Here is a 144,179-nt window from a genome sequence, read left to right on the forward strand (position 1 = left end):
ATCCTTTGACATGATGGGAATAACAGAAGAGAGGGATGAGAATTCTCAATTTTTGATATGAAACGACCTTACAATACTATATAGAAAAAATTTAAAAATGTAGATGATAATGAAAGAGCAAAAACTTGCGATCGACGGACAGTCATTATTCTACACCCCAAAAAGCACTTTGTGCTAAATTTGCAAGCCTGAAGAAATTGGTAGTACGAATATTAAATTTCTGAATTCCCAGGCATTATTTAGTTGTCAATCGCAACAGTTTTCAGTGGAACTGAACGGAGAGTATGGAGACTTCATACATAACTGCTAAGTACGTTGATTAAGTCAAGGGACAGGCCCGGAACAGTTTTTCCGTCTAAAAACGCTATTGTTGCAGTTATGAAGGAAAAAGGAGTTTAGGAATGAATATTAGAACGTATGAAACGGAGTGCAGACATCGCGTTTTAGGTGGACTTGACTGTACACTGCCCACATTAAGACATTGCAAGGTAACTTCTTTCTGAGTTGACAGGGATGCATTAAAAAGAAAATCACTTTGCAGGAGGGACACATTCTGATAAAAACGTTCAGCTCATTCATGTTAAAGAAAACGCGAGGAATGAAGGATTCATTGTGGCCTTGAAAGAATTACAACCATACTTTTGTAATGATTTTGAGGACACTGTTGATCTTACATCTGTTTCCAAGTTGTTTTAGAGACCGTTTGCCGTTTCAGTTGAAGGCACCCCTGCGTATGTGCAGGTCTAACTGGGTGTCCAGTTTTAATGACAAATATTTTTGCGTTAAAACGCTCCAAAATGTCTACATTGCTTTCCTCAGGTAGAGTTTCCAAGTCTCTACAACGAGGCGGCAAAAGAGCTACGATATTTCTATCTATATATTCGTGCGAGACATCTTTGTTCGATTACGAAACTAAATGTCACGATTACGTGGCAATTTGAGTGCAAATAGATAGAAATTATACTATGTCTTCTTCGCGCCAGAAATAATTAAATAATACAGAAAATTTTGTTTTTTGTGACCTATATTGTGAGAAATGTGAATTATAAAACCAAATACACTGAATAGTCACCTACCTAACATCGCGTAGGGCACTCGCGAGCACGCAGAAGTGCCGCAACACGACATGGCAAGGACTTTACTAATTTCTGAAGTAGTGCTGCAGGGAACTGACACCATGAATCCTACACGGCTGTCCATAAATCTATAAGAGTACGAGGGGTTGGACATCTCTTCCGAACAGCACGTTGCAGGGCATCCAAGATATGCTCAATAATGAGAGTTTGGTGGCCAGGGGAGGAGTTTAAACTCAGAAGAGTGTTCCTGGAGCCATTGTGCACCACTTCTGGACGTTTGGGGCGTCGCATTGCCCTGCAGGACTTGCCCAGGTCCGTCGGAATGCACAGTGGACATTAATGGATGCAGGTGATCAGACAGGTGCTTACGTAAGTGTCATGTGTCAGAGTCGTATCTAGACGTATCAGGGGCTCCATATCACACCAACTGCACACGCCCCTCATCATTATCACCAGCTTGAACAGTCTCCTGCTGACGTGCAAGGTCCATGGATGCATGAGCCTGTGTCCATACCCGTACACATCCATCGCCTCGATACAACTTGAAACGAGACTCGTCCTATCGGGCACCATGTTTCCAGTCATAAACAGTCCAACGTCGGTGTTGATTGGTTCAGCCAATGCATAAAGCTTCGTGTCGTGCAGTCATCTTGGGTACACGAGAGGACCTTCGGCTCCGGAAACCAATATCGATGATATTTCGTTGAATGGTTCGCATGCTGATACTTATTGATGGCCGAGCATTTAAATCTGCAGCAATTTGCGGAAGGGTTGCACTTCTGTCATGTTGAACGATTCTCTTTAGGCGTCGTTGGTACTATTCTTGCAGGATATTTTTCCGGCCGCAGCGATGTTAGAGATTTGATGTTTTACCGAGTTCCTAATGTTTACGGAACACCCATGAAATGGTCGTACGGAAAAAACCTTCCCTTAACCGCTACCTCAGAGACTGTGTCCCATCGCTTCTGCGCCGACCGTAACACAACGTTCATACTCATTTAAATCTTCATAACCTGACATTGTAGCAACAGTAATCGATCTGACAATTGCGCCAGACACTTGTTATCTTATATAGGCGTTTCCGACCGCAGTGCCGTATTCTGCTTGTTTACGTATGTCTGTATTCGAATACACGTGCCTATACCAGATTCTGTGGCGCTTCAGTGTAATATACAGTGAGACTGCACTGCCATTTAAATGCGCCACTTTCACAGGTTCTTTTTTCTCTTCGCACTTAGACAGCGTGGCTTGGCAGTGGGGGAAATGTGAAGCGGGGCTGAGCGTTTTGGCAGTCGTGCCCGTGCACAGCCCACGATCCGAAATCCTACACGCATCTGATCTAATGAGTACAGAATATGGATTAAGAGTAAATCGAAGAAAGACGAAAGTAATGAGAAGTAACAAAAATGAGAATAGCGAGAAACTTAACATCAGAATTTGGTATCACGAAGTAGACGAAGGAGTTTTTCTAGCTGGATAGTAAAATAATCAATAATGGACGGAGCAAGGAGAGAATAAAAACAGACCAACGCTGGCAAAAAGGCATTCCCGACCTAGAGAAGTCTACTAGCAGCAAACATAGACTTTACTTTTGGGAAAAAAATTATGAGAATGTACATTTGGAACACAGCATTAAGTGGTAGTGAAGCATTGACTGTAGGAAAACAGAACCAAAAGAGAATCGAAGCATCTGAGATGTGGCGTTACAGAAGAATGTTGAAAATTGGGTGGACTGGTGAGGTAAGAAATGAGGTGGTTTTCCGCAGAATCGGTGAGGAAAGGAATACATGGACAACACTGAGAAGAAGAAGGAACAGGATGATAGGATATGTGTTAAGAGAGGAAGCCGAAGAGGGTAAAAACTACAGAGGAAAACAGGGATTGGAATACATTGAGGACGTAGGTTGCAATTGCTGTTCTGAGATGCAAAGATTGCCACAGGAGAGGAATTCGTGACAGACTGCATCAAACCGGTCACAAAAACACTTAAAACTATTATTATTCACTCTTAAGAATCTGAGGGCCATTAAATTTGCAACACCAAGAAGGACAGCAAATGGCATTGTACTAATTACGAATATACAATACAGTAGGACGGATTACTAAATATTTCTTAGTTTGACTAAGATCTGAGAGTGTGAAATGCGATGAGTCTGAACTGGCTGGTCACCAGGCTGAACTGGGCTCACATGAGACACGGATACGAAATTTAATGTCGCTTGAAATCCATGTCGTCGTTCATTAATCGTAGTTATTCGCGAGTGATTGTAACGGAGAATTCCATCTTACGTAATTGCTATGTTTTAATTCCATGTTATCCTCTGTTTTCTTGATTTCCTTTGTTCCAGTGTAAAGTAACACCATATGCATTTATCGACCTTCTTAAAACAAACGTAACATATGAATGTATCCCAATGTATAAAATTTTATTTATAGATGTATTCCATTTATTGTACATTTGCAGGATGTTAATGTGTTGTATTATGCAATGTAATTTTTGTTGCCATTGTAATTAAATATGCCCATTTGGTCATATCCATGTTTCGTAACCTATGCAGGAGGAGGAAGACAGGTGATAGTGGTAAAATGAAGTGAGACGGGGAACTATGTAGAGGAGAAACGGTTTATATAATCAGACAGGAACAAATAATTTGACGCAATCGTTAGAAGGTGAAGTGTTAAGTAATGGAGTCGTCGTAGAAACTGTTGGCGTGCTTTTATTTGTCTATTGTCTATATGTAGCACTCGGAGACTGTGGAGGCAAATCAAGAAGTAGGAAGGCGGATCGACAGAGGGGAAAAGATTAAGAGTTATTTGATGTAGAAAGATTCAAGAACGAAGAGAATATTAGTAGAAATCGAGAATTGATTAATGGTGGAGGGTAACTACGTCATATTGAACAAGATCATTAACTGTTTGGACCCTTGAAAACGTGTCGGCCGGAGGGAGTGGGAGAAGAGTGTAGAGGTAAATGCAGTCACCGGTATAATTTTATTTGTCAGCAAAGTGGAAGGCGTGCAGACGGACTGAAGAATATGAACGACCAGTGAATGTTGCATGGACTTTCGCAAGAGACGGGCAATTTAGGAAGGAAGGAGGGAAGATTACTGTTTCATGTTCCATCAACAACAAGGTCGTCAGGGACGGAGCAAAAGCTCGGATTAAGGAAGGAAATGGAAAGAATTCGGCGATGTCCTTTCAGAGGAACCATCTCGGCGTCTGTCTTAAGACATTTATACAAATAACGGAACAGTCGTCCTCACGAATGAAAGTGCAATGTGCTAACCGCTGCTTTACCTCACCCGGTCAAACAACTTGGAACCCATAAATCATTAATGAGGCCATAGTATGCAATTTTCTGTGGATGGTGCAAGTTTTAAATAAATGCGCACTTCTGACGAGCAAATAAAATAACAGTGTGGGTGCTAATTGTTACAAGATTGCGTTTTTGACAAAATACTTCATCTAAATGAAGACTGAAATTTTCCTTGGTTAATTCAAGACGTTTCACGTACATCTAACTATTGTTTGGAGCGGAAATTTCGCTGTATTAATGATCAGAGAATTTGGTTAATCTGAACTGGAGAGGCTGCCATTTTGAGGTAATCTCAGCTCAACGACGGAGGGACTATCCATCGATGTACTGCAACCGCTAGGTGTCTTCAGCCAGAGGTAACGTTTCTCAGAAATACGTCTTTGACGGCAACCGAAAAACACTTACAAGAACATATTTGCGATAACCCCGAAAGTCGCGATAATCATTCAGTTTACGTACGTAACTTGTTTGATAATCAAAACGTCCATACGCAGTAGGAAATAAAATAGTAAAATTTAACCAAAACTTCCAACGCAAATCTATGAAAACGGTAGCCAGTCCGGCTTCAATAAAATACAACTTCAATGAAGTACACAGTCACTGTAATGCCTCTTGCAGTAGAATTCCACACAATTTGAGCACAACTGGTTACACTCACGTTATTGATCATTAATTTTAGATGTACCGTACTTCCTACTGAGTGCTTTTCAGAGTGAAGTCTTTAATGTTTTAAGATTTTACTTTGACTTATATAATGGGTACAAATTATTCGTAGGTAACATATAATCACAACCACTGGGTAACATAGTTTGTTTTTATTGTTTCTCTGCCGGCCGGAGTGGCCGTGCGGTTCTAGGCGCTACAGTCTGGAACCGAGCGACCACTACGGTCGCAGGTTCGAATCCTGCCTCGGGCATGGATGTGTGTGATGTCCTTAGGTTAGTTAGGTTTAATTAGTTCTAAGTTCTAGGCTACTGATGACCTGAGAAGTTAAGTAGCATAGTGCTCAGAGCCATTTGAACCATTTTTATTGTTTATCTGTATCTTTGTTTTGAATGAATGGGATGGTAGTATAAATGAGTAATCATACTTGCGATGTCTATGTCGAAAGAGTGAGGCAGTTCAAACGCAAAAAGTTGTTAATAGACTTAAGTAGACAGGAATATTATAGTAACTATGTTGTATGAAAGCAGTTTCATTGAGCAGAATAAGCATTTAAAGACCAAACAGCTTTGAGTACAGAGAAAACAGTCGAGTTGCGTTGACAGGAAAAAGCAGTATATTAGTAATAAAAAAACGAACACAGTGTAATATTTATTTGAAAAGACGGTAGCTGAGTCATACATACGTCAGTACTCAACACCGTTTTATCGTGGCGTGTCGTTCTCTCTCTTCCCTTCAAAAACCGCCCATCACTGATGCAAATGTCCTTAGCAGGAAAACGTGGTGCAGAAGCCGTAAGACCCGGACTATGGAGCAGTGAAAGAAAGGCATTTGATCGGATGAGTCTTGCTTCACACTGTTTCCAAAGTCAGACCAAGATTATGACTCAATAGTGAAACGTGGCAGAGTTCGGTGATGATCTTGGTAGCGCTATCGTGGTACTCCATGGGGTCCATGGTTGCCCTCTGCATACGTTGGCCAGCCCAGCGTGTAGATTCGCTGGGTACATCACTGATAGACGGTTTGGAATTCCATCTCGCCCTACAATTTCCTGCTTCTGGAGCTCCCTTTGTGTTGTTTTGGGGCTGTCAAAGTTCGCGAGTGCGACATTTAGTTCCGCAGTGACTTTCTCAGCTGTCGTCTTCTTATTTCTCGTCGCTATCCTCTTCAATGACTGTCCGTCACGATTCGTCGACATACACTTTCGTCCACGTTGTGACTTGTTGTTTTCCCGATTTCCCTGGATGAGGTGTCTTGGCATTACTGCCAAGAATTAGGTCACCATTTCGGCTGATCAAGTCCAACCCGCCGTTCAGTGGTTGTTCCCCAATGAAGGTGCTGTGTTCTGAGACGACGGGGCCCATGTCCACACAGCTCGCATAGTCTAGGGTTGGTTTAGTGAGCAGGAGGATGAATTGTCGCATCACACTTGGCAATCACAACCACCAGATCTCAGATCTTTGTGGTCTACTTTTGAGAGGAGGTCGCTTGATCACTATCAACCTCTATCATCGTTACCTGAACTTGCTACTATTTTATAGGAAGAATGGTGTAAGATTCCCTTGAAAACCAAATACGTCCTGTATTTATCCGTTAACAGACGGCTGGAAGCTGTTTCCTTACACCGTATTAGCAATGATAATGTGTTGTGTTAACATATTTTTGTCCGCTTCCTGTATGTAGACATGAGCTGATTATATTCATCGAAATACGTCTGCCGATGAGGGATGCAGCTAACACGTTGATGAGCGATGTCTCGCTGCCTGGGCGTACCCACCTCGAAGTGGCGTAAGCGCTAGACGGCTGCCATTGCATAATTAATGCGATTACGCAAGCAGAGAAGAGCGTCAGCTGACAGATCCTCCCTTGAAGTCTGATCTCCTTGCGAGGGGGAAATTACGGAGCTTAGAAAGCAATTATCGGCATGTGATAAAGTTGTAAATTTGTTAGTGCAGGTAGCAAGATGTGTAGCTGTGTAGAAATAATTTGTTTTATTCGTTTTAATTCTTAATACCGGACAGATCATGAATGTGCATACATGTGTGTAGCCCTTCGCATATAGGAAAGATGCGCAGAATTATCATCTAAGGATGACCAGAAATTAAGTAGCAATTGTGGAATGCTCTGCTGAAAGGCTCACACGTCTCGTTGCTGGGGCTCTGGCTTTCTGTTCCACATCAAGGCAATCACTCGCTCAGGCTCTGCCCTCTGCTTTCTTTAAGAAAAAATCAAGGAAGTAGATTCGTATTGCTCGTTATAAGTAATAAAGGCTTTTGATATATCACCTGATTTAATAATCACTTTCGTCAGACGTATACCATGACACGGAGGCAAGAAGAAGAAGAAACTAACATTAGTTCAAGTTTCTCCATTTCTTCCAAGACAAATATATCTGAAAATACACACATGAAAAAAGGTTTTCATCACCTCGGTTCCAAGAGTTCCGGAACCTGTACAGAAAATAGGAATAGGAATAGGGATCAACATAAACATCATTTCCGCCCTTTTTTATTGCTCGTGAAAACCACAAATAGCATGTTGTACCACCATACAGCCAGATCTTCAGAGGTGGTAGTCCAGATTTCTGTACACACCGAAACCTCTAATACCCAGTAGCACGTCCTCTGTCATTGGCGCATACCTGTATTCTGTCGTGGCATACGTCTATGAACAGCCCTTTCCAATCTATCCCTGGAAAGTTCGATAGTGTTCATGTCTGGAGAACATGTTGGCCACCCTAGTCGGGCGATTTCGTTATCCTGAAGAAAGTCATTCACAACATGTGCACGATGGCGGCGCGAATTGTCATCCATGAAGACGAAAGCCTCGCTAATACGCTGCCGATATGGTTGCAGTAATGGTCTGAGTATGGCATTCACGCCTTGCATGATCACCAGTGGCGTACTTCGGCCACACATAATGCCACACCAGTGCACTCGCTGGACAGTGTGTCTAAGGCGTTCAGCCTGACCGGGTTGCCTCCAAACACGTCTCCGACGATTGTCTCGTTGAAGGCATGTGCGCCGCGCGGGATTAGCCGAGCGGTCTGAAGGCGCTGCAGTCATGGATGGACTGTGCCGCTGATCCCGGCGGAGTTTCGAGTCCTCCCTCGGGCATGGGTGTGTGTGTTTGTCCTTAGGATAATTTAGGTTAAGTAGCGTTTAAGCTTAGGGACTGATGACCTTAGCAGTTAAGTCCCATAAGATTTCACACACATTTGAACATTTTTTTGAAGGCATATGCGACACTTATTGGTGAAGACAACGTGATGCTAATCCTGAGCGGTCCATCCGGCGTGTTGTTGGGCTCATCTGTATTGCGCTGCATGGTCTCGTGGATGCAAAGATGTACATCGCAATGTACGTCGGGAGTGAAGTTGCGCATCACGCAGCCTATTGCTCACAGTTTGAGCCGTAACACGACGTCCTGTGGCTGCACGAAAAGCATTATTCAACATAGTACGTGCCTGTCAGGGTTCCTCCGAGCCATAATCCGTAAGTAGCGGTCATCCGCTGCAGTAGTAGCCATTGGGCCGCCTCAGTGAGGCATATAATCGACAGTTCCTGTCTCTCTGTATCTCCTCCATGCCCGAACAATTTCGCTTTGTTTCACACCGAGATGACTGGTACAAAGGAACAATGCAGACGCGACGAAACTGCGGTATTGCCCATATAGGCATGGCTAAACCACAGACAACACGAGCCGTGTACCTTCTTTCTGGTGGAAGAGTGGAACTGATCGGCTGTCAGGGACCCCCTCCGTCTAATAGGCACTGCTCATGCATGGTTGTTTACATCTTTGGGCGGGTTGGGTTGAACAGTCAAAGGGACTGTGTCTTACAATATCCACAGTCAACGTCTATCTTCAGGAGTCCTGGGAACCTGCGTGATGCAAAACTTTTTTGTGGTGTGTTATTATAGCAGCATAAGGCCGTACCACTTCTGTCTTCTACCAAAGTGCCCTAACCATCAGTTATTAATAATAGCAAAAAGCAACTCGGGACGTTACAGAAGCCAATTGAATAACGTAACGTGACAATACATCTCGTTCTCCATATTGTTTTATATATTCTTACTGTTAGTGGATACCTGAAATGCTCCTGTTATTTGCATTTATAAGCGTATGACCACATCAAAAGACAAATTCATTTATAGCTACTTGTTAGCACATTATTCACAGCACTGAGGTAAGACTATAATACACAGATACCAGAATAGGAAGTAATAGATGCTTTAAACGTCTAGTGAGTTGCCAGGCCATGGACAGAGAGCAGTAATAGATAAAAAAAACCACATAATGTGGTGTTAGTTTGCTTTTAGGAGAAGAGCCACAACACAAAATACAATTAATTACTTTGTATGCCATCAACTTGCAGAACTAAATGCTGAAAGCGAAATGTCTACGGCATTTCGTTGTGTGGACCATGTTATTAACCTGCATAAGTTGGAGCTTCGTGGAATTAAGGAAAGAGGAAATCAATAACTCATTTTGTAGCCAGTTAATAGGAACCAAAAATTCGTTCTTCAGTATCAACAGTCAACTAATTTCAGTCTGAGTGGTGTTATGCAAGGTAGCCGAAGTGGGCGAGGCTTATGTTATTCTGATACACAAGATGAAACCGTACATCAAGAATTTTTTGTTGATGGTTCTGGGTACCGAAACCATGTTACCAGTAAATAAAGTGTGAGCAGAGCAAGCAATTTGCTGTGTTAGTAAAACTCGTTAAATAATCTACCAAGATATGGGACAACTATTTAATGGCAACTGAAACATCATAGAAAGAAGAGTTCAGTAATGAGTTTGTTAATATTTGCAATGAAACTTTAAGAAAAAATTCTAAACACAAATCCCATCCTCGAGGCGATGTCTCTTCTCAATTGAAAGCGGATAAATCGCTGAAAAGAAATTCGCCTGATGGTCAGTCCGCTTATGTTCCACAAACTCTGACACTTTTTAGCTCTCTGCTGCCTTTCTCTCTATTATCTTTCGTCATCTTTTTTATGTCTACATTGCATGTGTTCCAATGTAAGGGAGGAGCTGAAGGGCGTAATCAATAATTAAATAGTTAAAAATCCTCAGACGTCATATGGGATTGTTGAAAAATATTTCTAGTTCTACATGTTCAATAGCCCAGTGGTGTCAAGTAATGGTTATTACTATCACAAGTGAACGGTGGCCATGTGTAATCCTGTCCACTGTGCGTGTACACCGTGTGCCCTATCGGGCGCGCATAAGTTGACCGGCTTGTTGACAATGAAAACATTACGAGATTCAATGTGCGTTACGAACGTGGGTTGTGAAATTCGAGTAAAGCAGCTGGATTGCATCGAATACTTACCTACCGTATTATTTACGTAAATTCGAAATGTAAATGAAAGGATTTTGGAAACTGAGTACACAAAATCTAAATGGCAAATCTATATTCCCAAAACACGAAGTGACACTAATCAGCACAACGTTCTGCATTATTTAACTAGAGCGAAGACACGTACCGGCATACCCGTATACTGTAGAAAGTACTTCACTGTACTGAATAATCGTACTGTTTACGTAACCGTTTAGAAATCTCTATCATGTAGTGTTCTATTTGCACTTGGTTTTCTTCTGGCACTTGGAGGAAGTAAAATAAAGTTTAACGTCCCGTCGACAGCGAGACGAAGCACAAGCTCCGAATAGGAAAGGATGATGAAAGAAATCGGCGGTTCTCTTTTCACAGGAACCATCTCGGCATTTTCTCGGAGCGATGGAGGGAAATTATGGAAAACATAAATCTGGATATTCGGGTAGGGATTCTGGCCGTCGACGTCGTTGTCCCGAATGCAAGTGCGGTTCGCTATCCACTGCGCTCGCTCTGTGCTACTTGATATTACTATGCTTCTGGTTATAGTTTGCTGCGTGAAACACACCACCTCGACCTGCAGCTCTTGTCTCGTGTAAGGTGTACTTCATTATTTTGAGCATTACATCATTGCTGTTAGTAGCACTGAAGCAGCTATTATGAAGGAGACGTCGTGTAATGTGATGGGAAGAGGAGTTTGACGCCCCATCTTCTCCCTCAGCACGTCACTGATCTACATGCAGCAGGATGCTGCACCGAGGTTGCCACTTCACTCTGCGTATTACACTGATCGACATAAAAATTGCAAAGCCATGATCACGGCATGCAACAAACGTCAAAATGGCGTGAGTGTACTGCATGCTGGGATGTACAAATTATTATCATTTGAGCGGATCAACATGAACTACGTAGGAGTAACGCCATTCTGTATGTAAGAAAACAGTTCTCCGTGCAATTTCCTGCTTATGGAGACGCTCGAAAAATACCATTGTCAAGCGATACAAGAGAGGCGTTGTACACCACAGAGATGTTTGCTATTGAAAATTCGAGAGAGCACTTCCCGGCAAGAGTCGGACAACATATTAATTACGTCCATATATACCTCGAGCAGCGGCCTTGCCACTGTGGAAATACGGGTTCCCGTCAGATCACCGAAGTTAAGCGCTGTCGGGCGTGGCAGGCACTTGGATGGGTGACCGTCCAGGCCACCGTGCACTGTTGCTATTTTTCGGGCTGCATTCACAACAGAACCTCCCCATCGCACCCCCCTCAGATTTAGTTATAAGTTGGCACGGTGGATAGGCCTTGAAAAACTGAACACAGATCAATCGAGAAAGCAGGAAGAAGTTGTGTGGAACTACACTCCTGGAAATGGAAAAAAGAACACATTGACACCGGTGTGTCAGACCAACCATACTTGCTCCGGACACTGCGAGAGGGCTGTACAAGCAATGATCACACGCACGGCACAGCGGACACACCAGGAACCGCGGTGTTGGCCGTCGAATGGCGCTAGCTGCGCAGCATTTGTGCACCACCGCCGTCAGTGTCAGCCAGTTTTCCGTGGCATACGGAGCTCCATCGCAGTCTTTAACACTGGTAGCATGCCGCGACAGCGTGGACGTGAACCGTATGTGCAGTTGACGGACTTTGAGCGAGGGCGTATAGTGGGCATGCGGGAGGCCGGGTGGACGTACCGCCGAATTGCTCAACACGTGGGGCGTGAGGTCTCCACAGTACATCGATGTTGTCGCCAGTGGTCGGCGGAAGGTGCACGTGGCTGTTGACCTGTGACCGGACCGCAGCGACGCACGGATGCACGCCAAGACCGTAGGATCCTACGCAGTGCCGTAGGGGACCGCACCGCCACTTCCCAGCAAATTAGGGACACTGTTGCTCCTGGGGTATCGGCGAGGACCATTCGCAACCGTCTCCATGAAGCTGGGCTACGGTCCCGCACACCGTTAGGCCGTCTTCCGCTCACGCTCCAACATCGTGCAGCCCGCCTCCAGTGGTGTCGCGACAGGCGTGAATGGAGGGACGAATGGAGACGTGTCGTCTTCAGCGATGAGAGTCGCTTCTGCCTTGGTGCCAATGATGGTCGTATGCGTGTTTGGCGCCGTGCAGGTGAGCGCCACAATCAGGACTGCATACGACCGAGGCACACAGGGCCAACACCCGGCATCATGGTGTGGGGAGCGATCTCCTACACTGGCCGTACACCACTGGTGATCGTCGAGGGGACACTGAATAGTGCACGGTACATCCAAACCGTCATCGAACCCATCGTTCTACCATTCCTAGACCGGCAAGGGAACTTGCTGTTCCAACAGGACAATGCACGTCCGCATGTATCCCGTGCCACCCAACGTGCTCTAGAAGGTGTAAGTCAACTACCCTGGCCAGCAAGATCTCCGGATCTGTCCCCCATTGAGCATGTTTGGGACTGGATGAAGCGTCGTCTCACGCGGTCTGCACGTCCAGCACGAACGCTGGTCCAACTGAGGCGCCAGGTGGAAATGGCATGGCAAGCCGTTCCACAGGACTACATCCAGCATCTCTACGATCGTCTCCATGGGAGAATAGCAGCCTGCATTGCTGCGAAAGGTGGATATACACTGTACTAGTGCCGACATTGTGCATGCTCTGTTGCCTGTGTCTATGTGCCTGTGGTTCTGTCACTGTGATCATGTGATGTATCTGACCCCAGGAATGTGTCAATAAAGTTTCCCCTTCCTGGGACAATGAATTCACGGTGTTCTTATTTCAATTTCCAGGAGTGTATGAAAAAAATAAGCAAAATATACAAACTGAGTAGTCCATGCGCAAGATATGCAACATGAAAAGATAGTCTGAGCTCAGGAGTGCCGTGGTCCCGTCGTTAGCGTGAGCAGCTGTGGTACGGGAGGGCCTTGGTTCAAGTCTTCCTTCGAGTGAAAAGTTTAATTTTTAATATCATCAACTTCGCTCTCCAAAATTCCAGGACATGTTGAGATTTGCTTGGACATATGCAGGATTTGACGGTCTACACACGGAAAAATTTGAAAAAGTTAAAAACATATGTTTTGACAGAGCACAGGGAAAACTGTGCGACTGTGAAACTGTTGCATTCATTTGTTGCAGTTTATGTGACAAACTCTTATTTTTTCATCACTTTTTTGGGAGTGATTTTCTCATCCACAAGAAAACCTAAATCGGGCAAAGTAGAAGAATCTTTTTACCCTTTCGCTAAGAGTACAAGTTAGGTGGGTCGACAACATATTCCTGTCATATGACGCACATGCAGTGACCAGTGTCGTATAGAATATATCAAACGTGTTTTCCTGTGAAAGAATAGGTTGACCTATGACCCTGCGATCAAATGTTTTCGGTTCCCATAGGAGGGGCACGTCCTTTCGTCTACTAATCGCGCGGTTTTGCGGTGCGGTCGCAAAACACAGACACTAAACTTACTACAGTGAACAGAGACGTCAATGAACGAACGGACAGATCATAACTTTGCGAAAATAAACTTTTCATACGAGTGAAAACTTGAACCAAGGACCTCTCTTTCCGCAGCTGCTCACGCTAACCACGGGACCACTGCAGTACTGAGCTCACACAATCCTTGATGTTGCCTATCTTGCGCACGGACTACTCAGTTTGTATATTTTGCTTATTTTTTTCATAGTTCCACACAACTTCTTCCTGTTTTCTCGATTGATCTGAGTTCAGTTTTTCCACCGTGCCAAATTATAACTAAATCTGAGGGAGGTGCGATGGGAAGGCTCCCTTGTCAGCCTCGTGATGCGAATTGAGGAGCTACTTGACTGAATAGTAGCGGCCCCGGTCGAAGAAACCCATCATAACGACCGGGAGAGCTGTGTGCTGACCATGCACCCCTCCTATCCGCATCCTCAGCTGAGAATGACACGGAGGTCGAATGGTCCAGATGGGCCACTTGTGGCCTGAAGACGGAGTGCATATATACCTCGCGTAATGAGCACCACGAGAAAATTCGAGGAATTAGAGCCAATACAGGGGCTTACCGACAATTATTCTTCTCACTTGCCATTCACGTGTGGAACAGGGTAGAGGCATCAGTTACTGGTACCAGGAGGACTCTCCAAAACACACCATTAGACGGATCGTGGAGCATGATGTAGATGTAGATGTAGAAGACATTGTACGCACGAACTATACTTGAAATCACTTTCCGAGAAAGATTGATGCCAACGTTGGCAGATGGCTCGTAGAGTTGGAAAAGCGATACGGCATACTGTGTTGCATGCACTGTGAAAGGACTGCTTAACACTCGGTTTGCTAGTGATACATTTCACGTGAAACTGGATGCTGGTGTCTAATCCTACGTTACATTATTTGAATGTTCATGTTCAAATATTGGAACTAAACCCTCAAAGAAGGTTGATTGATGCTGTCTGTACTCCCGCCTATACATAAGTAATAATCATGCGGGAGTTTGAACTGAACTCATTCAGAATACGAGTCCATTCTTTCAACTGGAACGCCACGTCACCTTAGGGACACTAGATACCATATCAGAGAAAAGTAGAGTGACCATGCCAGGTGTGCAAAACTGAAGCGGGAGCTCCAGGCTAGGAAGAAATGGCCACTGCTATCAACTGTTTTCATTGACCGGTGACCAAAATGGAAAAATATCGAGGAAGCTGAATGTCACTGCGCAGAATATCGAAGTCAGTATGCTATGAATAACTTAAAGGCAGAGTAACACAGAAAAAAATGGCTCTGAGAACTATGGGCCTTAACATCTGAGGTCATCAGTCCCCTAGACTTAGAACTACTTAAACCTAACTAAGGACATCACACACATCCATGCCCGAGGCATGGACCTGCGACCTTAGCAGCAGCGCGGTTCCGGACTGAAGCGCCTAGAACCGCTCGGCCACACCAGCCGGCAAAGCAACACAATAACCGAACGGACCCACTTCTTACGGTATATTAATAATTTTTACTTATGGACCGTCTGACAGCAACTGAATAAAACACAATTTTAGTGCCATACGCGTTTCGCCTTTATTTTCTGCAAGGCATCATCAGTGGCAGGTTGCGTGGACAATTTCCTACATATTACGCTCCTGTTGCATTTTTGGTGTTGTTCTTCTTCTTATGAACGCCAATTTGCGGTTTTTTTCGCCATCCCACAACACTATGCACAGAACGCTTGTTTTAAAGCAATCAACTGAATAACAAAAATAAAAAACCTTTAAAAACTCGAAAATGGTACGTGCTAGAACATTTGGAAGGTATATTCGGATTATGCACACCAAAATATACACTAGTTGATGTATCACATCCCAGATGCAAAATGGCTGTTGACTTGTGGAATTTAACACGGACGTCGTAGATCAATCCAACCGTAACAGCGGAAGATCAGAACGTCGAACGGGTGTTATATCACGGCCATCAAGCGGAAAACTCGGAAGGTATCGCCGGAAGAACGAGCGAAACAGAACGTCAGCCGCCACGTAATGGACGCCGCTACAGCCAGTGGCGCCTGCCGCCGTTTGCAGACGGCGGGCCGCAGGATGCGAGGAGTTACACTCGTGATGAGATCGCCGACACTCCAATGAACTTCCCGCAACATTTGGACCGTCTAATTACTCTGGGGTGATGCTAATGGGAGTTTGAGAACGCTTACGGAAACTTTATTACTGCTCCCGTAGCAGTAATTATCTAGTTATAACACGGAAAAATACTTTAAGTCTGTTTTGGAAACACACTGGTAAACTAATATTTTCTCGTTTATTTATTTTTAATAATTTTATCTAATTTAGTTTCTTCCCCCATGATCCGTGGACCCTGCCCTTGGTGGGGAGACTTGGGTGCCTGAGCGATGCAGATAGCCGTGCCGTACGTGCAATCACAGCGGAGGGGTATCTGTTGAGAGGCCGGACAAACATGTGGTTCCTGAATAGGGTGAAAACCTTTTCAGTATATGCGAGGGCAGCCATCTGGATGATTAATAGAACTGGCCTTGTAACATTAACCAAAACAGCATTACTGTGCTGGTACTGCGAACGGCTGAAAGCAAAGGGAAACTACAGCCGCAATTTTCCCCCAAAGCATGCAGCCTTACAGCGTGGTTAAATGACGATGGCGTCCTCTTGGGTAAAATATTCCGGATGTAAAACAGTCCCCCATTCGCATCTCCGGACGAGGACTATTCAGGAGGACGTCGTTATCAGGAGAAACAAAACTGGCGTACTATGGATCGGAACGTGGAATGACATATCCCTTAACCGGGCAGGTAGGTTAGAATCCTTGAAAGGGAAACGGATAGATTAAAGTTATATATAGTGGGAATAAGTGAAGTTCGGTGGCAGGACCCACAGCACTTCTGGTCAGGTAAATACAGGTTTGTAAATACAGAATTCAATAGGTGTAATGCAGGAGTAGGTTTACTAGTGAATAAAAAAATTGGAACTCGTATAAGCTACAACGAACAGCGTAGTGAACACATTATTGTAGCCGCCGGCCGCGGTGGCCGTGCGGTTCTGGCGCTGCAGTCCGGAACCGCGAGGCTGCTACGGTCGCAGGTTCGAATCCTGCCTCGGGCATGGGTGTGTGTGATCTCCTTAGGTTAGTTAGGTTTAAGTAGTTCTAAGTCCTAGGGGACTTATGACCTAAGGTGTTGAGTCCCATAGTGCTCAGAGCCATTTTGAACCAATATTGTAGCCAAGATAGACACGAAGCTGCTTACCACAGTAGTAAAAGTTTGTATGCCAACTAGCTCCGCAGATGATCAAGAGACTGAAGAAACGTTTGATGAGATGAAAGAAATTACGCAGGTAGTTAAGGAAGACGAAAATTTAGTAGTCATGGTGGACTGGAATTCGATAGTAGTAAAAAGGAATAGAAGGAAAAGTAGTAGGTGAATAAAGAGGAAGCCGCCTGGTAGAATTTTACACAGAGCATACCTTAGTCATAGCTAACACTTGGTTTAAGAATCATGAAAGAAAGCTGTATACGTGGAAGAGCCCTGGAGACACTGGAAGGTTTCAGACTGATTATATATTGGTAAGACAGAGATTTAGGAACCACGTTTTAAATTATAAGGCATTTCCAGCGACAGATGTGGACTCTGACCATGATTTATTGGTTATGAGGTGTAGATTAAAGAAACTGCAAAAAGGTAGAAATTCAAGGAGATGGGACCTGGGTTAACTAAAAAGAACCAGATGTTGTAGAGAGTTTCAGAGGCTGCATTAGGGAACGACTGACAAGAACAGGGGAAAGGACTACAGAGGAGAAGAATGGGTAGCTCTCAGAGATGAAATAGTGAAGGCAGAACAGAATCAAGTAGATAAAAAGACAAGGGCTAGTAGAAATCCTTGGGTAACACAATATATATTGAATTTAATTGATAAAGAGGAGAAAAATAGAAATGCAGTAGATGAAGCAGGCGAAAGGAAATAAAAACATCTCAAAAAAGACATCGACAGGAAGTGCAAAGTGACTAAGCAGGATTTTGAAGCATATATCACTAGGGGTAAGATAGATGCCGCCTACAGGTAAATTAAAGAGACCGTTGGAGAAAAGAGCGCCAACTGAATTAATATCAAGAGCTCAGATGGAAAACCAGTTGTATGCAAAGAAGGGAAAGCAGAAAGATTGAAGGTGTATATAAAGGTACTACACAAGGGCGACGTACTTCAAGGCAGTGTTCTGGAAATGGAAGAGGACGTAGATGAAGATAAGACGGGAGATTTGATACTGCGTGAAGAATTTGACAGTTGAAAGACCTAAGCTGAAACAAGGCCGCGGGAGTCGTCACCATTCCGTTAGAACCACTGGCCTTGGGAGAGCCAGCCATGACAAAATTCATCCATCTGGTGAGCAAGATGTATCAGGCTGACTCCAAGACTCCAAGAATATAATAATACCAATTGCAAAGAAAATAGGTGCTAACAGGTGTGAAAATTACCGAACTATTAGTTTAATAAGTCACGATTGCAAAGTAATAACACGAATTCTCTACAGACGACTGGAAAAACCGGTAGAAGCCGACCTCGGTGAAGATCAGTTTGGATTCCGAAGAAACATAGGAACACGCGAGGCAATACTGACCCTACGACTTACCTTAGAAGATAGGTTAAGGAAAGTCAAACGTTTGTAGCATTTGTAGACTTAGAGAAAGCTTTTGACGGTGTTAACTGGAATACTCTCTTTCAAATTCTGAAGGTGGCAGGGATAAAATACAGGGAGCAAAAGGCTATTTACAGTTTTACAGAAACCAGATGGCAGTTATAAGAGTCTAGGGGCACGAAAGGGAAGCAGTGGTTGACAACGGAGTGGGACAGAGTTGTAGCCTATGCCAGATGAAACACAGAAAACAAAAGAAAATTTGGAGTAGGAATTCAAATCCAATGAGCAGAAATAAAAACTTTGAGTTTTGTCGATGACATTGTGATTCTGTCAGAGACAGTAAAGGATTCTGAAGAGCAGTTGAATGGAATCGACAGTGTCGTGAAAGGAGGTTGTAAGATGAACATCGACAAGAGCAAAACTAGGATAATGGAATGTAGTCGAATTAGATGAGGTGATGCTGAGGGAATTAAATTAGGAAATGAAACATTTAGTGTAGTACATGAGTTTTGCTATTTGGGCAGCAAAGTAACTGATGCTGGTCGAAGTAGAGGGGATATCAAATGTAGACTGCTGATGGCACGGAAAGCGTTACTGGAGGAGATAAATTTATTAACTTCGAGTATAGATTTGTCTCAGGAAGTCTTTTCTGAAAGTATTTGTATGGAGTGTAGCGAAGTATGGAAGTGTAACATGTACGATAAACAGTTCAGACAAGAAGAGAATAGAAGCTTTTGAAATGTGATGGTACAGAAGAATGTTGAAGATCAGATGAGTAGATCACGTAACTAATCAGGAGGTACTGAATAGAATTGGGGAGAAGAGGAATTTGTGGCACAGCTTCACTAGAAGAAGGGATCGGTTCGTAGGTCATGTTCTGAGGCATCAAGGGATCACCATTTTAGAATTGGAGAGAAGTTTTGAGAGTAAAAATCGTAGAGGGAGACTGAGAGATGAACACACTAAGTATATTCAGAAGGAGGTAGTTTGCAGCAGTTATTCTGAGATGAAGAGGCTTGTACAGGATAGTGCAGCATGGAGAACTACATCAAACAAGTCTTTGGACTAAAGGACCACAACAGCAAACAACAATTTAGTTTTTGCCTAATTTTTAGTTTTGTCTAATTCGATTTCGAGTTAGACACCTGCATGCTGAGGCGCCTAGGGCTACAAGGTGATATTAAAAATATAGAACGCATCACCTAAGTGAGATCTGTAATCTTCTGCAGCGTCAGACGAACCCGTGATATACAATTATGATCTGTACGTCCCAGCCTTACTTGAAAATCTTTATCACTGTGTAAGTAGCCTGTTTGTATGTTGGCAGCGCTATCGACTCTGTTAATATCGCTAACTGCGCTCTGCGCCCGCGGCAATATATTCTGTGGTTGGACGGACTAGCAGTTAGCGAGTGGATAGGACATGATATTCTTAGCGAAGACGCTGTGTTTGTAGCACATGCATTGTAAGGTGAGTTGAAATGATGTGTTTATATGAAAATACGCAAGGAAATGTATGACGGTGGATGTGTGGTTGATAATGTTTGGGCAGTGGAATTATTGACAACCATATAATTTTTGGAACTGGATGTCACATGAATAAGGTAAAATTTTCTAAATACATAGTTTGCTCTTCAACAAAATCTTTCTTTAGCTAATCATATGCCTCCTGGTAGTTAGAGTCTACAGTAGTTAGAAACATTTTATTTAGGTGGCTGTAGTTGCTACTTGCTATAATTGCTGTAGTTCGTGTTATGAAGATTTACTCTGATGTAACAGACTTATGAAAAAGAATGGGGTTTGCACTGTTTGGATTCGTGATTGAAAGGAGTTTAGGCAATTAACAGAGTTGGAGATTCGTATTTCTTTAATTTGATATTTTTTGGATTTGTATTATTGTTAGGATTTCTTGCAATTCAGGGCCATTCTTTTGTGTTTATTATTGGAAGTCATGTTGTCAATGCATAGCAGTCAGACTGCGTTGTGCTTGTATATTATGGGTAATAAATAAATAGGTTAAGTTGGAGTTGTCTTTGTCAGAGAAAATCCTGTAGGTACTAACCTAATAATTAAAGAGGTAGTTTCAACTGTAACACTGCTAAACACCTTCAGAATTTGGTCCAGCAGATTTTTAGTTAGGTTGTTTCTGAAACGATTCTACTAGAAAAATATACATTCTTCCCTGCTATTAAAATTACGTTAGATACAGTTCCTAGAGCGAATTCCGAGATCTTCTATCAAGTGGAACTCAAGTTTTTCTCATATGAGGTCCTCAAAGTCATAAATTAAGGCTGTCAGGCAAAGGCAACATTTTCAGAAGTCCGAGGAGCATTTCACCCATTATAACACCAACGGCTATTAACGAAAATGTGACCATATGGAGAAGCAAATGAAACTGATGACTGCATTGAGAATTTCTGGATACGGGGAACCGGGGGTTGTCAAGAATGGAGAGGCGTCTACAGACGTAGAAGAAACTTCGAGCGTGCTCCAGCGGAGTGTTTGGGTCCCTTGCCATTCATACTGTATGTTGATAACACAGCAGACTTTCCGCATGTAATGGTTATCTATAATAAAGTACTGCAAGGAAAAAACTGCGCAGGTATTTAGATCTTAATAAAATTTCAAAGTGGTGTAAAGTTGACAAATCGTTTTAAATGTCAAAAATTTAATATTATGCACTTTTTTTGAACGAATGAACGGCAGTATCCTATGACCTCATAATGGGTAAAATCGGAATCAGAATACGTAAGTGAAACAATCTGCAGAGTTATGAAAATCAGTTGTCATGTAGGCGCAATCGTAAGTAAAGGAGAGCTTAGACCTCTTCATTGACAGGGCATAGGAAAAGTGTGGTCAGCCTAATCCAAAGGCGACTGATTACAAAAGACATCCAACAATAATATTCAGGTTTGTACTATCCGCACCAAATAGGACTAACTGAGGTTATTGACAGTACACAAAGAAGCATAGCACGAACGGTCGCAGGTTTGTCTCATCCTTAGGAGAGATGCTGAAAAACCAGAACTGACAGATGCGGTTGCTTAGAGGCTGTCCCGCAGATACCTACTAAATACGGAATATTAACCTTTGTTTGACATACTGGGGTTTAGTACACCCCAACCAACTTTTGGTTAGTTTTAAGTGAGTAAACCCGAGAAAATCGGGTCTAAGGCGCCATCTGTTATGAGTTCGATAGTGCCACTACCTCTAAAGCCAGTGGCAGCACACGAAGCGTCAGTTTTTCTACGGCGCAGGCCGCATTCGACAAGGGTTATCTACAACCCATTGTATCAAATAAATGCATTTCATTTCAAGTACATTTTGGCATCAGAGTGAAAAATAAAGTAAGTATACTACTTTTAATCGTGTCTAACTGTTTTGTACGATATAGAATATTTAATTCAAATAATTAGGTGGTGTATAATATGTGAACTCTACGTATAGGCGATAAGTTGCTTGAAGTGGACGAAAATCGTTGTCTGCGACGAGTGTGTAGTATAAGGATGTGTAAAACTGATTTAAATTCTTTCTCTTCGTTGTTATGAACATCTTCTAATCAAAATCGTATGAATATAATGTTTAAAAAATAAAAACTTTGCTTATTTTGATAACAATAAAATATTCACTTTTCCACGATATTCTTGCTTTTTACTGTCCCGAATAAATATCTTCTTTAGATAGTTTAGTAACATACTACTTTATCCTCGTAGGACTACATCTTAGTTAAACTAAGTTAAATTTTTAGCCATTTATATGAAACCATTAAAACATGATCTTTCTTTTATAATAATATTTTTAAATTCTTCGGCATTTGAATTTTTAATCTTATTTTTTGGTTATAGGATCGCTATAATTTCAAAAAGTAAGCCTCTGAGAAGTTAAGAAGAAACTGCAACTAAAAATGTTCAATAAGTTATTTGCTATAACAGTCGTCGCTGAGGTGCGATCCATCCCAGTGTGCAAGCACGTCACTCCACAGAAGTGTGTCAAGCAAGGTTTAAGTGAAGAATTAGCACTATACTACAACCCTTTTGTGTACTGGTCCTTTAGCGTCCGCGAAGACAACATTAGACTAACCACACGTCGCAAGTGTGCGCATGCAATGTCTAGCAGTTCAGGGTGTAGATCAAGTTAATACGCTGCTAGAACCACACTTTCTCTCATTTTCCATATGGAGGAACAGGAACTGTAAATACTGTTCTAAACATTTCGAACATGGTCAACAGTCTTCGATATTTTCTAATGCTATGACAACTGTATAAATAAATCACTTCTGAACGTATTAACGACGTATGAATCTTTTGTCAGACTCCAAATTTTTTGTGTTTTTTCATTAGTCTCTGATCAGCAGATGTAGTTGGGGTTGGGTTGTTTGGGGGAAGAGACCAAACAGCGACGTCATCGGTCTCATCGGATGAGGGAAGGATGGGGAAGGAAGTCGGCTGTGCCCTTTCAAAGGAACCATCCCAGCATTTACCTGCAGCGTATGAGGGAAATCACGGAAAACCTAAATCAGGATGGGCGGACGCTGGATTGAACCGTCGTCCTCCCGAATGCGAGTACAGTGTGAGCAGATATAGTGTTTGGGTGTTTGTGAGAATTTGAAGTCGTTTAATTAAAAAACAGAAAAATTCATTATGATTAAATTTTCCACGAGACATTTAAGTGATGAGACTTTAATTATAAGATCTATATGATCACATGTAGTACAGGACTTACCCATCACGTCCAACGCTGGGGTGCTATTCCAGTGCCAGAGATCCCTGGTAATAGTGCAATGTAAGGGAAAAATAAGCAGGAGATACGAACTGAAGTTTGTGTTACGGAGGGCATTCGAATTGGGTAGTTCGTGCAGCATTGTTGGTCATAGTGCTACGCTGGTGTAATGGTCGGCATTTGTGCCACGTGAACAAGAACACACGAGTTCGAGTCCAGGGCGCGGCATGAATTTTAATTCATATCTTCACCTTCCATCATCATCGTAGAAAAATTCATTGTTTACTGAAAACTTTTTCTTCAGTGTCATCTGAAATGATGTAGTGATACATTCATACATTTGTTTGTTACATCCGAGGTGTCTATTAACCCTTTCTTTAAATTGTTTAGTACATGTTTCTCTTTAATTGCATACGGTAGTCTTTATAGTGTGGCAGTTCAGCTGCTCGTGGTCGAATTCTTCCGCCAGTTGGCCTGAGTTCTGGAAGACCATTCCCATTGTCACATTACATCACGTGTTAGGACAACATGGTATACAGTCGTCAGGCAAATGATTCCAGTGCACAGAAAGTTGTGCTTTAACCATTTGGAGAATTCGCCCAGTTGTGACGAGTGTAATACGGAGGATACTCTTATACTCTGATTCACATGCCACCAAGTAGCCGGAATCTGAGAAAGGACGTAACCGGAACTCGCAACCCTACCGTGAATGGCAAAGCAGTATATCAAGATACAAGAAGTTGTGGCACCAGTCCAAAAACAATACTCCTGTAAGAAAAACAACATGGAAACTGGCTATCGGGCTAATTTGTACACCAACTGATAAATCAGAGACGTAGAGTTTAACGAAATTTAAGTGCAAACTAGACCCATGGTCTAGGGGTAGCGTATTTTTATTCATAATCAAAAACGTCTTCGGTCCCGGGTTCGATCTCTGCCACTGCCTAAATTTTGATAAATAATCTGCATTGGCGGCCGAAGACTTCCGGCATAAGAAGTCAGCCTCATTCTGCCAACGGCCTTGTCAAAGACGGCGGAGGAGCGGATAGAGGTTCAGGGCACTCTCTTGTCCTAGGGGTGGGAAATTGCCCCTAAAGGCGGAAGAATCAGCAATGATCAACGACATGAGGATGCAGAAGGCAATGGAAACCACTGCATTAAAGACACGTAACGTGTATCCACAGGACATGTGGCCTGTAATTGAAGAAGTGTCATGATGATCTCTCCATTGGCAAAAGATTCCGGAATAGTCCCCCATTCGGATCTCCGGGAGGGGACTGCCAAGGGGGAGGTTACCATGAGAAAAAGATTGAATAATCTACGAAAGGATAACGTTCTACGAGTCGGGGCGTGGAATGTCAGAAGCTTGAACGTGGTAGGGAAACTAGAAAATCTGAAAAGGGAAATGCAAAGGCTCAATCTAGATATAGTAGGGGTCAGTGAAGTGAAGTGGAAGGAAGACAAGGATTTCTGGTCAGATGAGTATCGGGTAATATCAACAGCAGCACAAAATGGTATAACAGGTGTAGGATTCGTTATGAATAGGAAGGTAGGGCAGAGGGTGTGTTACTGTGCACAGTTCAGTGACCGGGTTGTCCTAATCAGAATCGACAGCAGACCAACACCGACAACGATAGTTCAGGTATACATGCCGACGTCGCAAGCTGAAGATGAACAGATAGAGAAAGTGTATGAGGATATTGAAAGGGTAATGCAGTATGTAAAGGGGGACGAAAATCTAATAGTCATGGGCGACTGGAATGCAGTTGTAGGGGAAGGAGTAGAAGAAAAGGTTACAGGAGAATATGGGCTTGGGACAAGGAATGAAAGAGGAGAAAGACTAATTGAGTTCTGTAACAAGTTTCAGCTAGTAATAGCGAATACCCTGTTCAAGAATCACAAGAGGAGGAGGTATACTTGGAAAAGGCCGGCAGATACGGGAAGATTTCAATTAGATTACATCATGGTCGGACAGAGATTTCGAAATCAGATACCGGATTGTAAGGCGTACACAGGAGCAGATATAGACTCAGATCACAATATAGTAGTGATGAAGAGTAGGCTGAAGATCAAGACATTAGTCAGGAAGAATCAATACGCAAAGAAGTGGGATACGGAAGTACTAAGGAATGACGAGATACGTTTGAAGTTCTCTAACGCTATAGATACAGCAATAAGGAATAGCGCAGTAGGCAGTACAGTTGAAGAGGAATGGAAATCTCTAAAAAGGGCCATCACAGAAGTTGGGAAGGAAAACATAGGTACAAAGTAGGTAGCTGCGAAGAAACCATGGGTAACAGAAGAAATATTTCAGTTGATTGATGAAAGAAGGAAGTACAAACATGTTCCGGGAAAATCAGGAATACAGAAATACAAGCCGCTGAGGAATGAAATAACTAAGAAGTGCAGGGAAGCTAAGACGAAATGGCTGCAGGAAAAATGTGAAAACATCGAAAAAGATATGATTGTCGGACGCACAGACTCAGCATACAAGAAAGTCAAAAAAACCTTTGGTGACATTAAAAGCAACGGTGGTAACATTAAGAGTGCAACGGGAATTCCACTGTTAAATGCAGAGGAGAGAGCAGATAGGTGGAAAGAATACATTGAATGCCTCTATGAGGGTGAAGATTTGTCTGATGTGATAGAAAAAGAAACAGGAGTCGATTTAGAAGAGATAGGGGATCCAGTATTAGAACCGGAATTTAAAAGAGCTTTGGAGGACTTACGGTCAAATAAGGCAGAAGGGATAGATAACATTCCATCTGAATATCTAAAATCATTGGGGGAAGTGGCAACAAAACGACTATTCACGTTGGTGTCTAGAATATATGAGTCTGGCGATATACCATCTGACTTTCGGAAAAGCATCATCCACACAATTCCGAAGACGGCAAGAGCTGACAAGTGCGAGAATTATCGCACAATCAGCTTAACAGCTCATGCATCGAAGCTGCTTACAAGAATAATATACAGAAGAATGGAAAAGAAAATTGAGAATGCGCTAGGTGACGATCAGTTTGGCTTTAGGAAAAGTAAAGGAACGAGAGAGGCAATTATGACGTTACGGCTAATAATGGAAGCAAGGCTAAAGAAAAATCAAGACACTTTCATAGGATTTGTTGACCTGGAAAAAGCGTTCGACAATATAAAATGGTGCAAGCTGTTCGAGATTCTGAAAAAAGTAGGGGTAAGCTATAGGGAGAGACGGGTCATATACAATATGTACAACAACCAAGAGGGAATAATAAGAGTGGACGATCAAGAACGAAGTGCTCGTATTAAGAAGGGTGTAAGACAAGGCTGTAGCCTTTCGCCCCTACTCTTCAATCTGTACATCGAGGAAGCAATGATGGAAATAAAAGAAAGGTTCAGGAGTGGAATTAAAATACAAGGTGAAAGGATATCAATGATACGATTCGCTGATGACATTGCTATCCTGAGTGAAAGTGAAGAAGAATTAAATGATCTGCTGAACGGAATGAACAGTCTAATGAGTACACAGTATGGTTTGAGAGTAAATCGGAGAAAGACGAAGGTAATGAGAAGTAGTAGATATGAGACCAGCGAGAAACTTAACATAAGGGTTGATGGTCACGAAGTCAATGAAGTTAAGGAATTCTGCTACCTAGGCAGTAAAATAACCAATGACGGACGGAGCAAGGAGGACATCAAAAGCAGACTCGCTATGGCAAAAAAGGCATTTCTGGCCAAGAGAAGTCTACTAATATCAAATACCGGCCTTAATTTGAGGAAGAAAAATCTGAGGATGTACGTCTGGAGTACAGCATTGTATGGTAGTGAAACATGGACTGTAGGAAAACCGGAACAGAAGAGAATCGAAGCATTTGAGATGTGGTGCTATAGACGAATGTGGAAAATTAGGTGGACTGATAAGGTAAGGAAGGAGGAGGTTCTACGCAGAATCGGAGAGGAAAGGAATATGTGGAAAACACTGATAAGGAGAAGGGACAGGATGATAGGACATCTGCTAAGACATGAGGGAATGACTTCCATGGTACTAGAGGGAGCTGTAGAGGGCAAAAACTGTAGAGGAAGACAGAGATTGGAATACGTCAAGCAAATAATTGAGGACGTAGGTTGCAAGTGCTACTCTGAGATGAAGAGGTTAGCACAGGAAAGGAATTCGTGGCGGGCCGCATCAAACCAGTCAGTTGACTGATGACCAAAAATAAAAAAAAAGTACAAACTAAAAACATTACACCATGAACAGCATAAAAACTTAATAATTAAAAAAAATTGCAAAATACGCAAGAACATAATATCGCTGCATCCGAGATATAACAGTCACTACATAGATTGCTAAATCTTATACTTTTCTTTGTGTATTTAAGATTAATATTTTTATTGATCATGTTACTTTTATTTTAAATGAAACTTACGCACTCGAAGTTGGATAAAAGTAGTAAAAAGGAAAAACGCAGCAAGTAGAGGGGAAAATTTTGTTTTATTAATTTTTTCTTAACTAGAAATAAGAACTATATTTTTTATAAAAAGACTAAGTAACTGGATTTCGACAGAAACACCACATTTCATACATTTATAAACGAGCATAATTTCATTATTATAGTAAAGGGAGACATTAATTACATTTTAAGTGTGTAGGAAATACAGGATGAGTCAGGAGGAAAGGTACATGCTTTCAAGGGTGATAGTATTGATGATTCTGAACAAAAAAGTTCAAATGAATATATATGCCCTTTTCTTAACCCTATCCAGCATACAGTTGTTTGAAAATACTGATGACAGTCGCATGTTCTACTTCACCAGGACTCAAATACGAATACAACCAAAGCTGAGAAGGTAAGTTGGTGGAAATGCGTGAATGATGTTAAAAATATCACAATCAAATAACTACCTTCTGAGTCCAGTTGTTTTAGACAACCGTCTCAATGGAGTAAGCTATTTAATTTCCTCCAAAATGTGTTGCCAGAATACTTGGAGGATATTCCTTCGGCAACACGAAGTCGTATGTCCTTTCAGCGGGACGGAGCCCCTGCACATTACGTACGGCCAGTACCTCACTGAAACGTAAACTGGGCCTTGGATCGGTCGCTGTGGAGTCATTTCTCTGCCACCAATGTCACAAGATCTTCCTCCATTAGATTACTGCTTGTCTGGATGGCTTAAGCATTTTCACACAGGTAATTCGGAGACATTACTTTTCAACATGTCCTTGTACACATAAGGAGGTTCGAGCCCTCCTTCGGGCATGGGTTTGTGTGTTGTCGTTAGTATAAGTTAGTTTAAGTTATATTACGTAGTGTGTAGGCCTAGGACCGATGACCTCAGCAGTTTCGTTCCATAGAAACTTACCACCACCACCTACCACGACTGTTTCAAATAACCAGACTACATTCATATAGTATTTGATAAGAAGAGCATTAGCGTCTTGCAACAAGCTTTATACGTAATTTCAAATCTTTATGAGTATTTCTTCCTCGCCAAAACCCCCCACAAAACGAGAAACAAAAGAAGTTCGTCGCTTAATACATTTCCACGGTTCTTAAGCAAAACTGGCGCATCAGACATGACGTATTAATTGAAAATTTCTGTGTTACAATTATATTCGCAACACATTTTGCGTACAGTGTCCACATATATCATTGACTGTACATGCTACTCCTACATTTATATCAACGTACGACACATAGTTCAAGAGATATGACGTCATAAACACCGAAAAGATTGAAAAACTATGTTCTTCTAAAATGGAGCGTAAATATACCCTGATTGTACTTATCCATTGTTTCCTAGTGACTTCCAACAAACTTCAAACACAATTGCAATCCTTTTTTTAAACTATTTCTCACCAACTTGCTTAACGTCAAATATTTGAGACACTAACTCATCTGGAAAGTAATCGGAAGTTTGAAGGTGCTTTATACAGGGAAGATCAATTCTTCAAATAACGGAAGGTTTACTTGTTACATACTATCTGGAAAGAAACACTGTATGGTTAAGAAGCACCTACATCCCATAGGGGTGGGAAAGAAAAGGAAGCATAACTCAGGAACACTTGGAGAAATTCCAACCAGATTTGTTAATCACCTGACTTATTATTTCTATGAAAATAGTTTGAGAGTAAGATTCCCCACTAGCACTAGTAGTGGAGGTGTGAATGAGAAGAGATGACGTACAAAGGTACAAAACGATCGGCTGGTATTTATTTCTTATATTTAATTGACTTGGAATATTTTAAAAGTATGAAATACAATCTGTCTCTCATTTCTGGTGTTCAGTGTGTCAACCAGGTCGCAAATACGAGCACTCCATAGAGCCGATGATTTGTCAACGTGTTTTGGGAGCTAACATCAAGCCACACATCTGAGAACATCACATAAATTTAATGTCCTCTCTGGAGATCTATGGTGTAAAACAGCAGACGTTAAATGCCTACCACAAAGGCCGATATCATGTACTCGCAGCCCGCGTCGAGTTCTACCAATGCCAGAAGAAACCCGAGCAGACCTATCGCCAGTGGGCCGCTAAGCTGCAAGGTCTTAGCAGGAAATGTAAGTTTCACACACATCTTTCCATGGAATCCTACGCTGATGACATGGTGCGTGATCACTTAATACAGGCAGCGCCAGACGCCGCTTTCCGCCACGACTCCCTCAAGTTAGACGACCCGTCCCTCGAGAAAGTCATAGAACTAGCCTATAAGTTCGAAATTTCTACAGCCGCCGATCGTCGACTGGAATCTTGCGCAGATGTAGCAGCAATCCATGACGACGCCACGACGGACACTGAAGACGTCGCAGCAATCCAGGGCTCAACGCCGCGCTCCTACCACCGCCGTGGTCGGAGACCACCTCCACAACAAGAGGCCGAGTCGCACCATCCTGTTCAGAGCCAGAAGCGACTGCAACAACACAATCAGCAACGTCGTCGTGGGGATCATCTCCACCTACCCTTCTGCCCCACCTGCTATTCAACACATGATAGAGAAGATTGGCCAGACTGCTGGGCGCAATGCACACACTGCGGCAGGGAAGGCCATTTAGCGTCCGTTTGTCGCGCAAAAACCACCACCTCCAGCAACCGCCAGCCCAGGCCACATCCAGGCGGCTTGAACAACACCCCAATGGACATCAACCAGGTAGAAAACTCCTCGACAACATTTTTATAGACATCACTATCAATGACAAGTCTCTGCGTCTGCAAGTGGACACAGGCGCAGCAGTATCCTTGATTAATTACACTTCATATTCCAACATTGGTTCACCACCCCTCTCTCCAGCCCCTAAGCGCCTACTGGCTTACAATAAGCAAGAGACAGCTCTCCTAGGACAATTCACGGCTCCAGTCAAGTACAAATCGGTTCACCGTCCAGTCACGTTTCTGGCTATCAACAATTCCTCCACAGCACACTTATTCAGACTGGACGCCTTCCGCTTATTCGGATTTTCCATTGTGAACGATGTTCACCTAGTGTCTCAGCACGTTCCTTTTCCTGAAGTTGATCTACTCAGTAATGAATTCCAGGACCTGTTTTCACCGGGCATAGGCTGCGCCAAGGACTTTGAGTCCTCGCTCCAACACCGTCCCACTGCCTGGCCCAGCTCATTCCGGGCACGCCACGTACCAGTGAGACTACAACAGCCACGCAAAGGAGAAATCCAACGTCTTCAAGATGAAGGGGTTCTCCAGCCCGTACAGCTTGTCATCCACGCCTTTAGTCATCGTGCAGAGGCCAGGCCGCCGTCTTCGCCTCTGCGGTGACTTTAAGTCTACAGTCGACCCACAGCTTCTCGTTGGCGACTGTCCTCTTCCACGACCTGAAGATCTTTTTCACAAATTGGCAGGGAGCTCCTACTTCACTAAAATCGACCTGGCAGAAGCATATCTCCAAATTACTCTTGATCTTTCCTCCCAATGATACACTGTTATAAATACTCCTTTCAGCCTCTTTCAACTAAAACCGACTCATGTTCGGTTTAGTCAGTGCTCCTGCAATCTTTCAAAGATACCTTGAACAACTTCTCACTGATATCCCGGGTTGTATAAATTACTTAGATGACATAGGCGTCACAGGGTCCTCCTCCAAAGAGCACATAGCCAACCTCCACCTCCTCTTCCTCTGCCTTCAAACTGCAGGTCTGAAATGTAATATTTCTAAATGTTCATTTTTCCGACAATCTATTTCCTATCTGGATCACATCATTTCCCAGAATGGCATTTCTCCATCTTTCTCTTATACTGATGCCATTAACAACCGTCCACTGGACCTTCAGCTGTTGAAATCCCTCTTGGGCAAAATTTCGTGTTACAGGAAATTCGTTCCTTCTGCAGCTCAAGTGGCAGCACCCCTGTACCATCTCTGACGTAATAATGTCCCGTTCTGTGGGACCCCAGTCTGCGAGACTGCCTTCCATAGCCTCAAACAGCAGCTCCAATCCGCTGCATATCTCATGCCTTATGATCCAAATCTTCCTTTGATACTTGCTACGGACGCCTCTGAGTATGGTGTGGGAGCCGTCCTGTCTCACAAATTGCCAGATGGCTCAGAGTGCCCCATAGCATACATTTCAAAAGCTCTCTCCACTGCACAAATCAAATATTGCCAAATCGAGAGTGAAGCACTTGCCATGGTTTTTGCCTGTTCCAAGTTCTATCCCTTTCTCTATGGCAACTCCTTTCACATTATTACTGACCACAAACCGCTCCTCTCTTTATTTGCGCCTTCCACGCGACTACCAACCAAAACATCCCTACGTCTCCAGCGTTGGGCGTTGTTCCTATCCCAATTTCGCTACACCATGCATTTCCGTACCACCTCCCAGCACACCAATGCGGACACCTTGTCGCATCTACCACAAGGTCTGGACCCTGCTTTTGAGCAGTTGGACCTCCTCGTTTTTCAGATTGATGATGACGTCCAAGAGGCCCTGAAGGCATTTCCCATTACAGTTGTCAAAATAGCTGCAGCCTCCGCAGAAGATTTCCTCCTCTGAGTCGTCCGACACCGCGGTCTCCATGGTTGGCCATCCTCGCTGCCTCCTCACGATCAACTCCACCTCCATTTGTACTATTCCATCTGCCACCAGCTTTCGTTGGTGGATGGAGTCTTCCTTCACTTAGATTCAGCAGAACCGAGGGTCATCGTTCCGAGATCCCTGCAGCCAACGATCCTCCACATTCTTCACCAAGGGCATTGAGGGATCGTTCGCACCAAATTCTTCGCAAGAAGGCATGTTTTTTGGACTGACCTCACGTCTGACATCACAGAGATGATGCAGCGCTGTACCATCTGTGCCCAACAATTGCCCTGTCGCCCCCCAAAACTTCCTTCCCTGGCCTATGCCGAACGGTCCCTGGGAATGCAGCCACCTTGATTTCGCAGTACGATTTCTGGGCCACCAATGGCTCCTAGTCATCGATGCATTTTCCCATTTCCCATACGTTGTTCGGTGTTCAGCAGTCACCATGCACATTACCTTATCAGCCCTCGCAAAAATATTTTGCTTGGAAGAATTACCGAAAGCCATAATCATGGACAATGGACCACAATTTCGAAGCCAAGAATTCCTCTCCTTTTGCACCTACAATGGCATCCAGCATCCTCTCACCCCGCCTTTCCATCCCCAATCCAATGGGGAAGTGGAACGCCTGGTCAGAACTTTCCAGACACAAATGCTAAAATATACCTTGAAGATGCTCTGACGCTATTCCTCAGTTCCTATCGATCCACTCTGATGGGGTCAAAAGCCCAGCGGATGCACTCCATGGCCGCCAACCCAGGACCCTCCTACATCTTCTCTTGCCCTCTCCAAGAATTCAGATTCCTCCTGGACAGTCCCAGTTCTTCCCTGGCTCCTTAGTCTGGACCCAAGGTTTTGGCACTAAAGCAGGTTGGCTGCCCACTATCATCCAGTGTTCCCGGGGTCGCCTACTTTTTGATGTCATGTTGGATGGCCACATAGTCTGTCACCATCGAAATCAATTGTGTCCTCGCTACCCTGCGACACCTGCACCGTACCATACGACACAGACCACTGCCACCTCTACAACCCATTCTGGACCACCTACACAGACCCCTTCACTAATGCCATCTAGTCGTTGCATTGGTGATGTTTCAGGGCATCAGTCGCCGCCACCAGAACCACCAACACAACGGCTGTAGCTGACGGACCAGCTGCCCAGCCCCTCTTCGGCGCCTCCCCAACAGCCAAAGGCAACCAATGAAGTGGAACTGATGCCACTGGCCCCACCCATGCCGCCATCATAACCAGTACGCAGGTCAGCCCGCATCACAAGACGTACAGCACCATATTCTCCAAGAGGCAGCCTCCTCCAGGGAGCCACAGCCGCAGATCTCCACGACTTAGCAGCTATCGATCTTTCGCACAGCTCTGTCCCGGAAGGAAGGTATGTTACGTCTGCCACAGGCGGCCTCTGCCAGGCAGACTAGACTCAAAACACCCCTGTGTACCATATAACATAGAGAAGCACTTGCAGGCGCAACGAAGAGGAAAACAATTCTTCAAAACAAACAGAACTTGCTAGAGATTAATGCGAACCTTTTTCTGCAGAGGTCACATTACAGATACAGGGAAAGTTATGAGGCCAGCGCACCAGCAGTACAGCCAGTTCCTCGCTGAGCTAGGACCAGCTCCGACAGACCTCATCGACGCTCTTGATGAATGGTCGTCTACAAGTTATTTGTTTTTGTGTGTATATAGTGATTGTTCGAGAAGTGTAGTTCAGTTTCAATAAACGACATTATACCGAGTGTTCGACAATACTGAGTATTTTCCACCTACAAATACACTTTTAGGAAGGTGGTTCCAAATTATGCTGTTCAAACATTTATTTGGGTTCTGTGTCTGACCATGCAGACATTTCCTTAGAAGGTCAGGATGAGCCAAGTCTCTGAAAATAGTTTTAATTGCTGTAATAACAGCAGCAGGAACAGGTCGCTGGTGAGAATAAGATTCTCCAGTTGCCTGAGCCCTATTATATTTGCGCCACGAATTTTTTCCTGATGGACACAATCCATTACATGTCTTATCAACAGTAGGGGACTTATGGAAAATTTTGAACAAACATCTCTCTTCATTGCCTCCAGATTTTCTTTATTTCTCCAAATTGCCTGCCCATAGTATACCTGCAAGTTTTCTATTTCATTTTTAGTTAACCGATCCTGTTCGGTCAAGCTTCAGAAACAAAATAATACCGACTGGTGCATTTCAAGTATAGCCAACACACTTGGGAGTAAAAAAAATCCCTAACGTGCAACGTACAGGATATAAAAATCTAAAATATGTGCAGAAAAGTGGGTGACGGAAAAGTGGGCGTCGCCCATAAACACACGTGGTAGGAAAATGCTCTAAAGAAAGTCTTTTCAGCAAAATCCTTTTCAGAGTACTTCAATAAAACCTTTATCTATCGAAATGTGATGACAACTGAAAGTCGATTTTTTTTCGACCTGAACACGGTGTGGTCCGCTTAATACTTCCTGAAACATTAAAATTGTGGGCTGAATAGGGATTGGAGTTCCGTGGTGAAAACTTCAGCTAATATACCCCAAAGTTAATTTGGTACAGGTAATTTCATAAAGTTCTTTTCTAACACTTTGTTGCTCAAGATAAAAAAAATAATTTGAAGCGTAACAGAAATTGAAGCAGATCCTCAGTCCAGTCACTACGTTCGCTTGATATCCCATATGATAACACTTTTGATAACAAGCGTAGCTATGAAACTTCCTGGCAGATTAAAACTGTGTGTCCGACCGAGACTCTAACTCGGGGCCTTTGCCTTTCGCGGGCAAGTGCTCTACCGTCTGAGCTACCGAAGCACGACTCACGCCCGGTACTCACAGCTTTACTTCTGCCAGTATCTCGTCTCCTACCTTCCAAACTTTCAAGCGTAGCTATGGTTTGGAGTGAAATGCTTTTCGGAAACCGAGGAATACTGCAGCCATCTGACTGCCCTGATCCAGGGCTTTTAGTATGTCAAGTAAGAATAGTGAGCATTGCGTTTCACGTGAGCGTTGTTTGCAAAATTTATGCTGGTTTCTTTCGAGGACGTCATTCTGTTCGAGGCACCTCTTTATATTTGAGCTCAGGATACGTTGTAAGATTCTACAATAAATGTTCTGCTTATATACTCTCCTTACCATGTCACGTGCTCACCATGCGAGCAGTCAACATTCAGTCTAATGGTGACCAGTTCTTGTATTGGTTTGGCTCAGTAGTGTATGCGTTCAGGTGTCTGTGTACAGTCGAGACGGCGTAAGGAGGTCCCTGACAGGTGGCAGCGCTGTTGCCAGCATCAGCTGCTGCATACAAAAATAGTAGCTGTTTACAGAGCTGTCACAACGCTGAGGCGTTGTCATAGAGATATTTAAAAAATCGTGTTACAGTATTGGTTGGCGTAGGCACTTGAAGCTGCTGCACCCTGACCACTTCAGCTGTCAGGGATCAACTTATTCTGTCACAGGTACAGCAATATCGTGGACCACAAAATTAAAATACTTCTTTGTTGTTGTTTCTAGGAGGTGAAGATAAACAGGTTTTAAGTATTTTTGAAAAATCGTGATTTTCCACATTAGTTGTGCATCACTATTAAACGTGTTTCAGTAAAAAAGAACATCATCAGATAGAAAAAAAACGAAGTTAATTACAAGAAATGCACCGAGCCATCATAATTTGCGTACAGAATAATGTTACACATTATAGGATGCAGGAAAGTACACAATTTATATATTATGTTTTATATTAAAAGTGTGAAGCACAAGGCCATACCCAGTCGGCCTAGTAATTAATGTCGTTTATTTACACCTGAGAATCTATTGGTTGGCTGAAGTTGACTGAAACTGGCGTTTTTAATAAAGTGGCATAAATATGTTCCCTTGGCTTCCATTTCCACATAATAAGTCGCCAAGTAATTCCAACGACGGTTCCACTACGCTCACCGCTATTGCACCGCTAAGGGACAGTAGACTTTAGTCCGAAAAACAAAGTGATCCTGTAATGGTTCCGTTTTTTATAGACTGCAGTACAGATCCCTAAAAAGCTAGCACACTTCCTGTATGGAGCACCCTGTACCACAATTATAGTTGTATTTCTCTGAGAACATCTACATGTCCAACTATACTCCGCAAGCCACATGACAGTGTGTGGCGGAGGGCACCTTGGGTACCTCTATCGGTTCTCCCTTCCATTCCAGACTCGTATTGGTCGAGGAAAGAAAGATTGTCGGTGGGCTCTAATCTCTCTGATTTTATCCTCATGGTCTCTTCGCGAGATATACGTAGGAGGGAGCAATATACTGCTTGGCTCCTCGATGAAGGTATAATCTCGAAACTTCAACAAAAGCCCGTACCGAGTTACTGAGCGTCTCTCTTGCAGAGTCTTCCACTGGAGTCTATCTATCATCTCAGTACCGCTCTGGCGATTACTAAATGATCCTGTAACGAAGCGCGCTGCTCTTCGTTGGATCTTCTCTATCTCTTCTATCAACCCTATCTGGTACGGATCCGACACCAGTGAGCAGTATTGAAGCAGTGGGCGTACAAGTGCACTGTAACCTACTTCCTTTGTTTTCGGACTGCATTTCCTTAGGATTCTTCCAATGAATCTCAGTCTGGCATCTGCTTTACTGACGATTAATTTTATATGGTCATTCCATTTTAGATCACTCCCAGTGCCTACTCCCAGATAATTTATGGCTTACAGTTGCTGACCTGCTATATTGTAGCTAAATGATAAAGGATCTCTCTTCCTATGTATTCGCAGCACATTACACTTGTCTACATTACACTGAGTCATCCACTTGACAATGGCAGAGGAGATCTCTGCCGAAAGCTCGTGGGCAGTAAACCACTTGCCGCGGCTTGAAACCCGAGAATGTTGTAGTACACTGAGTTCTTCTAAATTTCACAACAACCAGCATAGCACATATTACACTAAGTCTCATTAGCACTTGAAATACAGTAATAGATACACCACTTCTAGCGCATTTCGTTCTGCTCGTTCCTCAGATATTAATGGCCGGACTCAGTTACAGTGCTAATTGTTGCATGCAGCTGTGAACGTAAATATCACTTATTGTGGCTAAGTGTATCCTCAGTCTCCCGTTAACAGCGCGGTGACTGCTTTTGATAGCTTCTGGCGCTCTTGGCGGCACCGCCGCTCGGAAACGACGCTTGGAAATTCTCTGCTGAGTGCCGGATTCAATTTAGTTTGCTCAGGCCTTCCCGCGCCCGCGGTACCATTTCCCGCCCTTTAGTGCGTGCCGGGACTGCCGGCGCGTTTACATAAGGGGCCCCTTACCGCTCCTGCGCCACTCCCTCCTCACCAGTGCCGTCTTGGCTCCTCCATCTCTCGCGTAGCTCATGCGTAGTTGCATAACTCCTGCGACCGTTAATTATTGTTCACTGTAAGTGTGACAATACAACAGACTTTGTTCCAAACGAAACGACTGTGCGTTCAGCAAAGAATTTTCAAGTATTAACATATTGTAACCGTATACTGCTGGCTGTTGTAGGCGTCCTTAAGGCCTCCTAGCACTTTCCGTTATTTACAACTAGCTGTCAACCGCATCTGCTCTCACCAAATCAGTAGTGTTACAGCACAGAACAGTAAGGGATACAAACTAAAAAATTTTACTGAAACAGGTGAAATTAAGTCATGCCAGAGAAAGAGGCAGAAGCAGGGAGCGAGATGGATAGTCGCAAGAGGATTAGACTGTGACGGTACGTCAGATAAATATTCACATTTTTGTCGGTTGTAAACAGTGGACAATATTGTTAAGGGTGAACCAAAAATTATTTATATTTTGTGTATTTGTATTTTATGAACATAATTAGTATAAAAGATACAGTTAATGTTCTTGAAACAACTGATATGCAGCGATAATTTAAGAGTAACTTGTTTATTTAAAAGATGTCTATAAAAATAAAAAAGGATCTTAAAGAGACGCGATTGTACGGCCGAGGAGGAAGAACGTACTCTATGGTACTCACACTGTTTTGTTTCCCGATACGGAAGGCAGCCATTGAGCGGCTACACGTATTTTATGTAAGTTATTCGGTATTCTGCTAAAATAAACTAATTATTGTTATCACAAAATGAATTCCTTTGTAATTGTCGTCACCTCAAATGGTCGCAGCGGCTAGTTATTTTTAATAAGCATTTTTTCAGTAATTTGCGCTGCGGGAAGCTCATCTTCCGATGCAACCTCTGGTCGGCCATTACGCGCCGAAGTATTAATTTATTTTTCAAAGTATTAGCAGTGACTGTAAATGCGAGAGAGTTCGTTGTAAGAACCTTTCTAAACTGCAACAGATAATTAATTTACGTTAAAGTTCATTTTTTAAATTATACAGATTCCATGAGTTCAGTAAGTTTTATCTTCGCCGCTCCACGGCAACAATCGAAATTCTCTCGAGCCTTGTTCTGCAATCAATAAATAGAAATTAACAAAATTAAATTCAATTCAGTTAAGTTGGTACATGAATAACACCGGCCCTTCAAGAACCCGTTTCACTTTTGTGTCGTAACTGCCGCCTGCTTCACGTCTGCTGTGCAGCGAGCTACCTTAATTTAAGTATTAACTGTATTTTTCTTACTTGTCACTTCTTCTTCCGTGTGTATTTGCTTTTAGGAAGCTTTATTTTTCGAGTGCTCTTAATAGTGTTCCATAGATTTCGTGTTTGTTTTCAATACAGTCAGAGAGAGTCCCTTTAGTCAGCCATAGTCAGTGTCAGTGTTGTCGTAACTGCCGCCTGCTTCACGTCTGCTGTGCAGCGAGCTACCTTAATTTAAGTATTAACTGTATTTTTCATACTTGTCACTTCTTCTTCCGTGTGTATTTGCTTTTAGGAAGCTTTATTTTTCGAGTGCTCTTAATAGTGTTCCATAGATTTCGTGTTTGTTTTCAATACAGTCAGAGAGAGTCCCTTTAGTCAGCCATAGTCAGTGTCAGTGTTGTCGTAACTGCCGCCTGCTTCACGTCTGCTGTGCAGCGAGCTACCTTAATTTAAGTATTAACTGTATTTTTCTTACTTGTCACTTCTTCTTCCGTGTGTATTTGCTTTTAGGAAGCTTTATTTTTCGAGTGCTCTTAATAGTGTTCCATAGATTTCGTGTTTGTTTTCAATACAGTCAGAGAGAGTCCCTTTAGTCAGCCATAGTCAGTGTCAGTGTTGTCGTAACTGCCGCCTGCTTCACGTCTGCTGTGCAGCGAGCTACCTTAATTTAAGTATTAACTGTATTTTTCTTACTTGTCACTTCTTCTTCCGTGTGTATTTGCTTTTAGGAAGCTTTAATATTCGAGTGCTCTTAATAGTGTTCCATAGATTTCGTGTTTGTTTTGAATACAGTCAGAGAGAGTCCCTTTAGTCAACCATAGTGCCAGTAGTGCTAGTGTTTGTTTTCAATACAGTCCAGAGACAGGTAGTGCTATTTTCATTGTTTTCTACAAGAAGTGGCTAGCAACCACAGTTTAGTGAATAAGCAGCCGCCTTTAGTGAATTAGCAGTCTAGTTAAAGGTTGATTAACTCTCTTCAGTAAATTGATTCCTTAGGATGGATAGGATGTGTGACTGCTGTGTACGGACGCAGGAGGAGCTGGCCACTGTTCGCGAACAGCTGAGCGTGTTGATGGCCGCGGTCAGCCGTCTTCAGGCTGCTGCCTCGGAGTGTAGCGGCAGTGGGGAGTCTGGTGCGTCGCAAGGTACACCCCAGGTATTACATGCTTCACCCACTGTCCCTGCTGTCGAGACATCTTCGCGGGTACCGGGCGCGGTTGGGCCACCCTCTCCCCAAGGGGAGTGGCGGGTTCAGCGGCGTTCGCGGCGCACGAGGCGGAAGGTCAATGTGGAGGCTGGCCGTGTGGCATCGCCCGCTCTGCCTGTGAGGGGACATGTGGCTGCTCCTTCAGCAAGGTCCGAGCAGGCACACGGGGGGAGGGGTTTATTAGTTATTGGGAGCTTCAACGTTAGGCGGGTGATGGAGCCCCTTAGGGAAATAGCGAGAAGGTCGGGGAAGAAGGCCAGTGTTCACTCTATCTGCTTGCCGGGGGGTCTCATCCGAGATGTGGAGGAGGCCCTACCGGCGACGATAGAGAGCACTGGGTGCACCCGACTGCAAATTGTTGCTCATGTCGGCACCAATGACTCCTGCCGTCTGGGTTCAGAGGTCATCCTCAGTTCGTACAGGCGGTTGGCGGAATTGGTGAAGGCGGAAAGCCTCGCTCGCGGGGTGGAATCAGAGCTAACTATTTGTAGTATCGTTCCCAGAACCGATCGCGGTCCTCTGGTTTGGAGCCGAGTGGAAGGCTTAAACCAGAGGCTCAGACGATTCTGCGGAGATCTGGGGTGCAAATTTCTCGACCTCCGCTATCGGGTGGAGAAATGTAGGATCCCCCTGAACAGGTCAGGCGTGCACTACACGCCGGAAGCGGCTACAAGGGTAGCGGAGTACGTGTGGAGTGCACATGGGGGTTTTTTAGGTTAGAGAATCCCCTCCCTAGGCCCGACAAGACGCCTCCTGGGACGCGGCAAGATAGGAGTAGGCAAAATGCAACAGGGAATAACAATATTAATGTGCTAATAGTAAACTGCAGGAGCGTCTATAGAAAGGTCCCAGAACTGCTCTCATTAATAAACGATCACAACGCCCATATAGTACTAGGGACAGAAAGTTGGCTGAAACCAGACGTAAACAGTAACGAAATCCTAAACTCAGATTGGAATGTATACCGCAGAGACAGGCTGAACAGTGAAGGGGGAGGCGTGTTTATATCGGTAAGAAGTGCAATAGTATCGAAGGAAATTGACGGAGATCCGAAATGTGAAATGATTTGGGTGAAGGTCGCGGTTAAAGCAGGCTCAGACATGGTAATTGGATGTCTCTATAGGCCCCCTGGCTCAGCAGCTGTTGTGGCTGAGCACCTGAAGGATAATTTGGAAAATATTTCAAGTAGATTTCCCCACCATGTTATAGTTCTGGGTGGAGATTTTAATTTGCCGGATATAGACTGGGAGACTCAGACGTTCATAACGGGTGGCAGGGACAAAGAATCCAGTGAAATTTTTTTAAGTGCTTTATCTGAAAACTACCTTGAGCAGTTAAACAGAGAACCGACTCGTGGCGATAACATATTAGACCTTCTGGTGACAAACAGACCCGAACTATTTGAAAAAGTTAACGTAGAACAGGGAATCAGTGATCATAAAGCGGTTACGGCATCGATGATTTCAGCCGTAAATAGGAATATTAAAAAGGGTAGGAAGATTTTTCTGTTTAGAAAAAGTGACAAAAAGCAGATTTCAGAGTACCTGTTGGCTCAACATAAAAGTTTTGTCTCAAGTACTGATAGTGTTGAGGATCAGTGGACAAAGTTCAAAACCATCGTACAATATGCGTTAGATGAGTATGTGCCAAGCAAGATCGTAAGAGATGGAAAAGAGCCACCGTGGTTCAACAACCGAGTTAGAAAACTGCTGCGGAAGCAAAGGGAACTTCACAGCAAACATAAACATAGCCAAAGCCTTGCAGACAAACAAAAATTACGCGAAGCGAAATGTAGTGTGAAGAGAGCTATGCGAGAGGCGTTCAATGAATTCGAAAGTAAAGTTCTATGTACTGACTTGGCAGAAAATCCTAAGAAATTTTGGTCTTATGTCAAAGCGGTAGGTGGATCAAAACAAAATGTCCAGACACTCTGTGACCAAAATGGTACTGAAACAGAGGATGACAGACTAAAGGCCGAAATACTAAATGTCTTTTTCCAAAGTTGTTTCACAGAGGAAGATTGCACTGTAGTTCCTTCTCTAGATTGTCGCACAGATGACAAAATGCTAGATATCGAAATAGACGACAGAGGGATAGAGAAACAATTAAAATCGCTCAAAAGAGGAAAGGCCTCTGGACCTGATGGGATACCAGTTCAATTTTACACAGAGTACGCGAAGGAACTTGCCCCCCTTCTTGCAGCGGTGTACCGTATGTCTCTAGAAGAGCGTAGCGTTCCAAAGGATTGGAAAAGGGCACAGGTCATCCCCGTTTTCAAGAAGGGACGTCGAACAGATGTGCAGAACTATAGACCTATATCTCTAACGTCGATCAGTTGTAGAATTTTGGAACACGTATTGTGTTCGAGTATATGGACTTTTCTGGAGACTAGAAATCTACTCTGTAGGAATCAGCATGGGTTTCGAAAAAGACGGTCATGTGAAACCCAGCTCGCGCTATTCGTCCACGAGACTCAGAGGGCCATAGACACGGGTTCACAGGTAGATGCCGTGTTTCTTGACTTCCGCAAGGCGTTCGATACAGTTCCCCACAGTCGTTTATTGAACAAAGTAAGAGCATATGGACTATCAGACCAATTGTGTGATTGGATTGAGGAGTTCCTAGATAACAGGACGCAGCATGTTATTCTCAATGGAGAGAAGTCTTCCGAAGTAAGAGTAATTTCTGGTGTGCCGCAGGGGAGTGTCATAGGACCGTTTCTATTCACAATATACATAAATGACCTGGTGGATGACATCGGAAGTTCACTGAGGCTTTTTGCAGATGATGCTGTGGTGTATCGAGAGGTTGTAACAGTGGAAAATTGTACTGAAATGCAGGAGGATCTGCAGCGAATTGACGCATGGTGCAGGGAATGGCAACTGAATCTCAATGTAGACAAGTGTAATGTGCTGCGAATACACAGAAAGATAGATCCTTTATCATTTAGCTACAAAATAGCAGGTCAGCAACTGGAAGCAGTTAATACCATAAATTATCTGGGAGTACGCATTAGGAGTGATTTAAAATGGAATGATCATATAATGTTGATTGTCGGTAAAGCAGATGCCAGACTGAGATTCATTGGAAAAATCCTAAGGAAATGCAATCCGAAAACAAAGGAAGTAGGTTACAGTACGCTTGTTCGCCCACTGCTTGAATACTGCTCAGCAGTGTGGGATCCGTACCAGATAGGGTTGATACAAGACATAGAGAAGATCCAACGGAGAGCAGCGCGCTTCGTTACAGGATCATTTAGTAATCGCGAAAGCGTTACGGAGATGATAGATAAACTCCAGTGGAAGACTCTGCAGGAGAGACGCTCAGTAGCTCGGTACGGGCTTTTGTCAAAGTTTCGAGAACATACCTTCACCGAAGAGTCAAGCAGTATATTGCTCCCTCCTACGTATATCTCGCGAAGAGACCATGAGGATAAAATCAGAGAGATTAGAGCCCACACAGAGGCATATCGACAATCCTTCTTTCCACGAACAATACGAGACTGGAATAGAAGGGAGAACCGATAGAGGTACTGAAGGTACCCTCCGCCACACACCGTCAGGTGGCTTGCGGAGTATGGATGTAGATGTAGATGTAGATACTTATGCACGTAAATGAAAGTGATAAGAAAAGATAATATCCCTGAGAGAAAGAATCATGCTCTAACAAATGAAAAATTCACCTGATAAGTTATATATAATGGTAACGTAACAAGACTCTCCATACATTACGACACCGTCTGCAGATGGAGAATATGCAGTCAGCAAAAAGAAAACTGTGACAAAAAACCAAAGGATGCGAGACAAGCATTTTCGTTAGCTCATAAGACGTGGTACAAGAAACTCTAGCCCTTACACAAGAGCACATAGTGAGGAAGTGACACAACAGTTAAGAGCCTGTTAAGTGAATATAGCAGGAAAGTAGAACATATGCAGTCATCACGAACCAAGCCTCACATCATACCCTCACGCTAGTACCCTTTAAATACTCCAGCGTTACAGCTCCCATCATTGGGATTGATGACATCACAGAAATAACACTTGATTCCATGATCACGATACCATAATGACTCTATCTCCTAAATGCTCCAACACAGTATATGAATTAGCCGAAGATGACCTTCCTGCTACTCGCTGCCTACAATTTCTTGATGGAGAAACTGCATGTCTTCTGACTATATCACATCGTAGGTTGCTGATGGCACTGAACTTCAATGCAGAAGCCAACCTCCGGGTGCTGAAACCTACCAGTCAGGTTGGCTACCGAAGCCAGATATACCGCTGAGACGTCAAGGGTCGGCACAGAATTTGGAATGAGACACCCGGTACACCGCTGATACGTCATCAAGGGCCTGCACAGAATTTAGAGTAGACTTCAGCAGCCAGTACAAGACCACTTCGTACCGCGCAGCAACTGCGCTTGCTCGCCGGCAACCCTCACAGCGCCGCGGTCACTATCACCTCGCCTGGGCAAGCATTTGCTGACCTGACTTGACGGACGTCAGCTAGAATCTAACACGCAGCTGAATGAAGCATCAGCTGAGGCTTGTGCTGAAGAACGATGAAACGATGATTTGTAAACACTGAATAAATGAATGAACTCAATGTTTTACTAGTGCGAACACGTTTCGGAGGTTCCCAACAGCTGTCCCCCCCCACCCCTTGCTACAGTCTTGCTATGATCGGTGATGGGGAGTATACAAGCAGTAGCCTTAGCTATGCTGCGGTGCCTGCCCGTTCAGAAAAGCAAAGCTCGTGATGTGACAAATCCACATACTACACATGATAGCAGATTAGCAGATTACTCTTGCTGCATTGAACGGGTATTCGCTAAGGCCGCTTGCATGTCACCTCTGCAGGGATGAACTCTAGAACAATGATGAACCACAAACATTTCGTAAAACAACTAACATGAATAACAATGTGAATAATAATCTCTTTTCGTGGCATTTATTTGGGAGTCTGTCTTGCGGTCTAATGTGGTTATAACAGTATCTTCGTGAGCGAATACATTATTAAATGTGGCATTCAATATTTCTGCTCTCCGTCTACTATCTTCAGTTTCAGTATGTAACGCCGCTTCCTTTGGACGCAAAATTGAAAATATAAAATAGAACCCGAAACCAAATAAAAGTTCCAGAATCCAAGATCAAAATTTCAAGTCCCACTGGAATAGCATCATTTGAATAGTGGCAAGTACACAGAAAAGAAATCCAGTATAAAGTGACTCAATGTTTTGAAAAGGGAAAGAAAAGAAATAGAATCCATTAGTCTCAAATTAAAATAATAGTAAATCGCAAAGCAGTGTACTTATAGATCACGGAATAGAACGAGTGAACTCAAAGAATACTCCTTGTGAGTACTCTTTGAGGACATTGCGTAATACAGAAGAGAAAAGTCATACATTGTTAATGTGCTGCTGGCGCTTGCTGGATCAGGTCGTATCTCAACCTGTGTACGTGTACGTAGGCGCGACAAGATTGTTTTTATGCATTTTTGAAAAGTTTGCGATCTGCTAGGAACCATTAAACTTGAAATATGTAGATCAGCAACCTTGAGTATATCATTACGCAAAGCCAAGAGGGCGAAAGATATGAACTTGTCTTAAATAGATTCTCATACAGGGAAGACTCAACTTTGCCCCAAAGTAATAGACTTAGCAATTTACCGAAATAGGAAGTGAACTTTGGTATTGAATTTTGAGAAGTGCTGAAGTTCCGTTACAGCAGCAAATGAAATCTGGGTCTTGTTACAAACTCTTTGACGGTAATTTGCGTAACTAATTCCACCCAGCTTAGGGAAAAGTTGCTTGCTTAATACAATAATAGGACGTGAATAGTATAGAATAAACCAGCATAAAGTGGATTTACTGTGTGACATTTCTTTCAACCCATTTAATATTGTGTGTTTATGAAATATTTATTTGCGCGACGACATAGATTAATAACAGAGCGCAGTATGCATAAATATTCTTTGCAGCCTTGGACAGTTATTGTACCGATACGAACTATTAACCTTACGTAAACTGAAAACTTTAGGAGAAAACTATTGCCGTACATGGACTGTAGCCATAATTAGTACAAGGATAGCCATTGGTGTACAACTACATGTAGCTGTGCTCGTACACGTCGGGGAGCATATAATTATTTGAACTGGTCGGTATCATTGATACGCACTCGGTGTGAATACAGTGCAGCAGGACAGATTTTTTTTACGTAATGTTCCTCATAAGACAGAATTACCGCTAGTTGGTCGGAGCACGAATTTCATCAACGAACATTTCCAATATATCTTCAGAGGAGCAGTTACAAGTACCAGGTGTAATAATGATTAAGGGAGTGAGAGTGCACCTGAGGCACAATTTTGTAGAGATATCTGGTCTTTATATCCTGAAAGTAAGAGTCAGCTACTCAGGTATTCATAGATTCGCCATCCAATTCGGCCCAGCGGGCTCGGTTAGTCTTCCCGGAAGAGGCCGTCCCCAGGGCGCTTTGTCTTCCCCCTGCCTTTTGCCTCAGTGAGAATGTGACAAACGATGCCGCGTCTGCGTGCACTCTCGCCGGCCTGCCATTACTCATCCTCAAATGTCACGATACCCTCCAAACTTTCTCGCGCTCATAAGAAATTTTCGTACTAATTCACGGTTCCTGTGGGACTGGTCGCATACTGCCCGAAGTTAAACTTTCAGAAAGCACTGCAGAGTTAAAATTCAGGTTGCATCTTCAGTGTATGATACAACATAAGATCCGAAATTCGGCAGAGGTGAGCTTATTCTAGAGGCGGTGGCAGCATATAGAGGAGAGTGCTGCACCTGGAGGATAATGCACCTGGGAACGCATGATGTTCCCAGGCCAGTGTTCCTACCTAGCAAGTAATTTTAGGATCACTTGAAGGAATGGGAACTATAGAAGCAGCTATAAGCAATTTATGGTACTTCGCACTGTTTTTATTGTTGTGAGACATAAGGCTGAGCTCCCTACAGCGTTTGTAAATATTACGAGTTCTACATTTATAAGTGCTGTGTAATGCACTAGAGGAAGAGCATGGCGTTCCCCAGGTATTTATTTGCAGCTGCGCGTCCACAGCGTCGGACCTTGTTCTTAATGATTATGATAACATATTTCCTGGAATATATGTCGTTCAGTTATATAATTTTGTAGGTACATTCAGAGGCATATGTGGAAAATGTGTTACGAATGAAGTTAGCAGCAACGAAGTAATAAATTTAAACGCAATGCTCTTTGCGGCAGCTTTTCTGCATTTCATTATTTTTTGACGTCATATCCCCTGAACATGTGTCGTACAATGATATAACTTTGCACTTACATTCGGAGATAGGTGTGCATACTGTCGGTAAAATGTGTCGCGACTACAGTTAGTAGTAAAGAAGTAGTAAATTAGGCCTATAGCGTCCTGCCTCATGCGATACTTTCACTGTGTGAACAGTGGAAAAGCAGTAAGCGATAAACATTTTCCCTTTTATCGTTTTGTAGGGGTTATCAGAGAGAAAAACATTCGTATAGGTTTGTCGTCGCACGTTATGGCACACACACACACACACACACACACACACACACACACACACACACATATATATATATATATATATATATATATATATATATATATATATATATATATAAAAACCAAGTCATGATGACTCATCGTAAATATTATAGCAATTGGTGCCATTTCACATGTGCTATTATATTTACGATGAGTCATCATGACTTGGGTATAATGCACTGGATATGTCTACACATAAGCTGAAATCGATCTCCAACAAACACTAAAATTTACGGTCGGTGCTGCCCTTCCATCTATTGTGATTCTCATTGATATGGTCGTAGGACACGCTGTTCCTGATGCAAACAAACCTGAATAATACAGGAAAGCTATCTGGAGTATATTTTTAATTCTTGGGCTACAGGATTTTACGGCGAGCAAAATTCCTTTATTTTTTAAAATATTTATATAAAGTGCGGATGGTTTGGCCATACTTCGTCAGTCAACTTCCATCTTAAATCATGAAACGGAAGATCTTCTACCATCAACACATGACATTTGAAAAAGATTTGAGTTTCTTTAATGTCTCTACAATTTTACCTCTACTGAAAATGTAGATTTGTGTTAGTTTCCAATAGTGTTTATTTGTAACTATATTTAACTTGTAACTAGTTTCTGAGAGTACCTCTTCGTAATTTGATTTTACTTACTGATTATTGGTGTGTAGTAGAGTAATAATGCAATGCATGCACTAGTAAACACAGTATTGACAAGATTTTTTCCATTGTAACAATTTTAAATGTGAACAGAATATTCCTACGTAGATGACCACGTTGTATCATTCTAATGTTACGCACATTTGGAAAACCGTTGCTTTTCCGGGCCGTTTTTTGTATTTTAGGGAAAAAACTGCAGCACACATAAAGTGAATGTTATAATTTCAAAATGGAATAAGAAAATATATTAAACTTCTATTGCAGGACGAACGTGTGTCATATGATCCAAGGGACAACACTCTACATTACATTATAACTAGGAGGAGGAGGAGATTAGTGTTTAACGTCCCGTCGACAACGAGGTCATTAGAGACGGAGCGCACGCTCGGGTGAGGGAAGGATGGGGAAGGAAATCGGCCGTGCCCTTTCAAAGGAACCATCCCGGCATTTGCCTGGAGCGATTTAGGGAAATCACGGAATGGATGGCCGGAGACGGGATTGAACCGTCATCCTCCCGAATGCGAGTCCAGTGTCATTATAACTAGGATTTGTCTCCATTTGGAGCAATAGCAACTGCAGTCCAGGCCAAATGGATTTCCATTAACTCGAGGTGGAGAGACCTTTTAAAGGACGTTTAATTTTTCATAAATAGGAGAAAATAAAAAGGTAATCCTGAAAAGAGACTGGCTAGAATATATGAAAAGCTTTAAATACGTAGGAAGGAGAATAGAAAGCGACTGAAAGTGCAGCAAAGAAATGAAAACCAATATAGCACTGCCAAAAGTGGCAGTTTATGAGAAAAGGTAACTTCCTACGGAAATATGAACAAAGATTTTACGAAATGGTTAAGTGCTCTGTTGCGTGATGGTGAAACGTGGATCACGTGGAAGAAAGATAGCGCATGGCTGGGGGCTATTCAGGTGTGGACGTGGTGGAGGTCAGAAAAAAATAAGGACAGAGCGAAAAATGACGAAGCGCTAAGAAACAGTGGGACAGCGGGTACAATTACTGGATGTCATAAAAATAATGAAAAGAAACTGTGTGAAACATATATTCAGAAAAAAAGGAGGGGTATGTGGCAGAGAAGAGCAGGCGAAGCAGAAGACATTACAGATCATGGATGGTGTGCTGAATGGCACTACATAGTGCAGCTTTGAGAGGGAAGCGATAGAGCTGCTAACCTAGCAAAAAACTGATGAAATACTTCCGTAGTTCGTACCATGCCTCCAATAGCTATCAGTCTAGGCGAACTTCTTCTTACATCGACTGACGAACGGGGGATGAAAGGAATGGGGGTGGGTTTGGGGGGGGGGGGGGAGAGCCTTAATTTCAGCTCTATTGTTCGTTTTGTCAATAGTGACGTGTGCTGTCAGAAGTATTGTTGACCAGCGGTGCCTTCGTACCCAGTATTGAGGAGAGGATTCTGAACTGAAAAGTCCTGTTGCCCAGCACTCATGTGAACTAAACTGCGCTGTCACACATCTATCCACTAGTTGTGTAAGTAGGCTGTTTAGGTTTTTATATTGGTGCAGCCACGTAGCGCTCTGTATGAAAATCACTGGCTGTGCTGTGTGCAGTCTGTGACTGGGTGGCATTGTTGGAATTTGCTATTGTAGTGTTGGGCAGCTGGATGTGAACAGCGCGTAGCGTTGCGCAGTTGGAGGTGAGCCACCAGTAGTGGTGGATGTGGGGAGTGAGATGGCGGAGTTTTGAGAGAGGATGATCTGGACAGAGACAGTAAATTTGTAAGGCTGAATGTCGTGAACTGATATATATATAATATGACTTTTGAACAATTTTAAGGTAAATACATTGTATTTTCTCTATCAAAATCTTTCATTTGCTAACTATGCCTTCAGTAGTTAGTGCCTTCAGTAGTTTGAATATTTTATCTAGCTGGCAGTAGTGGCGCTCGCTGTATTACAGTAGTTCGAGTAACGAAGATTTTTGTGAGGTAAGTGATTTGTGAAAGGTATAGTTTAATGTTAGTCAGGGCCATTCTTTTGTAGGGATTATTGAAAGTCAGATTGCGTTGCGCTAAAAATATTGTGTGTCAGTTTAAGCACAGTCATGTATAATTTTTCTAAGGGGACGTTTCAGTTGCCTTTACCAGATACTGATTACGGCATACCTGGCATCAGCTATTTCAATTTAAAATGAAAAGTGTATTTAATGGAAGACACAAGAGATGGAAATTTGACTTTGATGTAATGTGACTGTTCTTCCCTTTATACCATACATGAAGTGTGACATCATATCTATCTTATATTTCCATGTCTTGTTTCTTCCTTTAAATGCGCTTTTAATTTTAATACACACACACACACACACACACACATACATACATACATACATACATATATATATATATATATATATATATATATATATATATATATATATATATATATAATTTAAAAAATATGTATTGATTTGTTATTTTGTTTAATTTAGCCTTTTGTAAAATATTCAACAAAAAAATGTACTAGTAATAAAACTGAATTTGCATGATATGTAAAATCACACAATGTACGACCTGCTCTATAATACCAGGCAGCAGGTCTTTACATGAGAAATAAATAGAAATTAGCTATTTGATCCTGCTACACGTACAGAGGTTACATTTCCGTAATTTTTCCCTGTGAAAAACAGAGTTTATCCAAGGTTTCGGTGACGGAGAACCCTAAGCACTTGCTCCCTATGATCTATGTCTGTAGATTGGCTTAGTGTGGTCGATCTGCGTATAGTGAGCCGTGACAAGTACGCCCCTGTCGATGTACGTTCTTATCCCTCGATGTTAACAAAGTTTGTACTGACTCTCTCGGAGGAAGCAGATCGCGGAGCCGATACCCCTGTGCTAACACTGACTGAGTTTGTCTGTAATTAGGAAACGTAACAAGATTAAACTAAGAGTATAATGTAAGGAAAAACGATTGAAGCTACACGGCCGCAGTTACGACACAATCAGTTCTGAAGAATAGTTTGTGATACTCGAAACAAGGCAGTTTCTATTTCTCTCCTGTCCGAGCAGTTATACCCAACATATAGTGCTCCTATTGACTTTTGTCTACTGCAATTTTCCTTTCAGACTAATATTAGAAATGTTTTGTTCTCGAAATATCGATAGAAATTTCCGTATCCTAATGGCGTGCTTGTTTTCACGATACGCCACTTTTTTTCTGGTCAAACTTTTTGGCATTTATAATTTCATTAGTTCCAAATATCTTACATCTGTTAGAAAGACAGTGCATCGGCTTTATCCTGTTGTCACAAGGGACAATACATTTCATTTTCCTTTAATATCTTTAATCATCATTTATTTAACATTCATGTTTCTGTTATACAGTAAAGTTAGGACGCTCTAACGACCTCCTCCTTATCTGCTATCTCAAGTAGAGTTAGCGTGTAACGTCTCTAGAAAATCATTGAGTCACGCCTTCTACGTAACTGCTTCCGAGGAGTCCCAGAAAAATGTTACATTACTTTCATGTCTTTTGATATTTAATGCTTCATATGGTTCCTCAAATCTATTGTAAATGTTGTAAGCCACGTGACATGCAACTGTGTTATCCAGGAAATTGACACTATCAGGACAGCACAGGATGTTGGTTGCAATGTGCGTGTATACATCTTGACCTAGCACCTGACCACCAACCATATAATCACTTACTAGGTTCTATTACAATATATTACATAGCCCTGGCTATGGACGTGTGGCTCATACCATTATGACACCTCCCATTTGTGGCTTTACGTAACTGCGATACACCCAAGCATTTCTGGGCGAATGATTGATATCCTATGACATGTTGATCTGGAGACCACTGGAGACTGTGGAGACCACACAATTTACAGTACGGTTCATGGCTGAGGGTATTCTGCGCCAGTATCAGTCCTCTACTGCCCTGCTTCACTCGCGGAAGATGCGAGGGAAATGTTGTCTGTATACCAACGATTGTGCCATAATGTCGCTTATTTCCGGGATATTTATACAACACGTACGGTTAAACAAGTATAAATATTCACTGTGTTCCTTTGTACAGGTCCTGTGAACTTATAAACCAGCGTTCAACAGGAATAACATCGCTTTCTGTCTATTTCCTTCTCTCAATTTGTTCGTTTCTCTTTCGTATAGCGCAGCGCTCCGCTGCACTATTTCGACCTTTTCCATTGGGTCCACTTTATTACGTGAAAGTGCTCTAGAGTAATATATGATAGATAACAGGGTTTCTCTTACAGATACAGTAAACTGTGCCAGAATCCTTCCAATAAATAGAATTCCGTTATCCTTAACTACTAAGGAGGGTATCTATCTGTGGAGAACATCGTTGCACCTTCCTTGTATCCATGGTCTTTCTCCAAGCAGCTGTGTAACATCGACTTTCGGATGGAATTTTCCTCACTATGTATCTGTATGAATCGGTGTAGCTTCCGGTGACACAGGGCCATTACGAGCCAGTGACGTTAGCCATCACTACACGGCGACAGACGTCGCAAAAGGACTTAAAGAACAGTGTTGCGGACATCATCTCTTGTTTCCTCTTTCTTACCTTTGTAGCCGAAACAGGAAACGAGAGAGAGAAAAATCGGGTGTGTTGACGTGATTTATCTTAAAAATGGTTCAAATGGCTCTGAGCACTATGCGACTTAACTTCTGAGGTCATCAGTCGCCTAGAAATTAGAACTAATTAAACCTAACTAACCTAAGGACATCACACACATCCATGCCCGAGGCAGGATTCAACCGGCGACCGTAGCGGTCGCTCGGTTCCAGACTGTAGCGCCTAGAACCGCACGGCTAATCCGGCCGGCGATTTATCTTACAAAGCGTCTCAGGAACAGCAGACGAGAGAAACAGTGCTGAATTAAATACTGACCGTATATGTCTATATACATATACATTAAATGTTATAGCATTCCTCGACATGGTAGAAGTAGGTCTCTTTGCGTCAACACTGAGTAGCGTTGCTGTCTTCGGTCCTGACTCCGACGCTGCCTCGAGTGATGTCATAAGCTCAAGATCGCTCAGTTCGTCTAGTGACGTGTTTGACAGGTATATCTGGCGTGTGATGAAAGACTCTCCTATCCCCGGGTCCTCATCTGATGTGGCGCCACGATTGCTGATAAAGAAGGAGAGTATGAGCGGTTTTACTGGAAGTCTGGTTGGTACCGGGACGCGACGGCAGGCAGTCGTATATGTATAATACAGAGCAACTGACTTGATGTACACTGCGCTATATTAGCGTGGTGATGTCTACATCCAAGCAGTATTTCTGGCTGGTCTCTCAATAGTTGTACAACGTGAATAGACGCATTTTCCTTTTCTTCTCTTAGAAGCATTGTTTCAGGCGATTTTCTTTGAGTTACCATATTTTCGTGATGATAAGCGCTCATGCTATAAGACAAGAGTTTTCAAACTGAGTCGCTGTCATATAGTAGGGGCGTCGGTTTTATAAAAACACTTCTGAGTGAAGTAACAACGTGTGCGCTAGTAGTGACACGTAGCGGGCCTGTAAGTAAGAGTTTTCACTATGCCAGCGTGGTGGATCGCAGTCAAATCGTACCACGTGACTCATTTGTTTTTATTTAGTAGCAGGAGGTCTCAAAGTTAGTTTTGTCGAATGCAGATAATTTGTAATTTTTGTTTATCTACTATGGTACCTGATTTTCCGTTTCACATGTACTACTATTGGAAATTAAGAACGAACACAGTGTTCCATTTGTTTCGAAGTTATAGCTACTGCAAGTATGCTTCCTGATAAAATGAGACGGCATTTGGAGGCATATCACAACAGTTTTTATTAAAACCACGATAACACTTATCCCCACGTGTTGAAACAAATGACAGAATAAAAAGAAACTCACTTTGACTAATTAACCTACAGTTCCTAAAAATATCCTCTTTCATCTTGTAAAGTTGCTACCATGTAGCAAAGAGAAAGAAACCTCTCACGGTACTGTAAGATGTCATTTTACCACCTGCCCTGAACATGATATCGATTAGGTGAATAAGGTGCCAAGCAAGTGGCAAGTGTGAGTCTGTCAGATAACACTAGCAGCAACTGAACAATCTATATGGCTCACGACCTTAATTACCGTTTGGTTCAACAACTCAAAGGTAATGGTGATGTCGCCATTCAGTTGGACGAAGTAACAGACAACCACAATGATGCGCATCGAACTTGTACGTACCGTTTATACATGACAAAAATTTCATTATCATCTTCTTTTCAGCAGTAGAATAATTCTAGGAACAAAAGTGACAGGCCTCTCTGACATATTACAATCTTCTGTACAAGAAAACAACGCGAAATTGAAAAATTTTGTTGGCCTGTGTATTCAGATCGAGGTCGTAGTATGACTAACAGTTACACCGGGCTGCAAGTTCTTATTCGTCAAGACTCCTCATGCTAGTTTGACACAGTGTGTATCTACAGCATCAAAAAAATGTCCTTTATGAGATAATTCAATCAGTGGTTGAATAGTTAAACTTCATTAAAATCTGAGTATTTGAGTCGAAGTGTTTTCAACACACAACTGACCACATTTCCGTGATCATTACACCAACTCTTGATGGATTTCAATTGCGAATGTCTTGAAAAGAGTATATGATCTAAGGAATGAACTTTATTCTCACCATATTATAAAGAAACACTTGAGTTCCGAGAATTTTGTATACTAAGTGATGAAATGTATCCGGACACCTGGCTGAAAATGACTTACAAGTTCGTGGCGCCCTCCATTGGTAATGCTGGAACTCAATATGGTGTTGGCTCACCCTTAGCATTGATGACAGCTTCCACTCTCGCAGGTACGTTCAATCAGGTGCTGTGGAATGGCAGCCCATTCTTCACGGAGTGCTGTACTGAGGAGAGGTACAGATATCGGTCGGTGAGGCCTGGCACGAAGCCGGCTGTCCGAAACACCCCAAAGGTGTCCTGTAGGATTCAGGTCAGGACTTTTGCAATAGCCGAATTGCTCTTCAACAGTGGGAAGGAAGAAAGTGCTTAAAATGTCAATGTAGGCCTGTGCTATGTTAGTGCCACGCAAACCAACAAGGGGTGCAAGCCCCCTCCATGAAAAACAAGACCAATTTTACTGTTGGCACTACACACGCTGGCAGATAACGTTCACCGGGTATTCGCCATACCCATAGCTTGCCATCGGATCGCCACATTGTGTACTGTGATTCGTTACTCCACACAACGGCGTGATGTGTGGCTTATGAGCAGCCACTCGACCATGAAATCCAAGTTATCGCACCTCCCGCCTAACTGTCATAGTACTTGTAGTGGATCCTGGTGCAGTTTAAATTCCTGTGTCTGGATAGATGTCTGCCTATTACACATTAAGACCCTCTTCAACTGTCGGTGGACTTTGTCAGTCAACAGACGAGGTCGGTCTGTACGCTTTTCTGCTGTACGTGTCTCTTCACGTTTCCACTTCACAATCACATCGGAAGCAGTGGCCTAGGGATGCTTAGGAGTGTGGAAAGCTTGCTTACAGACGTATGACACCCAATTACCTGTCCGTGAACGGAGTCCGTGAGTTCCGCGTTCCGCGGAGCACCCACTTCTGCTCTCCCACGATGTCTAATGACTACTGAGGTCGCTGATATGGAGTACCTGGCAGTAGGTGGCAGCACAATGCACCTAATATGAAAAACGTATGGTTTTGAGGGTGTACGGATATTTTTGATCACATATTGTATACAGTGACTTTGTTTTGAAGCTGGCGTGTCTATGTTATGTTTTCGGAAAACTCTCTTCGGGTGTGTACCCTTTCAAGGTAATGAGACCAACATTCTGCAACTGTTAGACAAAATTTCAGCCTTCAGAAAGAAACTACTGCTGTGGAAGAAAAACGAAGATCATGAAAATATATATTACGTTTTCCCTGCTCTTCATACGGTGTTACACTTTCCGTTGAGCGAAGAACTGAAGTCTGTGTTTGTGAATCATTTAACTTAACTCATTGATTACTTTCTGAAGTACTCGTCATAACAAGTTGATCAACACAACTGGATGAAAGATCCTTTCAGCACGGAACTGCCATAAACACTTTTCACTGAGTAACAAGAGCAATTTGAAAAGCATAGGCCATTCCCAGATTTACATTCTTTATTTTTCTGATACGCAAATCACATATGACACCAATTACAATAATTTGTGGGCCGATCATCTCATTATATTTTATTCAAATGACGAAGTTTACGACAGTGATTGTGTAGGTTAAGCCATCTTTATTAATCTCTCTTCCGTCTTGTAACTGAGATAAAAGCGCATGCATGACTAACTCCTTGTCTACATGTCGGCTCTTGTGTATCCTCATCGGAGTTGCGCTGGTTTGCATGTACACTACACCAACGCACTTTGTTATCAACCCTTATTGTACACTAAAAAAGAAATGACGCAACACGAAGGAATTACATGAAAGAGACGGAAATCGGTAGATTCATTCAAGAGAAAAAGTTTCACAAACTGAGTAAAGTCACTAAGGCGTTGTTCCGCCTCTGGCCCTTATGCAAGCAGTTATTCGGCTTGGCTCTGACTGACAGAGTGGTCCTTCTCCTTCTCAGGGATATCGTGCCAAATTCTATGCAACTGGCGCGCTGCATCGTCCAAATCCCGAGCTGGTGGGAGGGCCCCCTCCATAAAGCATCCTTACTGCACGCCAGTACGTCGCCGATAATCTGTGCCCCGTTTTGTTGCCTTCGATTGCAAACCATTCTGTGCTTACATTTCACTGAGATAATGCCCACCTCCTCACGGCAACAGTTTCTACTGGTTGCCTTAGTGCTTGCCAAACCCTCCACTGACCATCAAAGTCGCCGGATCTCTCCCCAATTGAGAACTATTGGAGTAGTATGGGCACGACCTTGCAATCCTCTCGGGATATTGATGTTCTGACGCGCCAATGGAAAGAATTTGGAACATCCCTCAGGAGGAAATCAAACGACTTAATCGATCATAAAGGCCAGAGGTGGGCCAACTCGTTATTAACTTGCTCAATTTGTGAAGTCCTTTCTCTTGAATAAATCATGGAATTTTTCTGAGTTTTTTTTATCATTAGTGTGTCTGTACATGCACATCAGATCTTTCGTTTTCCGTCCCATTCGGATAATTTCTCAGTGGTGCGTCGTGTCTTTTTCTTATTGTATTTTCATTTACAAGCTGAGGCCTTGAACAGTCCGTATTAACAGAAAGCGAGGACCAGAGACCAGAACACCAGCTCCCAAGCTGCCCTTGTGGCAATTTAAAAAGTGGGACATCGACTGAGGAAAGAGAGCAGGTGCTCTGGAAATGCACTGTCCTTCTGGAGCCACCTTGGTGGACGCAGCAAGCTCCGAAATTTGGAAAGAAGAGAACAGCACGTGGACACAGCTTACATAGTAAATAGACGTTTCACAGCGTGTCCCTTCCAGCAATGTGCTGTCTGCAGAGGGCATTGTGCACACGCCAGCTTATTCATGGAAGGCAGGTGGATGACGGAAAGCTTTTCTATCACGAAAACTACGACTTAAGTGTTCTAAAAAAGACTGCTAGGAAGCGGAGGTCACTGACTGCTTTCAAAACTTTTTCAAGAAGAGACCGTGGAGTGGTAGTTAAAGAAACGAGGCTCTGACGCAGGTTCACTTCGTTGTAACTCTCCGAACAGTGCAAGCTGAAAAAAAAACAGCCTCTACTGGGAAAAATGAGCAACATAAAGACTATGACTACTCTCATAGGTAGGCAGCGTTTGTCGAAGGAGAATAAGCAGAACAGTCACAGGAGACGGTTATTCCATACCCAGCCCCGTAACAGAAAACACAGTAGTAGCGGACGTCTTTCTGGTAGCAGATAGCACTTGGGTGTCTGGCATAGAAATAGATTGACGGAGTTCACTTGCGGAGCGGACTGGGGTGAGACTTAGGTGGAGAGAGGCAGACTGTACTCTGATTCCTCACTGTTGGTGAGGAGGCTGATTTGGCAGACTGTAAAACTTCGTTTGCACGTCCATATCCAGATATCGCCGAGAAAAATCTAGCGGCATCGGCTGCTTAGGGCGGGCCGGAGTTAAACGTTCGTTAATATTTCAGTGAATTGAAACTGGCTTCTCATTATCTTTGCCAACAATACCATTGCCAATTACCTGGGCCACGATTTTGCTTTCGCAATTAGTAAGTCCTTCCACAAGGTTAGTTAACAATCAATTACGGGAATACCGGTACCTGGAAATCCACGCTAGGCCACCCTTTTCGTTATTTGCGTTAATTAGATCCGTTGCGTAACTTTTTTAAGCATTTATGTTTCTAGGAGCGATCTACTGTTCAGCAGGCGCACGTCAGCTTACTGCTGACTTCGGTATTCTGCAAAATTTATTGATATTTCTTCACACTTCACACTGATATCGAAGTATATTTGCTCACCATAGCTTGAGGTTTGGAGCTTTGTGAAGCAGGAGCATCTGCAAGTAGGTATCAAGGAACTATGTGATCTCGTACCTCTTACAACAGCCTACCTATGTGAGGTACAACTTTCAGGATTGTTGGTCATCGACACGAACTATAAATCGCTAGTGAGGGATGTGAATAGCAATCTTATGCAGAGATTTGAAGAAAAGATGATGGAGAAGAGAGTCGTTCCTTCCCACTGATTTCGTTGCAAGAATATATTGTAATAACATTAAATGTTAACTAAAATGTATTATGTGATTAGTTATTAAAGAAATAAACACCTTGGTAAAGTTACATGATTAATCTACGTTCCTTTAAGTATTTCAATAAATGCGTAAGGAAAAAGGTTTTTGTATTAGTATTTTATTGTCGGGAAGCATTTCTCACACAAAAGTTTGCTGCCTGCGTTACGTTCAATGAATGCAAGATGCGATGTGGCTCATTTGATTGCCAACTCGATTGTTTAACTTGTCTGCCGTGTATCAATTTAATATGTACCACTAACACCATCCCAGATTACTTAAAGAGTTGTAATCTCCCATCTCTTTCCTAATTCGATCTATTGTCCACATTAGTCTCTTATGAAGATTTGACAGGAGCGAAGATTATAATAAACTTTCTAGTTTACTTGGCTTGTCATGTAGAGTGCACTGCAGTCCTTCTCTGTCTAAGAGTCTGATTCTTCAGGCTGAAAATGTCACACTTTAGGTCCTCACGGTTGGATTGGTCTAAATAAATTTGAAGATGGTTGTTGCAGAATTTTTGTTTTTATGTAAATTATTTTCTCACACTTTAGTATATGATACAGCCTTTTGATTTTTCACGTTAACAAAGCCGAAACTACATTGTTCGCACAAAAAAACAATAATACGTCCGTTCACATCACAGGCATGCTTACGACTCTCACACTCTGTGGAACTAACTTTGTTCCAAAGAGTTTACAATTTTTCTTAGCAAAAGAATTTCTGCTAGTTTCTGTTACATTATTACTTTCGATTATTATTTCATAAATAAATCCAGAAATAGACGTAGCAGCCAGTACAATATTGCGTAATTAATATTATAAATTTTAAGTGTGCCAATAGTTCGTAATTTCAAATGTTTCTAAAAAATAATTTTAACTGTACATTCAGAACTAGTACTTATCGATTGTAACATAAAGACTAAAACTTTTTATAAAGTAATTCACTTTCATAAATTTTATCTTCAAATATACTGTGTATAAAATTATATGAAATTTTTCAGAAAAGCAACTAAGATAATATTGACCTGTCCAAAATTCAAAAAATAATACTGATATCGACAACTGCAGTTGCGGAAAAGTAATGCTAGAGGACGACGTTCCGTTACAGAGTCGGACTTCCACATATGAAACAGCTTAAAGCGTCTCATTAGTTTCCAAATGAGTTACTGTGTTAAGCTAGTTTTGCAAGCATCCCATTTTTATGTCGCCATACCTTCTGAATTATGTGTCGTGCAATTATATAATTTTCCTGGTACTTTCAATGATATTTATGGATACTGTCTGAAAATGTGTTGCGAACAGAGATATCTGTAAAGATGTAATAGATTAAAACATCACGCCTGACGCCGAAGTTTTACTTCATGAACTGCTTAAATGTAACAGGCGATAAACTTTCTTGCGTTCATTATTTTGTGTGAGATGTTTGCAAGAAAAAGTTTCTGGTGTGAAATTATGTGTAAGGTTTGTAGGAAGATTTAAGTGGTCTCTTTCTCAATAGTGGATGAATATGGTGTCGATAATTAGCAGGCTGTCAAGGGACGTACACAGTTTGTAACATTCACTTGAGTACTAAAAGGAATCCGCTAAATTGCGGTTTCACGAGAAAATGCGTAAATATAGAGGCTGTAAATTGAAATAAAGACTTAGGTATTACTATTACAAATAACTTATATTGGAACGATCACATAGATAATGTGAAACATCCCCTTAGAAAAATTAATGAATTACTGTGCTGATAAACCTCTTACATTATTTGGTTTTCAAACACCTGAGCATAACTGAACGTACTCAGACATTTCGCTCTTTATCTATAATGATCAACACTAAACTGACACACAATATTTTTAGCGCAACGTAATCTGCCTTTCAGTAATCCCTACAGAAGAATGTCCCTGACTAACATTAACCTATACCTTTCATGAATCACTTACCTCACAAAATCTTCGTTACTCGAACTACTGCAATACAGCGAGCGCCACTACTGCCAGCTAAGTAAAAGATCCAAACTACTGAAGGCACTAACTACTGATAGGCATAATTATCAAATGAAAGATTTTGATAGAGAACAAACAATGTATTTACCTTAATAGTGTTCAAAAGTCATAATATATATAGCAGTTCATGACATCCAGTCTTACAAATTTACTGTCTCTGATGGACACACGTCCAGATCATCCGCTCTCAAAACTCCGCCATTTCTCTCCCCACATCCACCACTGCTTGCGGCTCACCTCAAGCTGCGCAACGCTACGCGCTGTTAACAGCCCGGTTCTAGGCGCGCAGTCCGGAACCGCGCGACTGCTACGGTCGCAGGTTCGAATCCTGTCTCGGGCATGGATGTGTGTGATGTCCTTAGGTTAGTTAGGTTTAAGTAGTTCTAAGTTCTAGGGGACTGATGACAACAGATGTTAAGTCCCATAGTGCTCAGAGCCATTTGAACCATTTGTTAACAGCCAGCTGCCCAACACTACAATAGCATATACTCCAATAATGCAAACCAACCACATCCTTCACACAGCACAGTCAGTGATTTACATATAGAGCGCTACGTGGCGTTACCAACATAAAAACCTAAACAGCTTACTTACAAATGTTGTGGTGTAATCAAACCAAAGACTGCGATTTATTGACTGAACGCTTAGAAAATGCAACATGTCTAATAGAGATACTGCTTACACTACGTTAATGTGCCCTTTTCTGGAGTATTGCCGAGCTGTGTGGGATCCGTGTCAGATATGATTGATGGAAGACATCGAAAATGTTCAAAGAAGGGCAGCTTGTTTTGTATTATCGCGAAATAGAAGAGAGAATCCCACGGCTATGGTACGTGAATTGGGATGGCGACCACTAAAACAAAGGCATTTTTCATTGCGAGAGGATCTGAAATTTTAATCACGAACTATGTCTTCAGAGTGTGAAAATGTTTCGTTGGCGCCCACCTACAGAGGGAGGAATGATCATCATAATAAAATAAGAGAAATCAGAGCTCGCACTGAAAGACTTAAGTGTTCGTTACTGCCGCACACCGTTCGAGAGTGGAACGGTATAGAAATAACTTGAAAGTGGTTCTATGAAGCTTGGACCAGATATTTGATTGTGCGTTGCAAGCTAAACACATAGATTTAGATGTTAATACTTGACTTAACGTATTACGCCTTTAGGTTATATATCTTAATCAGAAGATTATAGCAACTTTTAAATTTTAATTCAGTTAACAAATATACGAAAGACTGAAAATCAAATTCCTGTTACCATTGGAAGTAATTAGATATGAGTTATTTGATGTAAGTCATTAGATATGAGTTGTCATTTGTTCGGAGCGGTAAGTGATATTCTCCTGTAGTGAATTTTTCGCTGTATTTTGCTAATAGGCCATATCCCAGTCACGTGCTCTATATACATGCTTGCATTCCTTTGGAAAGGTATCCTCCCCTTGATTTATGACCAAAGTTCAACGGGTTATACTACGAGTCGTTGGTATACAGACTGATAATTCATATTTATTAGTAATTGTGTAATTTCATTTGTTTTTCCTAGTTCACATCGAGTTCAACATGGGACCAATGTGTCTTAATATTTCCTAGAATTTTCCATGCCAGTTTGTGTTTGTTTATCTTTCCTGTTCCTTATTTGCGTTCTGGAATGCTGCATGGAGGCAGCATTAGGTGTGATTATGGTGTTCGATCCTACACCAGACGATAATTTAATACTGTTTCCTCTAATTCGTAATTACCATATCATTAATTGCCATGAGCCTCCAGCTCTTTACTGTGACTGTCAAGAACTTTGACGCCAGCTCGTAATTGTGAAATAGGTTATGTACTGCAATGAAAGTTGGACGAAATGCATGTTCCGAGACCCTTGGTATACTATGGAAGCAATCTCTATTTTCAAGAAAGGAAAACGTAATGACTGTAAAAACTATCGTGACATCAGTCTGCTAAACACCGGCTACAAACAATACTCAAAGATAATCAATATCCGCATGAAGAATATCACAGAAGCTATTATTTCTGACGAACAAAATGGTTGAAACCCGAAGAGGAAAGCTCTGATACACTCAACGAGTCGTGGAACTTATATATCGGAAAGACAGGTTAGAGGCCATAGGAGGGGGAGTATTCATTGCAGTTCACAAAAATATTCTCTCTAATGAGCTCAAAGTGAAGTGCGACATTGAAGTTATCTGGTTGCGTGTAACAGATGTAGTTGAAAAAAAGTCCACCTGATCCGCTGTGTGTGCCCGCATCTCGTGGTCGTGCGGTAGCGTTCTCGCTTCCCACGCCCGGGTTCCCGGGTTCGATTCCCGGCGGGGTCAGGGAGTTTCTCTGCCTCGTGATGGCTGGGTGTTGTGTGCTGTCCTTAGGTTAGTTAGTTTTAAGTAGTTCTAAGTTCTAGGGGACTTATGACCACAGCAGTTGAGTCCCATAGTGCTCAGAGCCATTTGAACCATTTTTGATCCGCTGTGACAGTTCTAGAGCCACTGAAAGAAAGTGTACGGTCAGTAGTATGTAAATACTCAGCTCATGCAATACTAGTTGGAGGCGACTGTAACCTACCGAGTATAGACTGCTATGTCTATGATTCATTGCAGGGGGTATGGACAGATAGTCGTGCGAAATACTTACCAACACGTTTTCTGAAAACTGTCTTGAGCAACCAACTCGGCATCTCAAACGCATTGGAAACATCTTAGACCATGGAGCTACAAATAGGCCGGATATTATCGACAATGTCAGCTTAGAAACGGGGATTAGTAGTCATGATGTTATTATAGCAATTATGGTTACGAAAGTTAATAAATCAGTCAAGAATGCTACGAGAGTGTTTCTGCTAGATAAATCAGGTAAGCATTTGTTAACATCTCACTCAGAGAGTGAATTGACGTCACTTATTTCCAGTAAGATGGACGTAGAGGGATTATGGGAAAGATTGTAAGTCGTGACGCGGAGAGTTGTGTGCCCAGTAAGTGGATAAAGGATGGAAAGACCCTCCATGGTTTAAAAACGAAATTCGGAAGGAGCTAAGGAAGCAGACGCTGTAGCACTCTCTGTTCAAAATACAACGCTTAAATGACGACAAGCTAACGTTAGTAGAGATTCGTACATCTGTGGAATGATCTATGCGCGAAGCATAGTGTACCACCATCCTACCCTAACAAAAGATCTGACACAGAACCCGAGAAAATTCTGGTCCTATGTAAAATGGCTAAGCGGATCTAAGGCTTCCACTCAGTTCCTTGTTGACCAATGCGGCGTGGCAGTTGAAAATAGCAAACCGAAAGCCGAAGGTTTAAATTTCGCATTCAAGAAATCGTCGATCAGAAGAATCGTATAAACATACCGCCATTTGACCATCGGATGGACGAACTCCCGTGTGGATGTAAAAGTAATAAGCATCCCTGGCGTAGACAAACAACTGAGAGATTTGAAAGAAAATAAATCACCAGATCCGAATGGAATCCCGATTCAATTTCATAAAGAGTACTCTACGGCATTGACCCCTTACCTAGCTTGCATTTATCGCGAATCTCTTTCCCAGCACAAAGTCCCAAGCGACTGTAAAAAAGCTCAGGTGACTCCTGTATATAAGAAGGGTAAAAAAACGGATCCACAAAGCTACAGCAATATCCCAAACATATTCTCAGTTCTAAAATAATAAATTTTCTTGAGAATGAGAAGCTTATGTCCTCGAATCAGCATGGTTTTAGAAACATCGCACTTGTGAAATTCAGCTTGCCCGTTTCTCACATGATATACTGAGAACTATGGATGAAGAGCAACAGGCAGATTCCATATTCCTTGATGTACGAGGATATGGAATAAGTTTACAGATATGGGAGTGGCTCGAAGACTTCCTAGGTAATAGAACCCAGTATATTGTCCTCGACGGCGAGTGTTCATCGGAGACAAGGGTATGGTCAGGAGTTCCAGAGGGAAGAGTGATAGGACTGCAGTTGTTCTCTATATACGTAAATGATTAGGTAACGGTTGTTTGCTGATGATGCTGTGTTGTACGGTAAGGTGTCGAAGTTGAGTGACTATAGGAAAATACAAGATGACAGACAAAGTTTCTAGATGGTATGACGAATGGTAGGCAACGGCCTTGCGCAGTGGATACACCGGTTCCCGTGAGATCACCGAAGTTAAGCGCTGTTGGGCGTGGCCGGCAATTGGATGGTTGACCATCCAGCCGCCATGCGCTGTTGCCATTTTTCGGGGTGCACTCAGCCTCGTGATGCCAATTAAGGAGCTACTCGACCGAATAGCTGCGGCTCCTGTCAAGAAAACCACCGTAACGACCGGGAGAGCGGTGTGCTGACCACACCCCCCTCCTATCCGCATCCTCAACTGAGGATGACACGGCGGTCGGGTGGTCCCGATAGGCCACTTGTGGCCTGAAGACGGAGTGCTATGATGAATGGTAGCTAGCTCTAAATGTGAGAAAACGTAAGTTAATGTTGACTAGTAGGAAAAACAAACCCATAATGTTCTGAAACAGTATCAATAGCGCACAGTTTAAATTTAAATTTAAATATCTCGGCGTAACATTGCAAAACGGTATGAAATGGAACAGGCATGTAAGGACTGTGGCAGGGAAGGGGAATGGTCGACTTCGGTCTATAGAAAGAATTTTAAGAAAGTGTGGTTCATCTTTAAAAGGAGACTGCATATAGGACGCTGGTGCGACCTATTCTTGAATATTGCTCTAGTGTTCGGGATCCGCACCAGGTGGACTTTAAGGAGGATATAGAAGCAATTCAGAAGCGGGGTGCTAGATTTGTTACTAGAAGGGTAGGTTCGAACAACATATGAGTGTTACGGAGATGCTTCAGGAACTCAAACGGAGCGAAAGCGACGTTCTTTTCGAAGAACGCAATTGAGAAAGTTTAGAGAACAGGTATTTTAGGCCGACTGTCGAATGATTCTATTGCCACCAACGTACACTGCGCGTAAGGACGACGAAGATAAGATACGAGACATTATGGCTCATACGGAGGCATATGGACAGTCGTTGTTCGCTCGCTCTATTTGCCAGTGGAACAAGATAGGAAATGACTACTAACGGTACAGGGAACCCTCCTCCACGCACCGTATCGTGGCTTCCGGGGTATCTATGTAGATATAGATATAGATTTAGATCAGGTCATTTATGCACAGACAATGCAAAAATATTATAGAAAAACGCAGACAGTTTAATACATAAACCCATATGGTCTTCATCGACCTCGAGGAGACCTTTGACCGTGTGGCCCATGAAAGCCTATGGAAGATTATGTCTGAATATGGATATCCTTAACACCTAATACAAAAATTAAATGTGTGTGAAATCTTATGGGACTTAACTGCTAAGGTCATCTGTCCCTAAGCTTGCACACTACTTAACCTAAATTATCCTAAGGACAAACACACACACCCATGCCCGACGGAGGACTCGAACCTCCGTACCAGCCGAACAGTCCATGACTGCTGCGCCTTAGACACCTAATACAGGTAGTGAAAAGCCTTTACAAAAGTACTCTCTTTGTAATACACACAGGTAGGAATCGACTACAAGAAATATTTATTAACCAACGTGTAAGACAAGGGTGTGGGCTATCACCAACCCTTTGTAATATTTACATTAACTTCGTTTTTCGTAAACGTAAATGTAAAATAAACAAAGGGATTAACATAACGAGTGAAGAATACATGAATGTACATCTGTTTCCAGATGATTATTATGATGATATCCAGATGATTATTATTCAGAGGAATGACCATGACTTGGAAAGATCTATATGCCAGACCAACGAAATATATAACAAATGCAACTTTAAAATTTCTACTAATGAAACGAAAGTAATGGCAGTCTGAGGAAGATATCCAGTCAGATCAAAAACTGAGTCGGCCAGTTTGGCCGAGCGGTTCTAGGCGCTTCAGTCTGGAACCGCGCGACCGCTACGGTCGCAGGTTAGAATCCTGCCTAGGGCATGGATGTGTGTGCTGTCCTTAGGTTAGTTAGGTTTAAGTAGTTCTAAGTTCTAGGGGACTGATGACCTCAGATGTTAACTCCCATGGTGCTCAGAGCCATTTGAACCATTTTTTGAGTCCCTCCTTCGGGGAAGTTCGGCCACCGAGGGCAAGTACTTACTGCATTCGACGCCACATTGGGCGTCTCAAATCAAATGGGCCACAAAGTGGACAAAGAGACCATCATGAAATGGTATAAAGCGATGGCGGCTTCTGTTTTCTGCTATGAAAAAAGAAACAAGAAAATAAAATTCAAACAGCAGAGATGGGGCTCCTAAGGAAGACGGAGGGCTGCACAGGAAGAGAGATGATTAGAAAAGAGATACTAGAACAGAATTACATATTTTTCAACACTAATGATAAATACGAAAACTATCGTGAAGATTGAAGACAACATCCATGAGAATGTTAGATCACAGAATTCCACGAAAGTTCCTGACCTACACGCCGAATGGGAAAAGACATATTGGAAGATCTCGAAAAAGATGGGAATGATTTTTTGGCATATTCGGAATAGGTGACAGGCTAATCCTTGAAAGAAAGATGATGATGACGACACTGTATCTGTGGTTGGAAGGAGCCTTATGAATTATAATTGAATGGTTTATTTCAGAAACCACACGTGACCTTTTTTTTTTAGTTAGACGTGGCTTCGTAGAAAGCACATCAAGACACGTCGTTTAGCACAAAAATCATTGACTAGCAGCGCTTCTAAGCCCGAGAAAAAGCCCTAAGAATTTCTGGGTTGAGCAGGAACAAAGTATGTGAAGCACTTGTTTTCTTTCTGTCGTATAGGGAAATAACGTTTTCATTGCTGTCTATCCTGACCTTCGTCAAACAAATCCCTACGAAATGTAGGGGTTGGTGGTTACTGCCTTGTATTGTTGAGAAAGAAAAGCAAGAGTTTAAAAGATGTCTAGCAGCGAATCTGATGCAGAACTTCCATTCAAAAAGAAGAAGGATGTGGTGAAACATGATAAGTGACAGACTAATGTAACTAGAAATGTCAGGGTAAACGAATAGCTTACAAATTATATGAATGTGAAGAAGTTCCTGAAAGAGTGAGAGATCCTTATTTATCCAAGTGTGATGCAAACATTGCTGACGAAAGCTGAAATGAGATGTGAAATAATTTTTATTCGACAGACATTGAAAATATGCAAGATAAATATTTACATAGTCTGACTGCGACAATGGAAAGCATACGAATATGTAAGATGCCAAAGTCGAATGAACATGAAGAAGAATCACAAGCAGGCCCTCTGATCAGAAGAAGGAATAACCTTTTTGTGACAACGTAAAAGTAAATGAGAAAACTCAAAAGGTATGTCAAAACACCTGGAAAATGCCATACGAAATAAAACAAAACAAAGTACGCAGGCTTTGAAATCTTCTTGTAGTTGGCAAAAGTCCAGAAGATCTACGAAGGGGAAACTGAAGTCGCAATGCTATTTAGGGCAAAAGTTGTCCAAACATTCATGGGCAGACCTCAAGATTTAATATTAAAAACTCAGTACGTGGTAAACAGAAGCTATATTTAGATGTACGGCTTAACATTAAGATAATGCATGAGATGTTCCTGAAAGATTTCCCAGACTATATAAATAAGATTAAAAACAGTTTTATCGAAAACTGTTCTTATAAAACTTTGATTATAACTTTGGCAGGCCGCAAGTTGATTTGTGCGGCAAATGCAAAATGTTTTGAAGTGAAGTTATTAGATCCTGCTCTATGTGACAATGCCAAAAGAAAAGTTACTGCAGACATTACCGTACACCGAAGGAGTGCAAGGAAGTTTTACACTACTTTGAAAGACACATCTAAAAATGAATAGGGTGATACTGTGGCATTAGCCTTCGACTATATGAAAAATCAATCCCTGCCTATGATCCCAGTACAAGTAGTGTTTTATATTAGCCAACTATGGCTCAAAAACTTCTGTGTCCATAATCTGCAGACTAACACAGCTACGTTCTTTGTATACCATGAGGGTAAAGCTGATAAAGCTCCCAATGAGGTTTGCACCTTTTACTTAAACTACTTTGAGAATGACGAACGTCGAACAGTAAGGAAAGTTCTGCTTTTCAGTGATGATGCCGTAGGCCAAAAGGAAAATAGCACTGTGGTATGTTCGTGTGACAGTAAAACATTTCGAACAATCACGAGCCTTATTTCCACCTTGTAACGATGACTTTGGCAACATCAGAAGACCCTTGGAAGGATATGCAGGATCTATACTCCAGAACAGTACTGCGAACTCATTAAACGAGAAACAGTTCAAAGTAGATTAAACGTTCAGGGGATTGTGACTGATGATTCGTTCACTGATTAGGGGCTCCCTTTCTACAAGACAACAACCTCTGATGAATCTTCTAGTCGAGGAATCCCTAAGAAGTAAAGGGAAATTTTAAAAATATCCACAGGCAACGAGTTTCGTTACAGCAATCTGACGGAGGGGAAAGTAGTTACCGCGTCATTCATTATTGGATGAATACTTTCAGTTTTGCGAAGACCGTCGAAGCCCCTTAGCTTCCTCCTAACAAAGCTTATTCACAATGAAGAAACCCCATTAACGAGAATAAGGCAAAGGATTTGAAGAAAGTGAAAGTGCACGCGCGAGGCTATGAATCCTTCTACAAGGAAATTTTCGATTGGTCCACCGGCACCGAACTAACTGATATTCTTCACTCAGATGTAGAACATGAGGACTACAGTAATTAAAAGCTACACTTGTGATTTTACGAAATTACTGGTGACATTTAATGACACGTAATATTTAAGATTTCCTTTTTTTCCCTTGTTTGCTTTTGTTTTAAAACACTTTTTCTGCTATTAGGCCAATATGAGTGAAGTATTACTTACTTTTCTAGAAGTGAAGTTCATTTTATTATTGATTTCTCCATGGAAATAAAGAAAAGCATTAGTAAGAGTTCGTAAAGGTCATTTCCTGCAGAAACAACACATGTGCAAAAGTTTGGAAAACTGTTGTATTATCAAGAATGGACCAATTAATAGTCAGTACATTGGAAAACTATGCTGTTCAACACATATATTATGTACAGGTCTCTTAAAAACAATGTCAAGCTTTGTAACTGTTTTTTAGTCCTCTCAAAATGAGGAAAACGTTACGTGTATAGTTTCTGCTATAATCGATTTGACGGCAAATTCAGAGCGACACACTTTTCATTTGTGAAATGCAACTAAGACCACCACTTCCCTCACCTCAGGATATTTCCTTCGATTTTCAGCACGCGCTGTCTATTGAGTTTGTAGTACCAGGTCAGTTGTTTCGCAGGGTAGCTGCTTTGCTCTGGGTGAAATAGCAGCAAAGAAAGCTAGATCATTTCGCAAGTACTTTTAGACACCGAATATACTTTAAAAAGATGAAGAAGGACGGGTCAACCGCCTCCTACCTTTTAATGTGAGATACCGCGTTGCCGCCGCAAATAGCAGAACTAAAATGTATATCCAGCGTCTACTGAAGTTGCAGTGTTGGCGTTATGCGCGTAAACTGCTACGCGCTCGCAAGTTTCCGGTGGCCAGGAAAAGGGCTGTGCAGGAGACAGCAGGCAAGCTGGCATCGGCTGCAACAGCTGCGACGGGCAGTTACGGCTGCAGCAGACAAGTTGTACATCTGGGCACAGCAGCGACTGCGCCTGGAGAACGACAATGCAGTAGGCGGAGAGAGCAGCAGCAGTGGTCCGTGTGTGGCAGCGGCCGGCGCCAGAGTCCCCAGACAGTGGCGCCACCGCAACATGGCTTCCACCAGAGTTGTGGGGACTGCACAGCTGGCTCTGCTGCGGGAGGCAGATGTTATGGGCCGACGCAAGTCTACAGCCGTTCTCTACGGTCAGGAGTTGTCGAGTCAACAATGCACTTCATTACGAATCTTTGAAGGATCGCGTGACGTTTGAACCACTGCTTCTCAAGTTGCAGGCAGGATATAACTAGTCGGACCTCTGTTTTGATTCACTTATTTTATCTCCAGTTCCGTAGACCTTGCACCTTACTGTTCACCTCGATCTACCTACTTCGCATAAATGAGTAGCAACCTGACCTACGGGACGGTCATACAATCTGGGAGGTACACAGTCATGTTACTTGAAATCCACCAGCAGAATAATATTTCCAAGGATACCTGCCCATTCCCATTATTTGTTCGAGTCAGTGAGAGTCTGACCACTGACAGCATTCCTCGTTCACCACAAATGCTTTTAATGTAAGCAGATAACAGACTGTGGGGTGTTGAGAACCGCCTGCTGAACACTTATATCCCACCCTTTTGCATCGCCTGCAGTCTTGCAGTGTTTTCTTGCCTGAGAGAGAGCAGGCCACAGGACATGTTTTCTTGCCACAAGGTAGCTAACGTCGAGAAACTGATGAGAGTCGAAACACAAAATGAATCTGATCTTGCCGCGGTACAAGGAGAGAATCGCTGATACTTTCGACGGAAGTAAGAATCATCAGTGGCCAGGAATAATCACAACGTTTGGGAGAAATACAGCTGAGTGGGTCTCATGTTGAATGGGCGGAGTGCAGAAAATTACCAACACCATGACGGCTTCAGTACAAGTATGCAGAACTGAATACAATATGAAACCACAGTAGGAATAGGAATATCCATTTACAACGGGACGTCCTAAGTCCCAATTCTTCGAATCGACGCCGTCCCAGAGGGAGTTCGCCAATGAGTGTTTCCTTTGGCAGGTCGACAGCCACATTTATCAGGCGGAGTGTGCGCAGTTTCCAGTCATCAGCGACATCCGTGAGCGTCCACGTGGGCTCGACTGTCAGATACTCTCATGTGGTCAACTGGCAGCGTAGCCGCAAGAGAAGTAGATGACAGCAAACTACTAAGACGGCAAGTGCGGGCAATACTTTTTTCTTCCATGTACATCGTGAATGACACTCCGTTCCTTTACGGTTTGGACAAAATATTGTGGAAGGGTAGGAGGGAGCTGGAGGAACGTTAAATACCTATCGAAAAGAGGTTGTGAAGTAGCTAACTTTTAGATTATCTTATCTCCCAAACTTCCTGGAGCAGTGATACGACTTACAATTATGCAGGAGAGGGGTGGAGGTGAGGGGAGGTGTAATTTTCGAAGGCCTTCATAGTCCTTGGAAGATTAGTGACAGTCCCCATGACATGCCACTCCTGGTGGCGAAATAGAGTTGCGAATGGGGAGACAAAATACGTGATTGGACAAAATCGGATAATTAGCAAACATTTGAATAAATTTTAAGTCATGGAGGGCACGAGGAGTTAGTCATTTTACGATGCAGGAATGGATCGATTACAACAGATATACTATACATTGAGGTAACAAAAGTCACGGAATACTTCCCAACATTGTTCCGACCTCTTTTTGCCCGACGTAGTGCAACAGTTCGAATTGGAATGGACTCAACAGCCGGCCGCGGTGGTCTAGCGGTTCTGGCGCTGCAGTCCGGAACCGCCGGACTGCTACGGTCGCAGGTTCGAATCCTGCCTCGGGCATGGGTGTGTGTCATGTCCTTAGGTTGGTTAGGTTTAAGTAGTTCTAAGTTCTAGGGGACTTATGACCTAAGATGTTGAGTCCCATAGTGCTCAGAGCCATTTGAACCATTTTTTTGGACTCAACAAGCCGTAGTAAGCCCTCTTGACAAATGTTAATCCATGTTGCCTCTATATCCGTCCCTAACTGCAAAAGTGTTGCCGGTGAAGGATTTTGTGCACGAACTGACCTCTAGATTATGCCCCATAAATGATCTGTGGGACTCATATCGGGCGATATGGGTAGTCAAATCATTCTTCTTAATTGTCCAGAATGTTCTTCAAAACAGTCCTGAACAACTGTTGCCCGATGACATGGCACATTTCCATCATTGTTTGGGAACTTCATGAATGCAAATGGTCTCCAACTAGTCGAAAATAACCGTTTCCAGTCCAGTTGGACCACAGGACCTGGTCCATTCCATGTAAACACAGCTGACACACTATTGCGGAGGCACCACCACCTTCCACAGGGCGTTGTTGACTACTTGGGTCCATAGCTTGTTGAGGTCTGCACCACACTCCAAACCTGCTAACAGTTCTCACCACCTGAAATCGGGACTCAGCTGATCAAGCCACGGCTTTCCAGTCATCTACGGTCCAAACTGATATTGTCAAGAGCCCATGAAAGGCGCTGCAGTCTATGTTGTGCCGTTAGCAAAGTCACTCGCGTCGGTCGTCAGTTGCCATAGCTCATTAACGCTAAATTTCGCCGCACTTTCCTAACGGATAAGTTCGTCACAAGTTCCACATTTACTTTTGTTATTATTTGACACAGTGTTGCTTGTCTGTTAGCACTGACAGGACAACACCGCTGCTCCCGGTCGTTAGCCGCGCGGTTTGAGGCGCCATATCACGGACTGCCCGGCCCCTTCCGCCGGAGGTTCGAGCTATTCCTTGGGCGTCTGTGTATGTGTGTGTGTGTGTGTGTGTGTGTGTGTGTGTGTGTGTGTGTGAGAGAGAGAGAGAGAGAGAGAGAGAGAGAGAGAGAGTGTTGTTCTTAGCATAAGTTAGTTCAAGTAGTGTGTAAGTCTAGGAACCGGTGAGCTCAGCAGTTTGGTCCCTTAGGAATTCACACACACAAGACGTAAGATCCCGTTCGTTAAGTAAAGGCTGATGGCCAGTGCGTTGTCCGTGGTGGGAGGCAGTACCTGATATTTGATATTCTTGGCACACTCTTGACCGTATGGATCACCGAATATTGAATTCCATGACTACTTCCGAAATAAAATGCCCCATGCGTCTAGAGTCAACTACCATTCCGCGCTGAAAGTCAGTTAATTCCCGTCGTGCGGCCATAATCACCTCGGAAACCTTTGGACGTGAATCGCCCGAGTACAATGCACTGCCCCTGTGCACTGCATTGTGTGCATTATACTATCGCCATCTGTATATGTGCATATCACTGTCTAATGACATTTGTCACTTCACAGTAAAAATACCCTTTTTGCAGGCCTGTGAATGATGTCGTGTCACATCTGAAACTATATTCTGCTAAAGAAACATTTCTGCTGTTAATGATTACCTTAAAGTCAAATTTAGAGGATATTCGTTGTATTCAGAGAGAATCGTGCTGTGTGAAGGAAACATTCTCTTTTCCAAAATTTGGGGACATTTACTTCACCGTCAGCCAATACCCTGTCATTTTCTCGAAGTGAAATGCGAAATGATGAAAGGATTATGTTTCATTCACTGTAGACAAAGCACTAAACGTGACACAAAATGGTGCACATGTTGTAGATAAACTACACGCGTAATCGTAGCTTCTAGCTGCAATAGAGTCTGTCCTATCAGCGTTGTGTTCATGTCCTCGAATATTCAAGGGATAACGATGGTAATACAGTGTGATTTACTCGCCTCTCGCAATTCAGCTCTTAATGACTCTCTGTCGGCGCTTTAATGAGCGCTTCTGCTGGCCATCAAGATGACAGAACATTTACAACACATTCTCGATATTGCAGTACTAAACTACAATTTAAAGACGTGAGAACTGGAGTTTGGATTCACTCCACAAAAGTAATACTGCACTTTCATCTTCTGTAGTTGTTTGAGTTACAGTTATTCACTTAAAAGTTTTTTACGCTCTGTTCCTAGTGAATAATTACGGTATCTCTCTGTCCCTTTCCTCCTAAAACAGAATGGTCAAAAACAGACTGAAAAGTGTATAAAGATGTTGCAGGGTGGATTGTACTGAAAAATAATTTAATAAAAATACACAATACGTTCTTTTTTAAGAAAGACCTGTGTTACGCCTCTTTTTATGTTGTTCATTTATTATTCTGTGGCATTATCTTTTGCTTTGTACATGTTCTGCACTCTAACAACTTATCATCGATCTATTTTATGTTTTATAGTTTATAAAAAACAATATGCCAATGTATTTTAGATGTTCTCCTGCGTCTGCTATGTGTTGTACGCACATTTTAAATTTGAATTACTACACCATTCACAAAAGTACAAGATTCATTTAGTGTTAATAATTCGTAAAATCAATAACACTATGTCTTCACGTGACACATGTCACATAGAGGGCGTGTCAAGCCCCGTCACACCGAGGTCTGCTGAACAAGTGCAGGTAATCAGCGACCTCAGTCTATGTGATTGCCGTAAGCCTAGTAACAACAGTGCATCCCAATTTGTTATACAATATAGGTTTGTTTTAACAAGTGTTATGTTCATATGCAGATGTAATTGTGATTTTCTATGTTGTACTCTCTGATCGTAATGTGAAAAAAATTTTAACTTCTAGCACTGAAGATGGTCACTCAGTGACAGAAAATCGATTTTGCAATAGAAAAATATACGACCAATGCTGTCTCTTTTTTCAAGTATACCTGTTGCCTGGTCGTGGTGCACAGGACAACATGGAGTCGCCAATCAACAATACGTTGCGCCGTTTCCGAGTTAAGTAGCACTGAAGTTAGCCATTCAAGTCACTGTGCTCGCAGATTGAAGCAGTCCGCCAGAAACCGTGTCGCCAGTCACGTTCTCGGTTTGGTTTCCTCAAACCGAACAAACGTAGATTTTGATGTCCTAGATTAAATTTATCACATCCAAAAAAGGCTCATTTCAACTGGCAATTATCATCTGAACAAGTGGTAACTCACGGATCCAGAGATGGCTGTGCTTTGCCGTAATTTAGCGCAAGTGCCGTATCTAATGACCTCAATGTCGACAGAACATTAACCCGTAATCTTCCTTCCTTTCTCCCGAAAGTGCTTGCATTTTCACCGCAACGACCTGACTGGCTAATTTCAGCACTAATTAAATCGGAAACGACGCAAGGTTTCTAATTTTTTTAACAATAATTTCCATGAAGCTCCCTTACAAGCTTTTCAGATTGTTTCTGACCACTCTGTAGAAGAAACTGAAACAACGCTGTCCGCTGTAAAGGTTGCATATTGTATTGTATTGTACTGTATTGAACTGAGGACCTACAAACGACGGTGAGGCTTCGTTCCCGCCGCACCCCGCAGCAGTACACAACCCCACAACAGGCTACAGCAGTCCACTCACCCCACGGTCGCCACACACCGAACCCAGGGGTATTGTGCGGTTCTGCCCCCAGTGGATCCCTCCGGGAATGTCTCACACCAGACGAGAGTAACCCCATTATTTGCGTGGTAGAGTAATTATGGTGTACGCGTACTTGGAGAGAGTGTACGCGCAGCAATCGCCGGCGTAGTGTAACTGAGGCGGAGTAAGGGGAACCGGCCCGCATTAGCCGAGGCAGATGAAAAAGCGCCTTAAAAACCATCCACAGACTGGCCGGCACACCGGACCTCGACACTAATCCGCTTGGCGGATTCGTACCGGGGAGCGGCAAGCCTTCCCGCCCGGAAAGCAGTGCGTTAGACCGATGGGCTAATAGGGCGGGCGAGGTTGCGTAATTTGTGTAAACAGTTGTTCATGTGTTTACAGTTCCAATACCGCCATCGCGTTAAGTTAACTTCCTCATGGAACTTTCAGCGAACAACTTGGACGAATTCGTTTATTGAGCACAGGACAGAAAAAGTTTTTCAAAAGCAATAATAAAATGAAGACGTATTAATTCTCTTGAACAAATAACCACTTGCTTACCCGCCCGAATAGTCGTACGTTTTAAAGCACCGTTTCCGCAATGGCCTCAGACAGAACCCACCCCGTGGATTAATGACGAGGGTCGGAGTGCCAAATACACTGGATGTGGTCTTTAGGCGGTTTTCCACATCCCATTATGTGAATACTGATATGGTGCCCAAGTCCCGCGTCAGTAGCACGATTCGCGAATAACGTTACACGAAGACAGTTCGGGTACATATATTACGTCCCAGGAAGTAATGGGTTCGCGACAGTAAGCGTTTGCAGCCACCGCCACAATTAACCATGTCAAATCCGTTAATAACAGTGCCGATCATGCGTCACTGCAGGACCGAATGACAAGAAAAAGAAGAAGATACAGCTATGAGCTTAATAGCCTCAGTGCACACAAGGGAGAAGCTCAGAATGTATCTGTTCCTATGCTTTATTAGACGGCTTGGGAAATATCGTAAGCGAACAACTGTATTGGGCTTCATTGACAATTTGAAAGGGCATTAAAAATTGCCGCTGGATATGTTGTACACACACATACTGCGCTGAAGGCTGCGCTAAAGGTATTGAACTTGCACGGACACCGAGATTCTTTGGAACGCTGACAATCAGATTAATGTGACTACCTATCCAAAGTTTGAATAGTCACCTTTTGAAGTGCGCGCCGCTGCAGGACACGCAGGAAGAGTCCAAGAAGATCTGGGAGGTATATGGAGCCAAACTGACCTCACTGACGTGGACAGCTGCGCTAGATTTCTCGGTTGAGGAGCCGTGATGGGATCAGCTTGATCGAGGTAGTCCACAGACTCTCGATTGCTTTTAAATCTGGCGTGTTCGACGGGCAGGGGAGTACGGTAAACGCATCCTAGTGCTCTGCGAACCACGAACGTACGCTGCGAGCTGTGCAGGACGCTGCACTGCCCTGACGGTACACGCCATTACCTTGAGGAGAAACGAACTGCTTGTAGGGGTGCGTTGACCTATTACGCTGTGTTCACCTGTGCGTTAACCTATGCTATTATAATGTGTTGACCTATTTTGCCTTCCAGACTGATGCGATCATCCATAGAGTGCCATGAAAACGTTCCCCAGACCATAATGCTCCCTGCTTCAGCCTGGACTCTTCCAAAGATAGTTGCAGGGTGTTCTCTTTCATACATGTCACGCCATGCACGCCAATGGCCAACTGTCGGATGGAGCATAAAACGGGATTCACCTGACAAGGCCACTTCTCGCAACTTAGTGGTGCTGGAGCGAAAATTCCAGACTTCGTCGCCGGTGAACAGTAGTCAGCATGGATGCATGAACCAGAGACCTGATGCAGAGACCCATACGCAGCAACGTTAATTGAACAGACGTTGAGGAGACACTGTTGTTAATCGCATGGTTCATCTGGGCGGTCAATTACTCGACAGTTGCACGTCTATTCGCCTGTACACTTCTCCTCAGCGTCATTATCTATGGCCCGTGATGCCTCATATTTAGCGTCGGTTTTGCACAGCGCCATTTTTCCATGCATGGTATACTTTAATGACAAAGGCACGTGAACAGTGTCAAAACTTATCCTTTTCGGAATACTTCCACCTCTGACCCGAAGGCCTTTGATCACCTACTTTTGGTAGCAAGATAAATCCCTTTCGCATGACGGCAACGGCTGCACTGCTTCCCGATTCCCCAGACCCGCTTTATATACACTTCACTGTTAGCAATGCTACCTTCCGTCTCTAAGTGGTTATTGCCCATTGACGCCGAACGTAGGCCGTGGTCACATTGTAGTAACTGGACTGTGTGTTTCACCACCGTAACGTTGCCACGCAGTGTTAGTAGAAGGAAAAGAAGCACGTACGCGATATCAGATAGGTCTTCACGTGTACCTCTACATACGTGCTGATCAAGAGACTGTGCAGAATATGCTGGAGTGCTCAATTTTTGACCTAGTTAATTTCAGAACTGGGCGAGAGGAAAATAAGAGTGTATATACCTTCTATACACCCTCATCTCTCTTACTTTATTCTAGTTATGCTATGGTGGCAGCATTCTCTGTGATGGCATACATTCTCCAAATGCGCTCAACATAGTTTCACGGAAACATCGCATCTTCCATACGAAGATTCCCCTTAGCAGTTTCCTTTGGACCATACCGATCTACTATGGCCACAACAGCGTATCTCTGGAGATGCACGGTGTCTGCTGCCACATATACTTGATAATGATACCAGATACTGAAAGGACGTTCCTCACTGGTCCCACGCGTGTCATATAATCCCAGTGAACTACTGCCTTTGATGCTTGATAGATCCACTGCAGGTTGATAACAGACCAACATAAGCTGTATTTACGTAATATGCTGAGGTGACAAAAGTCATGGGGTACCTCTTAATACCGTGACGGACCTCCTTTTGAACGGCGTAGTGTAGCAACGTGACGTGGCATTGAACCATGCATTTCTGGAGGCTGCCTTCATAGCCGTGAATAATTGCGAAGTGTTGCCGATGCAGGATTTTGTGCACGAACTGACCTCTCAATTATATTTCATAGATTATCGAAGGGATTCATGTCGGGCGATCTGCGTGACCATATCATTCGCTCGAATTGTCCAGAATGTTCTGACATGGACATTCTCATACATAAAAATTCTGGAGTTGTTTGGCACATGAAGTCGGTGAATAGCTGCAAGCGGTCTCCAAATTAAACGAACGTAACCATTTACAGTCAATGAAAGCTTTAGCTGGACCAGAGGACCCAGTCCATTCCACGTAAACACTGCCCACACCATTACGGTGTCACCACCAGCTTCCATAGTGCCTTGCGGACAAGTTGGGTCCACGGCTTCGCGCAGCCTGCACTACATTTGAACCTTACCATCAACTCTTACGAACTCAAATCAGGTCTCATCTGACCAGGCCAGGGTTTTCCAGTCGTCTTGGGTTCAACCGACATGGTCACGAGCCTAGGACAGGCGCTGCAGGCGATGCCGTGCTCTTAGCAAAGATACTGGCACCGGTCCTATGTTGCCACTTCCCATTAACTCTAAATTTCGCCGCACTGTGTTATTTTATGTAGTGTTGCTTGTCTGTTAGCACTGACAACTCTGCGCAGATGCCGCAGCTCTCGGTCGTTAAGTGAAAGCTGTCGGCCACTGCTTTGTTCGTGGTGAGAGGCAATGCCTGAAGCTTGGTATTCTCTGCACACTCCTCACATTGTGGATCCTGGAATATTGAATTCCCTCACGATTTCCGGAATGGAATGTCCCATGCCTCTAGCTCCAACTACATTCTGCGCTGAGAGTCTGTTAATCCCGCCGTGCGGCCATCATCTCGTCTGAAATCGGTTCACATGAATCATCTGCGCACAGCTGCGCCAAGGCACTGCCCTCTTCCGCGTTGTGTACGCGATACAACCGCCATCTGTATATGTGCATATCGCTGTCCCATGACTTTTGTCACCTCAGTTATTTCGGTTATATTTGCGCAGCACTCAGTATGGTTCAGACAGCACCTTGAATACGTTTCCAGTTTATGTGAATAGATACGCACAAATGTGTTTTTCTTGTGGATGTATGTGGCAGAATACAATACACATGCTTAGTTCTCAGTTTTGTGTAGACGTCAAATAACAGTGAAATTTATTGGAAGAAAGGAAGTCACGTCCTCTGAAGTAGCATAATACATTCCGAAGGGAGGATGGTTAACTTAAACGATCCACCACAAGTGATACGTGCTGCTTCATTTGTGTTCTCTTCTGTAATCTTCTCTCGCTTGTACCTTTATCCCGCAGTTTTTGCAGGGTCGGCGTGGTTACAATCAGATTTCGCATGGTTAGTGTGAAGGGGTTTCATACACCTGTATGGTTTGTATGCTGTGCAAAAGTCATCGAAGAATCTCACTTACTTAGGAAGAAAAGTGTACCTATAGCAACAAATGCAGCCAGTAGTAAGTGAAAAAAATGATGAAATTTCACATGTAAAAAAAATGTGTTTTGTTACGTTTTTGAGCTTCCTACTGCTATGAGTATGAATCCTGAATCCTTCCTGGTCATGCTGTTAAAGTCTTATGAATTTATTTGTAAAAGTATAGACAGTGGAAATTAAAATGTCCTGTGGTGCCTCTCTCCTGCTCCAAGTCAGCCCGTTTGACGTCCTACCCCCCTTAAGGAACGGACGGAGTGCTGTCACACAGGTCAACGCTTCTTGGCTGACCATCTTTTCTTTGAGGAGACACCACAGGGTTTCTTGGGTTACAAGGGCATCTCCCATTGGGCCACCAGCAGAGGCTGCTCTACAACACGAATGTGGGGAAAATGCCGATTTTGGCAAGGTTCGGAGGGGACACTTTTGTAAGCAAAACGTACAAAATACGGCTTTCTACGAAATACACTGTGACAGGAGATAAGATCGAAACATGAAATGGGGCGCCACAGTCAAGTCACCTTTGTGAGTGTGAGATGTTAGAGCCGCCAGGATTGACTAACGTAAATAAATTAACTGCTGGGAAGAGAAACACGGCTGTGCTGTCAAGGACCCACCTCAGTGACCATAGAAAAAGACAGGACGCTCTTTCTCAGCACTAAGCGTTAGTGAACTCGTTAATCGCCTGAAATCAGAGTTAGAGAACGTACCATATTCTTGTAAGTCAACTTTTTACTGGTCGGCACTCGGACCATCCGTAGCTCAAGCAACCTAACGAAAACACCAAAACCGCCGTCTTCCTTTTCGGAAGCCAAGTAGATGAGCAACTCTTCGATCAGATGAGCTAGGGACTTAGAAATACTTCAGGCTGAGTTGCACTTAGTCGCAAATGCAGGTTGTTCATGCGAAACAAATTACTGGTTTTGTAGTCCGCCCCCGGTAGCTGATTGGTCAACGCGACAGAATGTCAATCCTAAGGGCCCGGGTTCGATTCCCGGCTGGCTTGGAGATTTTCTCCGCTCAGGGACTGGGTCTTTTGTTGTTCTCATCATCGACGCGCAAGTCGCCGAAGTGGCGTCAAATCGAAAGACTTTCATCCGGCGAAAGGTCTATCCGACGGGAACCTCTAGTCATACGACATTTACATTTTTTTTACTGGTCTCATAGTCACTTCAGCCTCTACCTGCACATTAACAGTGAGATCTAACTGCGGCAATGAAAAGAACTGCAGGGTGAGTCAAATCATTTCACTAAGTTTTAGTAATTTTCATGCTCCACTCTGGAGATTTTCTATCAGATTTTTACGATCAGTATGCTGTCAGCTCTGCCCACAGGTGCATACGCATCAATTATTGTTTTATACTGGGATAAAATTATTAGCATTGGACCTGCGAAACTTTACCCAGATGTGCCAAGGAAGTGGCGTGATACTGTCAATGTTTGTCAAATGTTTTAATGCGCACTTTAATGTAATAAACTGAATTAATTGCAACCCTTGTTTAATTTAGGAGCTAACAAATACCCTGTTCATTATTTATGTCAGAGTGATGATGATGATGAAGTCCCATACTCCTTGACAGAGCGTTGGGGAACGATGCGGGATACCCGCACCGCCGTACTAGGCAAGGTCCTTCCTCCGACCGTAATGGGGAAGAATGATGATGATGAAGTCATCTCGAGGCAGGTGAAACTCCCTGACCCCGCCGGGAATCGAACCCGGGACTCCGTGCGCGGGAAGCGAGAACGCTACCGAGAGACCACGAGCTGCGGACTATGTCAGATTACAGGGCCAACATTTATACAAAAATAATGGAAACACATCGTATGTTAGCAGTGTCACCTATTCAACGTCTCGTACGTGGTCGGTCGGTAAAGTTGTGCCTTCTGGTCCTCACGAAACCACCGTCTGTGCTTTGTTGACACGCCTTCAGACTGCGTGGCAGTGAGTTCCCCAGCAACGTATGCAAGCGGTCTCTGATTCCAGGCAACGAAGTTTAGAGATTCTGACTGCTGCATATTGCGGCTTCGCACCGTACTAAATTCTCTCCATCGAAGTGAGTGCACAATTCTGTAATTTTATTTGCAGGATACTGTACGTGAATACAGTTTTCCAGGAGATGTTTTTCCTGCACCTGTTTTGCTTCTTTGAGAGACACTTCAGACTCGTAACAATTCCGGGGTTTAACGCTGTGATTGCGTGTTAAATTTTCACGTGCCACGCCAGTGTTCAAGTTACCACATTCTACAGTGGGATACCTGAGAGAGAAATCGTATTACCGCGGCAGTCACTGTGCTAGTCGCACATTCAGCTTGCTTGTCGGCTCGGCCCACTTCTCCCCTACAAGCGTCGTACATTCAGTAGCCGCGCTTTGATCGGGCAGCCCGGACCCCAAACTGGTTTCCGCGTGATTTCAGCGGGCGCCGCTTCGGTAATTCGGCGCCACGCAACAAAGGCCCTTTGATCCGCGGTCCTTCGTTTCCTGTCGGGCCGTGCTGGCCCGCCGCCTCCGAGTAAACTTGTGGCTGTCCATCCATCACTGATGAACGAAATGCGAGCGCTACGATGTTTGCAGAAACTAGCTCCAGTCATGAGAAATTATGTTATACACTCTTGTGCGCAGCATTTTTCGCGCATTCACGTGCAGTTCTTCTGGAGTTACGCTTCCTAGCAACGGTGATGTCACCTATTAACAAAACCGGGCTACGAAAATAATTCTTGGGAGATAACGTCTACTCCAGGAACGTTGTTTCGCCTGATGTCAAGTTGTTGTGTCAAGTTGTTTTCCCTATGTCGTATCTCTCAGCTTTATCTGAGTCCTCTTTTTTACAACATTGCCCTCATTTCGCTTCTATTCGTTTTTCTTTCTTTTCTTTCTTCGCTTAGTACTGGATTGTCATCTGAGCTCTAGAAACGCATAAAGCTGCTTCTCTTTTCTCTAATAGTTTCATCGATATTCCAATAGGTCATATACTTTTTTCCGAGATACGCATGCTTCTACATCACTGCATTCTTTGTCCAGTCATTCCTGCTTTGACATTTAACCGTTCCTGTCAATCTCACTTTCTACACGTCTGCACTCGTTTTGACTGCTTCATTTGCTGCATTTTTAAATTTCTCTTAATTCAATCCAATATCTCGTGCGTTATCTACCAATTTGTAATTCCTCTAACTGACTACAACATACTTTTTAAATTCAATGGTAGAAGGAATCGTATAGTAGGTTCTAACTCCAGAGTTCCCTAAAGCGAAATGCAGTACACGCAGCACTGCTCTCGGCAAGTGCCTTCCCAACCCTTCACCCCTCCCTTTCCCCATATTTCGCTCATTACTTCATACTTCTGTCACTGGAAGTGATTCGTAATGCAAGTTATTCACATTGTTGCCTACTGTAGACAAAGAACAATTATGATTGCTTGCATGGAACAGCTGCAACGGAGAGGCGAAACTTGCTCCAGTCTGAGCCACAGTACTTCACAGAATGTTGGAATGTTGTTAGTGCTACCAATGACAAGTAATGTAGTGGTAGACAAGCAAATGTGAAAATAAAGACGCCGTTTGTGGTGTGGGGGGAATCAGAGACTGCGCCTTTGAGGTAGGGAACAATGTAGTAAATAGCAGAAGGAGCATTGCTTCATTCATTCTGAATAGCCTGTAGTGCATCACTGTACAGCAATACAGTTATAAGAATAATAACCGATATGAAGCCAAATCGAGGAGACGTAAGTGTGTGTAAGCAGCACTTCCTTAAAATTTTTAACGGCCGCCAGTTCTGTTGAAGATCTGTTCACTAAAATTTCAAAAAGAACTGTGAAGTGTCTTTCCACAGTAAAATTACATTGTTGATATTACGAATTGCTTATCAAGTAGAAATAACAATGATATGGGCAGGGTAAATGACTACGTCAGTCCAGAAAGTTCCGAGACAGTGTAATTAAAAAATAGAGAAACATTAAGATGTTGCGTTTAAGGCTTCAGATATTTTAGATAGCCTCCCCGCACTTCAGTGAAATGCACAGAACGTTCATAGAGCCATGTGAACAGTCAGAAAAGTCTTTCTTTCATGTGTTATTCAATTCGCGCGTCTTGTTAGCATGAATGTCATCAAATCTTTGACCCCTCATACCAATTTTTTCTGTAGATTCGTATTGCTAACACCAAATCTCGTCACCCGATGTGATTTTTTCCAGACATGAATAGTTGGCGTTATGCATTACAATCAAATCGCGGCAGGCGTACACACTCCTTCGTTTTTCTTCGGGAGTCGAGGTTTGCAAAACAGACTGTGTACACACTTTTGTATTCTCCAGAACATTCTAGAGAACATCTGGAACACTTGATTTAGCGATGATGCTCCATTGCGATTTGTGAGACTACAATGTTGACACGCTACGGCCGCGGGTCCACTACCTGACACTGCCCGCTTACAATTGATTGGTCGGGTGCACATCTGTTGTTTACAGTTGTTACTTCAAACTGCCACCGCAGTTGCTTGTACACCACAAATCAAATCAGTCTTGGAATATTCTGGTCGGACGGTGCGTCTATGTGATCAAGACTGAACAAAATATACGTTCTTTATGGAGATGTACACCGTCTTTGCAGCTAAATGGAAGCCAGTTCGTTTTGCGTCAAACGCAGCTTGCTTCTTTTATTTGTGAAGCGCCTTCAGTGGCAAGTAATAAACATTTGATAATGTATCTGATAATTTTGATGTATATTAGTTACAAATATGTTACTACATTATATATTTTCTTGCTGTCCTCTTAATTTTAAGTGAAAACCCACTTTTTCAGTACACGTTTCGTGAAGTTATTACATACATTTTATAATGTTATTAATCCACGTCGTCCTAGAGTTATGTTTTGCTCATCTGCGTGCTATTAAAATCGGCCATCTGAAGTATGCAGACTAGCGAGATATAAATCCGGGACTACACACTTGGATTAATAATTTCAGAAATCGTAACACCAAATGGTAATATAATCTAACTACACGAAATGTGGTTTCTCACTTCAAAAAAAAAAAAAAAAGAGTTTAACAAGAAAATATGTATTGTAGTAACGTTTTTGTAATTAATAATCAATCATAATTATTATATATATAAAAGAAACATGTATTACAGACCGCTGAAAATGTTTCACAAAAAAAAAGAATCTAAACTTGTATGACACAATCACCATAAATATAGTTGCAACTAAGGAACGATAGAAACACACAAAAATGACACTATTAAGTGTGAATAAAGTAGCAATAGAAAATTGATTGAATATTTACTGGTTTCTGTGCTATTCGCATAACTGGTTGACTAGTACTCTTCAATTTAGACACTAACATAATTCGCTATATCTTTGTATGTTTTTGTATATAGCTTTTAAGACGTTCCATAAAGATCTTATAGCGAACTTGTTCATTACCACATTTGATGGTATTAAATTCATATTTCGAGGAGAACAGGGGACTTATACGTTCTTTTTATTTTTGTGGTGTTTGCAATATTATTCTCTATGTCCATCCTCCTTTGTCATTTCTTTTCTTTTCTTTTAATTTTTGTGTCTTACTAGGGAGTGCATTAGAAATACACTGCCTGAAAAAAGGTGAAGCATCCAAAAGACATAGTCTGAAATAAGGGTAAATTCTTACACTTGCACACTATGAGCGGATGAGTAAATAAGTGGAGCTGTAATTCTTTGTGACAGAACGGCGATTACCAGGGCTCCTAGGGTATTAAAGGACATGAATAGCACCAGACGTTGAGTAATTATTCCGAAGGACGCAGAGACCCCACGTAGTAGCATGAGACAGCGTTATCAGCACCTGACAGAGTTTGAAAGGGTCCTCATTGTAGGTCTCCATTAGGTCGGTTGGTCGACTCCTGCAGCATCCAGATTTATAGGACATTCAGACATTACAGTGGGCTGGTGTTGGACTGCACGGGAACCAGAATGCGCGGATACTCGTTGTCAAGGTCCAGTCAATCACGTCAGACCACCACAAGGGAAAATTGCCGTATTGTGCGCAAAGGACATCGTAAATCCTTAATACCTACACCCGCATCAGAGAACAAATAACGACTCCGTGCAACGTTCTGCGTGATACCACACCACTGTTCGGATACACTAGCAAAATCAGGGCTAGAGAACTTCAGTCCCAAACCTAGGCTGCCATTAACGATACAACAGAAATGGCTGCGCCTGGAGTGGCGACCGGGATGCATGAGCTGCTGGTGGTACTGCACTACCCCCGCTGACCCAATGTTCCAGTGTTCTGGAGAGGCGCAGCGATGTTACTCCTAGTGTCATGGTGTGGAGAGTCGTCACGTATATTTTCGGGTGACAGCTGGTAGGAATTAAGGGAACTCTGAATGCACAACGATTCGTTAAGGACATCACGCGTCCTCGTGCGCAGCCTCTCATCGATAGTACTTTGGTAACATTTTTAAACAGGCCAATGCTGGACCACACTTTGGAACGTGCCTCTATGAGCTGTCTGAGTAATGTTGAACTGCTGTAGTGACCAGTAAGATCCCAAGACTTGTACCCGATAGAACATGTGTAGGACCAGCTCTGACGTCGACTCCATCCCACTAACAGTATTCAAGATGTCAATGACCATTCACAACGACTGTGGACAAACTTGCCTCAAGTCAGCACACAACGGCCCTTCCGAGTCGAATCAGCGAAGGCATCCAGCCCAGAGAGGTTATAACGCCTTATTTATAAGTGGACTCACACTGCCAAGTTCGTTGTAAATTCGAGTGGATATTGTAATCACTCAAACAACACCACTTACCCTCTCAACCCGGGAAAGTTTTTTTCGTTTCCTTCTCCGATTTTAGTTGTTCATTTTTTTTCAGGCAATGTACATAGTACTTCTTTCCTTCTTTTCCTCCCAGATTTCTCGATCTGTTCGCAACGTTCCTTCTACCGTTCTTATGTCCATGCCGCACCCTGCCAAGAATGGTTCTCAACAAATTTATTGCTGTCTTTTACCGCTCGAAATTTTGTTCTGTCTTGAACATTTTCTTCATAGATACTAGTTCCCTTTACGTCATCTTGCATTTCATTCAGCCAGTTGCAACAGTTCATCAACACTAAAACTATTTTCAGAATTTTCCTTCATTCTACATAAATGATCGTAACATTGGCATCGCATTTTCCTCATCATACCTACGATTTTTACTGTAGGTTCATAGATTTCTTTTGACCTCTTTTTCACACGAATTTAGTTTTCACATTTGATCTTAAGATTCTCCACGGAGATTTTATTTCTCGTTTCTCTATGTTTTTACTTCAAACCTGTCACTCATTTTCACAGTTTCAGTCGCTTAAAACACTTCTGTTTTTGGAACTGTGTTACTGTAATGTTGTACTCTTGCCACATGGATGGTCTGTTAACTTACAATAATTCTGTTAATTATGATTTCAGGGTTTACAGTTTTGATGCATATTCTAAAAGTGTATATAGCCAGACAAGTGGTTGCTTCAAGACTGTTTCGTGAACTATTGTTTAGTTATTAGGCTACCTATTGCATCAACATGACAAATGGTAGTTGTGATAGCTTCTCCTTCTTTCACATACATGCACGTACGCACACACATACACACACACACACACACACACACACACACACACACACACACACACACAATATTGACAGGAAAATCTAGAAATTCAAGCTGAATGAGATCGCCAAAGGCAAGAACTTCAAATCCTAGCAAGATGATCATCACAAGAGTAACGATAAATGAAACAGAATTCAGCCAGACGAAGAAAGTTAGGTAATATACAATGAGGTGACATGAGTCATGGATTAGCGTCATGATCATATCCAGATGGCAATACTCTCGCATACACAAAGTATAAAAGGGTAGTGTATTAGCGGAGCTGTCATTTGTAATCAGGTGATTATGTGAAACGGGTTCCGATGTGTTTATGGCCGCACGACGGGAATTAACAGATGTTAAACGTGGAATGGTAGTTGCAGCTAGATGCACTCGACATTCAGTTTCGGAAACCGTTAGGGAATTTAATATTCCGAGATCCAGTGTGTCAAGAGCGCCGAGAATACCAGATTTGAGGTATTTCGTCTCATCACTCTCAACGTACTGGCCGACAGTCTTCACTTAACGGCCGAGAGCAGCGGCGTTTGCATAGAGTTTTCAGTTCAAACTGACCAAAAAAGTGCATGAAATAACCACATAAATCAATGTGGGACTACGACGAAAGTATCCGTTAGGACTGTGCGATGAAATTTGGCGTTAATGAGCGACTGCGATAGCCGACTGACACTAGTGCGTCTGCTAACTGCACGACATCACCTACAGCGACTCTCCTGGGCTCGTGACCATATCCGAGCCTAGATGACTGGAAAACTATGGCCTGGTAAGATGGGTCCAGATGGCAGTTGGTAAGATATTACGTTAGGTTTCCAGTGTGGTGCAGACTACAGGAAGCTATGGACCCAAGATGTTAACAAAGACCGGCCATTGTGGCCGAGTGGTTCTAGGCGCTTCAGTCCGGAACCGCGCTGCTGCTACTGTCGCAGGTTCGAACCCTGCCTCGGGCATGGATGTGTGTGATGTCCTTAGGTTAGTTAGTTTTAAGTAGTTCTACGTCTAGGGGACTGATGACCTTAGATGTTAAGTCCCATAGTGCTTAGAGCCATTTGAACCATTCTGTTAACAAGGAATTTGGCAAGTGGGTGGTGGCTCCATAATGGAGTGGGCTGTGTTTATATAGAATAGACTGGGCCGTCTGGTCCAACTGAACCCATCGTTGACCGGATTGATCATATTCGGCTACTTTCGGACCATTTGCAGCCATTCATGGGTCCATATTCCAGAACAACGATGGAATTGTCACCAGGTCAAAGTTGTTCAGACTGGTCTGAAGAACATTCTGAACAACTTAGCGAATGATTTGGGCACCCGTATCGCCCAATGTGAATCTCATCGAACGTTTCCTGGAACATATTCGAGAGGTCAGTTCGTGAACAAAATTCTGAACGGTAACACTTTCGCAATTATGGACGGTTATAGAGGCATCGTGGCTCGGAGTTCTGCAGGGGATTCCAACAACTTGTTGAGTCCATGCCAAAAAAATGGCTCTGAGCACTATGGGACTCAACATCTGAGGTTGGAACTACTTAAACCTAACTAACCTAATTACATCACACACATCCACGCCCGAGGCAGAATTCGAACTTGCGACCGTAGCAGCAGCGCGGTTGCGGACTGAAGCGCCTAGAACCGCTCGCTCACAGCGGCCGCCTTCCATGACATGTCGAGTTGTTACACTAAAACGGGCAAAAGGAGGTTCGAAATTAGGAGGTGTATTTTGGCCTTTGGCATCTCAGGATATACACAACTATGCAATAAACAATTTCAGCATCTGGTTTAAGCTGAAGAATATTCCTGATGCAATACTGATATTTTGAAAAAGAGATGGTGTAGTGGTAAGTAACGAGTCGTGTATGAAATCAATTGTTTGTGCACTAGCGGTATGTGTAGATCTAAATGAAGAACAAGTGCTAATTCTTGCTGGCAGCACTGTGAGACTGCTCATGATGAACCGATGCCCACTCTTCTACCTGTTGATGAGGTACCAGTGCTGTGAAGAAAGTGAGACAGTTGATTCTGGTGAGGGTATTGGTACATGAGTATCAAGTATCTGGGACTCAACTTATACGCTTCTCATACAAGTGTTAAATGTTTATAACAGCTTGCCTCTTAGTAGATATAGCGTCTTAATTGGTGTGTATAACAATAATGGCCCTCTTGAAATACAAGAGTTCCTAACAACATTAATTACAGCGGCAGACTTGTCTGCAACTCAGCACGACAGTTTTAGAATGTACGCATCATATTTCTCTAACTTTTAGGTAGAGGATGCACAAAATAACGTGGCCCGTAGCTGAGCAGATACTGTAGCAGTGCAGAGGACAGCGGTGGTGCTGGTGGCTCCGCTGTGAAGACAGCTCCGTGGTAGAGGTGGTACATACATAATTTTTATAGCTACAGCTAGCGAGTTCACAAAAGTTAGTATTAACTGTTTATGTCTGTACGACCAACAATTCGACAAATATACACTCCTGGAAATTGAAATAAGAACACTGTGAATTCATTGTCCCAGGAAGGGGAAACTTTATTGACACATTCCTGGGGTCAGATACATCACATGATCACACTGACAGAACCACAGGCACATAGACATAGGCAACAGAGCATGCACAATGTCGGCACTAGTACAGTGTATATCCACCTTTCGCAGCAATGCAGGCTGCTATTCTCCCATGGAGACGATCGTAGAGATGCTGGATGTTGTCCTGTGGAACGGCTTGCCAAGCCATTTCCACCTGGCGCCTCAGTTGGACCAGCGTTCGTGCTGGACGTGGAGACGACGCTTCATCCAGTCCCAAACATGCTCAATGGGGGACAGATCCGGAGATCTTGCTGGCCAGGGTAGTTGACTTACACCTTCTAGAGCACGTTGGGTGGCACGGGATACATGCGGACGTGCATTGTCCTGTTGGAACAGCAAGTTCCCTTGCCGGTCTAGGAATGGTAGAACGATGGGTTCGATGAAAGTTTGGATGTACCGTGCACTATTCAGTGTCCCCTCGACGATCACCAGTGGTGTACGGCCAGTGTAGGAGATCGCTCCCCACACCATGATGCCGGGTGTTGGCCCTGTGTGCCTCGGTCGTATGCAGTCCTGATTGTGGCGCTCACCTGCACGGCGCCAAACACGCATACGACCATCATTGGCACCAAGGCAGAAGCGACTCTCATCGCTGAAGACGACACGTCTCCATTCGTCCCTCCATTCACGCCTGTCGCGACACCACTGGAGGCGGGCTGCACGATGTTGGGGCGTGAGCAGAAGACGGCCTAACGGTGTGCGGGACCGTAGCCTAGCTTCATGGAGACGGTTGCGAATGGTCCTCGATGATACCCCAGGAGCAACAGTGTCCCTAATTTGCTGGGAAGTGGCGGTGCGGTCCCCTACGGCACTGCGTAGGATCCTACGGTCTTGGCGTGCATCCGTGCGTCGCTGCGGTCCGGTCCCAGGTCGACGGGCACGTGCACCTTCCGCCGACCACTGGCGACAACATCGATGTACTGTGGAGACCTCACGCCCCACGTGTTGAGCAATTCGGCGGTACGTCCACCCGGCCTCCTGCCTGCCCACTATACGCCCTCGCTCAAAGTCCGTCAACTGCACATACGGTTCACGTCCACGCTGTCGCGGCATGCTACCAGTGTTAAAGACTGCGATGGAGCTCCGTATGCCACGGCAAACTGGCTGACACTGACGGCGGCGGTGCACAAATGCTGCGCAGCTAGCGCCATTCGACGGCCAACACCGCGGTTCCTGGTGTGTCCGCTGTGCCGTGCGTGTGATCATTGCTTGTACAGCCCTCTCGCAGTGTCCGGAGCAAGTATGGTGGGTCTGACACACCGGTGTCAATGTGTTCTTTTTTCCCATTTCCAGGAGTGTAGATATTGACAGTCAATAGTTTCTCATTATACTCCGATTAAAATTACTTTGTGACTGACGTTTCAGTGCGTCAAGTTGTATGGGCTGGACGTCAGCCAATGGCATCTGTTTCTTGGGCTCCACAGCTCGCTTTGTTGCTCGCCCTGCAGGCACAAGGCTTGTAAAGTGACGCCGCTTCTAGGAGATTCCGGAGGGAGGACGGGGGGAGGGGAGAGGGTTGGAGGCGGGGGCAAGTCACACGGGGTAGAGGAGAGGGGATGCACCTTCTGCTGCGACCGTAGCGGTGGCGCGGTTCCAGACTGTAGCGCCTAGAACCGCTCGGTCACCCCTACCCGCGTAGTCGGTCAAACAGCACGTTCTATGTCCCTAGCTAAATAGCAGAGGCATGATTGGTCAACTTAAACTGAGGCCAGTTGACGTTATAAAGCCCTGCTCGGAACTGGAGAGAACGGTCGCTATTGGCGCGCTAAAGATGTTCTGAGATAGTGTGGGGGAATTCTGGAATCAGCACTGTATGCTGATTCACGGTTTTGCGAGGGTAGTGGGCACTTGAGTTACGTGAGCTTCGCTCTTGCGTTGCGTGGGCGCAGGGAATTCTGGATCTGATCTTCGTCAGAATCTGACGGTCTTGCAACTTAGTCGCACTTTTTCGGAATCGTCGCGGAGCGTGACTGCGGTCATACTCCAGCTTCATTCTGCGACTCAAGACCCAGATTCTTACTCTCCGTTTCCGCTCCTGTACCGACAGGGCGAGTAACAGAGTTGCTTCCCAGCAGAAGTTGTTGCCTACATCATCAGAACGCTGCCTACCAACGACGAGCTGCAGGTTTCAGGATTGGTAAAGTATTTTGCGGCTCTGGCATTATAGGACCTATCATTTTTGTACTGAAGTCCTCAGCAGCACGCGCGCTCGCTTTGCTACAAGTCCACCTTGCTTGTTTCTCCATGTGATCCCAATTGAGCTCTCACTACTAATCGCAATACTGAATTATAGTCGGGGAAGTAATATTTGACCCATTAGGATCTCCACTCATTATCGTCAATCTATTGCATCACAGAGAGTAGGAGCCCCTTGTTCTCGAGCAAACTCTTATTTTCATAATAGTTCAGTATAACCTACCCTAAAGGGTAGGTAATATTGAACTATACCTACTGTTTGTATTGACAGTCAGTTACCTGATTTATAAAAAAAAGCACATTGCAATATTTAGTCCGTATATCATTTCATAGATAAATGCAGAATCCCATTTCCTGTCGTGTATTATGACAAAACTCCCTTCTTATTTTCTGAGTAGATAATAATTTCCATCAAATTATTGTGAGTGTGCACTCCTTATTTTTCCAACCAGCAGGGTCCACCATCAATTCCGTTCGTTGCCGTTGTGCACATAATCAGTTAGGTGATAGGCAAGGAAGGGGTCGAGTGCATGACCAGTTCTCGTGCAAAATTCGCCAGAATTAAAGAGGTACAAACTCTTCTCCAACCCGGCACCTTGCAAGTATTTATGATTCATTCATTTCCTTCCGTTTCCGAATAGGGCTATCTGTACAAAGCAGGAGGTACTTCATGACCAAAATAATAACTATTTGAAATATAAAAATTCGATGAAAATACTAAATGAGCTAAAAGTACATGAATGCAGTCAAGTCTGATACATTGACGACTAGTGTAAACACCTGATTTGTTGAAATACATCACAGCAGATGGCATCTACAGACACCGGCCAGAGAAACGGGTTATTTAGAGATCCGATATTGTTCGGCTCTACATGAGTAAATGGAAGTCACTGAATGAGCACAGTGTGGACAGCTGATTCAGTAACTGCAGCGAGATCACAACCCATGAAGACGATAATAGACGGACTCTTCTCCATACAGGTACATCAACAGGGTTCGTGGAAAACTGTATCCTGTTGCTTAGGTCGAAGATAACCGCTCATAACCAAGTAGAAATGAGCAGACACACATTTCAGTGGTGGCTTAAGGATCACCTTCAGAAAAACTCGAGCAATAATTGTGGACAGTGCCTCGTGTCATTCGAGTAGCACTGATAAGGAGCGTATAGTAACTTCCAGAAAACAAGACAATATCGAAAGGTAACAACGAAAATAACATTCCCATACGAGACAAGTGTAGAAATAATGAACATGAACAGTCACAACAGCATAAACTTCTTCTTTTATGTGGTTACCGGTTTCAGTCTGTTTTAGACCATCTTCAGACCTACCACTATGATGGTAGACTGTGGCGGTGAAAGGAGCAGGCGCCGGTAGATGCCAAACGACGCGTCGTTTGGTGTAAGGAGCGTAAACATTGGTCGATTGAACGATGGAAAAACGTTGTCTGGAGTGACGAATCGCAGTACACAATGTAGCGATCCGATGGCAGGGTGTGGATTTGATGAATGCCCTGTGAACGTCATCTGCCAGCGTGTGTAGTGCAAACAGTACAATTCGGAGGCCGTGGTGTTATGGTGTGGCCATGTTTTTCACGGAAGGGGCTTGCACCCCTTGTTTTGCGTCGCACTATCACAACACAGGCCTACATTGATGTTTCAAGCACCTTCTTGGATCCCACTGTTGAAGAGTAATTCGGGGATGGCGATTGCATCTTTCATCACGATCGAGCACCTGTTCGTAATGCACGGCCTGTGGCGGAGTGGTTACACGACAATGACGTCCCTGTAATGGACTGGCCTGCACAGAGTCCTGACCTGAACCGTATAGAACACCTTTGGGATGTTTTGAAACGCCGAATTCGTGTCAGGTCTCTCCTCATGGCAGCACTCCGTGAAGAATGGGCTGCCATTCCCCAAGAAACCTTTCAGCTCCTGATTGAACGTATGCCTGCGAGAGTGGAAGCTGTTATCAAGGCTAAGGGTGGGCCAACGCCATACTTAATTCCAGCATTACCGATGGAAGGGCCAGGAACTTCTAAGTCATTTTCAGCCATTTTGTCCGGATACTATTGATCACATAGTGTATATATCAATCGCTTTCACTATCGTCTGCTTGGGAACTAGAATTGTTGTCAGAATTGAGTGTTATTTTCGATTACATATTCATTCTCCTACTATTTCATTATTACTTCTCCTGTATGTCTCACAACTTGAGGCCAATCTGCCGGCGAAGATTGGTTATCAGCATCTACCATCCATCTTTGCACAACTGGCAACTTATACTTTTTATTGTTCCCTACTTTAACCATTATGATTTCAGTGGAACTGAAATGGCAGTGACATGGTCGCAATCTGGGAACCAGGTGCGGATCTAGGGGGTGGGGGTGGGGGGGGGGGGGGCAAATCGGGGTATCTGTCCCAGGTGACAATTTCAGGGAATGCCAAATTCATACTCTTGAATTAAAAAAGAAAACCTTTTTCACAAAGCGCCTAGCATCCAGATCACGTTGGTTTATCGATTATTCATATGATTGTGAAACGCATCCCTGTTGGTTTTTGAACATTTTGAACACATTCTAAGTTGATTTCTGAACGAATCATAAGTTGGTTTTTCAATGCGTGCATAATATATGTGATATTTCTGCCAGGTGGATCCCCGTCGCATCTAGAAATAAAAAACTTTATCGCAGACAAGATGACGGGGCTATACGAGCTGAACCGAATAAACCCGAAAGGGTGAATGCCATTCGCTGTTTGTTTATGTGGTTGATCGGTTGTGCGAATGATCAGCGTTGTTATAATTATCAGTGAAATCCATAGATTCAGAGTACCAGAATGGAAATAATCCACTAGCTGAAATACCAGATAAGACAGATTACGTATTATCTTCTCGGTGTTCCAAGAAAATAAAATTTTGACATAGACTACTAAGGACCAGTTTTACAGTCCCCGGTTAGCAGAAGCTCAAGTTGTATCTTCTGAATAGCGCGGAAAACGTGTTGCATGAACACGTAATAACGCCTACACGGGGAATAAAGGCAGGATAACCAAACCGGTGAATCTGACAGAGTTGGTGAAGTTAACCGAAGAATAAATCTTGACAATGGCAGGAATAGTTGACAGAATTAGTGATGACAAGATTGTTAGAACGAGGAAGGAGAAGAAACAGGAACATCACATACATGCACGTACGCTCACGCACGCACACACACACACACACACACACACACACACACACACACACACACGTACACACACACACACACACACAAACACACAAACACACACACACAAACACAGACACACAGACACAACATACAAGCGCCCAATACTGACAGGTATGCACGCACAAATGGTTCAAATGGCTCTGAGCACTATGGGACTTAACTTCTGAAGTCATCAGTCCCCTAGAACTTAGAACTACTTAAACCTAACTAACCTAACGACATCACACACATCCATGCCCGAGGCAGGATTCGAACGTGCATCCGTAGCGGTCGCACGGTTCCAGACTGTAGCGCCTAGAAGCGCTCGGCCACTTCGGCTGGCCAAAATATTTGCCTCTGAGCACTATGGGACTTAACTTCTGAGGTCATCAGTCCCCTAGAACTTGGAACTACTTAAACCTAACTAACCTAAGGACATCACACACATCCATGCCCGAGGTATGATTCGAACCTGTGACCGTAGCGGTCGCGCGGTTCCAGACTGTAGCGCCTAGAACCGCTCGGCCACCCCGGCCGAAGGTCAAAGTATTTTTGACTGAATTTCACAATAATATATCATCAGCAGTGAAGGGAGAGGACAATGTCACTTGCACCTCTACTTTATAAGATTGTCTTTAGTAGTTTACTTTGGTGGAAAATGAGCCTACCGCATTGTGGGCCGGGAGTCCCCTATTCGGGGAAGTTCGGACGCCGAGGGCAAGCACTTATTGCATTCGACGCCACATTGGGCGACTTGCGCCTCGGAGATGGGGATGAAATGATGATGATGATGATAACAGAACACCAAGTCCCTGAGCGGAAAAAATCTCCTGCCCCAGCCGAGAATCGAACCCAGGCCCCTTGGCGTGGCATTCCGCCGCGCCGACTACTCAGCTAACAACTACTTTGGTGAAAATATTTGAAAAACGATTTTGCAAGTGCGAATTATGCGCTTGATGTGATGTTGCGAGCAATAATTTCCACTCTTCACTTAGGGTAAGCACGTTTACAAAATCTACGAGGTAATTTTATTTCAAAAGAAGTGATAACAGTAAACATGACAGCGGGAGAACGAGAACCAAGTAGGCAGAATTGTCTCGATTGCAGCTCTCGAAACAAGTTTTTCGAATAAATTTCTGGGAATGCACCATCCATGAATAAAACGGAATGCTTTACGCCTTCTCTGAGCGGTGGTTCCAACGATTCCCGTAAGCGATAAAGCGACTTATATTACCGTTTCAGTCGGCGATAAAAGAGGGCGATACCCCATACGAGGGACTATAGAGAGTTCTAGAATTGCCTTCGTCCTCGTCGAACGCAGTAAGTAACACGAAGCAGATTTGCGACCTACTCGCATACTTCGAGACGAAAGATGTGACCCCACTCGTTTTTTATGCATCGTTTCCACAATTTCTTTCAAAGTATCACAGTTCCATCTTGAAATCAATTGCATGATACACGTCTGTTATCTATTTCATCGTAATTACCAGATATATTACGTTTCTAACAGAAATATCGAAATACATCCACGACAATATTTAATTAGACCTATGCGTGCCCCATAAATGGATCACTTCAATCTGCTGTAAAGCGTGAATATATCGCTTAGCCGTCAAACTGCAAACAATATTTCATTTTTTTGAAGTCTAGAGACAATACTAGTATGGGAGAGTCTACTCAGCACACAAAATATAACCGACGATTTACCTTCACAAGTTATGCCGATAGTCGTTTTTGTTTACTTCGGAAAGATGTATGTTTCGTACAATAGTTCTAGAAGAACAAAATTTATGGAAAAACATTAGCCACAATCGTAAACAGAACATAATCTGAAACAGTAAAAGTGTGAATTTGACAGAGAAATTTCAGAAGTTTCTGAGATTCAGACAAGAGTTAGACAGGAACATTATGCTGGAAGAGACAATTAGTAATACAGGAAGGACTGACGTTAAAGTTTGAAGTGATAATTATTCACCTTTGTACACAAAATAACATTGTAGGATCAGGAATGTTCTGCAAGTGCTTGATGAATTACGGAATCGAACATAAATGAATTATTCGAGACAGCACAGAAGCAACAGACATAATAAATAAAAGGAGTTACAACCAACCTTTATAAAGATTATGTGACCCAACACATCTGAGAACAGAGTGAGTAAAACATTACACGTGTACTTGCGTATACAAAAGTGAAAGTAGTGTTAACAAAAGGGCTATCTCTTATGCAAGAAGACATGACGCTAAATTTGGTATCTGCCCAATACTGAACAAGAGAGAAAAAAACCAGAAACCGGAGAGGACCAAATCAGGAATGCTAAGAAGTAACGTTGGACAGACTGGCAAAAAAGGTGACTAAAATCTCAGAAGGAATTTGAAATTTTATGAACATTAAGTACAAATGAGAGAAAATAGGCGAAAGAAATTCAAGTAAATTATCAATATTCGCCTGATCACAAAAGTCGGTTGAGAATGGAAGAAGATTATGTAATTCAATATATGTTAGGAATTAGAATGAATCAATTAGTTGTTTTAAATGAATAAATGTTCTAAAACAATACCAATGAACTGAACTAGTGGTAGGAACAACAAAGTAAAAAATCATAGAGCTCCTGTTGCGGAGAAATGAAGATGGGAAACTTTTCCATCTCTCTGCAGTGGTCCAAAATCGAAGATTTTAATAGTGCGAGATGATCTGTGAAACATACATTTTCGTCAGTATGCAATAGGAAACGAATATAACACTGTCCTCCGTCTGTCGAGAGTTAGTGGCAGCTGCATTTAATAGTAGATATAATGACTCAACAGTCAAAATCCTTTTCCATGCCTGAAATGGTTGGCAGGGCTGACGTTTAGGACTGTTACAATACTCTAGAATATATAGGAAATATTGTTATTTGTAATGCGACAGGTAACTAAGCCTAAACGTAAGAGAAGCTATGCTTTCCTGTAGTATTAATGACACATTACGCGAGCCAGTGAAACTGATTGCCATGGCTCGGTGATGTACAGCTACGTAAGACTGTGTGACGAAGAACGTCTTGTTCAGCTCTGAAAGCTGTAAGTTACGCTTCTTGGGTTAGGTAAACTAAACGGAAGTGCTTGAGAAATAATTCCTCTCCCATGCGGCGATAGGAATTGGCAAATGTGCGATCCTATTTGAATAAATCGGGTTCGTATTCAGGGGCAGATTTCAAAGTCTTGGCCGAATTCAAACAGATGTGCTGTGGCGCGGATGTTTGCCTGAGACGTGGCGCTGTTTCACGCCACCTTCACGTCAACAAATGTATCAGTTCACGCAGAGGTGGTGTTGTGGAGACGCGTCGCTTGGTGGTACCCGTCCACGAAGCGACGCGTCGCGGCGTTCAAGTAGCGCACTGCTGTTTTCATTACTTTGAAGCGTCAAAATGCGACGTGGTTTAGAGTCATTAAAGTTCTGTGAAACAACAAAAAGTATCCTGAGTTACACGATCATAATAATGTAGACTACAGCAATCACAGTGTGCAAGATAAATCGTGGCAGAACTAAACGGAACACATGAAATGTATTTGCGGTTTGAGAATAAGGACAACCATCAACCGTGTAATGGAATGACGACAGTGAAAATTTGTACCGGACCGGAACTCGAACACGCGAACGCTCGTCTTTAGAATCGTTTTTCATTTTTTGTTGTCTTTATCTTAATTTTTTTCTCTGTTTTACATATATATAAAATTTTCTTTATATATAGAAAACTAGCTCTTCGACTTCAAACAAAAACAAAGCTAGTGCCACCGCCACATTCACCCTAAAGCTAACTAGGACGGTCGTGCGCCACCACTTCCGGCTCCACCCACGAACAAAAATTAAACATGCCTCTGAACAAGATTTTAAACATGGCTGCAACAGCAACTGTCGAAATTCTTCACAACAAAGGATGACAGCCAAAAACAGTTGCAGGATAAAAATTTATTAAAATTCTTGACCAAGGCTTCGGTACATATAAATATACCTTCATCAGAAGTAAAAAATCTAAAATTACATCATGCAATGGAGATTAATAAGACAATTGTGCCAAATTAATTATTGACGACGTCTTTGGCACAATTGTTTTATTAATCTCCATTGCATGATGTAATTTTAGATTTTTTACTTCTGATGAAGGTATATTTATATGTACCGAAGCCTTGGTCAAGAATTTTAATAAATTTTTATCCTGCAACTGTTTTTGGCTTTCCTTTATTGTGAATGCCTCTGAACAGTTTGTTTAAAAAAAGAAAAGGATAAAGGAAGGTCTACAATACTTAATTATATTTTATTTGTTGTTCACTATGTTCTTATGTGTTTATTTGTAATTCTTTTTTTTTTTTGTTCTAATTTTTTTTCTGTTCTCCTCGGTCCACAGCAGCCAGACGGCGGGATGTCCTGATCGTCTTCTCGTTCATCGAGGGTGAAACACCTTATAATTACCGTTGATGTCTCTCATCAGTCCATCTTGTGCAATATCTTAGTCTCTTCTAACACCTGGTACACCCCAGTGGTCTGGCTCTGGCTCTATGGGACTCAACTGCTGAGGTCATCAGTCCCCTAGAACTTAGAACCTAACTACCCTAAGGACATCACACACGTCCATGCCCGAGGCAGGATTCGAACCTGCGACCGTAGCGGTCACGCGGTTCGAGACAGAAGCGCCTAGAACCACTCGGCCACACAGGCCGGCCCAGTGGTCTGGAGGGCGCGTAAACAATGACCCCAAGTAATTCGCAAGAAGCGTACCACACGACGAATTGCGCCGTAAAATCGTGTAGTAAAGCCAGAAATCTAACAACCCTGCGACGCTCTCATTAAAGAAGTATGACAATGCCATACCGTGACGTTATGAAGAGTAGCAGGGAAGTAAGTGACGTCGGGATGGATCAGCTCGGTGGGCTCTACAGACTGATGCGTCCGTCGCAGCAACAATGCCAACATGCTTCGTATGAGGAGCCAGCAGTCGGTAGTCGTACCACAAATGAAACAGTGCATGTCGGTGTCGACAGCGGCACATCTGGGGCAGAGAAGATCCTCGCCAAGATGTATCATGTGTAAACGTTCTCGGGTGGGGAATTTTTCAGTCGTTATCACATACCACAGCGCCCTAAGGCGACTGTATGTTACTCCACACCCGCCTCCAGCCCACCACCAGATGTCGGCGTTCAACCACATTATCAGGCAGCGGCCGTTGAAAGTAGCGGTAGAAGTCCTTGGTTCTAGGATCCCGCGTGGGCAGCAAGACATGCAACAGATAACTCTTGTCGACCAGATAGGTGTGAATGTGACACAGTGCTGGCGTGATATGTCCAACAGGAATCGGCGAATGGAGGCACTGAGGCACCACCTCCTGAATCAGTGTATCAGGGAGGGTGTCCTTGTCCGAAGTACGTAGGCGATGCATCGTCCGCAGGAAGAGAGCGGGCGCCCTGTTGTGCACGTTTATCATTCCAATGCCGCGTGCGTGTGTGGGCAACGTTAGCGTCTCGTGAACTCCCTACCCTGATGAAGGAATGGCCGAAGGCCGCCTGGAACTTGGTAGCTACTGCAGCGGTCATCGGGAGAACGTGTGTGTAATGATTAAGTTTCGGAGCGAGGTAGACGTTGACAAAATGTACCCGCATGATCAAGTCAAGTGTTCGAAAGTTATGGAGACGAACTTGCGTGCGGATCACATTAAGTAGTCTGTGATACGTATCTGCTGCTGTACGCTACACGTTCCCATGAAAAGTCCCTCCCAAACACTTCCTCGCCGGGACTTTGGTAATGGGCACTGGCGTACTCATAAGCAGTCCTCTGCCCACATCCATTTAGTGCGAGTTTCGCAGGTTGATACGGCTCCCGGCCACCTCTCCGTATTGCTGAAGCCACGCTATCTTCTGCCGACCTCGCCAAGAACACTACATCGTCCGCATAGGCACAACATTTAAAATGCACATCGCGGAAGGCGAATGCCCTCCAAACGCTGTCGCAGACCATGAAGTGCAGGCTCGAGGACGACGGCGAAAAGAAAGGCTGACAGGGGACATCCTTGTCGCACTGAGCGCTCAATAGTGAACGGTGGCGAGAGGTAGCCAGTGACCAGAAATGTGGAAGGGGCTCCGTGGATGAGACGGAGAACCACACCCGCCGATTTTGGGGCAGTCCCATCCTCTCTAAGACAGCCTGAAAGAAATGGTGGTCAACTCGGTCAAATGCGTGGTCTAGGTCAACCGCCACGAAGGCGCCTTCTAAACGGCATGCCTACATGAGCGCCACCACATCTCGATAAAAGCTTAACGATGTGTGTATATTACTGCCATACTGCCACCTCCAACACATGTTTGGTCGGTATGAATGGCATCTTTGGCAATAGAGAGGAGGCGAGCACGAAGAATGCGAGCGAACAGCTTGTAATCCGAATTCAATAACGTCAATTGCCGGAAACCTTGCGGTCTGCAACACCTCCTCCCCCCGCCCCCGCCCCCGTTTGGTTTTGGCACAGGGATGATCATGCCCTCAAAAAATTCGAGGGGGATGCGGAAGTCCGGATCCAGGAGCTCATAGCACATCTGCCTTCAAACTTCCCCGATCAGGTCAGAAAAGGTGCTATAAAACTCAAGCGGAAGACCACCAGGTTTGTCGCGCCCCGCGAGAGGGCCATGCGCATTTCTTCCCACGTGACGGCCTCCAAGAATGTGGCGTCGCCTTGAGCCCTACCCGAAGGTGGCAGGTCGCGCAAGACGTCCTCAAAAATGTTCAAATCGGTGTGAAATCTTATGGAATTCAACTGCTAAGGTCATCAGTCCCTAAGCTAACACACTACTTAACCTAAATTATCTTAAGAACAAACACGCACACCCATGCCCGAGGGAGGACTCGAACCTCCGCCGGGACCAGCCACAAGGTCCATGACAGCAGCGCCCTAGACCGCTCGGCTAATCCCGCGCGGCTAAGACGTCCTCAGTGCCATTGTTACCCCGTTGATCTGCTAGATAGAGATTGCGGTAATAATCTATGAGGGCACGGGATATGGCGTTGTGTGTCTCTGCGCGTTGCCCGTCTGCAGAAATAACTGCCGTGATGAATCGTCTCTTGCGATGTCTCCGTTCTCTGATGATGTGATAAAGAGAGGCACGTTCGTCTGGGATGGAATGTTGCAGTCTCGATCGAACTCGCGTGCCGTCCAGTGTGTCAGCCGTGATCTGCGGAAGCCGTGCCTGTGTGCGATGGACGGCCATTTGGCGCTCTGGCGAAGGTTGTTGGGACTCTAGTTCCCGCAAGACCGTGTAGTGAAATTCAGAGGTGGATCGGAGCCAAAGCACCCTGTCTCGTCCATACGCCATGAGCGTGCGGCGAAGAGCTGGTTTGGCGCAGGAACCACCTACGTGAATTCCTTCAAAAAGGAACAAAAAGGCACCACCAAAGGTAACGCTGAGCAGACCGGGTGGGCAACGACCCGCTCAGCGGGATAACCAAAAGATACTCCAGTTGAGCAAATAAATTAGTACCAACAAATATTGTAACGTGCCACACACACACACACACACACACACACACACACAGCAGAAACTTCCAGGAACGCCGTCTCACATCAGAATGAAGTTCAGAAACCGCTGCTGGACCTTCCAGCGGATTATCTGTCGAGCCAACCGAGCCCACACCCTAACGTGGCAGACGACTCCAAAATTCAGCAAGTAGTTGTCTCCGGGCCAGAGTATCACAGGACCCCACCGGACCTCCACATCAGACAGACACGTAAAACATGTACGCCGACTCCAATTAATCACCACCGGATGTCCAGCACAGCGGCGAGTCGCTCCGCCCCAGACCACTCTGCTCATGTTGCGAGGCACAACAACCTTAGTGCTAGTCACTAGCAGGTCAGGCAGAGCGAACTTCACGTTCCGTGCAATACCCGGAAACCGATTACCCTCTCGCTTTCCGCCGGCCACCACAAACACACGCCAGCGACGTGATATCAAATCAGCACCTGAGCGCCACCCGCACCAGAACAGCGAACTATAATTGATTATAGCGCGCGCTCTAAACAAGATCACAGGATAGCGGCGCACGCCATATCAATGTTATTTGCTTTAATTTTTGTATAGCATTCTGAGAACGCTGCATCCCTTAGGCACCCTACAAGCGACGAGTGGGCAAGATCCAATAATATTAGTTACGTACTCGGATTAGATTTAAAAAAGAGTAGGAGGCCTTCATTAGAAACCAGTTTTGTCTCTTTAGTTTTAGACTGAACGATAAGAAGTTACCAATTAACGTTCACATGCAGAACTAAATCAAAAAGTGGCAGATTTGCCTGATATACTTATGTCTGAATGAATCTGTGCAAGCTTGTGGTATGCAGTGTTTGTACCAAAAAGAGAATCAACATTTACGATGTACCCTGCTTGTCTAACGTACGTTGATTTTAGTTAGATTTCTGTATATATAAGAGTAATTGTTGTCGATATCACGTTCAAATCTGATCAGGTAGTGAAAAATAAGCTTATTTCAGTAACATACCGTAGTTTACTAAAGAAATTGGCAGGAGGTTAACGACGAATATTCAGCTTTTTAGAACGCTATTTTGTATGAATAAATAACCGCGAACACTAACGTAACTATAGTGGTAGGAAACTGTAAAGTACTGTTTCTCAAAAGTTATGTAAATATACCCTCCAAGAGCCCCCTTTACAGGGACGATAGTTATGCATTAATGTTCTACTTCCTCTATGATCATGGGCGAGGACCTAGTATTACGAAAATATGACAGAAAAAATTGTGTGATTTCGGAATCTATGGACACTAGGCCATCACTATCTGTTGTATGTTTCCTCATGTTTAGTTTTATGTTTGCCGAAACTGCCTATTCATTACAACGGCAAGTGTATACTAAATACAGCATGCATACTGATGATGGAATGCGCAGACCAAAGCTGTGTTCGATATTAATCATTAATTGTAAGACACATCAGCTGCCAGTAGACAAAACTACCAACGTTTACTTAGGTGACAAAAGTAATGGGATAGCGACATGCACTTACACAGATGGCAGTAGTACAGCGTACACAACGTATGAAAGGTCAACACATTGAAGGAGCTGTCATTTATACTCAGGTGATTCATGTGAAAAGGTTTCCGACATGGTTATGGCGCTAGACGCGTGGGACATTCCGTTTCGGAAATCGTTAGGGAATTCAATACTCCGAGATCCATAATAACCAGAGAATACCGAGAATACCAAATTTTAGACAGTACCTCTCACTAGGGACAACGCAGTGGCCGACGGTCTTCACTTAACGACCGAAAACAGCGGCGTTAGCGTACAGTTGTCGGTGCGAACAGGCAAGCAACACTGCGTGAAATAAACGCATGAATTAATCTGGGGCCTACGACGAACGCATCCGTTAGGACAGTTCAGCGAAATTTGTCCTTAATGGACCTTGGCAGCAGACAACTGCATGATATCGCCTGCAGCACCTCTCCTGCGGTCGTGACCTTATCAGTTGAATCCTAGATGACTGGAAAATCGTGCCCTGGTTAGATAAGTCCAGATTTCAGTTTGTAAGAGCCGACGGTACAATTAGAGTGTGGCGCACACTCCAAGAAGCCATGGACCCAAGTTGTCATCAATGCACTGCGCAAGCTGGTGGTGGCTCCACAATACTATGGGCTGTGTTTACGTAGAAGGGACTGGGTCCTCTGGTCCAATTGAATCTTTCATTGACTGGAAATGGTTATGTTCGGCTACTTGGAGACCATTTGCAGCCATTCATGGATTTATGTTTCGAAAGGATGATGGAATTGTTACTGGGCCACAATTGTTCACGATGTTTTGAAGAACATTCTGGACAATTCTAGCCAATGATTTGGACACCCAGATGGCACTTCATGAATCCCATGGAACATTTACGAGACATAACCTAGAGAGCATGTTGTACACAACATCCTGCACCAGGCAACACTTTCGCAATTATGGACGGTTATATAGGCAGCGTGACTCAATATTTTTGCAGGGGAATTCCAACGACTTTTGAGTCCATGCTACGACGAGTTGCTGCACTACGCCGAGCAAAAGGAGATCCTAGACGACATTAGGAGGCATTCTACGACTTTTGTTACCTCCGTGTATATCAATGTGTCAAGTTGTAAATTTGTGCCGAACTGGGACTCGAACCAAGGTCTGCTGCTTACTAGGCACATCACTACGTCATCTGGACAAAGTGGTAACCACAATTATACGGACTACCCCAGCACGCAGCCCGTCGGACCAAAATTCTCAACTTTTACCACTCATGTCCGAGAGAACAGACTCTACATACGCAAACTGTAACATCGGAATACATGATTTACGATGAGGCAATAAGTTTTTGTGCACGTCAAGATCGATAGTGACTGTCATTGCAGTGAATTACCATTACTCTTATTGTAGCTTTTGTATCTGTAGCAAACCGGTGGTGTCAGTAATTCAGCCGCCCTGTCTGGCCGAGCGGTTCTGGGCGCTTCAGTCTGGAACCGCGCGACCGCTACGGTCGCAGGTTCGAATCCTGCATCGGGCATGGATGTGTGTGATGTCCTTAGAGTAGTTAGGTTTAAGTAGTTGTAAGTTCTAGGGGGACTGATGACCTCAGATGTTAAGTCCCATAGTGCTCAGAGCATATTTGAATCACTTTTTCAGTAATTCACATATTCTCAGGAGACTGATGAAATAAGTTCGCGTCTATTTGTGTAGCTAGAGCTCCATCTACCTACATTTTTCATTGTCTTGTCGATGTTTGATGCTTTTGCTCAGTTTATAATATTATTTCCAGTATTCAGGTGAGTTTTTGATGCATATTTGTTATTTATGCTCAAGTGCGTACGTACCGTCCCAGGATAGACACATGGCGAGACGTACACATGGGCGGCCTTCAAGACAGCAATCAAAGAAAGAGCGGTGTAGGCATTAATAAGCAATCAGTTGTATACCAGATTCGATATCCTTTGGCAATGAGCAAACCACTCAATCTTATTTCGATTTCCTAGAAAATTCAGTCGCTATTTAAACGATTAACGAAATTTGCAATAGAAAATAATGTGAATAATAATGATCCTAACATACTGAGGAACCAAAGTCTGGAAACAGACTTTTGCTGCCATGATTCTGAGAGGCATTGGTAATTCACTCACGAGGCGAACGTGACAAATGCCATTAACTGATAGCCCAGAAACTTCGATCAGTCTAGGGGGAGTTCAAAATAAGTGAACACGTGTCTCGCGTTATCCGTATATACTCGACCGTTGCTGAGAAAAGGACGGTCAAAGATTCCGAAGTAGTTTATGTGCCCTTTGGCGAGTGCCGAGTTTAGCCTAGGCGGTGGCACAGTGGCTAGTTTCGCCGTTTTTCAGTTTTGCGTCCCGTGTTATAAACCCATTTATTATTTCTATTTTAGTTTTTCATTTATCTAGTCATGCCCATATAAGATTATTTCACGAATGTTTCCCAGTGAAATACCGTGTGCTTATTTGTCTACTAATTGTATGTCTGGTGAATACATTAAAAAAAAATAATGAGAAAATTATTTGAAATCGTTTTCCGTGGAATTCTTGGAGTGTATCTTCACTCATAATCAATTACAAGTACCAATTCTCGGAAAAGTGATACGTTGCGCGTGGTTTTCCGCGAAATTGTTGCCAATTCCTGAAATCTTCAGCAATGTTAGCGACGTTTATTTCCCGAGTAATACATATTTCTTTAATTTCCTAGCTTTCGGGATGTGTCCACACAGCCGTCTCAACAGTGGAATATCTCATCATGACGATACGTACGTAAGTATAACACGACACCCGGTCCCCGAGCGGAAGAACTCTCCGACTCGGCCTGGAATCCAGCCGGGTTCCTTTCAGTTAGCGACCAACCGTTTCTTCTTCTTCTTCTTGATCCCCCCTGAACAGCCAAGGGAAACTACAAAAAAATGTCTGCTTGACACCTTCACTTGAGTGCTAAGAAAAAAAAAAGTATTGCACCTATCTACACCTATCCCAAAATAACTAACGTATCACTAAAGGGGGCAGGAAAGGAAGAGAACGGGGGGTGAGAACACACAGGGGAGCGATGAAAATTAAAGGATCTGTGTAGGAACTTCTTTTGCTATTTACTTTTATTTTTGTAATAATTTTATTTTTAATTTTTTATTTTATTCATTTATTTTTTATATTATTTTGTCAGTACCAGGAGTGGCTCCCGCCTTTTGTTTGTGGGTCATCCGTATTTGCCTGCTCGAAAGTTTTATAGACAGTCCCTTTGTAGTCTGGTCAGAGCATCATGTCGGCAAAATAAGCATCAGCATCTCATGGCATGAGCGTTTCAGCTAAAAACCGGGTCATGAAACGTGCTCCATAGGAAATTTGAAAACAACTGTTTGTATCTGAGGTTGCGAACAATTGCACGTCCAATACCCAGTTCTGATTTTTCCTCGGGGCCAAAAAGGTAGCACAACAATAGTTTTCTTTGAGGGGTAATGAATCACGTCCGGGAATAAAAGCATCTGGAAAGAGATCTGAGCAAGTTTCTGTCGCCTAAGGAAAGCCGAGATATTCATCCCGATCCTCCAGACGTCAGAAGAGAATTGCTGGGTTTCTGTGTCGTCTACACCACACTGAACACATAGGGGTGTGTCAGCGAGGCGGATGCAGTGCGAACAAGACTGGTTGACCTATTTGCTGTTGACGGTAAGTTACTAGGCCTATTGGACGCTGGTGTCGAGGAAGCATGCATGCATCGCTTTGCATATACTACTCCATATGATATGGAGATACTTGTGGCCTATGGGACTGGGGGACCAATGCGTATGTACTTTATCTGGAGTATTCATGGAAGGGGTAGTAAGTTAATTCTATAACGAAACGCCAAAAGTGATAAAATGGGGATGGTGAAATGTTTGATAACATGAGTGGGGCTGTCATGGAGACAGGCGTGTATTCATATAAAAACAGTCCGGTGAGGCTCATTGGGCTATGACGCCGGGCTTTCGGATGGGAACTAAAAAAAAACATAACTCTGTCGACACATGTAACAAGCCAACCCCACCATGCTCCTGTGGGAAGGGAAGGGAGGCGTACTGAACTTTGAGTAACATCCTGGTACAGACAAAGGATCCCGTCGTCATCAACATATGACGGGCGTGGGTAATTGGGACTGGGACAATTTGAGCCACTAGAGGAATGTGAGAGGCGTGGTAGACATTCATGTATTGCACACGCTGTACAGTGTCCGGATATAAGCCGGTGATCTACGAGGCCACCCCAGATCGTTTAGAGCAGACGCTGCTGTTTGTTGCCGCCAAACAACGAAAATCATTCGTAAAATCGATGTACAAGCAGTGGACGATGGTGGCCACACTTAGAGGAGCGAAATTGTCTCAGTATGCTCTCACCAATGAGCAGAACCTGCGATTTGGAAACGTTAGTAAAACTGCTCAAGACCTCACTATATGTTGCAACTGATATCAGAGCTACACAGACCACTGTTTAGGTAGAGGATGAGATCGTCACCATAATCCCATACAACAGAAGTGGTGTCCGGGTAACGATAGGCCCGCCAGGCGTTGACGAAATCCCTGGAGTAAGGATTCCAAAACGAAAGCATAGAGTATCGTGGAACGTGGACAACCATGTCGGATAGAGTACTCGATCGCTAGAGGCGCGTTGAGGCGTCCGCTATAGAGTATTCTTGAAATTGCGCAGCTCAAGAGGCACATCACCACTGTTACTATACGGGTCTGGAAACCCATGTGCTGCAGGATCGTCTTCAAAAAGGTGTGATAGACTCTGTTGAATACTGGCTGAGGTCAAGTGATGCGAAAGCACCAGGCAGATGTCGTGACCAGACGAGTGCGCTCATGTCTCTGAAACGGCAAAGGGCAATATGAATATTTTTGTCACCTTTCAGGGAAATCTGATCAATGGACGTGACACACTGTGTTGCCTTCTTCAGTCATGATGCTGACAAATGGGTGAAAGTGTTGAGTAGAGTGATCGGCCGATAATTCCATATCCACAATCGCCCTTGCATTTTAGGGACTGAACAATTATCCCACCTAGGAACGTGACTAGGATCGTCGTTTTTGGAGACTTCAGTTCATGACAGATGGACGTCCAAGTGGGTGCCATTAGAGAGGTAAGACACTTGTAAAATTCGAGGGGAAGGCCGTTAGTACTGGGGCACTTACTAGCAGCTCTTGCCTTGATAGTATCTAGGATGTCATCTGTGGCCACGTAGTGGTGAAGTTCTTGAGTCACATTCTCTTGTGCCGTGTTCAAGGTGAGTGCCGCCACCTTCCCAGTTAAGGTTGGATCACACCGGACCTCAGCATACAGCCAGGTGAAATGGGAAAGAGTGACCAATGGTGCATTGCGTGGTATATAGTCATCCTTCCGCATCAGTGAAGTTCTGTGTGATAGCTCGACGACGACGCCGGCGTTCTATGAGGAGGTGGTACGTCAACGGGATTTTTTGAGGCGCATAGTCAAGGGGGTGTGAACGGACAAGCATCCCTTCCAATAGTAGTCATGCAAGTGAAGTGATTTGCACTTTAGCACAATGCAATATCACCTGTGGAGCAGAACATGAAACCATCAAAGTGCAGTCACTTGTGTAAAGCCTGTTTTGCACAGGACAGCCGCCAGGGTAGGGTTGATGTGTAAGTGAGACAACGTCGATGACAGAGAGCCCTATCAGTCTCAAGAAGTTGTCAGTAACATTTGGAAGGTACATTACGTCTTCAGTAGAGAGCCCTGCATGGAGGAGGATGGCCGCTCAGCTACTGTTGTCAGAGGCATGGTAGATGTAGGCTGTGTAGCTGGTGGGAACATAGAAATCAGCGATGATCATTTCCTGGCGGAGACAAATGTGGGAATCAACAGCGTAAACGATGTCTCTGAACACTGAGAGCTTATGTGGACTCCAGATGGTGGTCGGATTCATCATCACGATGTGGTAGTGTTGGGGGCATGCTCCCTCTATTCGCACAGGGGGTCCTGCAGAGATGTCTAGCTGCCATGAAACATCTGAAGCAGGCCCTGTGGCTGCTATTACTGGAATGCCACTGTGGGGCTCTCCCCAATGTGTGGGTCAGCGTACCAATCTGCTATTTCGTCGACATCATCAGCCCAGGAGATCGAAACTCGTGGCTACTGGCTGTCGCGCCCATCGACGGCTAGGGGTAGTGACTCTGCCATGGTGGGATCTGGGGAACCTCCCTCTGTGGGATCTGTCACAGTCAAGCAGGATCACAGGCAGTGGGGAGGATGCTCGCCAGATAGGACATCAGGAGCGGCCACTCCTGTCGTCAGGGCGCTCAAGGGGAGGTTACTGTCTGGTACCTGGTCCACTATCTCTGATGCCTTATGAAGGAGTGTGACGTCAGAGGGCTTCTTCCGTTTTCAAGGCAACCACTGCTTTCTGAGGTGCTGTTCCATGTTTGAATGTGACCGTTCGTCGATGTTGTGCCCGCCCGAAGGAAAGCAGAAGTAGGCAGCTCCTCGCTACAGCCCGTCGCTACAAGCAGGCCGTTCATCTAGCTCTGGAGAGTTGTGGGTCTTGTCGAAGTCAGGGGAGATGGTGCCGGTAGGGTCTCGTCCACAGTGTCGTACCCGAGGGGGAGTGCTGGTAGGAGAACGGGAGCATCCTGAAGGAATGCATCTGGGTTGCAGACGACCGAGGCTTAGGTTTCTGGTAAAGAAGTGACCGTCGCTTTGAGAGCAGCGTCACCAGTCTGAATCTGGAGCAAACGGCGACGGAGGCAATCAACATGGCTCTCCTGTCCACATCCTGCACATGTCCACTGCTGGCTGCTATACATGACAATGGCTCACATTCCACCTGTCAGGAGATAGGATGGCACAAGTTTGGACAGTTCGATCTTCATCTGTCGGACACGTGGTATGTTGTGAACGTCTGCCATTTTTTCGCGATGTGGCCACAACTTGGCGCTAGGGTCGAAAGGCTTCAACATCCCTGTCTTAGGCGACCTGGAAAGGAAGCCCAAACACTGGAACTGTTTGAAGACCGAAACCAGCGTGGTCTTCGGTCACAACCCCAGTATTCCATCAGAATGTTTGCATCCGTGTGCATGCTGTCGACTACGTCAGTGCATGCTTCTTCCGCCGTCATTTTGATAAAGCCGATACTGCCGATGATGGAGGAATACCTATTACTTCTTGTGAGTCGAGACGTAGCTCTTCGTGAATCAATTGTTCAGTTTCATAAGCGCTTGGAATGTAACTTCAAGTGTCTCGGCGGTAAGAGCCCGCCACGTGTTCCAATATTGATGGACGCTATACAACACAAAGACCGCGACGCGGAAATAAACCAGTCCGTTAGCACACGAAGAAATGTCACTGTGGCAAACCTGCCGTGCTCGTTGTGTTCGGAACTTTTATGTTTCTACGATCGGTATAAACCAAGGGAATGCGCCAAATATTCTGAAGAATGGACGTAAGAATAAAATATATAGGAACTGATATAAGAATAAAATATAATAAGTGATATAAGAATGAAATATAAAAATATCGGAGTCTTAAGAGATTGTAACCCTTGAAAATACCATATCCACATATATTACTTAATAAATGCATGACTCTTATTGCGAAAATCAGCAGTAATTTTACAATAAACGCTCTTGTAGGCCTAACCTTATAAAGAAACATTCGTGTAGTAACCTTCTATGGGCCCAGATAGATAATTTAAAAAAAAAACGATAAATAATTATAACAATCGGGTTTCGAAAATGGGACCTATAGATTAGACTCTGCAACGTTAGCACTGCATCACCATTTGGGCTGACGTTAAGGTTTTTTAAACGGCAGGCAAACTACGTCGAAAACTCTGACCGTCGTTTTCTCAGAAATAGTCAAATATCTACGTAAGGCGTGACTCGTGTTCGTTTACTTTAGCTTCTCTTCCACTGAGCGAAGTTTACTCGACAGAATGGAGGCAACCATAAAAAATTGCTCAAGTTTTATACGGTCGTTCTTCTTCCTTACGGAACCGTAGAGGTATAGCGAGAATTGCCTTTCTGGTGGTTGGAACTGAGCCAGAATAGAAACCCTCTGTCGGCAAAAAGGTGCGATCAGCAGTTTCATTGTCTCATAAGGAAGGGTTTAGCCGTCGCCCTCCTACACGGTTGGCAGCGGCTCTATTTTTAAAAGTCAGAAGCTTGCACGACTGTCCCGTCAGCTAGGTCATAAAAGATCTGGCTATTACCCTATGTCCTGCCCATTCAGTCTGAGCTCCGCATCTAGCCAGCAGCTGCAACTTCGCTACCGTCTCAAACACGTCTTGCTACAGGCATTTACAGCCACGCAGTTAGTAGCAGTCTAGCTAGCTGTTCATCACCTTGAACAGAACACAACAATGTCACTCGTATACGCGCGCCGTCTCCTTCGCTCGGAGAGCATGAATGTCTCGCGCTAGAATCGCGAAACAACGGAATCAGTCATGTGGCAACATTCACCAAAATCTGCCCCTCTGAGACCTTGATTGCTCTCTTCGTTCATTATTTTTGGAAATTCAGTCACAAGGGGGAAACAGTGGGTGGAACTGTTTTTTTTTAAATAAATAATAATTAAGATACTACTAAAGCATTTTTAAGTTACATTTATCAAAATTGGTATTTGACTTCACCGTTAGAAGTAAAAAAGAAAATACGCGTTTCAGTATTTTTAGAAATTCCGGTCCCTAGGAGAGTGAAATAGGGGATGAAAAGTTGTATGAAATTATTTTGTTACGAAAGCATTTTCCAAGCTAATTCTTTGTAAACTTGTATTTGTCTTCTGAGACAGAAATAAAAAAGATGCATGTTTCACTGTTTTAAGAATTTCAGCCTCTGGAGTGAAACAGGAGATGACTATTTTTAAGAAAATATTACGTTTTTCTAAAGAATTTTTAATATGCAGTGTTCTGACTGACTGTGTCGTCATCGTCCAGCCCAAACTGCTAAGGATATAAACTTGAAATATTGATCTTCTACTGTACGCGTAGTTTAAGAAGACATTTATCGAAATTACACCATTAAGGGGGTGAAATATGTGATGAAATGTCTCATGAAAATATGTCACTATTATGGCAATTTTGAAGCGAGATATACGAAAATTGGTATCTGGTTTCTCGGTCAGAAATAAAGAAACACGTATTTCAGCATTTCTGAGAAGTTAACGCCTATAGAATGAAATAGAGGATGGAAGTTTTTCTTTGAAAATAAATCGCTTTTAAAGAATTGCTAATGTCTTTTTAAATCTACATATATGAAAATTGGTATCTGACTTTTCGGTCAGAAATAAAAAAGTACATGCTTCAGCGTATTTGGAAATTAAACCCTATTATGGTGAAATGGCGGATGAAATGTTTTACAAAAATATTTCATAACTGAAGAATTTTGAAGCTAAATCTACGAAAATATGTGCTTCAATGTTTCCGGAAATTCAACCCCTATTGGTTGGTGAAATAGGGGATGAAAATTTTCACAGTAATATTTCATCATGCAAACATTTTGCATCCTAAATCAACCTGGCTTCTCTATTAGAAATAAAAAAAATACGCACTTCACTGTTTTTGGAAATTCAAACCCTAAGTGACTGAGTTAAGGGATGAAATATTTTATGAAGATAGGTTATTGTGAAAGTATTTTCAAAGCTAAAACTTCGAAAATTGGTGTTAGCTTCTCATATAGAAATGAAAATATACGTGTATGATTGTTTTTGGAATTTCAGCATCTAAGGGGGTGAAGTAGGGCCAAACTGATTAACTGTCTCATCATCGCCCAATCCAAACTGCTAATGATAGAAACTTGAATTTTTTAAATGGAGTGTATCTTATACATTAGGCATCGTTTAAGAAAGGATTTTTCGAAATTCCACTCCTGAAGGGGTGAAATAAGGGATGAAGAATTTTTTGAAAATATGTCGTTATTAAGGCAATTTTGAAGCTATAAGTATGAAAACTGGTATTTGGTTTCTCAGTCAGAAATAAAATAATACGTGGTTGAGCATTTTTGGAAAGTCAGCCACTATGGGCGTAAAATAGTAAGTGAACCTTTCTTTTCTTGAAAATAAATCATTAGTAAGGAACTACCAGCATTTTTAAACTGCATCAATGAAAATTGGTACTTGAATTCTCTCTTGGGAAAAAAGTGTATCATTGTTTTTGGAAATGTAACCCCCTAAAGGCGTGAAATAGGGATGAAAACTTATGAAATTATTTGATTGTGAAAGCATTTTTGATGCTGAACTGACAAAAATCCGTATTTGGTGACTCTTTTAGAAAGAAGTGTATTTGTAAATTGAACCCCTAAGGGTGGTGAGGAGGGCTACGAAAAGATGAACAGATATTTAGTTACATTAAAAAAAGTAAAGCCTTATCTATGAAATATGGTATTTCATTTCTTGGTTAGATACACAGATATATGCGTTAGGGGATGAATCTTTCTATGGAATTCCTCCACAAGAACGCAAAACGCAGGATTTACAAAAACCTTGGACTTCAGCTACAAGAACAGCATCTTCGTCAGACGTACATTCGGCAAAGACCATGCTTCTAGAGCCTTAATTAGCTTGAAAAGTTAAGATGTTGCGGTTTCTGAACAACAAAAAACTTCGATTAAAGAGAGGTTGTAGAGAGTTTCACAGAGAACATTAGGGAATGACTGACAAGAACGGAGGAAATAAATGTAGTAGTAGAAGAATGGGTAGCTTTGATAGATGCAACAGTGAAGGCAGCAGAGGATCAAGTAGGTAAAAAGACGAGGGCTAGTAGAAATCCTTGGGTCACAGAAGAGATATTGAATTTAATTGACGAAAAGAGAAATTATAACAATGCAGTAAATGAAGCAAGCAAAAAGGAATACAAACGTCTCAAAAATGAGGTCGACAGGAAGTGAAAAATGGCTAAGCAGGGATGGCTAGAGGACAAATGTAAGTATGTATAGGCATATATCACTAGGGATAAGATAGATACTACCTACATGAACGTGAGAGAACTTTGGAGAAAAGAGGACCAATTGTATGAATATCAAGAGCTGAGATGGAAAACTAGTTTTAAGCAAAGAAGGGAAAGCAGAAAGGAGGAAGGAATATATAGAGGGTCTACATAAGAGCGATGTACTTGAAGGCAATATTATGGAAATGGAAGAGGACGTAGATGAAGATGACATAGGAGGTATGATACTGTGTGAAGAGTTTGACAGTGCGCTGAAAGACCCAAATCGAAACAAGGCCCCAAAAGTAGACAGCACTCCATTAGAACTACTGATAGCCTTTGGAGAGCCAGCGCTGACAGACTTCAACAAGAACATAATAATACCAATGCCAAAGAAAGCAGGTGTTGACAGATATGAAAATTACCGAACTATCAGTTTAATAAGTCACGGTTGCAAAATAGTAAGATGAATTTATGCAGACGAATGGAAAAACTGCTAGAAACCGACCTCGGGAAAGATCAGTTTGGATTCCGCAGAAATGTTGGACCACGTGAGGCAATACTGACCCTACGACTTACCTTAGAAGATAGATTAAAGAGAGGCACACTTAAGTTTATAACATTTGTAGACTTAGAGAAAGCTTCTGACAATGTTGAATGTAATACTCTCTTTCAAATTCTGAAGGTGGCAGGAGTCCAATACAGGGAGTGAAAGGCTATTTACAATTTTTACAGAAATTTTTATAAGAGGAGCATGAAAGGAAAGCAGTGGTTGGGAAGGGAGTGAGACGTGGTTGTAGACTATCCCCGATATTATTCAATCTATATATTGAGCAATCAGTAAAAGAAACAAAAAAAAATTTCGAGTAGAAATTAAAATCCATGGGGAAGAAATAAATACTTTGAGGTTTGCCGATGACATTGTAATTCTGTCAGAGACAGCAATGGACCTAGAAGAACAGTTGAACAGAATGGACAGTGTCTTCAAAGGAGGATATATGACGAGGATAATGGAATGTAGTCGAATTGGATCAGGTGATGCTGAGGAAACTAGATTAGGAAATGAGACACTTAAAGTTGTACATAGGTTTTGCTATTTGGGGAGCAAAATAACTGATGATGGTCAAAGTAGAGAGGATATAAAATGTAGACTGGCAATAGCAAGGAAAGCGTTTCTAAAGAAGAGAATTTTTTTAACATCGAGTATAGATTTAAGTGTCAGCAAGTCGTTTCTGAAAGTATTTGTATGGACTGTAGCCACGTATGGATGTGAAACATGGAGAATAAATAGCTTAGGCAAGAAGAGAATAGAAGTTTTCGAAATGTGGTGTTACAGAAGAATGCTGAAGATTAAACGGGTAGATCACACAACTAATGAGTAGGTACTGAATAAAACTGGGGAGAAGAGGAATTTGTGGCACAACTTGACTAGAAGAAGGGGTCGATTGGTAGGACATGCTCTGACTCATCAAAGGATCACCAATTTAATATTGGAGGGCAGCGCGGGGGCTAAAAATCGTAGAGGGAGACCAAGGGATGAATACAGTAAGCAGATTCAGAAGGATTTAGGCAGCAGTAGTTACTTGGAGATGAAGCCTGCACAGGATAGCTTCATGAAACCAGTCTTTGGACTGAAGACCACAACAACAACAACACAAAGGAAAACAAAAAATCCTTACAGATCACACAGTCTACAGGAGCGAATCAGCGGGCTCCAAGCTAGTACATCAATATTTTTGTTACTCATTATTTCCTTCTTATTGTGGCCGTGTTGTACTACCAGCTTTCCTAGTATCCAACGATCTAGGGACCATGTTTCTCTAGATGGGACATCCACAACTGCTGATATTCATTATCAGACATAAGATCCACTACAGCTGTAAAAAGTGGAAAGTAAACCTGTTTCTAATTTAACCTCTGTTATTCGACTTTTGTGGACTCACATTTTATACGAACCTGAAGATCGGACACAGGTCACGAAATAGGGTTTCGCATTCCTTTTAGGAAATAAAATTTTGTTCAACTGCAGCAATCATGATAAATCAATACCACTTACAAGTAAGATCGTTGTTGTCACCATACACGATCAAATACTGGATAAGAAATTTAATTAAACTCCCCCCAGATTGTTGACATTTGCCAGTATCTCAACCGTGGACAAACTGTTTTCATTTTCCGTTTGTGACTTATCGATATGGTAACAATGTATCTTTCGTTTAATGAAGCGTAATATATTACATTTCTGTTGCCACTCCTTAGTCCACTTTGAAATCTTATTAAGATCTGACTGAATATTTGTGCTGGTTTTCCCATGCAGCGTTTCATTATAGGTAATAGCATTACCTACAAATAGTCTGAGGTTACCAGTAATATATAAACAACATGAGCAGCACGGTTCCCAACACCATACCCAGGAAGACGTCAACAGTTACTTGTACATCTGTCTACAATTCCCCATCGAAGACAACATACAGTGTTCTCCCTACCAAGAACTCCTTAATATAGACTAAAATCTTGCTTGGTATCCCATGTAATGGTACTTTTTATAAACTTTCATTCTAACTCCAAGCAAAACTATTACGTGACAATGAAACTGCCCGTGATAATAGGAATGGTTTGCCTCAAAATGTCATAGAAATCAAATTCAGAAAGAGAAATATATTTTAATATATTTGATCCATGTTCGTAAAAAGAAAAGTGGCTCTAGATGTATTGTTAAACTAAACCATGATGTCCTGAAAGGACACGTATGAGGACATATAAAAAAAAGGTTTAAAATAATTCTTTACAATACATTCCACATTCCATCTTATCTCAGTTAATTTCTAATTCTGTTTACTTTTTTTTGTTTACGGTCAGACATGTCCCGTAGTGTTTTACTAATTCTCAGACACAATAATAAATATTACGAAAATTGAAAAGAAAAGTAACCTTACTGAGTGTAATATCACATTTTATTTGTGCATTTGTATATGGAACTGTGTGGCGACTGTAGAAACCAAAGACAATGTTAATTTACAGCGCTAAGAGCATGCTAAGAGACACGAACATGTATAAATTTTATATCTCGGTCGTTGTGGAGATGGAAGTTAGAGTAGGTAGGTGTCGTAACTATACTAACACTAAAAGTATTGTATGATACGGAGCACTAATAAAACGGTGATCACCAAAGGGGAATATTACGTGGGACTCAGTCTTGAACATTATTCTTGAAAGTTATTAATAACAGTAACAACCAGTTTCAGAATTTCTAAGTCGACTCGACGTGGGAGAGACGCTGAGGTGATTGGCGATTAATAAAATTCCTTCCAGCTCTCTAATAACGTCCATATGTACGACGCAGTGCCACAAAGATGGATTGTGTTTGTCTGAATATGCAATTACATTGCCTAACATAAAGACACAAAAAACAAATTCTTATTAAATTTTCGGTGAGTAACATTAACGAGAAACATCTGAGCAGCTTCATTCTTCTGTAGCAGTATGACGTTGAGAGCGGTCGGCGTTCACGCCTCTTGGGGCGCTAGTGTCGCCCTATCAGAGATTAATATTCTCACAGCTGTGAGCGGCGCGGCTGTATAAGTTAGAGTTTTTGCGATGTTTCATCAGGTGATATGAGCGCCCCTGCCGGTAGAGTTAGGAACAGGAACTGCTCAGCAGAGCTGCCAGGACGACCAAAGCCTTGCTGGGAGGTACTCTGGCCGTCAGTTGGTTGCGTCAGGAGGAGATTAATTCCCGCCTCGGGGGTAAGTACGCCGACGACTTGGGCTGGCCGCTGATTTACGCCTCGGCTCATCGCCCGCGACAGCGCCCGCTGGGAGGCCGTGAACTCCGCGTGCGCGCCACGCCGTTCGGCGGAGCTGCCACGCGCCGCCGGGTCAACACGTGTTCCACACAGAAGTGGGCAACATCTGGCGGCATCCAGTACCTCAGTGACAGAGCAAGCGCTGTTATTCAATTAAAGAGTTCCGTGAAAGTAAGAAACTGACTCGCCCGGTTAACAATCGAACGACTTCGCGTGTTATGTACAGGGCTATTACAAATGATTGAAGCGATTTCATAAATTCACTGTAGCTCCATTCATTGACATGTGGTCACGACACGCTACAGATACGTAGAAAAACTCATAAAGTTTTGTTCGGCTGAAGCCGCACTTCAGGTTTCTGCCGCCAGAGCGCTCGAGAGCGCAATGAGACAAAATGGCGACAGGAGCCGAGAAAGCGTATGTCGTGCTTGAAATGCACTAACATCAGTCAGTCATAACAGTGCAACGACACTTCAGGACGAAGTTCAACAAAGATCCACCAACTGCTAACTCCATTCGGCGATGGTATGCGCAGTTTAAAGCCTCTGTAAGGGGAAATCAACGGGTCGGCCAGCAGTGAGCGAAGAAACGGTTGAACGCGTGCGGGCAAGTTTCACGCATACTGATGTGAAAGATTCAGTGTTTGAACCTCCTCTACCAAGAAACGTGCCAGAACTGCGAGCTCGCATCAACAATGCTTTCGAACTCATTGACGGGGACATGCTGCGCCGAGTGTGGGAGGAACTTGATTATCGGCTTGATGTCTGCCGAATCACTAAAAGGGCACATATCGAACATTTGTGAATGCCTAAAAAAACTTTTTGAGTTTTTGTGTGTGTGTGTGTGTGTGTGTGTGTGTGTGTGTGTGTGTGTGCAAAGCATTGTGAAAATATCTCAAATAATAAAGTTATTGTAGAGCTGTGAAATCGCTTCAATCATTTGTAATAACCCTGTATTATGAAATTGTACGCACTGCGACACTGATATATTTTCCTTTGGTGATAATAACCACAACGGAGCGAAGAGATCATATCCGATAAACGCAGCCTTTAACAGCGAATTAGGTTCCGCCCTCTTTTCTAATTACTAAAACATCTCCAGAAACCCTACAGATTACGTAACCGGGTCCAGTAACGTCTCCCCGTGTCTCCCTCACTGACTTGGACAGGGACTGCGTTTCGATTAATCCACTGCTCGTTATATTGACCTCCAAACACTTCGTCGCCTGTCCCGAAGTAACTGCAAGCAACTCCTACTTCCTGACGCAGAACTCTATCGTGATTACCGGGTAAAGTCCTCCTTTATCCTCTTTCCTCCATACACTAAGCTTCTGTTAGCTAACCTTTCCACAGGACTTATACCAAGCTACTGCCAGCCGTCAGTAAAACAGTACAAGATCCAACTACTCATTCAGTCACAATCCACAGCCATTAAACTGTGAATGTGACCATATTCGCATACAGTTTTTATTTACGCATCTGCTCAGCATCATTGGGAAAAACACCTCTCTTTAATCTTCAGTGGTGGGCACTGACCACTGTCGTCAGGGCAGCACACGGAGTCCAACGAATACATCTTTGACAACCGACTCTCATTTCAACCACTATGGCTCCATGCAAACGGCTTCGTTACGCACTCTAAGCGATGCCACGAGATGGCCTTCATGTACCACGAAGCTTTTAATTTTCCGTATTACTTCGAAGTAATTTTAACAAACCAATTATATTAATGTGAATACTGGTGTATTTAACCGTTACAGAAGTTCTTATTATATATCTTATTTATTACGAGTGTATAATTGATGACTTAATAGCAGTTGCTATGGAAAAAGCGTCTTCCTAATGCTAACTATTGCCTCCAGACTTCGTTCTGCGTTACAGTTAATCCTCTCACGTTGGTTTTTATTTAATGTTTTATAAAACTGGTTTTAATGTATACGATATCCATGGGGGACTGAAATTCCTGTTTTTAGCTGTTTAAAGTAAAATTTACCTACATTTTTAAAAATGGAAGTTAAAATCTTAACGTACTACCTGTAAATCACTTCCCATTGGCTGACAATGACGTCATGCGGCTCAGGCGCGCTCTCTTTCACTCTGTTTAACACGTGGCTGCTCAGCCATCAGCAGCAGTTTTGCGACTGGAGTCAACACAGCTGTTCAAGCGTCGTCATCGTCAGGCAGATGGATAACTATACTCGCACATCATCTTAACGTATATTCTTTCTAATGTTTCCTGACTTCCCTTGTAAGTAGGCTGTTTAGATTTTTATATGGGTAATGCCACGTAGCGCTCTATATGAAAATCACTGGCTGTGCTGTGTGCAGTATGTGGCTAGTTTGCATTGTTGTCTGCCATTGTTGTCATGAACTGCTACAGCTGGATGTGAACAGCGCGTAGCGTTGGGCAGTTGGAGGTGAGCCGCCAGCAGTGGTGGATGTGGGCAGAGAGATGGCGGAGTTTTGATAATTTGTAATACTGGATGTCAATTATGAATATTAAGGTAAATACATTGTTTGTTCTCTATTAATATCTTTCATTTGCTAACTATCCCTATCAGTAGTTAGTGCCTTCTGTAGTTTGAATCTTTTATTTAGCTGGCAGTAGTGGCACTCGCTGTATTGCAGTAGTTCGAGCAGCGAAGATTTTTGTGAGGTAAGTGATTTCTGAAAGGTATAGTTTAATGTTACTCAGGGCCATTCTTTTGCAGGGATTTTTTATAGTCAGATTGCGTTGCGCTAAAATTATTGTGTGTCAGGTTAAGCACAGTCTTGTACAATTGTTCTAAGGGGACGTTTCATATTGTACAAATTGTTCTAAGGGGACGTTTCATATGTCGACCCTTAGCCTAGGATACCTCACTGGAATCTTCTGATTTTTTCTTGTAGTTTGTGTATTTAGTGTAGCTTTAGCGCGTAATTGTAGAGAGAATCTCCTTGGTAGTTGCAGTCTTTCATTGTTGTACAGTAAAACAGTTGTGGCATGCATGTAGCTTTGCGCCAAGTATTTCGCTGCTGCAATTAACTAGATATTATTTTCAGTGCTATGTTAATGTGTTCTCTTATTTTTGCTATTCAAATTGTGCTTTTCTGTGTCATCGTGTGAAATATTGTGACAATAATGGCGTGTGAAAAACGTAACACTCGGCTCCAAAGTAAACTAAGAAATGACAGTGAAGACGAAAGCAGTGTGTTGGCCCCACCATGTAATGAGTTAACTAATATTCAAAGTAGTAATTTGGTAACTGTGCATAGGGAAATGGAGCGGGCGTCAGACAATGGCGTAGGCAGTGAAACAGGTAGTGAACAGGGAAGCATTGTCGATCGATCGGTCGGCAACAGCTCGCCTCAGGAATCCGAAATGATAGGACACAATTTTGCAAATACTGTAGATTCAGGTTTTGCGTCCTCACCGTTTTCTCAAATAAGTCAAGACACATTTTCAGCTTGTCAAAATGTGAATGTTGCCGGTGCAAATGCACTGCCGAAAAGAGTAGAGGAACAGATTCCAGACACTAATGCATTGTTATTACAACTAATGCAACAAATGGAACAAAATCAGAGACAAACACAGCAAAAGCTTCAAAAGTTAGACACAGTGGAACAACACCAGAGACAAACACAGCAAAAGTTAGACACAATGGAACAAAATCTTCGGAAGTTAGACACCACACTTGAACAAACACGTGAAGATTTAACTACTGAGTTACATAACATCGAATCGAAATGTCAAAAAGTCTGTAATGACGTAAAAACACAAATTTGTGAGCATTTCCAACCTATTTTTTCGCGGCATGAAAATGCATTACAGAATCATGAAGCAGCCATAAAAGAGCTGCAAACCATTGTTCATGAAAATCATGAGACCTTGTGGGCTAAAATTGACTCAGTTGCATCTACCGATTCGGTTACGCAACTGGCAAAAACTCAGGAAAACTTAAAGAACACAGTAGATTCGATTTCAACACAATTGGACACTCTGAAACTTGGTTCAGAAAAACACACTGAGGAAATGTGTTCACTATCGGAGAAAGTAGCTGAACTTTCGGATCAGGTCACTAACTTATCTACAAAGGTAGATGATGATCCGAATGACACAAGACCCGTAGCCTTCACTGACACAGAAGAGTATGAACAAATAAGAAAATTCAAACAAAATCAGAATCAAATTAATACGCAATACAAAAGAGAAATGCGGGAAGTACAAGATCAGCTGACACAGGTAATACAAGAATTACGTATTTCAGAGGACACTCGCGCCCCAATAAGGGAAGAGGGACATATAAATACGGAAAAGCCACAAAATAATAACACAGGGCATTTCGGTAATTATGAAAGGAATTGGCAAGGTGCACCGAATTTTGAGATGGAACCGCCGACACGACGTAACAATGACCGACATGCTACTCACCGACACGATGATTTTGACTATAAGCTGTTCATTACTACATGTAAATTCAAAACATTCAAGAATTCTGCCAACGACATTCATCCACAAGCGTGGCTCCATCAATTCTCTCATTGTTTTCCTCCCAACTGGTCATTAGAACACAGATTAGAATTTATGTGTGGCTATTTGGAGAATGAACCAGCTGTAAGAATGCGATCGGTCATTCACGATTGTCACAGTGAAGGAGATTTTTATCATGCCTTCCTCTCAGCATATTGGTCTCAAGCTACACAGGACCGTGTAAAACATAACATCATAATGATGAAACATTTCGAACAATCTGAATTTTCCAGTCTTGTGAAATATTTTGAAGACATGTTGCACAAGAATCAATACCTGTCAAACCCATACAGCCCCTCAGAACTCATCCGCATTTGCTTAATCAAACTGCCCGAACATTTGAGACATATTATTTTAGCAGGACGTTGCAAAGACGACATTGAAGCTTTTCAGGGACTGTTACAAGAACTGGAAATTGACACAGACAGTCGCGGGATGCGAAAACAGGAAAACAATCATTACAGGTCACATCCGTCACAATTCCGTGACGACAGAAACAATAAATGGCCACGACAAACCTATTCTTACAACGTAAATCGTGACCAAAACAGACACCACCCATATGACAACCACTGGCAGAGTAATAGTTACAGGGAAAGATCACCTCTCCGCAGTAATGACTATCACAGAGACAATCAGAGAAACAGACAATATGGGAACCAAAATAACTATTATCAAGGGAGACAGAATAACTTTAGACGCAACGGTCCAGCGCGTAGTTACGATTCAAGGAGAAATTCTCCACCACGTGACCGACAAGAAAGAAACTATGGAATCTACCGACATGACGACAGACGATATGATCGTAACGACAGACCTGAATTTCATCAGAACTGGCGGGTTTCTGACAGAGCTGGGCCCTCTCGGCAAGGCGAATTTGTGGAAGTTAGGTCTCCAAATCCCAATAACGACGCGCGCCAACAAAGAGACAATAGGCGATGACTCACACCACTGGCAGCCACAAGACGTACTTATGAAACTGATGACGCAGCTGCCGTAGCTAGTAATTACGTAAAAATGGAAGACATTAGGGACATCTTACTCCAGGAACACGACGTAACACGTAACACCATTGCATATCCTGTGATTCACATTACTGTAAATGACGTAAAATTTACGGCAGTACTTGACTCTGGCAGTCCCATTTCAGTAATTAGCGAAACAGCTTTTAGCAAATGCAACAAAGCGAACGATTGCCCCACACTTCCGTTACGTAAGATTAAATTACAAGGTGCAATCTTTGGAAAAAGTGTAGATGTACGCCAACAAACCAATTTAGAATTCTTTTGTCAAAGCCACAGCTTCTCTATGAACTTCCTTATTGTTCCATTATTGTCGACGGAAATTATACTGGGAGTAGACTTTTTGAATGAATATAAAGCAATCTTAAGCTTTCACGATGCTGAAATAAGTTTAGAGAAAGAAGGTAAGTCAATAGCTTTGAAATTTGAAGACTGGCTCTCAAACCATGATGAGGACATTAATCGGCTTTACGTTCTGTTAGACAACAGTTCGGAATTTTCTACGGAACTAGACACCAACAATCACTCTGCAAGTACTGAAAGGGATGATATTGACGGCATATTTGAAATTAATGAGTTAATTCAGAATAAAATTCAAATAATTGAGAATTGTAATGACACTGATAGGCAGGACCTTTTTGAGATTTTACAAGCACATTCCACAGTTTTTACTCACAAAACAGGAACAATCAAGGGATTTCAATACCAATTTCGTGTTCGTGAGCATACTAAATTTTGTGTTAGACCATACGTAATTCCGGCGCATTATAGGGACCGTGTTAGATCAGAAATACAATCTATGCTTGTCGAGGGCATTATTGAGCCTGCAGTAAGCTCATACAACAACCCATTACATGTTGTTGAGAAGAAGAATGGATCGATCAGGCTTGTTTTAGATTCGAGACAAATCAATACTATCATCATTCCTGAAACAGACAGGCCGCAGATGATGGAAGAACTTCTTCAAAATTTTAATGGTGTAAAAGTGTTATCTTCCATTGATCTCAGATCCAGCTTTTATCAGATCGAACTTCATCCAGAATGTAGAAAATACACAGCTTTCCTTTGTTTCGGCGTTTGTTATCAGTTTCGGAAACTTCCTTTTGGTTTGAACATTTCTTCGGCAGCATTCATTCGCGGGTTAAATTCCATATTACCTGAGTTCTTAAAACGTCACATCACCTTATATGTGGACGATATTCTAATAGCAGAAGCTTCATGGGAACAACATAACCGCATCCTCAACAGTTTGTTACGTATTTTTGCAGAATCTGGAATTACAGTTAACTTGGAAAAGTCTGAATTCGGTAGGTCAAAGGTGAAGTTTTTGGGACATATTATTTCTTCTGAAGGCATTCAGCCGGATCCTGAAAAGTTAGAAGCAATCAGAGCCATTCCAGTTCCATCCACAAAAAGACAAGTCCGCAGTTTTCTAGGTCTTGTAAATTTTTACCGTCGTTTTCTGAATATGCAAATTCTAGTTACACCAAAACTTTGTTCTCTCACTGGAAAAAATACTAGTTGGAACTGGGACGAACAAGCACAGTTGGAATTCAATTCTTTGAAAGAAGCGTTACTTCACGCGCCAATACTAGCTCATCCAGATCTGTCACAAGATTTCTGCCTTAGCACGGATTCTTCTAAAGTCGGTCTTGGTGCCCACTTATTTCAAGAAGCCATAGAAAATGACACTACTGTTCAGAAAACCATTGCTTTTGCTAGCCGAGTGCTAACAAAATCTGAAAAAAATTATTCCGTTACTGAATTAGAAGCTTTAGCTATCGTTTGGGCATTTAACAAATTCCGTTTCTTTCTTTCTGGTAAGCACGTAAAAGTATACAGTGATCATCGTGCATTACAATTTCTTATGTCTTCAAAATTAAATCATGATAGGTTAAAACGTTGGGCATTGTTTCTGCAAGAATTCCGCTTCACAATAGTCTACATTCCCGGCAAGGAGAACATTGTTGCGGACGCGCTGTCACGCGCACCGGCTGGGCTTGAGAAAAGTAACACAGAAGGCAACCTCGAGAAAAATTTCAGTATTCTTTACATTCAGAAAGTCGCCTTTGAAAACTTCATCACCACATCTTTAAAGGACATTGCTCATGAACAAGATAAAGATCCGATTTGGAAAGACATCAAAAGTAAATGGCATGAAAAGACACACACTCAGATTCGGCATTATTACCTGGTTAGAAACAACATACTGTTCAAACGCTGCACTGTTGACGACAAGCTATGGGTACTTTGCATTCCAAACGATTTTGTTAATAAGCTCATTTGGTACATTCATTTCAGCTACGCACATTTTGGCCCACGAAAATGTTATCATATTCTTCGAACGACTTGTTATTTTAACAATATGGAAAAGAGAATTCGAAGAGTCTTGTCTATTTGTAAACTTTGTCAAAAGGCGAAACCATCTACTGTCTCCCATCGTGCTCCGTTATTTCCTATTATTCCTTCTAAATTAAAAGAATTTGCTGCTGTTGATCTCTTGGGACCCCTTGTCAGAACATCGAATGGATTTTCGTACGTTCTAGTCGCTGTTGAACTTACTTCAAAATTTGTTTCTTTCACTCCGTTACGTAAAGCCACTGGACGGTCTGTATCCAACGCCTTTGTTAAAAATTTCTTACGTGAAGTTGGACACGTTAGTAAAGTCATTTCAGATAACGGACCGCAATTCAGATCTGCTGTTTGGTCACGCATGCTTCGGAATCATAAAATCAAACCTGTTTTTATTTCATTGTATTCACCACATTGTAACCCGTCTGAACGGATTATGAAAGAAATCAATAAGCTTTGCAGACTTTATTGTCACAGAAAGCATCAGCATTGGGACAGATATTTACACTTATTTCAAAATGTGCTGAATGAAATGCCTCATGATTCCACTGCTTTACCACCTACTCTTGTACTGAAGAATGTAGAACCTCCGAACAGAATCAGAGAGCTTGTACCTTTCCCGAATACACGTAAACTTCGCCACAAAGACATAATTGATTTGGCTGTTAAAAATATAAAATCTGCAGCAGACAAAAGGAGAAAACTACACGGTAAAGCAAATGCAAAGAAATTATGTATTGGTCAGAAAGTTCTCATTAAAGCTCATTCATTGTCACATAAGAAGAAACACTTGAGTCACAAATTCTTTCTAGTTTACAATGGACCTTACAGAATCCGACGTATACCACATGATAATTGCGTTGAAGTTGAAACTCTGCGTACTAGGAAGAGTAAAGGTTTACACCACATTTCTCATGTAAAACCATTTATTGACAGATAATCTGCTTTTTAACTTAGTCTTTGCAATTGTCACTTCACGCTACTTGTACAATTTGTCCCACTGAGAAACTGTTAACATGCAACTATGTTTTTAAAGTTAACTAACCATCCAGTCAAGAACATAGGTAACTTAGACAAGTAATTGCGAATGCATTGTTATTGCGAACAGACGACACAGTGTTGTTATTTATACATTCTTCCTTGTTAGTTGCACGATTACATAACGAATATACGGCTTACATACTTAGAACATATACCAGCACTGCTAATGAAATTTTCATGCAACATTTTGGTTTGCTTACGAGTGGATTCTGGATTTGAGGTGCTTTCTGTGAAATGCCAGATGACACAGTGGTTAGTTTATGTGACAGCTACACGATTTTATCACGACGCTGCTAATGCGTGACAATTTACAATGTTGCTTTTGCGGTGTATCTGTTTTATATCTGCACAGTTTTTTCTGAATTCTTCTATAAAGTGAGACATGTTTTAGTAGTAACTTTTGTGGTATAACTACAATGAGACAGCCTTTTCCGTAGCACAACAATACTTTACAGCACAATAATTCCTTCATCGCGGCAATAAGCGTAATAACTAAGTTATCTATACGCAAAGCATTTCACTTTGTTTATCATGAGGTAAGTACATTGACTTCTGCAGAACTTAGCTTTCGGAGGACAATAACTACGACACTTCCCAGGGATTATCTTACAGCAAGACGCACATTTAGCGCTACAAGACACGTATTTGAGTGATTAATTTTGTACTTAAAACATTTATTTTTAAAGATTTTTGAATTACAAAGAAAGTTTTTCGCAATACATTTCATTCCATTGCTGTAATCTGTAACACCTGAGGGTATAATTACAATAAACCTCAGGGGGGTACACGCCTACTTTGTGTACCATGTGTTTGGCAAGCACAAGGAGCCCTAGCTAATATGGTATTTGCTTATACAATTTAACACATCGGTACCATATTTCTCTAACACATAAATTACACAGCTATCTGATCATTTAACAGAGAAACAAACATCTTTTTACTACGTCAGTGACACATGTTTACGCAATTACAGAGTTGGATTACTTCACACTTAAGAAATTGTACTTTGTCTGTACTTTGTGAACTGTTCATATTTTTTCGGAATCATTGTGATATTATGAGAGCTTTGAATGATGTATTTGGTATGAGATCATGATTTTTAAAGTACGTTTGAGGTAGATGACACTACTGAAATGAGCAGAGAATTTTCTTTAGGTTTTGAAACAATTGCAGAAAGCTACGACGTTTTTGAGATTTGACTGAGGTGTTATGATGTTATTATTACGACGACGATGTGTATTATGCTGTTGAGGTATGTTTATGTCAATAAGATGATGCTACCATATATGAGGAAGGTGATTACCTGTTTATATGTATATGAATAATGAATAGAAGATAGGGACTCTTGACTTGTGAAAAAGGTTGTTGGAAACCAAGAATCGTACTTTAAGAGTTATGAAATGTGTGTGTAAATGCGTGAATGAGACTGTCACTGCAGCGGAAACTGCTGTCGTAAATATTTCCGTAAGAAAGTGACCACCTGCACGTGCGTCGTCGGCACACAGCTGTGTCAGACACCTGGAGAACAAGCCATTAGAGTGAGGGCCTTTCCGGAAGCACAGGTAGAAAAACAAAAAAGGGGTTAACCATGCTATTGACAATCCTTTGTAGAGGGCATCGCTAATGCGACACGCTCGTTACTTGAAAACATATGATTTTTGTAATGCGTTGTGGGCACACAGCTGCGTCAAACACCTGGAGAACAAGCCATTACGGTGTGCCTTTCATCGCTAATGCGACACCCTCGTTACTTAAAAACATATGATTACTCGCACTTTGTGCTAATTATTGAAATGCTTATGAATTGATGGGAAATATTCGTACATCTGCACACCTGATTATGACAAGTGTCTTTCTCCGAGAGTTGAGTGCTACTGACTTACGAAATGCCACATGACTATTGAATGATATTTTTATGCTTTGCTTTTCATAGTTGCTTATTTCATTTAATATCTGGTTTCCAGCTGTGTTGCAGCATTAGTTTTATAAAATAAACTGAGATGCATTTGCTAATGTGAACTCTTTCTGTCAACAGATCTATTAAATAATTATTTTATGATCCACATTCTTTAAAAAAGGAGCACTTGGAAAGGAAAGAACAATAAGAAGGAACTAGTAACAGTAACACATAATTTTGTTTTCAAGTACATGGTAATATTTTTTTTACAATAAGTTGTTATGGTGCACCACTTTAATTACATAGACATTAAGATGACCACTTTAATTACATAGACATTAAGATGTGAATATGCATTTCCCTTGTCTGCATTGTTGTTTTTACTGTAATATTTATTCTGCTTGCGCTATGTCATGTTTAGGTATAAGTTGCTGCTGTTTGCCAGGCATAGTGTTATTGAATTTGACTTTTGCTAATTTCTTAATGCTGCTTGCTTCGCAAATCTGCGTTTTTTTTCATTGCTGTTTATATTAACTGTGTTATGTGATGCTGCATTGCCTCGTCCCTTGGTATATATATCTGAGCTCAGTAGATTTAAGTTAGCTTAAGAGGGGGTAGACTATATAAGAAACTGACTATGGAGAATAGGTAAAGAATGCAATGCGAAGTGATATGAAAAAGATTGGGCCCAAATGAGTATTGTACAATCAGAAATAATATGAATAGAATACAGGAAGGAGGTATAGATAGGACTTTTTGGGAATAATGATGAATGAAGGGAGATCTCCGAGAAGTAAAGAAAGTTTTGAAAATACTGCAGTAAAACAAACCCTGTCCTTTCCTTCTATTATTCCGCTATATGTTTGTGTACCCTTGTGTATTTGTGTTTTTCCTGTCTTTATGTGTTTAGCTGATGAGAGCTATGTTGTAGAATTTTTCTAATACTCTGTTATTTTCTTTGTAATGATGCTTAGACATTATTTATTCTGTTTTGTTTTAATGCTCATGTGTGAAATTGATGTTTCGAAAGTGATTCTGATCTTTTATTTTAGTACTCATGTCATCATTCCTGTAACACTGATGTATATGTTTATTTCTATTCTTTTGTAAAGCCCCTATTACTAAAAATGTTATCTGTATCGTTATGTTTTTAATGATGTATTTTGTACCTTTGTAATTGTATTCTTACGTCATAAAATTGTAATTGACACCAGTTCATCATATTATTAACTTGTAAGCATTCATTTCACTGCACACTTTTCTGTTGGTCATACTATATGGACACTATGTGAGAAGTTGGGACTGTTAGTGTTTGCACGTGTGTTACTAATTCAGCAAGGGACTGGATAACAGCATTGCTGGTTCTAAGGACAATTCCAAAAACTTTGTGAGTGCACAAGTGGTGGTTATGGACTTGCTCTATTATCCGCAAGACTCTTCAATGGTGATTGTGCACCTGCACAGTCGCAACAGATGGCTGCTGGCCATCTCTACAAGGACTACAGTGGGTCTGCACCTCTGGTGGCCCACCAATACCACAATCTCTACCAGGACTACAGTGGGTCTACTCTGTGATGACCTACCTACCAATATTCTTCGAAACGTCGACTGACTCTGCTGTGGGTTTGCTCTGTTGTGGCCCATTACCTGTCAGCATGTCAAGAGTCAGCACTGTCTTACCGTTGGAAGGACAATACTACTTCTTCAAGACTGCATGGAAATCCACTACTTCCGTGTGCATTGTATTTTACTGCTCAGACTTTGAGCAAACAAACTGCAGGTTTACTCTTATGATGAATGATCAGGACTGTCTTTATTGACTGTGAAAAAAATTTTAGCTGTTGACCAACATTGTATCAATAAGTGTGTGCATTTGATATCTTTGTTATTGTAATTATGAAAAATTTTATCAAATCTTTATTGGCCACTGCCCAAAAATATTTTGTAAAATTTTTTGTGGGGAGCATGGGGGCTATGTAAGTAGGCTGTTTAGATTTTTATATGGGTAATGCCACGTAGCGCTCTATATGAAAATCACTGGCTGTGCTGTGTGCAGTATGTGGCTAGTTTGCATTGTTGTCTGCCATTGTTGTCATGAACTGCTACAGCTGGATGTGAACAGCGCGTAGCGTTGGGCAGTTGGAGGTGAGCCGCCAGCAGTGGTGGATGTGGGCAGAGAGATGGCGGAGTTTTGATAATTTGTAATACTGGATGTCAATTATGAATATTAAGGTAAATACATTGTTTGTTCTCTATTAATATCTTTCATTTGCTAACTATCCCTATCAGTAGTTAGTGCCTTCTGTAGTTTGAATCTTTTATTTAGCTGGCAGTAGTGGCACTCGCTGTATTGCAGTAGTTCGAGCAGCGAAGATTTTTGTGAGGTAAGTGATTTCTGAAAGGTATAGTTTAATGTTACTCAGGGCCATTCTTTTGCAGGGATTTTTTATAGTCAGATTGCGTTGCGCTAAAATTATTGTGTGTCAGGTTAAGCACAGTCTTGTACAATTGTTCTAAGGGGACGTTTCATATTGTACAAATTGTTCTAAGGGGACGTTTCACCCTATGTAAATCAGCACTTATAACTTTCATCCTTACAGTGCATCAGCTAAAGATGACCTACTGGTAAGGCCGAAACATGTCATATTTTTAATCAATGGCTGTGCGATCAAGACTGTTTTCTACTAATTTTACTTAACTGGCACATCATTATTTCTCAGTAATGTTATTTAAAATTAAAAATACGGATATTAAGCTATCAGGCATCATCTAGCAGGGAACTAATTACATGTGGTGTCCCACAAAATTCCATCTTAAGGCCCTTACCTTTTCTTGCGTGTATCAGTGATCCTTCATCTGTAACATTAGCAGCTACCACAATCGTTTTATTTGCAGCTGATACAAACATTACAAGAAATAACAAATCAAGCACAATCTTAGAAAGATCGCTCAATGAAATGTTCAAGAACATTTCACTGTCACTGTCGCTGAGCTTTGAAAAAAATGCACTGCAGGCAATTTAGAACTTGTAAGAGGTTTGTTGCTTAAAATAGAACGACCAACAGATAGAAGAAGTCGACAGTGTCAAATTCTTGGGATTACAGCTTGATAATAAATCCAGCTGGCAGGAGTATACCACAGAACTGCTGAAGCCCCTAAACAAATATTTACTTCCAACGTGAGTGTTGGTAGACACGGACGATGCAAAAAAATGATAGCATAATACAGTTTCTTTCATTCTATAATGTCTTACTGGATTATTTATTGGCGTAACTCATCACACAACTAGGTCCAAAAACGTGTAATAAGAATTGTTTGTTGCAGAGGCCTGTTTAGAGAACTAAAGATACTAACTAATGCTTCCCAATACACTTATTCCTTAACGAAATTTATCTTTAATAACATATCTCTTTTTGAAATTAACAGCTTAGCTCATGAAATCAATACTAGAAATGAGAATAATCTTCACAAAGATTTAAGATCAATACTTTTGTTCAGAAAGGTATCCACTCTTCAACAACACACATTTTCAGTACCTTCAAATCAGCTACATAATATTTAACCAGTAATAAAATTCGGTTTAAGAGGAGTCTAAAGGATTTATTGCTACCCAACTACTACTTAGTTGGTGAATTTGTAAGTATAAGCAACTAATGTCTCTATGTTAATAATAATATAAAATAATGTGAGTATTAAGTCAACCTAACTTCTGTACAAATTCAGTGCATTGTAACTAATTGTTGTAAAATGATTTTTCTGTTTGGTGATGTATGATTACAATAGCCTAAGAATCATATGTACCTCAGTGTATTGAACAATTACATGTTTTATGACAAATTATTTATTACCTTTTAAGTGTAAGTATGTCTCAGTTTTTTTAGAATATTCCACATACATGAAGACCATTTCACTTGGAATCTGTGGAAGGTACCTAGCATATTTGTTCTTCTTCATAGACATTTATAGTGTATTTCTCTTTTTCTGACCTGTTCTACGTCCTGCAGGTTCTCTGCACTATGGACTTATTGGAACGAAAAGTACACCTAATCTAATCTATATTTAACGCTTCATTTTTAGCTCCTACTATATGATAACATAGGTTGGTGGTTTGTGGTTAAGCTCCAGACTACAGATCTAGATATGGCATTAGATTCTCGATCAGTTCGTCAGATTTTAAATGCCGGTTACAATAGTTTCACATTTGCCATAGATTGTTAACGTGTTAATAAATCCAAGTTATAACGTGGTTCAAAGGCCATTTTGAACTTTTGATCTTCCTATAATTGGTTGGGTAATTGTCTGAAAAGATCATAGGAGGGCAATAGGAAGAAAACATGTGGTGTTCAAGCCAGCCTTTGGGTTTATGACAGCTTTAGTTGCTAGTATATTTTAAGGTACCCTTTAAGTATTAAAGTTTCACGTAGGCCGATGTGCACCCTCATGGTAATTGACAGCAAATTACCATTATGAGGAAATGAAATGAATTATAGAGAGAGAAAAATGTAGAGGTCACAGTTGCACTATAGAAGACACAGAAATCGTAAAAGAAAGCACTCAGTCAGAAGAATTTACACATAGCAACATATCTATATGGGGCAGGCTCAGTACCGTTTGAAATCCTCAGCTAGCCAGGCAATACTGGCCCGAACGTCCTAAAAGCACTAATTTACATGACGGAGACGCCTTCAGTGGTCATCTGTGGAGATATAAGAGTTACACCTGTCATTCGTCCAAAAAATCAATTGTGGAAGACAGATAAATGAATTGTTTGAGTAAATACAACATTTTAAGTGAATCAGAGTCAGTCATAGCAGAATTCATAAACGTGATTCTCGATGCTCTTGACAAAGATGGTGTGTCATAGGCATAGGTACTTTTAGATCTTTCTAGGGATTCTGATACTGGACTGCAAGGTTGTACTAAATAAACTAGAAACAAAAGGAATAAGAGATGTAACTAATTCCTCGTTCCAATTACACCTAGCGTATAGTAAGCAAAGAGTAGAGGTAACACATACCTCAAATAAATCAAAACTTTTAGTAAGACTCATCATAACGAAAACAGATTAATATAGGAGTTCCTCAGGGTAGTATATTAGGACCAATACTGTTTCTGGTATACGTTAAACACTTATCCAGCAGTAATGGCAAGAGGAAAAAATCTCTTTGCTGACGACAGCAATATTATAGTCACTGAGAAAACAAGAGAACTCGTTGCAGACAAAGCAAATGAAATCTTCTAGGAAGTTAGTATGTAATAAAATGATACTTAACATAAACAAAACAAATGCCATGAATTTCAGTTTCGAGAGAGAAAATGAGAGTGTTAAGATAAATGTAGATGGAACCTCTACAGCCTGCGTGAAAACACAGAATTTATTGGAATAAACATGGATTTTCAGTAAAAGTGGTGCGAGCACACAAAGATATTTACAAACAGAATGTAGTCAGCATGTTAGGTGTGCACTTAAGAGTCCTGTCATCAGTGTGTAATAGCCAGTGTCTTTTTATTTACGTAATATTGATATGTACACTCTATTCTTAGCCACGGAATTCTTTTATGGGGCACAAATGCAGAAAATTTAAGCAGAGTTTTGAAATTACTGAAAAGGACCCTAAGATTAACAACCACAAATAGCAGTCGAGCTCACTGCAAAGGACTGTTCAAAACACTGGAGCTTTTAACTGCTCATTTACCAATCAGTTACACAAATCGAAAGTAGCATTGATAATTACAACACAAACAGTTCTGTCCGTGATCATGCAACAGTAGACTGAAATTAAATTTACTAATAAAGAATAAAGATAAAACTAAAAACAGCATTTTCTACCAAGGAAAAAAATATACAACAACTTTTCCGAGGAGATTGAAGATGTTACTAAAACAAACTTCATTAAAAAGTCAGTTAAAAATTACCTGGTAAGCAGTACCTCCTATGTAGTGAAAGGTTACTGAGACAATACAGAGTAAGAGAGAGAAAAAAAGTAACAGAGATAAATAATAATAATAATAATGAAACATCTATCATTTCACATAACTGTTTCACAGTATACATGAAACGTATTCGCAATTGCCGTTACAGACAACCATCAGCTGTATAAGGCAATGACGACAGTGAAAATCTGTGTCGGGCTGGGACTCGGGCCCGGATTTCACCCCTTTAGGAGAGCGGCCGCTTTAACCGATTTGTCAATCCGTGCGCGACTCACGGCCAGACCAAACTTCAGGATATGTCGTAGTTCCTGCTTCACAACCCGTACTCGCACACACATTGATTAATTCCTGTACAGGAGGGGAGACGTTTTAATTGAAAGTCGCTTTCCCGGTGTCGGCGGACAAATATGATATTGCAGAGCATGTATTGTTAAGAAGAAAGAAGCAACGTTCCTTCGGACGTTGATGCATACCACTGTAAAATGTACAAGAGGGGTTCTAGATGCTCTTAACAACGATTAAAGTGCCACAGGCACATTTTTAAAAGTATCTAAGGATGTTTGGTACTGCTGACTAAAAGGTCCAACTAAAAAAAGTAGAAGTATGAGGAATAAGAGGTGTAGCTAATGACTTGTTCCGATAATACCTAGCAGAAATTGTACAAAGAATAGAGATAACACATGCCACAAATAAGTCTAAACTTTTAGGGACATTCTCATCAGAACCAAAATATACTAACACAAGACTGCCTCATGGTAGCATATTGCGATCAATACTGTTGCTGATACACGTTTAAGTCTTCTCCAATTGTGTTAGTTACGTGGAAAAAGTCTCTTTGCTGAAGACGGCTATATTATAGTCACTGAGAAGAAGAGAGAATTCGATGCGGAGAAAACAAATGAAACGCTCAGAGAATTTTTCAGTTATTAAATACATAATACGTCCGAAGGAACAATGCATCATTCTTGTTAACAACACAGTCACCACGATATCGCATTTATTCGACTTCCAATTAAAATCTTCGTTGATCCATTATGGATCGTGGGACGACGGCTGCCATGAACTTCATGATGCAATAATTTACCAACAGCCGTATGATTTGTAGAAGTATATTTTATTTTACGAACTTCTATGTGCTACCAGTTTCGGCATTACATTGGGCCTGAAGATGGCATCAATGTAATGCCGAAACTGGTAGCACATAGAAGTTCATAAAATAAAATATACTTCTACAAATCATACGGCTGTTGGTAAATTGTTGCATCAAGAAGTCCAATTAAAATATACAACAACTTTTCCGAGGAGATTGAAGATGTTACTAAAACAAACTTCCCTGCTGGCCACTGTGGCCGAACGGTTCTAGGCGCTGCAGTCCGGAACCGCGCTGCTACTACGGTCGCAGGTTCGAATCCTGCCTCGGGCATGGATGTGCGTGATGTCCTTAGGTTAGTTAAGTGTAAGTCGTTTTAAGTCTAGGGGACTGATGACCTCATATGTTAAGTTCCATAGCGCTCAGAGCCATTTGCACCATTTGTCCTCCCCTGTACGGGAAATACATAATGTATTTACGAGTACAGGTTGCCACGTATGGACGACAACATACGGAAGTTCGGACCTGGCTGTGGTTCGTGCACGGATAGCCGAAACGGTTAAGGATAACGCTCGCGTAAAATGGGTAGTTCGGGTTCGAGTTCCGGACTATCTCAAATTTTCATTGTCGTCATTCCCTTGTACAGCTGATGTTTGTTAGTATTCGCAGTTCCAAAACAATTCATGCATTTCATAACGACTATAGTCGACGCAGTGCCTGTTCTTTTGGACATGCATGCATGTCTGAAGAAAGCTTGCTTCATTCTTCTTAACAACACAAGCATTGCAATATCGTATTGCTTTCGCAGTATGTTCCCTCCTTTTTTTTTCCGTAAAAACTTCCGACGTACACTAAGATGACAGAAGTCTTGGAACAGCGATATGTACGTATACTGATGGCGGTGGTATTGTATATACAAAGCACAAAAGGGTAGAGCATTGGCGGAGTCATCATTTGTACTCGGGTGATTCATGTGAAACTGTATCCGACGTGATTATGGTTGCACGACAGGAATCGACTTTCAACACGGAATGGTAGTTGGAGCTACACGCTTGAGACATCCCGTTACGGAAATTGTTAGGGAATTCAATATTGCGAGATCCACAGTGTCAAGAATGTGCCGAGAAATCCACATTTCAGGCATTACCTCTCACCATGGAAAATGAGCGTAGTGGCGTTTGCGTAAAGTTGGTAGTGCCGACAGACAAGCAATAGTGCGTGAAATAATGTGGATTGAACGACAAACAAATGCGTTAGGACAGTGCTGCGAAATTTGGCGTTAATGGGCTGTGACACGAGTGCCTCTGCTAAAAATACGACATCGTCTACAGCGCCTCTCCTGGGGTCGTGACCATATTGATTGGACCTAAGGCGGCTGGAGAACCGTGGCCTTGTCAGATGAGTCTGGATTTCATTTGGTAAGTGCTGGTGGCAAGGTTCGAGTGTAGCGCTAACCCCACGAAGACATGGGCCAAAGGTGTCAAGAAGGAACTGTGTATGATGGTGGTGGCTCTATGACGGTGTGGGCTATGTTTACATGGAATGGAGTGTGTCCTCTGGTCCAACTGGACTGATCATTGACTAGAAAAGGTTATGTTCGGCTACTTGGAGACTATTTGCAGCCATTCATGGATTTCATGTCCCCTAGCAATGATGGAATTGTCATGGGCCACTACTGTCCGCAACAGCATTGAAGAACATTCTGGACAATTTGACCGAATGATTTGGCCATCCAGCTTACCCGACGTAAAGCACATATAACACATATGAGAAAATCGAGAGGCCAGTTCGTGCACAAAATGTTGCACCGGCAAGAATTTCGAAATTTTGGAGGGTTATAGAGGCAACATGTTTGAGTATTTCTGCTGGGATCTTCCAGCGTGTTGTTAAGCCCATGTCACGACGAGTTTCTGCATTAAGTCGGATGAAAGGGCAACCGACACGATTTTAGGAGGTATCCGGTGACTTTTGTCACCTAGGTATATAATAGTAACGCCTTATCTTTGTGAACTCAAAATCTCACTCAAGTATAGGTATGCTGACTCAGTTTTACAGGATAGTATACAGGATATTGCGGTACACAAAATGAAAACGAAACATCATCGCTATGGTCCTGACGTCAGATGACAGTGTTTATAGTGTTGTATGCTGAACAATACGTGTATGTTTGCAATGAGTGGGAGCGCGAAATGAATGAACAGTGTAGCACTCTTCTTTTCGTTATTAAATAATAACTTAGCGAAACAATATTCTACACTAGGAATAAACCAAATAAGGTAACACTGTTTTAAACGGAATAGACTTGTGTTTGGGAGGGTAGATGCTCCATACTGTTTCTAACCATCCTGATTTAGTTTTTGCGTGGTTTCCCTAACTTACTTCTGTCAAATGCTAGTACAGTACCCACTAACAGGCCGCGGCCGATGCCTTGTCCGATTCTTGTCAAATTAGACTTGTAAGTATGAAAATGCCTGTTGTTGAATTGCAGTACCAAGACTAGTCTGAGATCCGTATAAAAGGGATCGACGGATGAGTACAACAACTACTGCTACTACTACTACTACTACTACTACTACTACGTGTTTCCAAGCTGCAGATGTCACAGTAAAGAGTGTTTAAATATTTGCTACGTCTGTGCACCTGTGTGTGTGTGTGTGTGTGTGTGTGTGTGTGTGTGTGTGTGTGTGTGTTCGAGATTTCGTGTTACTTAATATGTTGAACAGAGTTTAACTGAAGACTGAGATGTATTTGATCAATTTCTTTCAACTGTAGTGTAATGTACTCTAAGACAAAAGAGAAGGCATACCACCAAGGAATCAACCGAATGACACAGAAAACGGTACACCTGATGTACATGTACAGACAAACAAATAATTACAATTTCAGAGGAATTGGTTTATTTATTCAGAGGAAAGAGCTTCACAAACTGGTACACCTCTCGCCCTTATGCAAGCAGTCATTCGGCTTAAAACTGATTGACAGAATTGTCGGATGTCCTCCTAAGGAATCTCGTGCCAACTTCTATCCTATTGGAGCGTTAGATCGTCAAATTCTCGAGCTGGTTGGAGGGCCCTGGGGTGCCATATATTTTCATATCAGTATCTCTTTGGTTGTGATCCGCTGAACCCTTACAGCACAGCGGTACGTATACGATCTTCTACGCCCCGTTTTGTTGCCCTTCATGGCATGTTAACCTTAGCTTACATGTCAGCAAGACAATGCAGTTCTGCACATGGAGAGTGTTTCTACTGCCTGTCTTCGTGCTTGCCAAAACCCGCCTTGGCCGGCAAGATCGCCGGATCTGTCCCCAGTTGATATCTGAAGCATTATGGGCAATGCCGTCCATCCGGGTCGTGATTTTGATGATCTAACACGCCATTCGGACGGACCTTGCCACGATATCCTTTAGGACGTCGTCCGACAACTCTGTCAATCAACGCCAAGCCGCATAGCTGCTTACATAAAGGCCAGAAATGGGCCTTTATTGACTTGCTCAATTTGTGACACTCTTTCTCCTCAACAAATCATTGAATTTTTCTGAAATTGTAAGCATTCGTTTGTTAGTACATGTACAACATATCTACCGATTGCCGCACCATTCAGATAATTCCTTTCTTTCTGGAGCTTCTTTAATTTTTTAGAATGTAATTCTCATCTGTAAAATACTGAAAATACTGTAGTGACGTTTTTGACTGTGAGATATTAGTTTATGGAGAAGTGATTGCGAATTATGAGTTGTGTTGCAAACATGAAATTATGATTAATAGGAGCATTTGCAACCGTGGGTGTTGACTGTATCGATGTATCAGAGCACATAAATCTGTATAGTCAGCGAAACGTAGGTTTGCTTACGTTTAACTTTAGTGACTGAAGTGGAACATGTCCGTTACGACGCTGCCGCTGGTCGCAGATTTTCCATGCGCGGAGTGTGTCACAAGCTATTTCTATATGCTCAAACGACTGATCCTCGATCTCACGTATTGGGTAAAGTTACGTCAGCACCGAAGTTTGTATGACCGTTCTTCGCTCGTTTCTTCCTTTTATTTCAATTAAGTTCAGAGGCAGTAAAACTGCAACTGCAATTCCCTTGTTCAGCCGGGCGGCAACGACTTCCGTTACGGCGTGATCTCGTTCCTTTCACGTAGCGGACGCTCGTGCTCGAAATTCCAGTACCCAGTGTAGTTCTTGTTGCTGCAGCTCCCTCAGTACCCTATACTCCTTTACTGTACCCCTAAGCACGAACTTTGCCGCCAATTGGAAACAAAAATCGTTGTATTTATGAAAGAGTAAACATTTAAGCAGTGGCCAGTTATGTGCTGATTAAGTGCTGACTTCCAGGTGTCTTGAAATGAAATCTATAACCATTTCCTTTGCTGAACTGAAAATGCATGCATTCAAATAATACTCATTGTGTTGGTGGTGACACGTCCCACAATATAAACTAAACTTTTCAAGTCCACATCACACAAGAAAATACCGAAATCTTCCCTCATAACAGCACAAGATCGCCTCGTCCTCACCTCTTGTTACGTGTTTCTTTTTTCAGTTTTGACTTTAGGTGACTTTGACCATACGGCCAGAAGTAGTAATAACTGTACAGAGGTGACATAAGATTTTCAGTTAAATTAATGAGACAGAACAGCCTCAGCTTTCTGTATAACAAAATGCCACTAAACAACAATTCTTTAAAAAAAATTCTTTAAAAAAATTGAACTCCCATGTGTTAAAACAGTTTCAAGTGTCTGATTACTTTACAAAAGGGTTAATGTGTTAAATATTTGACTCTAAACAAATAAGCGATAAAAATTTAGAGAAAGATTCAAATTATGTTTAAATTTCGTTAAAAGATGCTAGGTGCTCTAATTATTAAACACTGGTTGAATACAATCAGGGCAATCTACGCACAGTTTTTAATCAGATGCTAGTTCTACACACATTTCAATATCTATTATGTCGTATTTCCTCAACTGCAAGTAGACAACGATGTGAATTTGCAGGTATATTCAGTGGTATTTGTGGATACTGTCTGTAATGTGTGTTGCCAATTGAATCAGTAGTAAAGAAGTAATAAATGAAAACGTCATGCCTGCAGCTACCATTTTACTGTATCCACAGCGGAAATGTAACAAGCGATAAATATTTTACTTCAGTTTGAGAGATGTGTCAGCGAGAAAAAGTTTCTAAAAGGCTTGAAATTGTCTGTAACGATTATTTTGAGGGGTGTGTTAGAGAGAAAAACTTTCGAAAAGTTATCAAATTGTCTGTAACTTTCGTTGAAAGTCGCTAAATGCTCTCATTCTCAAATACTGTGCGCCGTCAGTTAACACTGCAAGAGAAACACAGTTTCTAAGTGTAATATTTGCCTTATTGTGTTCAACTTTTAACGTAAGCTTATACCACTTAATAAACAGATAAGAACAGCATTTTATATTTTTAAATTCAGTCAAGAATTAAACGAAATCTTGAAAACCAAATTTTTATTGCCCCTAAAAGCCGTTAGATAGGCAATGTGGAGCTATCACATGGTTCCGTATTCTGGGGTACCCACTGAGAAATACTGATAAGACAACTTCAGGCACGTCTATGCTTACTTTGGTTCCATATGTAGCGTTTTATTGAAGATAGTTTGTGTGTACATGTACACAAAGAAATTATTAATTTAAAAAGTATTCAGAGCTACCACAATTTGAGTCTCCACTTACAAATCTAATTTCTTAATTGCAAAAAGATAAATAAAAGTAAAATATACAAAGGTACAACGAGTTATTCTAACTGAGCTGTATCCTAAGATTACTTAGGCCAAGTGGACTTACAGTACAGAGATTAACACAACGGTAAGGAGGGGTGGGCTACAGAGTGGTGCAACAATTGTCGTCGTAGGTAAGCTGGACAGGAAAGAAAAGATTAGCAGACAAGTTAACACAGTAAACAGAAGATTTACTTAACTTGTTTTTCTCCAAGCATACAAAGACTCATTACAAATGATACAGCAAGAAACAGAGTCCAGTTATAACAACATCAACAATAGAGTGTCTCTCTGTACTACCACACGAATGATGGTAAAATGGTTCAAATGGCTCTAAGCACTATCGGACTTAACATCTGAGGTCATCAGTTCCCTGCACTTAGAACTACTTAAACCTAACTAACCTAAGGACATCACACACAACCATGCCTGAGGCAGGATTCGAACCTGCGACCGTAACAGCAGCGCGGTTCCGGACTGAAGCGCCTAGAACCGCTCGGCCACAGCGGCCGGCGAATGATGGTATCGGGACCACGACTAGGTGCCGTCCGCATAGCATCACGTAGCGAAAAGGCTCCAAGTGTGAGTGGGCGTCTGGCTGCCGCCAGCTCTCTTGTATTGGGATGTTTGAGGGCGCTCGTAGTCCAGAGCCATTGGGTGCATGGCTCAGCTAGCGTGCACCATTGGGTCCGCCGGGTAGTGCCAAGACTGCTATGGCGTCTGATGGAGACTTGCTATGCTGTTGGCAAAGACGCTGCTCTGAAGGAATCAATACGTGATGCCAAAAAATTTGTACATCAGGTTCTTTTCAACATTTCGTATCAAAATGT

This window comes from Schistocerca cancellata, chromosome 2, assembly GCF_023864275.1.
Source record: "Schistocerca cancellata isolate TAMUIC-IGC-003103 chromosome 2, iqSchCanc2.1, whole genome shotgun sequence".
NCBI lineage: Eukaryota > Metazoa > Arthropoda > Insecta > Orthoptera > Acrididae > Schistocerca > Schistocerca cancellata.